The 144,179-nt window shown below is 37.9% G+C and overlaps 6 protein-coding genes and 1 non-coding gene across 15 annotated transcripts; 4 read left to right on the top strand and 3 right to left on the bottom strand.

Moving 5' to 3' along the window:
• Positions 1–6,111: 6,111 nt before the first annotated feature.
• On the bottom strand, positions 6,112–11,743 carry LOC137094373 (chymotrypsin-like protease CTRL-1). The gene is made up of 8 exons (XM_067459993.1): positions 11,554–11,743; positions 10,674–10,694; positions 10,413–10,581; positions 10,037–10,305; positions 8,941–9,086; positions 8,475–8,688; positions 8,280–8,393; positions 6,112–6,521 (listed from the first exon to the last, which is right to left on the bottom strand). Exons 1-8 carry the CDS (start codon positions 11,600–11,602, stop codon positions 6,517–6,519), a joined length of 987 nt encoding a protein of 328 aa, XP_067316094.1. The 5' UTR covers positions 11,603–11,743; the 3' UTR covers positions 6,112–6,516.
• A 5,087-nt stretch (positions 11,744–16,830) lies between these two features.
• Positions 16,831–38,927, bottom strand: LOC137093368 (transmembrane protease serine 9-like). Its single transcript, XM_067458183.1, has 18 exons — positions 38,879–38,927; positions 38,724–38,744; positions 38,466–38,634; positions 38,107–38,369; positions 37,872–38,017; positions 37,375–37,720; positions 37,163–37,273; positions 34,898–35,108; positions 21,856–21,966; positions 21,325–21,710; positions 19,831–19,926; positions 19,067–19,087; positions 18,805–18,973; positions 18,429–18,697; positions 18,188–18,333; positions 17,725–17,938; positions 17,530–17,643; positions 16,831–17,198 (listed from the first exon to the last, which is right to left on the bottom strand). The coding sequence occupies exons 1-18, from the start codon at positions 38,925–38,927 to the stop codon at positions 17,194–17,196; spliced, it is 2,847 nt and encodes a 948-aa protein (XP_067314284.1). The 3' UTR covers positions 16,831–17,193.
• A 3,686-nt stretch (positions 38,928–42,613) lies between these two features.
• LOC137093633 (trypsin-like) lies at positions 42,614–45,199 on the top strand. The gene is made up of 8 exons (XM_067458462.1): positions 42,614–42,662; positions 42,839–42,859; positions 42,938–43,106; positions 43,186–43,454; positions 43,544–43,689; positions 44,227–44,440; positions 44,913–45,020; positions 45,136–45,199. Exons 1-8 carry the CDS (start codon positions 42,614–42,616, stop codon positions 45,141–45,143), a joined length of 984 nt encoding a protein of 327 aa, XP_067314563.1. The 3' UTR covers positions 45,144–45,199.
• Positions 45,200–46,597: 1,398 nt separating this feature from the next.
• eif4bb (eukaryotic translation initiation factor 4Bb) lies at positions 46,598–63,453 on the top strand. Of its 3 annotated transcripts, XM_067459990.1 has the most exons (15): positions 46,598–46,726; positions 48,513–48,653; positions 55,187–55,392; positions 55,503–55,619; positions 55,702–55,756; positions 55,846–55,998; positions 58,111–58,272; positions 58,479–58,616; positions 58,723–58,978; positions 59,202–59,275; positions 60,159–60,402; positions 60,495–60,523; positions 60,610–60,736; positions 62,728–62,800; positions 63,052–63,453. In XM_067459990.1, the coding sequence occupies exons 1-15, from the start codon at positions 46,714–46,716 to the stop codon at positions 63,127–63,129; spliced, it is 1,866 nt and encodes a 621-aa protein (XP_067316091.1). In that variant the 5' UTR covers positions 46,598–46,713; the 3' UTR covers positions 63,130–63,453. The 3 variants fall into 3 exon arrangements, with proteins under 3 accessions (XP_067316091.1, XP_067316092.1, XP_067316093.1); XM_067459991.1 differs by lacking the exon at positions 60,610–60,736 and having other exon boundaries at positions 60,495–60,572; XM_067459992.1 differs by lacking the exons at positions 60,610–60,736; positions 62,728–62,800 and having other exon boundaries at positions 60,495–60,572.
• A 4,104-nt stretch (positions 63,454–67,557) lies between these two features.
• Positions 67,558–95,746, top strand: tns2b (tensin 2b). Of its 7 annotated transcripts, none has more exons than XM_067459983.1 (26): positions 67,558–68,193; positions 73,359–73,464; positions 73,742–73,779; positions 77,676–77,708; positions 79,966–80,000; positions 80,216–80,396; positions 80,482–80,532; positions 80,643–80,765; positions 81,253–81,317; positions 82,253–82,336; positions 82,415–82,527; positions 82,918–82,978; positions 83,418–83,493; positions 84,584–84,713; positions 84,824–84,886; positions 84,975–85,091; positions 86,584–87,885; positions 88,781–88,850; positions 88,953–89,776; positions 90,566–90,790; positions 90,896–90,973; positions 91,057–91,134; positions 92,229–92,397; positions 92,727–92,795; positions 93,085–93,114; positions 94,888–95,746. In XM_067459983.1, the coding sequence occupies exons 1-26, from the start codon at positions 68,080–68,082 to the stop codon at positions 95,030–95,032; spliced, it is 4,380 nt and encodes a 1,459-aa protein (XP_067316084.1). In that variant the 5' UTR covers positions 67,558–68,079; the 3' UTR covers positions 95,033–95,746. The 7 variants fall into 7 exon arrangements, with proteins under 7 accessions (XP_067316084.1, XP_067316083.1, XP_067316085.1 ...); XM_067459982.1 differs by having other exon boundaries at positions 80,213–80,396; XM_067459984.1 differs by lacking the exon at positions 93,085–93,114 and having other exon boundaries at positions 80,213–80,396.
• Positions 95,747–96,561: 815 nt separating this feature from the next.
• On the bottom strand, positions 96,562–96,633 carry trnaq-uug (transfer RNA glutamine (anticodon UUG)). The gene has a single exon. It is a non-coding gene; the product is annotated as a tRNA-Gln (tRNA).
• Positions 96,634–101,945: 5,312 nt separating this feature from the next.
• vdrb (vitamin D receptor b) lies at positions 101,946–132,624 on the top strand. Its single transcript, XM_067459981.1, has 9 exons — positions 101,946–102,680; positions 116,320–116,464; positions 116,620–116,750; positions 118,971–119,155; positions 119,834–119,933; positions 123,037–123,223; positions 127,454–127,605; positions 128,763–128,879; positions 128,987–132,624. Exons 2-9 carry the CDS (start codon positions 116,322–116,324, stop codon positions 129,238–129,240), a joined length of 1,269 nt encoding a protein of 422 aa, XP_067316082.1. The 5' UTR covers positions 101,946–102,680; positions 116,320–116,321; the 3' UTR covers positions 129,241–132,624.
• The last annotated feature ends 11,555 nt before the right edge of the window (positions 132,625–144,179 follow it).

The raw sequence follows: 144,179 nt of genomic DNA, 5'->3' as shown, positions 1-144,179 counted from the left end.
AAGGCAGAACAAAGACACTCATACAGGTTTGGAACAACACGAGGGTAAGTCAGTGATGACAGAATTTTTATTTTTGGGTGAACCTATCCCTTAAGTCCTTAATAACTTGGAATTCACTATGGACTTAAGAAATTGTTTGATGCTGCATTCTATATGCGGTTGGGTTGTGTTTTAAATATTTTAAAACATAATTCATATATCATAGAGTTGTTTGTGGCAGGGTAAATTAAACACAGTGGAACACACTTCAAAATGGCGGCAGGGATTTTCACAAGTGCATGTTTTGCACAAATCCTTCATCTGACCAATTTTTGAAGGCAGCATACATGCAGGCCTATCCTTCACTGCTTGATATCCCACAACCCTGTAGGCTACTTCCATTCAGTGACAGTTGAGCTGGGGGGGGGGGGGGGAGATGGTGTCCTAAAGTTGCGTTTGCTGGTCAGTTTGTGTGTAAATGTTTTTTTTTTAATCAATATTTTCCACTTCTGATGTAATTTCATACCATTGCCAGGGTTCCGCCAGTAGTGGGCACTCGTGCAACATAATCAATGACGCACATCTGTGTGTAGGAGACAGGGAAAAGTTAGTGAGTGAAGGGCATTATACAAACACTGGAATGCAGCACAAGAACTGGACAGGCATCCCTGTTCTTAGAATCTTAATTGGTTCTGCCAAGAGCTTCATTTATAGAACATTTTTAGAGTCCCATTCCATCCCATTATAGCATAATTTTATAGATTTAGTTTTAATTAATTAACTTTAATTAATTTTAATTACATTTTATCAATTAAATCGATTGTAAACATAGTTTATCAGTAGGGGGAAAAATGAAATAAACCAATAAACATGAAAGTACTGTGCAATCATAGACATTTTACCTTATAAAGAACCTTTTTTCAAAATGTGTCAAGAACCCTTCTAAGTACTTCTGTCTAAGTAAATGATTGATGCTCATTAGTCAAAAGTTCTGCTATCTGAAGTGTGTAATTTGTCATATGCACGTAGTTAGTATTCACCTGTGCTCACGGCACTCTTTGTTAGAGAGATTTATTACAGCAAAAGACATTAAAAGACGGACAGTGTTTTGAAGTAATGATTCTGATAAAAGCCATGACATATCATTATACTTAGATTGCTTTATACTACATATGTTCAAGAATTTAGTGACATAGATATAAAGTTAAACTCAAAGATGCCCAGAAGTCATTGTTAGCTACATATAACATATTTTATTTTATTTTATTTATTTTTATATATATGTTTTTTTGCGGGGGGAAAAAGAAGAAACAAAGAACAGACAGGTCACTGTGGTATTATATACAGTTACAGGTATCACACATTTTATGGTGTTCATATTCATTTTACATCAGGGGTTACTCTCCCAAAGGTCGCTGAAAAGAGGAAATAAAAATAAATAACAAACAAATTTCAGTACAATATATCCTCATGTCCAATCCACACTTCTATACATTAACCATTTTGGCTAGTACTTGTAAAATGTATCCATGTTTAATCTTAGAGAGAAGGTCAGTTTTTCTATTATACATATGGCTTACAATCACGATCCACTCTTCTTTAGTTGGTGGATTCTCATGCAACCATTTCTTTTTTTTTTTTACTAGCAACCAATAATACTTTAGGTACTTGAGATCAGTTGCTATGTTTCCTAAATATATAGTACCAAAGCTGTTCTCCATTTCAAATCCCATTATCATTTTATTTCAGTGACTATCTCTAACCAAAAAGACTTAATTGCTGGACAATTCCAAAATATGTGAAAATGATCAGCTATAGAATTGTTACATTGTCTCCAACAGAGTGCAGATTCCAGATTAACATTCTGTAAATATTATCTTTTTGGAGTAATAAAAATCATATAATATTCTTCCATGAGAATTCTCTCCACTGCTGGACGTAATATACAGTGTTTTAGCAAATTTAACCATCATAAAATGATGTTTGCTTTCTTCTCCCATGTATCTTTTATAAATAATGTTGATTGTTTTTTAGAAGATTGTATACTTGAATATATTCTTGATTTCAGTCTCTTGTAAGATCCATTCTTATACGCATCAATACAAACATTGATGAAATGAATTACACATTTTTCATTATTTTTAAATATTTTTATTATAATGGTTCCTAAACTGTAAATATCTGAAGAAATCTTGTCTTTCTAAAACATAGGTGTCAGTAAGATGTTGGAAGCTCTTTAAACCAGTATTAGATGAGACTGTACAATATGATGGAATGCATTCCATTGTTTAAAATCCAACTGTGCAGTTATCTACCCATCATCCATGTTTTGTTTCTCATTTATCTTTACAGGTTTACATTCCTTTACCAAATATTGAGATAAACCAATGTCCAATTGTGCCAATGGCTCAATAGTTCTTGAGATAAACCAATGTCCAATTGTGCCAATAGCTCAATAGGGGTGGCAGTGGCTCAGTGGTTCATGTAGGTTGTCTAAACCGAAAGGTTGGTGGTTTGATCCCCGGTTCCACCTGACCAAGTGTCGAGGTGTCCATGAGCAAGACACCTAACCCCAGCTGCTCCCCATGAGCTGGATTGTGCCTTACATGGCTGACATCGCTGTTAGTGTATGAATGGGTGGATGTGAGGCAAAAATGTAAAGCGCTTTGGATGGCCATAGGGTCTGTTAAAAGCGCTATATAAATGCAGTCCATTTACCATTTACTTAATCTTAGTGGCCTTGTCCCCTATAAGGAGGTGAAATGAATGTCCAGCTGGCTACACTCTAATTCTTTCCATCTTGCATTATACTCATTATTACACCAACAAACTAGACAGTTCATCTGTGGTGCTTTGTAATATTCCTCTAAACAGGGAAGAGACAGTCCTCCTCTTTCCCTTGATAGTTGTAGGGTTTTTAGTCTGACCCTAGGCTTCTGATTTCTCCATATGAATCTAGAAATCATTCGATTCCAGTCATTAAACAGTTTTTTTTTGGCAGTGATTGGAATAGAAATAGTAATCCTGGTAAAACATTAATTCTTATAATTTCAATTTGATTATACAAACCAAGGGCTTAAAGGCATCCATCTGTCCAAATCTACTTTTAGTTATTTTGTTATTGATTCATAATTTACAATATATGTTTTTGTCACATTCTTTGGTATGATAACTCCTAAATATTTAATGTTATTAGTTTTACATTTAAAATTAAATTTATGGTTTTCTATGGCGATTGGCGAATAATTAAAAAGAGAGGGTTTGAGTTTTGTCAAAATTGAACCTGTATCCTGAGTAATAGCCAAACTGTTTAAGATAAGACATAAGTTTAGATAAACTGGATTCTGGGTCGGAGATTTTCATAAGAATATTGTCTGCATATAGACATATTTTGTTTTCATTTCCTTTACATTGGAATCCTGGTATTTCTGCATCTTCTCTATAGCTTGAGCAAGTTGGCTCTATGAATAGTGTGAAAAGCGTGGGACTTGAGAGGCATCCCTGGCAGCATCCCGGTTCCAATGTAATTGAACTAGAAACATTACCATTTATTGTAATCTGAGCCATCGGTAGGTGATATAGTGGTTTAAAGGAGTAATGAAAAGTATTTATAGACACCAGGTCCAGAAAATGAGGCTCTCAAATCAATGACTTATTAGATGGGTGAAATGTGTAGCTCTATGTGTAGCTGCTTCTGTAGCCCAGCCCACCGACTCGTGGAGTTAAACTGATCCTGTCACTGACCAATAAACACGCAGAAGATAGCAAGATAATCGTTTGTAAACAAGACACAGGTTGACAATGGATTTGCAGACATATTGAAATTAAAACACAATGCTGTGCCTTCATATTGTATACGACAGGAATAGTGCAACACACTTATGTGAGTAAAACATGTTTTTTATATGCGATAGTAGCTATTTCATTGTTACAGATCGTGTTGATTATGTGTACGTGACATGACGTGACTAACAGAACATGCCAGCAGGCTGTCACAGGCTGGAGAATTCCTTATTTGTCAGTTCAATTGTGAGATCAGACTCCCAGGGGCTTTGTATTTTCCAGACGGGCTACCAAAACTTAAGCATGTCGGCAGGCTGGAGAATCTTAAATAGTTGAATAACATTGTTTTCTTGATCTTCATTGTGTTTGAAGAGCACGCGTGCACTTTTGTGTGTGTGTTTGTGTGTGTGTGGTTCACGGGTATATAGGCCAAGTAATAAAAAAAATCTATCAATCACGGGTGGATGAGAGAGAAATCATTGTGTTTGTTTTGAGACTAAGCCCCGTCAGAGAATCATTCCAGTTGCACTTTCAAAACAATCCCTCCCTCTTGTGTTAACTGACAGGGGATCTGAAGCTCATTAAATATGCAGATCTTATCCAATCCTAGCTGTGGGCGTTTACTTCCAAGTCTCCAGTGCGGCCCGCCCATCAAAAGCCAGCTTTCAGGAGAGAGCCTCAAAACCAGTGTAGAAAATAGACTATTACTTATTAGTTATAATGTTTTTGAATGTAAAAACCTTGCGAATATCATAAGTTGACCTTAGATAACAGTATTAAAAAAATAAAAATAAAAAACAGTTCATGACACCTTTAAGACATATTATAACCTTTTCATTGAAGCCAAAAGGCATCTAGGCTAATTACCACATTTTTTGTTTTATTTAAAAAATATTGCTTGTCTTACATTATCCTGTGTCAGCCTGGTTTTCACAAATCCTTTTTGTACAGTATCAATCAATTCAGTAATGATATTTTCAAATCTTTTTGCTATATAATCTATATTAAAAATAATCTATATTCAAAACCAAAATTGGTCTGTATGACCTATATTCTGTCTTTTCCAACTTTTGGTATTACTAATATGATAGCTTGTTTCCAGGATATCGGGGCCTGTCCCCTTTAAGAACATGGTTAAAACAAATTAAAAGCACAGGTTTTAATTATTTGTCTTTAAATTTGATATGGCCCCATCAATGTCTGCTTCTTCTTGTGTTACCAGTTTGTTTTGTGTTAATCCAACTGATGCTAGGTCTAGAGATTCCAAAAATGTTTCAATAATAGAAGGACGTGCTAGCCTAGAAATCTAGACGCAGCCAAGCGACAGCAAATCTAATCTGCCCGCGAGTGTCGTCTAGCAGCTCTCAATACACTTCTCAGCTGTAAACGCCAAACTCTGGTCGGGCCAATCACATCGTGTATAGAGTCGGTGGGTGGGGCTTAACATAATGACGGCCGAATTGCGTTTGCGTGCTTCGAGTAAACACAGAAACTAGCGAATGGCAGTCTTTCAAATCAGCTTTGACCACGACTCTGGAAGACTTGGAGTTAAGCTTTTCTCTGAGAAAAGAACAAAGAACGGCACTGAAGTCATTCTTAAAAAGGGAAGATGTGTTCAGAGTTTTGCCGACCGGATACAGCGAATGTTTAATCTATCAACAAGCTCTGCTTCACCTTCGTTTCTCTGGTTGGTTGTAGCGCTATCCTATCGCGTGCAGAGTTTGAAAGACAACCGTTTATCCCGCCCCTCGGATTGAGCCCTTCCAGACCAAACATCTTGATGTGGGTCTGGCTTGTCAGGCTAAGGATCTGCAGCTTCTGGTTGGGAATATTATATTTTATAATAGATTCCAAATTACTTTAATATCTCATCTAGTGTATAGCGCATTGCATTGGTTACTGGATTTTTAATTTTTTGAAAACTGACATTTCGGTTTGCTGTTTACTAGTAAGTGTCCATGCTAAAAAAAAATGTTGCTCTGGGTCCATTCTCATAATAATGACGTTTGATATATTTAAGTATCATTTCTACTTGATTATCAAGTATCTTTTTTATTTGTTGTTTTATTACTTTTATTTCTTCTAAGATTTGAGGGTTATTTAAATCAAAAATGTTTTGTTCTAGTGTTTTTAGTGTGATAAATCCAGTAACTGTTACCTTATGTTTTTCTTTTATTTCTTCTGCCCTGAGGACCACTTTAAAAGCTTTCCTCTTAACACTGCCTTAGCGGCATCCCAAATAACACGTGGTGACATTTCCTCGTTATTGTTAAATTCAATGTATAAACATATTTAACATAACATATTTAACATTTCATACATTTGGGGTCATTTAAAAGACTGTTCAATCTCCAGATGGAGTCTCAAATACACTGCATGATCTGAAACATCTCCAGTTCCTACATCGCGATCTATAATTATATGCCTGTCTGAGTGGAACATGAAAAAATAATCAAGTCAACCCTCGACATATAACATTTTTATATAAGAAATGTGTATATGCTTTTGAAGAAAACAAGAATTGTTGGTTACATGCTACAACTACATAGAGAGAAAAAAGGGGATGGACTCTACTAATGGAGTGAGGTTAGTGTTGTTGTTAAACTTCTTGAAGATGAACAATATAGATTTACACCCCTGAGTGAAGTCATTGCAGCAGATCTTTGACAGACTGTTTTCACTTTGCAATGTTTCCAAAGTAGCACTGAAGTTAAATATCCTGTTTCTGAATAATCCACAGAGTTACGACATACTTCACACTGCAGAGACACAAAAACAAAAGTTAGAGAGAGTTACTTTTGATCATTACTTTTTTGACTTTTTGGCTAAGTGTGTTTAATTCATCAATAAAACATACTTAAAGGGATCCCCTGGTGTTGAGACTTGTATGGCTTAATATAACATAAATGATGTCTCTTACTGAATTATGTAGTAGAAAACCCATGAAAGATCTACGTTATTTAAAAAATCGATTTTATATTTGGACCAAGGGCGGCGCCATTTTGTTTGCGTTCTAAGTTGATGACGTAGATTGGTTGAACTCCTCAATCAGCTAGCGTTACCCGTAGCTATTTTTACCACAACGCAACTCGAAAATTGTTTCAGAGTTAAACAAAACCAATGAATTGCTTTGTAATTGTACTTAAAACACACTCAAACATACATGTGCACACAAACTCACCTACACAAGTCACAAACAGATCGGCGGCCGGGCACACACACCTGACAGACTGCGCTGTCTCAATCGAGATGTTGGGCTGCTCAGTCTCCACGACAGGGGCTGAATCTGAAATCGACCCCATTTGTAGTGTTGTCCGACATCATAGTGGACATGTTCGAGTGCAGTCATTCAGTCTCACGTTGCACCGCAATAACGAGCGTACAGCCGATTTACACACAACAGCTGTCCGACTTCACGCACCCAAACATACATGTGCACACAAACTCTCTCTCTCACACAGACTCACACACACCCCAACAGATCGGCGCGAACACACACACACACACACACACCCCAACAGATCGGCGCGAACACACACACACACACACACATACACGCACTGCGTGCGCGCATACATAACCCTCAATCACTATTCCCTGTGTTGATATCATAGAAAGACTGTTGATATGCAGTAGATTAACTGTAATGCCTAATGTATCCAGCAGAGGGAAATATCTAGGTAGGATGATGGGATAAGTTAACGTGAGGAAGAGAGGCAGGATGTTTTGGTGATGATGCATGGGATTGGTTTGTGCATTAAAGTTTGAGCACAAGCTCAGTGAATTAACCTCAATCTTTAAACTTTCACTTTTGACACAAATAACATTCGCTACTTTTGTTCACTAATACAACTTGAAGGAGTGAATGAAGACGATCGAGTGCGTGAAGTCGGACAGCTGTTGTGTGTAAATTGGCTGTACACTCGTTATTGCGGTGAACGTGAGACTGAATGACTGCACTCGAACATGACCTATGGTGTCGGACAACACTACAAATGGCCGTCCCTTCAAATAATGCCCTATTTCAGGGTATAGGGGTCGATTTCAGATTCAGCCCCTGTCGTGGAGACTGAGCAGCCCAACATCTCGATTGAGACAGCGTCTGTCAGGTGTGTGTGCCCGCCCGCCGATCTGTTTGTGACTTGTGTAGGTGAGTTTGTGTGCACATGTATGTTTGAGTGTGTTTTAAGTACAATTACAAAGCAATTCATAGGTTTTGTTTAACTCTGAAACAATTTTCGAGTTGCGTTGTGGTAAAAAATAGCTACGGGTAACGCCAGCTGATTGAGGAGTTCAACCATTCTACGTCATCAACCTAGAACTCAAACAAAATGGCGCCGCCCTTGGTCCAAATATAAAATCGATTTTTAAAAAAACTTTCATGGGTTTTCTACTACATAATTCAGTAAGAGACATCATTTATGTTATATTAAGCCATACAAGTCTCAACACCAGGGGATCCCTTTAAATCTGTATATCTGCATTATATATGTGACACTGCATTATATATGACTTACTGGCACAGCGCTGTTTGTAATCACTGCAGCATTTTATTATGCAGTTAGTATTGCAGTTGCAGCGATTAAAAATGTTGTACTGCTCATTGCATCTTCCCTTACAGGAGGTTGAGGCTGTGCATAAAAACAAGCATTAATCCAACAGATATGCTTTAAGTGTATATACGTGTGTAGGTGTCTGAGAGAGAGTTTTACTTCGGCTAGCAGAGGAGCATGAGTTTGGGGGGTTGAAGGTGATAAATCCCGGCAGGTTCTGACCGATATTGCTTGTGATCCAAGACTGATATCGAGACACGCGGGTGTACACCCCAGGAGAGTTGGGTCTGGCACAGCCATACCCCCAGCTGGTGATACCAGACAGAACCCACGCTGTACACTGTTGACTCACCATTGGACCGCCAGAATCCCCCTACAGAGAGAGACAAAAAGAAAGACAAAGGAGGGGCCTTTTTATCAGGATGGGACGGTTGAATGCGACAGGAAAATGGCAGTCCGGGTCTGCACTCCAACACGTGTACATTCATGTACATTTACATACTAGAGCTATTCAACATCAAACATTTACACTAAATGAGCAATGTGAATACACAGTACGTTTTGAAATGCATTTCGTTCTACAGTAGCTGTACACACTTAGATTGTAGTAATATTTTTTTTGTACCTGACAGGTGTCTTTCCCTCCCTGTGTTAAACCAGCACAGATCATGTTGTTGGTAAAAGATCCAGAACCCAGTAGAGAACTACATCGAGTATTGTCCACCACTGGAACCATAGTCTCCTGCAGAGTCCCAGGAGCAGGTAGGTTCACTGAACATACACAAATAATTATTAATTAGTACTATTAGAAGTTAAAGGTGCCCTGGAATGAAAAATTGAATTAACCTTGCCATAGTGAAATAATAAGAGTTCAGTACATGGACATCACATATAGTGAGTCTCAAACACCATTGCCTCCTACTTATGTAAATCTCATGCATTAAAAACACCACGGAAAAAGAAGTGATTCTCAACATAACGTGACGCAATCGCTGGGATCATTAATATGTACGCCCCCCAACATTTGCATATGTCCGAACATGTTCATTGTCAAGAACTGCGTAGCCGAATCATCAGGTAAACAAGCGTAAGGCGAGGACAGCGAAAGCGGCAGATCATGGACACAAATGTCAAGTTCCAGGTTGTGCAGGGAGAAGAGATACGAGAGTTTGTTCTTGCGGTTGCCAGATTTCAGTCATTTAAATCCCCCAATCCGAACTTTTCTGTGAAAAGAACATATATACTATCCGGTGTTTTAACTAAACATGTGCAGTCTTGCAACCATATGCACACGAGCTCTCTCGCGCCTGCGGATTATCTGAAAACACTAATAAAAAAGTAGGCTGCATTTTAGCAATCTCCATTTGAGATGTTCTGCTTAGTGTCATTCAGTCGGTCTGTGTTCTGTCAGGACTCACGAGCCGCTTCGCTGAACAACTGAACTTGTGTGAGCTGCTGAAATAAGCCAATCAGAGCAGAGCTCAACATTAATATTCATGACTCTTCCAAATAAGGCAAAAACAGAGCATTACATTCTATAGGGACAATTTATAGGGTTGTAAATGGACCTGTAAAACTGTATCTGGACAATTTTTGCCCTTAAATAAGTCACATACCCTCTATGTAGATATCAGAGAACAATTTAACATATTGTTTCAACTCATTCTAGGGCACCTTTAATGGATATGTGAATTGATGGGTTTGTCTGTATTTTTTTTTACCTCCAGTTCGAATATCTCCCCAGCCTGTGATCCAACTGCTGGTACCGGCACTGAAGACGCTGTTTTGGGCTGCCAGACACACAGGTCTAATGTAGTTATTGAAAGTAACTGTGGAGGACAGACGCAGCAGAGCGATATCATTGTCATGTGTTCTGCTGTTGTAAGAGCTGTGAACGATTTTCGTTCTCACAGTTCTCATGACTTCATTGGCATTGACCCCCTGCTGTGTCCTCCTTCCCAAGTACACACGCAGACTGGATGTGCTGACACTAAATACAGTCAGATAACATGAAAGTGAGAAAAGAACAACACAATATACAGAGTACATTTTATTAATTAAACCAAAAGTTCAAATGTGTGTTTAGGTGAATCATACCTAGGTAAACAGTGAGCTGCCGTCAGCACCCATTCATTGTTTATGAGGGAGCCTCCGCAAAAATGACCTCCATAGGTAGAGCTGTGCAGACTGACCTGCCACGGCCACGACCCAGCGGGCGCATTCACACCACCCACAATACGGGTGTTTAGAGGGGCTTGTCCGCAAACTATGAGAGAGGGAGAAGAATTGTTCACATAAGCATTTCTACAGTTACTATTTGACTTGATGTTGAAGTTGAAGAAAGAGAGGAGCTCTTACCATTCAGCTGAGAAAGTGAACCTGCAAGAGCAGAAATAAAGTACACATTAGAATAATTCATTTTAATGTTTCCCTCAATAATGACCCTGTCAGAGAGCCTTGTTCTGAGGTGGATTTAACTTGAGAGGCTAAACATGAGGAAAACATTCACAAACCAGTTTTATTACAAATAAGCACAGCTGTTTTCCCTAACTATTCAACAAGTGACTTTAAGCCCATATCCTGGAAGTGCATATCATATGCCCATATGGCTCACATGTAGTTTCTGTAAAAGTAACAAAGAAAGAATGAAAAGAAAGTTTCTCAGAATAGAGAGTTGATTTTCTCAAACCTTTTTGCTTTGTAGGCCTTATTACATTTTATTTTAAAAATAACTGTGAACCTGAATGTAGCATACACTATGCGTTTCCCCCACATGAATTTGTCACATGCAGCGTGAGAATGGTGGTTATATGCTAAATCAAATCTGATTTTTAAAAATCTAAAATTTAAAGTTAACAAACATTGGTGGGCATAACCTATATATTTACAAATTTCTGACATGATGCACCTCAACCGTGTCGCAGTGTTTCTGCACAGGCCAACACTCTTCACAGTGTGCTTCACACAAATACAAGAACATACTTTTTTATGATTACACAGCAATCAGTTAAGTCTGATTGATGAACAAAAGGTTCTTAGGAGCCTTTTAATGAAGTGTTTGAAATAACTGGAGATTCATTTACTGAACTGCAAGTTTCATGTTAATGAGTCACTATTTTTATAGCCTTTAGACTGCTGTTTGCTGTGCTCAAAGAAAACAAAGTACATTCACTTTTATCTGTATTATGTCTTTGTTTACAGTTATCCACGCATTAATAGATATTTCATGAGACCTTACCTTTGATGCACATGAGCAGGGTCAAAGTGACACACGTTGATCCCCACATCTTCACACAGTCCCTTTGTTTTTTAGAAGAATGGATGCTTGTGGTATTTTGGTACAAAGTGGCAGTCCCTTTTATATATTTTTGTGGTTCTCAAATTGCTCTCCTTGTCACTCACCCACCTGCCCACTTCTAATGCTCCTCCTCCATTTTTTGTCACCTTGCTTCATTCTTCACATTTTTTTTATAGTCATAAAGTGACAAGAACAAAACCAGTGACATCACTGAGAATTTCAAACTTCCTGCTTGCTTTATTTGTAGTAACATGGGGAAAAAAACATAAAAGCCATTTCAATACCCTTTATTTTCAGACACAGACAATGAAATGTACTTTATGATTACTCATAAAAGACATCCTTGGAATTGGCGAGTCAGTGTTTGTTTAAATTTGGCCTCTGAACTAGTTCAAGGAACTGAAACAAAACTGTAAATTAATGGAATTTTAAAAAGTGAAAATAAAACAAAAAGAAAAGAAATCAAGTTTATTGTTCTTAACAGAAATGCTTATTTCACAAGTTCACACTTACAAATAAGTCAGATAGAATAAATGGTATGCGTATTTTGCGTGCTGTCCGAGGAGAGGGCTCCGAGCTCGGTATTTGGCCCGGACCAAGAGTACTCCCCCCTTATCTCTGGTTAGGAAAGTTAACCAGGTGTGTGTGAGGAAGACGGGGTGGTGGAAGGATGCTGCATAGGTTTTTTTATCTGATCCTCCACTTAAATGCAGATTGTAAGATATGTTGATTACTGACTGCTGGTTGGAATGACATCATGATTGGGTCGATCATTTCAACGTGCATCTCCCGAACTTCATTTTTTAAAGAAACATCAGTTAAAGGGGGGGTGAAACACTCAGTTTCAGTCAGTGTCATGTCAATCTTGAGTACCTATAGAGTAGCATTGCATCCTGCATATCTCCGAAAAGTCTTAATTTTTTTAATAATTATATAAGAAAGATGCGCTGTTCCGAGTCTTTCCGGAAAAAGCCGAGCGGGTGGGGGCGTATCGTGTGAGCGGAGCTAAATAATGACGTGTGCAGCAGCGCGCTGTGTGTTGAGTCGAGTCCGTCATCCCTAACAGCGGGAAAAAAACTTTATTCAAAATAAAAATATGGCTTTTAATCAGATACAGCCATACATCTATGATCCGGAATCAGACCCAGAGGCTGCAGTTGAACAGGAGCAGCAGCAAAAATGACTAGAGCAGGACGTCTCTATGTGGTACAAGTTATACACTAACTATATAATATGCTTAGCGACTTGTGTTATTTACATATTTATACTTGAATTATATCGTCGTATTTTTGTCTTTGAAGGTGTACATGTGGGAAGTGCAGTTGTGCACGTGTGTGTGTGTGTGTGTGTGTGTGTGTTTACGCGTGGTTTGACTGGTTTTGGAGTGTTTACATAGAAAGACACGGAATAGTAGCGCATTTGAATGAAGAAGCGTGCTTATTTAATTCAACATATTTCCCCACTCTTTGTGTATTGTTGTTTGGAGTGCTTTTACAATACACAAACATAAAGTTACACATATAGTGGCCAGCTAAACAAATGTACACGCACTACACATCGCATGCTCCATTGATCAATTAACTATACTTGATGAGCATAGGCAAAAACACAGACATTTGAAGCAGTCTAACTCACCGCCCGCGGTTCTACCGTTGGGACCTTTATCGTTGGGACTGCTCCATCCTTCAGCATTAGGCGATCGGGAAAATCCGGCGTCGAGCTGGGCCTTGTTTATGAAACAGTCGGCACCGAAATGCAGCGAACAGACATAAACATTCGCGCAACTCAGTTGCTGATCCGGAAAAGCAAATTCCATCCACTGTTGCCTTAACGCGGGTTTTTTGGGGAATCTGTGCAGGACTGTCTTGGTCTGGCAACCAAAAACGCACTTTTTTGGTGACATTGTTATGTGCACATCACCTGTCCAGCATCCTACAAGCCAGCGCTTTGATGGGCGTAGCCTGTTACTTTCGCTCTCTCCCTCTCTCTCTCTCACGATCTTCCGGTAGAATTGTCCGTAAGGCCCATACAAGGAAATTCCGCCCCCATTAACGTCAAAGGGGACGCATGATCGCAAAAAACTTGCCGAAACTTATGACTAACCGGAAGTAGTATTTTTGACAAAGAAATACTCCCATCAAACGTCCACCTTAACTTTTGAAACTTTGTCCATGTTTAGTATGGGATTCCATGTCTTTAACAGTGTAAAAAGATCAGTATGCATGAAACAGCATTTCACCCCCCCTTTAAAATTGCACAGTGTGTTTTGGGTTATGTTTCATGCTCTTAGTTTATCATGTTCTCTGTCAGGTTTCCTGGTTGTCATGTGATTCCCATGCCGTCATGTGTTCTTGTGTCATGTTGTCATTGGTTCATTGTTCACAGGTGTCCCTTGTCCAGTCAGTAGTCTCAGTGTATTATTTTACACCCTCATGTTTGCCATGTGTCTTTGTCTGGTTTTGAATGTTTGTAACCCATTGTTTGCTGAGTTTGTTTCTGCTTTAGTCAAGTCTGTTCATGTCATGTTTAGTCAAGCCATGTCTTTTGTTTTATTTATAATTTTGGCATAAAAACTGCACTTGGCTTCTCCAACTCGCCTCCAGAGGACTTTTCGTTACAGTAATATGCAGCGTGGTGTTTTGAAACCTAAGAAAATTGCAGGATAGTGTAGAACCTACCTAGCATACATTTCCGGGCCTCATCTGGGCCAACTATGGTACGTATTGCTCCGTTCTGGCAGTGGCAAAGGTCATTTCTGGCAGCCTACACACACAATGTGTTTTTTTGTGAAATATCAGGACACAAATGTGTATAATGACATTGGTATGACATAGGTATAACAAGGTTAGGGTGAAATATGCTTATCTTATGCTCATAAATCATACAGGATGAGTTTTTTTGAGAAAGTAAAAAAACTGAATGTTTCCTGTGATTGGTAGGTTTAGGGGTAGTGGCAGTGTATGGGGATAGAAAATACGGTTGGTACAGTATAAAAAACATTATGCCATTGGAATGTCTTCACATTTCACAAAAACAAATGTGTGTGTGGGTGTGTTTGTGTGTGACAACTTGTGTGCTACAAACCGGTTTTAGATTGACTTTTGTCTTGTGGTGTGTGTGTGTGGGCCAGACATAGCCTCTGTGCTACAATCCAGTTTTAAAGTGCCTTAGATCATTGTCTACTTATATGTCTGATATTCAGGGGACCTGTTATATAACTCAAACATATGCATGGTTGCAGGTTAAAAATTCTAATTTATTCATTTTGAGTTAACTTAAGTTGCAGACATTCATTTGTTGAGTTCTCTTGACATAATGATGTTGAGTAATTAAAGTTGTATAACTTGTAGTAACTTTTAAATTATCCTGATAACATTGGGAATTGGGCATTGGATTTCCAGTTCCCAGCATGCTTTGCATAGAACTGGATAAGGAGATGTGTTTTTAATGAAGGGAAATACCGGTAATGCTTTAGATTACGGCCCGGAAAGTACTGCATAATTAAAGTGAATTAACAGCATAACTCTCTGTAATTATAGTGTGACAAAGTAAGTACATGGGAACAATATGTAATATTGGGGGAATAAAGGGGTAACTATCAGGAAAATTAACAAATTATTTATACTGTAAGTATTTTTTAATTAAGGGGTAATTATAGTGTAAGAATTTTATCATTAAGGGGAAATTACCCGTGTAGTTACGGGGTAAGTAATGTGCTTGTGAATTGTGAATGTGTTTTTATAGTACTTACCATATAACTACATGAAACAAGAGGGAAACAAGAGCCACTTTAATTTACAGCCCGCACATTCATACTTACCCCGTAACTACACGGATAATTACCCCTTAATTAAAAAAATAGTTACAGTAAAATTACCCCTTAATTAAAAAATACTTATAGTATAATTACCCCTTAATTAAAAAATACTTACAGGATAAATTATTTGTTATTTTTCCTGATAGTACCCCTTTATTCTCCGAATGCTTTAAATTCAATTTAATTATGCAGTACTTTCCAGGCCGTAATCTAAAGCGTTAGTGTTTAATGCTGTTATATTTGATATTTTATATATTTGCTGTTATATTTGAGTTATGTTGAAGTTTTTGTGGTTACCATTGTGCTGTAGCATAAATGAACGTGAACACTACTGTGGCAAGCAGGACGAGGACGAGGCCAAGGGATCGTGAGAATGGGGCAAAGCCTGTGATGAGCGCCAGCTACGCGCCGCACCGGTTTTATGTCTCACGGAGGAGCTTGGATGCATAAAAGGAGCTACTACAACAGTGAAGGATGAGAGAGGACCAGGCCTGGATTTTATGTTATGTTTGGTTTACAATTTATTATGCGCGTGCGCGTCTAGCCCCTCCTGTTCGAGCCAACCGTTCCAGGTGGGACTCGAACCCCGGTCAGCATGTATGATAGTCAGACACTCTAACAAGGGTGCAAGCTCTAGCTCTAGCCAGTCAATAGAGTGTCTCTTGAGGTTAGATGAGTGAGGTTTACTCGCAGCGCAACTACTAGCTGGCCTCTGTTACACTCACCCTCCTAAACCCAACTTCCACCAGGGTCACGGCACCAATGTAACCCCTCCTGTTCGAACCGGCCGCTCCGAGCGGAACTTGAACCCGGGTCAGCCGGCATGAGAGTCGGATGCTCTAACAAGGAGGCTAAAGGCTGCAACCTCTATTGTCAGTCGCTAGAGCGTCTCTTGAGGTCTGAGGAGTGAGGTTTACTTGCACAGCAACTACTAGCTTGCCTTATGCATTTTACTTTAATTTTGTTTTGATTTATTAAAGTCTCTAAATCGTGGGTTCCACCGCCTCCTTCCCATATTAACAATCTCCATTACAACTGCATTGACCCCATAAGCAACAACAGTGTGTAAATGCCAGCGACAAGTACTGTAAGATCTTACTTGTTCATTAAATTTATGATCTAACTAAGTTACATTTAGCATGTGCTATGATGGCTAAGCTGTCCTAGCAGCTCCAAGCTCAGGATTAGACAAAAATGCAGAGTTGGCTAATCCGACCATCCCTGGGATAGGAATCATGTCCACCATTAGTGAAGTGGCGGAGGTATGTTCCTCCCAAACATTGTTAATAAAACTTCATTTAAAGAAATAGTGTTTTGAAGTGTTTAATGATTCTGATAAAAGCCATGATATACCTACACTGCTTAATATAATTCAGTAACATAAATAATTTAAACTCCCACTTATTTATCAGAAATGTATACTGTAATCACAAAGTCATTCATTTTAAAATCAAGGTCATTGCATATAACATTATAACATTTTTAAATAAGAAATGTACATATGCTATATGGAGGGGGAAAAGTGTCTACAAATAATCTGGCTTGTTACATGCTACAACTAGAAAGAGAGAGAATGAAAAATAGACTGGAGTGAGGTAAGTGCTGTTGTTAAACTTGTTGAACATGAACAACATAGATTTACACCCCTGAGTGAAGTCATTGCAGCAGATCTTTGACAGACTGTTTTCACTTTGCAATGTTTCCAAAGTAGCACTGAAGTTAAATATCCTGTTTCTGAATAATCCACGGAGTTACGACATACTTCACACTGCAGAGACACAAAAACAAAAGAGAGAGAGAGTTACTTTTGGAAATGCAAAGTTTGTTTAATTTTCACAAAAGGAACTTTTGATAGGATTTAAATTAATATAATACAAATCAGTAGATATATTGTTCAAAATGAAGACAAAACACAGACTTAGTAACTATAACCTCAAGACCAGTCAATTAAAAGTAATTAAAAAAATAAAAAAAAGCGGGGGAAGTGACTACCATTATTTGTTGCAGATGTTTGATATTTACTTTCTTAGGCAACAACTTTATGTGAATTATGTTTGTGTTTCTTCATGTATGATGGAAATTAATGTGTTTGGACTTACTGGCACAGCGCTGTTTGTAATCACTGCAGCATTTTGTTGTGCAGTTTGTATTGCAGTTGCAGCGATTTGAAATGTTGTACTGCTCATTGCATCTTCCCTTACAGGAGGTTGAGGCTGTGCATAAAAACAAGCATTAATCAAACAGATATGCTTTAAGTGTATAAACGTGTGTAGGTGTCTGAGAGAGAGTTTTACTTCGGCTGGCAGAGGAGCATAAGTTTGGGGGGTTGAAGGTGATAAATCCCGGCAGGTTCTGACCGATATTGCTTGTGATCCAAGACTGATATCGAGACACGCGGGTGTACACCCCAGGAGAGTTGGGATCGGCACAGCCATACCCCCAGCTGGTGATACCAGACAGAACCCACGCTGTACACTGTTGACTCACCATTGGACCGCCAGAATCCCCCTACAGAGAGAGACAAAAAGAAAGACAAAGGAGGGCCTTTTTATCAGGATGGGACGGTTGAATGCGACAGGAAAATGGCAGTCCGGGTCTGCACTCCGACACGTGTACATTATGTACATTTACATACTAGAGCTATTCAATATCAAACATTTACACTAAATGAGCCATGTGAATACACAGTAGGTTTTGAAATGCATTATGTTCTACAGTAGCTGTACACACTTAGATTGTAGTAATATTTTTTTGTACCTGACAGGTGTCTTTCCCTCCCTGTGTTAAACCAGCACAGATCATGTTGTTGGTAAAAGATCCAGAACCCAGTAGAGAACTACATCGAGTATTGTCCATCACTGGAACCATAGTCTCCTGCAGAGTCCCAGGAGCAGGTAGGTTCACTGAACATACACAAATGCACACATAATTATTAATTAGTAATGCTAGAAGTTAATCCATATGTGAATTGATGGATTTGTCTGTATTTTTTTTTAACCTCCAGCTCGAATATCTCCCCAGCCTGTGATCCAACTGCTGGTACCGGCACTGAAGACGCTGTTTTGGGCTGCCAGACACACAGGTCTAATGTAGTTATTGAAAGTAACTGTGGAGGACAGACGCAGCAGAGCGATATCATTGTCATGTGTTCTGCTGTTGTAAGAGCTGTGAACGATTTTCGTTCTCACAGTTCTCATGACTTCATTGGCATTGACCCCCTGCTGTGTCCTCCTTCCCAAGTACACACGCAGAGTGGATGTGCTGACACTAAATACAGTCAGAGAACATGAAAGTGAGAAAAGAACAACACAATATACAGAGTACATTTTATTAATTAAACCAAAAGTTCAAATGTGTGTTTAGGGGAATCTTACCCAGGTAAACAGTGAGCTGCTGTCAGCACCCATTCATTGTTTATTAGGGAGCCTCCGCAAAAATGACCTCCATTGGTAGAGCTGTGCAGACTGACCTGCCACGGCCACGAGCCAGCGGGCGCATTCACACCACCCACAATACGGGTGTTTAGAGGGGCTTGTCCGCAAACTGAGAGAGGTAGAAACATTTTTTCACATATAAGCATTTCTACAGTTACTATTTGACTTGATGTTGAAGTTGAAGAAAGAGAGGAGCTCTTACCATTCAGCTGAGAAAGTGAACCTGCAAGAGCAGAAATAAAGAAATTGATCAAATTCAAAAATGTTTCCCTTAATAATGACTCCTTGCTCTGCAAGGAGATCCTTGCTCTGATAATTGTAGATTTAACGTGTGAGACGCATTTCTGGGCAAACCAGTTTAATAAGCACAACAAGCATCCCTCTATCCCCCAACTTTTCAAGTGACATTAGCCCCATATCCAATGTTGAACATTTATGTGCTTCTTCTGTTCCTGGATTAATAACAGAATATGGCCCAGAAAGAGAATTTAAATGGATTATTTCTCATGATCATTGCAGTACAGAAATCACAAACTTTACTTAGTATCATATAAAAGAATAGTTACTGTGAACCTAGATGCAGATTCTGGGGGTTTTCCCCTTCTCCAGTTTTTCAGTTTTTTTAATATGTCCACTCCAAAAAAAAAAAAAGTTTGTTTGAATTTTTTATTTTTTATTTATGTATTTCCCACATAGGTGCTGCAGTTTTTCTTGCACTGGCATGACAACCGACTGATTACACTGATAAGTCTGATTGATGAACAAATGGTTCTTATGAATTGCCTTTTTTTTATGACACAAGTTTTATGTTAATGAGTAATTATTCTCATAGTCTTTAGTCTGCTCTTATGTGCTGTGTCACAAAGAAAACAAAAGTATATTCTATTTTTTATCTGTATTATGTCTTTGTTATCCCCACATTAATAGATATTTCATACCTTTGACATTTGATATTTCAGACCTTACCTTTGACGCAAATAAGCAGGGTCAAAGTGATACATGTTGATCTCCACATCTTCACACAGCGCCCCCTCTGTTCTTTGGATGGTTGCTTGTAGAAATCTGGTACAAAGTGACTCTAACAGTCCCTTTTATATGGTCGTGCTTCTCAAATTGCCCTATTCATAACTCACTCACCTGCCCACGCTTTCTAACGCTCCTCCTAATTTTTTTGTCATTCTTTTCCATTCAATTCACATTTATTTGTATAGCGCTTTTCACAATACATAGTTTCAAAACAGCTTTATAGAAAATGCATGTGTCTACACATGGGTTTAGGGTTATCGGTATTATTGGTGTATTTAAAGTTCCGGGTCTATTGTAGGTATTAGGTAAACTACACTATATTGCCAAAAGTTATAACAGCTTCAACTCTTCTGGGAGTTGAATGTTTATAACAACTTTTTTTGTGTGTGTTTATGGGAATTTTTGACTATTGTTTGAGAAGCGCATTTGGGATGTCAGGCACTGATGTAGGATGAGAAGGCCTGGCTCGCAGTCTCCGCTCTAATTCATCCCTAAGGTGTTCTATCGGGTTGAGGTCAGGATTCTGTCAAGTTTCTCCACACCAACATCACTCATCCTTACGGAGCTTGCTTTGTGCACTGGTGTACATTCATGTTGGAACAGGAAGGGGCCAACCCCAAACTATTCCCACAAAATTGGGAGTATGAAATTGTCCAAAATGTCTGGTATGCTAAAGCATTAAGAGTTCCTTTCACTGGAACTAAGTGGTCAAGCTAAAACCATGAAAACCAACCCCACACCATGATGCCCCCTCCACCAAACTTTAAACATGGCACAATGTAATCAGGCAAGTACCGTTCTCCTGGAAACCACCAAACCCAGACTCGTCCATCGGATTGCCAGATAAAGAAGTGTTATTCGTCCCTCCAGAGAACACGTCTCCACTGTTCTAGAGTCCAGTGGCGGAGTGCTTTATACCACTGCATCCAACGCTTTGCATTGCACTTGGTGATGTAAGGCTAGAATTCAGCTACTCGGCCAGGGGAACCCATTCTCTGAAGCTCTCTGTGCACTGTAATTGAGCTAATCTGAAGGCCACACAAAGTTTGGAGGTCTGTAGCTATTGACTGCAGAAAGATAGCGACTTCTGCACACTGTGTGCCTCAGCATGCGATGTCCCCGCTCTGTGATTTGACTTTGTCTGTTCCTGTTTCTGAGTTTCTATTGTTCCCAATTGCTTCCACTTTGTTATAATACCACTAACAGTTAATAATAATAGATTTTATTTATAACACTCGTTTCATTTCTGAAGAATCTCAAAGTGCTACAATGGAAAAAGGAAAATAACAAAAATGAATAAAAAGTAAAAAATATAGATTAATAAATACAATCAACACAAAAAAAGCCTTAGTGAACAGAAAAGTCTTCAGTTCAGCTTTAAACTGGTCCAGGCTCTGTACAGTAATCCAGCATGGTGGAGATAAAGGCATGAACAAGTATCTCTGTATCCGGAAGGGTTAGAAGGGGACGGAGTTTGGAGATGTTTCGAAGGTGGTGGAAGGAGGTTTTGCATGTGGTCGTTGAAGGTCAGCTGTGGGTCAAAGCGAACCCCTAGGTTTGTGACTGAGGAGGAGAAAGTGATGACCTGGCCTTCAAAGATGAGCTGGGATAAGGAAGAGGAGTGGATCTGATGAGGGGTGCCAACCAGTAGTTCCTCAGTTTTACTGGAGTTCAGCTGGAGGAAGTTACTTCCCATCCACGCCTTTATCTCTTCAAGACATGTGGTAAGTCGGGGCAGTTTTGATATAAAGTTGCACGTCATCAGCATAACAATGAAAGGATAGTCCATGTCTGCTGATGACAGGACTGAGGGTAAGCATCTAGAGGATCAATAAGATTGGGCCGAGAACTGACCCCTGCGGAACACCACATGTAACAGGGAGCAGCCTGGACTCGAATTCTCCCAATATAACACGCTCAGTCCTGTCAGAAAGGGACTGAAACCACTGCAGTGCTATTCCTGACAGTCCAAATGTATTGTGGAGGCCGTCCAGGAGGATGGTATGGTCCACTGTGTCGAATGCCGCTGTTAGGTCGAGGAGAATGAGCAGTGATGGTGATCCTGAATCAGCTGTCCTAAGAAGGTAATTTGTCACCCTGAGCAGCTTGATTGAAAAATCTCAAATAGGTTGTTGACCGTAGAATAGTGGTGAGAACATTTCATGAATGGACTTCATGGTTGCACAGGTGGCAACCTATCACGGTACTATGTTTGAATTTACTGTGCACCTGCGAGCAACCCATTCTTCACGACACACTCTTTCACTGCTAAAACTAAAGCATCATGTTGGAATTCGCACTGACATTTAAACCCCTCTGTTAGTGTGTCTGTCTCAGCAGTCTAACAGCGCTAATCACTGTCAGAATAATTAGGATTGCCAATCAAATTCAAAGAAGGTGTTCAAAGCAGAACAGAGTGAGTGTTTTCAATGAATTTCTATGAAAGTCAAGCTTCCACAGGCCGTGTGGTCACGAATGAATGACAGTACAGCTGTGAATGAATACAAATGCGGCCAGGAATGAATGCTGTGTGGCCGTCAATGAAAGCTGTGCGGCCGTGCTCATTTTAGTTTAAGTTTAGACTTCTTTTCACTATTCTTAATGAAAAACACAACAAAATGATACAAGCACAAACTCACTTAAATAGGCGCTTTTACATTTCACTTTGAAACCAAATCTCCCACGATCATCTTGTCTGTCAGCTCTTCGCTCTCATGATAAATGAAATCTGACTCTTGCTGCATTTTTGCTGTGATTCTGTTTCAGCTTACGCTGTATTAGTCAGTTTTTAATTGTAGTGTCTGTGCTCTAACTGAACTAAATTATTGTATTACTATAAAAATAGTAATTACAGTGCCACGGAGGGCAAGTGATGTAACCAGTAAAGGCTTGGGAGTGGCCTCGTAGGGCAGCGAAGTAAGTGCATTCTGGGAGCTGTTGTCTTTCATCCACATGAGTCAAAAATACATTTTCTGGCTAGAAGGCACCAACTTCTCAAATAATTTCACATTTCCCAATTTAAATACACATTAATATTTTCAGCAGTGAAATATCCATTTAAAATGTTTCATCATCCTAACAACAGTCTTAAGTAATGGAGTACAGCAGAGCAGCATCAAGAGTATAACAAATTGGGGGTACAATTTGGCCATTTCTAATTATTAGACCAATGTCTACAGTGGTTAGAGCCCTGGGTAGCTAATATCCTTTAATAATTTTAGGCAGATACAATGAGCTCATTGAAGTAGCCTAATTATTATAAATTGTGAACGTTACAATATATAGAACATTTTGCATTAGTGTCTGTTGATCCAGAGTTTCAGTAAGTGTTAAAAAAATATGTAAGAACATACAATAATATGTAATAATAATATCCTTTTAAATAAATATATTTAAATACATTCACTGATTGTTTCTTTTTTTATTAGAATTGGTTATATTTTTATTCATTGTTATGTATTTGCTTTATTTTCCCCCTCATCTCTTTACCTTGTCCTACTACTTTTGTCACATATAGGCTACTGTTTTTTGCCTACTACGGTATAGTAAGGAAGTATGCAATTTCGGGTGCAGTCAGGAAGGAAAACTACATGTTTTCCTAGTGGCCATGACGTCTTAGGTTGAGGGAACGATATCTAGCTTTATCATGGTTATTTTATTTTAAATGAAGGATAACAAAAATGTGTGGAATTGAGAAATTATATCTATTAACATATAATAGGCCACCAATTATATTATAGGTCTATTCAGTGGTGATAATTATTTTTAATTTTTTGACAATATGATGCAGAGATGCCTACATATGAGTTTCTAACAGGCACAATCCAAAATTAAACACGTTTAACATAAGTGTAATGTTCTTAATCAGAAAATGTATGTGTGTGTGTATATATATATATATATATATAGAGAGAGAGAGAGAGAGAGAGAGAGAGAGAGAGAGAGAGAGAGAGAGAGAGAGAGAGAGAGAGAGACAGAGAGAGAGAGAGAGATCTTGGATCTCTCTTGATCAGTCTGGCTCTCAGGTTTCACTCCATTTCTCTTGCCTTTAACATAATTGTGACACAACAGATCTCAAGATCCGGCAAAATAAAGAATACAGAATCCTGAAAGTTGGCCTTAGAATAAGCCTTCTATCATCGAATTGTCTTAAAATGTGCTCATTAATCAGAGATCAAAAGGCTTTAGAGCAGACTGTAGAACCCTAATAAAGCACTTCAAACATAGAATTACTTTGTTGTTTGTGAATCAGATTATCCTTTATTGAAATGCTTTATTCAAGGACACAGGGATGACAAAACAGGATTCCAAGCTTGAGGAATTTGTAGACTATTATGGGGGAAGTGTTTTCTTTTTCTTTTTTGTATTCATGTTGATATATATATTAGAGCTGTTGAGCGATTAACATTTAATTGATTCGAATTAATTACACAATGCAGTGATTAATTAATACAGTTGATTGGATTGAGATCTGGGGAATTTGGAGGCCAAGTCAACACCTCAAAATTCCTGAACCATTTTTGCTTTGTGGCAGGGCGCATTATCCTGCTGAAAGAGGACACAGCCAACAGGGAATACCATTTCCATGAAACGGTGTACATGGTCTGCAACAATGCTTGGGTAGGTGTCATCCACATGAATGGCAGGATCCAAGGTTTTCCTGAAGAACATTGCCGAAAACATTACACTGCCTTTGCCGGCTTGCTTTCTTCCCACAGTGCATCCTGGTGCCATGTTTTCCCCAGGTAAGCTCATCCATGTACCCAGTCATTCATGTGATGTAAAAGAAAATGGGATTAATAAGACCAGGCCACCTTCTTCCATTGCTCCGTGGTCCAGTTCTGATGCTCACGTGCCCAATGTTGGCGATTTCAGCGGTAGACAGGGGTCAGCGGCCATGCAGCCCCATACACAACAAACTGTGATGCTCTGTGTATTCTGGCCATGACCCTGGAGTACTTCCTTGGAGTACTTTTGATAGTCCCCCAGGGTTGTATTTTGGGGCCTATATTGTTCTCCCTTTACATGTTGCACTTGGGGGATATTATAAGAAAATATGGTATTTACTACCACTGTTATGCAGACGATACGCAAATGTATCTGCTGTTGAAATGCCAAGATACTGGCTCTTTAACACGCTTATTGCAATGTTACGTCCCAGTGTGTTTTCTTTAGAAAGACAATGCTTGTGTGCCGTGCCGTGCCCTGCCCTGCCCTGTCTCTCTCTCTCTCTCTCTCTCTCTCTCTCTCTCTCTCTCTCTCTCTCTCTCTCTCTCTCTCTCTCTCTCTCTCTCTCTCTCTCTCTCTCTCTCTCTCTCTCTCTCAGGTTACTTACCACCAGCTTACTCACCCAGCATGCATCAATGAGCTTTGGCCATGACCCTGGAGTACTTCCTTGGAGTACTTTTGATAGACACTGACCACTGCAGACCAGGAACACCCCACAAGAGCTGCAGTTTTGGAGATGCTCTGAGGCAGTCTTCTAGCCATCACAATTTAGCTGTCCAATCACACTGGAGGGGACGAGACAAATACAACGCTTACCAACTGCCACATTCAGCTTGTACAATGTCAAGCACCCTTGAGGGCATTTGGTAGCGCAGCATTTTTTTTCAGGCTTTTAGCTGGCTAAAAATGCTTCCGAAAAACATGGTAGATCAATTACAACAGACTTGGCCATCTGGCCAATCAGAGCAGAGTGACTCGGGGAAAGGAAGGATTTTCGAATGAACAGGAATCATGGAGGGCACCAGATTAATGCTTACCTATTTATTGGGAAAATCTTATTAAAACCAACATTATATGTATTGCCACATGCACTGACAACCATATAAACATGATGCTGTACCCTTTCTGCTGATTCTGTAATTTCGGTCAAATGCAGGCTATTTTTTGCTGTATTTAAAACATACAATTTGCTTCAATTTATGTAAATTATGTAATAATGCATTGATGACAAGACGAGATCTGTTGTGGGAAAAATCTAATAAATCATACACAGCATTAACTGTTAGCTATGTTTAAAGGTTATGGCACACCCATCTTGGGAATTTGGATGTAAAGATGCTGCGTTCCAGGCAGGTTTTTGAGCCAGCAAGTTACAACTTCAAAATGTGACTCACAACTTTGTAGAATTCCAGGCAAAGTCAAGGCAAACTGCCTGAGAGCAAGGAATCGTGAGATGTAAACAAAGCATGGCAGACCTTACGGGGCTTATGCTCATTTAATCATTTCTATCGCCAAAGGTGCTTACTCCTACTCCGCATAAGGCAAGAGAAGCTGTTAAGTTATACATTTTACTTTACGTTATTTGTATATTTGAAAATGGATTTGGTATTAATTTATTCTTGGACTCAGTGGACTGAAAACTAGCTATTGTTTAATTTGCAGGTAAATAACATCAGAGCAATACCTTATTTTAATAAATTATTTGTACTTCCATAAACGCCACATCCGTAGGGGCTGTCAGAATGCGTAACTGGGATTAATTACATCAATCTAGTATGAGTTCACGGGTGGGAAGTCACGGGTTTCACTGGACTTTTACAGGTAGAAGGTTGGAAAAACACAGGTTAAAAACGCAGGTAAAAATCTAAATTGAGCATCATGACACTAAACCACATGAAAAAACATAAAGAATTGAATGCTGAAGTGCCAGTGATACAAATAGGTACTTTTAACACAGAATCCAGTTCAACAAACCAGTTAATCTCATTTTCAAAATGTATTGAATGTTTCTGAATTTATTCTATAGAAAATGTTTTGCCCACCAATTACACTTTATATTCAGAATACTTTAAATTGCTTTGGGTAAAAGTGTTTGCTAAATGTCTGCTTATTTAGTAACAAGAGCAGAGCTTGTCCATATATAAAGAAAAGAGCTGCGTTTCCCAGCGCAACGTAAGCTTAAGTTGATCGTAGAATAATTGCCACCAATGGTCTCCACGATCAATTTACAATGCTTTTGGGAAACGCAGCCCAGGGCGGTATTAGTGACAGTATCTACAAAAAATGACATGACTTTGTGGTATTGTAAAATCTATTACATTAATTCATGTAATTTATACATTGTAAAATCAAGATTAAGTTGGAACTATATATTTTATGTAAAATGTACACAATTTATTAATGTAATAAATTAACTGAGAAGAAAGAGTACATTTTACCATATATTTACAAATAGTATTTAATGTTTTATAGTCACAGCACATTCACCTAAAAATACTAAGTATATTTTAATCTGAAAAGCAAAGTAAATCTGCCCGCCCGTTTTTGTTGTTGCTCAAAAAGATCCCGGTTCAGTGGCAGAGACGGTCGGTTTGGGATGTCGCTTTTACATGGCTGACTTATTCTCGGTAAGTTCTGACTTTTCTATTTTAGATTTGTGATAACGATGTACTTCGTTTTGATGGTTTGATTAATGCATAGACGTTACGGTTTAAAATTGACTAAAAGTGAGTTTTAATCACAATAACGGTAGCTAAAGCTAAAGCATTATCCACTTCTATAAAGTTGAGACTGATGTTAAACTTAGTCAAAGATAGAGGGGATTAAATGTAGTTAGCCACGTTCTTGTAGAAAAAGTCACCCTGTCTGGTTAACTTCAAAATAATTTAATGTTAGCTGGCCGTGATTAAGTGCTAGCTGCCTGTGTGTGTGTCCTCTAGCTAATGTTAGCATTTTTTAAAAGTGTCTAAGTTAGTTGTTTTTATATCCACTGAAAATTTCACAGCAATTATTTTATCAAAGCATAAGTTAGTCTGCACTCTGCACTAAAGAAGGAAAGTTTGGATAGCAGGTGAACTCTGATACCAAATAAGCATTGATGTAAGTTATAACGTTAGCAACAAGTGCATGAATGTCAGCAATTCTATTTTAGTGAGCTAACGACATGAAGGTCCGGTCACCTTTTTAATGAAAATAAAATGTAATGTTATAAATGTAATTCTATTTCTTAAATGGAATTGTGTTCTTTCTTTCTTACAAACTGTATGCAGGAGGACAGTCGCAGTGTTGCCGCTGAGCATATCCTTAAGATGGTCGTCCATGGAGCTGATTGAGAGGATCCAGTCGATGAATGAGCATTAAGGAAAAGTGACCATTCTGTTTCAGCTGGACTATGCATGTGCTCGTCATTAAAGGGTTAAGTTAGTTCAGTTCAGTCAAAAATGAAATGTCTGTCATTAACTCCTCTCCCTAATGTCGCTCCACACCCGTAAGACCTCCGTTCATCTTCACACACAGTTTAAGATATTTTATATTTAGTCTGAGAGCGTATGCAAGTGTATGCACACTATACTGTCCATGTCCAGAAAGGGAATAAAAACATCATCAAAGTATTCCATATGAGACATAAGTGGGTTAATTAGAGTCTCTTGAAGCATCCAAAATACATTTGGGTCCAAAAACAAACAAAAACTACGACTTTATTCAGCATTGGCTTTTGTTATTTTTGGACTCAAATGTGATACATTTCATATTTGGCTGAACTAACCCTTTAATGTTAGTTATGCCACTGTTGGCTGCTGATGTTTAGTTGAACCATACATGGTTAATTCTACAGTTATTGTAAATTATAATGAATGTACCTTAACTACTTAATCAGTTGATGTGAACATTACTGATTTAATGGTTAATTGTAAATTTTGACATAATAAACTGTTCAACTTTATTGTATTTGTGTGATTTGTGATAAATGTATTTGATGCAGAGAAAATTATTACATTTATTTGGTTTAAAATAGCAACATTTACATAATAATAGTGAGTAATATAAATTAATTCAACTAAGTAATTCAAAATGTCAAATGGACAAACATTATAAAATCTACTTAATTACTTCATAAGAGTAAATAATACAGATTTATAAAATTTTCACAATAGTTATGCTCCTTTTAAAATTAAATTTACTTGATTACTTTTAATAAATACAACATGCTAAGTTAAATATAATTAAGTAACATTTACTAAATGTCTTTGCAAATGTTACATTTATAGTTAAGTACATTTTACTTGATATTGGCAAGTAAGTTGTACTTGATATCACAGCAGTAAATTTTACTTAGAAAAACTGAGTGCAAATTGTTACAAAGATTTTATCAAGTAAATCTCACAAGTTGTTTTTATCAGTGTATTCAGTAATTTTATATGTCCTTAAATAAGCCATGCTACTTTTGAGATGACACATGTTGGAAGCACTTATAATGACAGGTTAATTGTTAAGGAATTTCAAAATCGCAAGTCATCATGAGATAAAAACAGCTGAAACCAGTATTGCAGGAACTACAGTAGAATAGACTGTACAAGGATGTAGAGTTAAACCTAATAAGACAGTACAAACATATTTAGACTGTGCTTATGAAACATCACATTATGTAACTATGTACCAGGTAAATATGCATAGTGTTAGAGATTTGTTGAGTGATGTTTGTCTGTATGTGTTTTGGCATATGTTCAGTTGGGTTCGAAATTAGACAGACGAATGATGACAGATGAATACCACTGATCATTCTCCAAGCCGGAAACTTCATGAGAAAAGCTTTTAAATGGCGCTGACTAAAAAAAGATTAGGCCTACACCATTTAAGCCCTTTTCAAAGTAAAATGTACTGAGATATGCAGTTAATTACACCCGATCTCAGATCCGCATTTGACACAGTAGACCATAAAATCTTAATCGTGCGCCTAGAGCAATGTGTAGGGATTAAGGATACTGCACTGAGTTGGTTTAGCTCCTACCTGTCTGAGAGAACATTCTCAGTCTGCCTTGGAGAATTTGTCTCCTCAACAGCTTCTTTGTCCTGTGGGGTCCCCCAGGGTTGTATTTTGGGGCCTATATTGTTCTCCCTTTACATGTTGCACTTGGGGGATATTATAATGAAATATGGTATTAACTACCACTGTTATGCAAAGATATGCAAATGTATCTGCTGTTGAAATGCCAAGATACTGGCTCTTTAACACACTTATTGCAATGTTATGTCCCAGTGTGTTTTCTTTAGAAAGACAATGCTTGTGTGCCGTGCCCTGTCCTGTTCTCCCCTCTCTCTCTCTCTCTCTCTCTCTCTCTCTCTCTCTCTCTCTCTCTCTCTCTCTCTCTCTCTCTCTCTCTCTCTCTCTCTCTCTCTCTCTCTCAGGTTAATTACCATCCGCTGCAACTCGTTGTGAGCATGCCTAAGACTGAGCAGAGGGTATATACTGTAAGGATCATTCAGAACATGCAATGGAGAGGAACACTTCTCCCCAGTCTCAGACTACAAACAAACTTTCTGTATGTGTAGCAGAGATCAAGTGTTTATCTTTGAGTTAGAAGTGTAACCTATACTTGATAACTGTGTCTAGTTTGTCATCTATAGTGTGTGAAGAGGTATCATTCTAGATGACTTTTTGGGTAACTATATTGTCACTTTTTGTCACCTCTAGAAATTAATTTGTTGCGGTTACTTGAGAAAAGTAGGGAGAGAGTGCCTTTTTATTTTGTGTAATATTTTTCTCCTGTTTTTTTTTTTTTTGTTAGAGAGGAAGCTCAAGGAAGTTTATGTTGTTGTATGTCACGTTTTTAAGCTTTTGGTTATATGTAGAAAATAAATACAATAATTTTTACTTAAAGTGGTGTTTTTGTTTTCACTCTGAGACTGAGGTTGAAGTGTGTTCTCCACGTTTCTCTTGTTTATTTACATGTCTACATTAATTTCCAGGGAATATCTTTGATTTTCACGTGTTATCTTCCCTCCTGGCCCCTAGACTCGGAGGGGAACGTAACCGCAATGTTTGAAGGAAATTAAGGAATGGGTTAGGCTAGGCATCAATGACATTACATTTCCTTAGCCTTAATGATCAAAAAACTGAAGTTATGCTGTTTACGTGAGGAGGTACACATGGGTCGTTAGATTTGGACCTTGGTGAACTGAGTTAAACCCCATGTAAAAATTTAGGGGTTATTATGGCCAGTGATTTTAAACTGGACAAACAGGTTAACTCAGTAGTTAAATCTCTCTCCAGACTGCAGATGGTCCAAAACGAGGCAGCACGTTTGTTATCAGGTACACAAAGCGGGATCATATTTCCACTATTCTTGCATCTCTTTATTGGTTACCAGTCCAATTCAGAATTAAGATTTTGATGTTTGTTTTTAAACCCCTTCATGGTTTAGCACCTTAATATCTTTCTGACCTGATTAAGCCCTATACTCTGCAAAGGGCTTCAAGGTCCGCTGACCATTTGCTCCTAGTTGCTCCACGGGCAATGTTGAAGAGGAGGGAGGACCGAGCCTTGCGGTGGTGGCCCCAAAGCTCTGAAATAGTTTGCCTCTTTATATTAGGCAGGCTCTTACACTTGCTGTTTTAAAAATCTAGTTTAAAAATGTATTTTTATAGTTTGCCTTCTGACACTATAAATACTGCTCTCTTATTGTTTACTTCTGTTTTGGCTCTTTTCCCTTATTATTCATTGTTTTGTTTTCTTGGTGTTTAGTCTATATGCGTGTAGCACTTTGATAAGCACCAGTTGTTTTTAAAAAGTGCTATATAAATTTTGATTTGATGGAGGTTAAAGAAAACACAGAGTATAAAAAGAGCACTTTAGGATTTAATGATTGGATTATGTTCACCTGTAGAAATAAATGTTATCACCTTATGTTGCGTAACCAACATATACTGGCAGTGAGTCAATAGTGTCTCTTCTAATGAATGTAAGAATAGCAGAATCGTTTATCTACAGAGATATTTTGGTTGCTACTTCCTTATAGACCATGAACTCATCCTGAAACTTAACATGAAAAGAACTTCCCCTTTGAAGTCAGTCATTCACTTTTTGTTCTAAACTGTATTGAAATGTAACTATTGTTGTGGAAAAAGCCTATAGTGATGGCAAGTCATCCTTTGTGTCAAGCCAATGGCTCGCTGGTGAGATGTTACGCATGAATTGTAGTTGTGATTTATCATCCTGTTATCCAGTAACATTTTGGCTTCATCATTTTTTTTGGGGGGGGGAAAGGGTACATGGTTTTCATGTTTTTGGCATTCTACCATAGTGACATGTTTAATTATTAATTGTAAAGCTCAGGGAATCAAATTATAATATTTATATGTAGATTATCGTTGGCTGTGAAGGTTCCCATTCTGTTAAGGACATATGCATTTCACAAAATGTTAATATTGTAAATGTTAAACAATAATGAACTTTTCTTGTATATGTACCTTATGCCATCATAGTATTTTCCTTTTCTTGAAACAATTACAAAATGAATATGATGTCTTGAATATGAAAATGAATAAATATAATGTCTTGATTATTAAGAACAGGTACTTTTTGAACCCATTTCTGTCAACAGGACGGTAAACAATACAAACATTTTGTTAGTATGCAAAACATTTAATGTTGTTGTCTTGAGGGTGGATTGGATCATAGGGTGGAACACCATAACAGGTTCTGTGGATGAGTTTTCCGTCATTGTTCTGCATGGTTTGGAACTGCTACCATAAATTATAGGTTATAGCATTTGCAAATACACCAAATACAATGTAGCTAAGTTAGCCATAGCTCTTTGAGTGATCAACATTTGGCTAGCTAACCTTCTAAATATAAACAGAACTTTTATAACTATGTCAGATATGTTCTTTAAATGTTTTAACCGGACAACAGCCTAACACATTCATTGTGTGTACAGTTGAATTCCAGCAAGAAAAATAAATGCAATTTCCTAAAATTGCTTTCAATGGAAATGTTCTTTGTTGAAAGTCGAGAAAGTAGCCTACATAGCCTAGGCCTACCCGCATGGAAGATGAGTTAAGGGACCGGTATATTAATAATAAATAAATAAATAAATACATAGTTTCACATTATATATATTTAGGGCTGTAGAATTTAGTAGGGACGTACGTGTCCCTCCCTCCCTTCCATAAAAAAGGATGGATGGTGCGTCCGTCTTCACTCTCTTCCGTTGACGTGTGAAGCCACCAGCTGTTCAAATATGGCGCTGACATCATCTGCGCAGTAGCAACTTGGAGCCCTAATCTGCATTAGTAAGTGCGAGGTGAAGCTGCGATATCGAGGTCCCGTCCACTGTTACTTCTGATGTGATTCATATGCTGTAGTTAGACTACAACAACTAAAACAATAGTGGAACATCAAAGTTTGACATCTTATGTTAAAGTGTAATATATTCTCCCTTTAAATATTTTGATCAGATCAAGAATTTATGCAATTATATTACTATATTTATATTTGAAAGAACTAAAAGAGTTTCATGTCTATCTTTGTTCAACTGGTAGAGATTGAAAGTAGGCTAATTGGTATTAATAAGGTTTTAGTAAGAGAATGATTGGTAAGTAGGCTATAATTACACTGTTGAAGATGTAATTATTATCTAGTAATTAATTAAATAATAGGCTAGGCCTACTTTAAAAAAAATAGGCAAGTCTACTTTTAAAATATGAAAGTATAACCGCCAATAGGTTATCAACTGAGTGAGTTGAATTCAACCAATTCGTTCAAAGTGATAATTTATGAATGACTGTATTTATGGATAGCTGAAATATATAATTTACTCAAATGTGTTGATTATTTAAGGAATAATAAGCAGTGGTTGTGCTGTTTGTTCTGTTTTCTTTGATAGAGCACAAACATAATGTGTCTATGAAAGTTCCTCAGCAGCATAAGTTATTATTTTTTTCTGTTATCACAGTGGATATGTTAGGGAAGACTGCACTTTTAAAATAGATTATAATCATCACAATACATGATAATCATCACAAATGCATGTAGCGTGCTCCATTTCTATGACAGTCGATGCTCTGGTCGTCAGCAGCCGCTTGTACCACCTGCTGGTGAGGTCGACTAACAGAAGATGGAAATTATGCTATTATTATTTTTTTTCAGGTAGTGCAATTCAACAAGATTGTTGTTTCAAAAACAGTTGCAATTATTTTACTTCCGTAAATTTTGTACAGGGTTCCCACACTTCTTAAAACCTAGGCTACTTGAAAGTCTTTGAATTTCATACACGTGGATTCAAGGATTGGTAACTTGAAAACAAACATAGGTCATTGTCATTGACCATTCACGTTTTTTCAGACCAAAAAATGGTCTGTTTGGGGAGGAAGCAGGAAAACCCTGAAATTTACAGAGCTTACCTTACACAAGCGCCATCTAATCTTAACATATTTTAATGCCTACAGTTAACTTGTCCATATCTTTTTATTTAACCCTTTAACTCTCACCCCTAGAAGGAGCCAATGAAAAAAATATTTTTCTTTAAATTCTTATTATTGAACATATGGACCTCAGGTGTTTTTTTTGTAAATAAAAAAAAAAAAATGTTTTAACTATAAGATTTTAAACTCTACCGTACGGTTGAGATGTCAGTTTGTGGTAAAAAAATTTTTAAATTAACAGTAGATTATGTTTATATATATATATATATATATATATATATATATATATATATATATATATATATATATAACAACCAATCAAGCATAAAATTATGACCACCTTCCTATATTGGGTTGGTCCCCATTTAGCTGTCAAAACAGCCCTGACCCGTCGAGCCACGAACTCCACTAGACCACACAAGGTGTGCTGTGGAATCTGGTACCAAGATTTTAGCAGCAGATCATTTAAGTCCTGTAAGATTTATTGTACTATATATACACCGATTAGGCATAACATTATGACCACCTTCCTATATTATGTTTGTCCCCATTTTGCTGGCAAAACAGCCCTGACCTCTCAAGCCATGGACTCCATAGGCCCCTGAAGGTATGCTGTGGTATCTGGCACCAAGATATTAGCAGCAGATCCTAAAGTCCTTTAAGTTGCACTGTTGCGTCTCTATGGATCAGACTTGTTTGTTCAGCACATCCCACAGATGCTCGATTGGATTGAGATTTGGGGAATTTGAAGGCCAAGTCAATGCCTCAAACTCGTGCTCCTCAAACCATTCCTGAAGCATTTGTGCTTTGTTCCAGGAGCATTATCCTGCTGAAAGAGCCACAGCCATCAGAATACCGTTTCCATGAAAGGCTGAACATGGTCTCAGCAATGCTTCGGTAGGTGGTGCGTGTCAAAGTAACATCCACATGGATGGAGGACCCAAGGTTTCCCAGCAGAACATTGCCCAAAGCATCACACTGCCTCCGGTGGCTTGCCTTCTTCCCATAGTGCATCCTGGTGCCATGTGTTCCCCAGGTAAGCGATGCACACGCACCGGGCCATCTACCTGATGTAAAAGAACATGTGAATCCTCAGACTAGGCCACCTTCTTCCATTGCTCCGTTGTCCAGTTCTGATGCTCACGTGCCACTGTTGAAGCTTTCAACGGGGTCAGCATGGGCACCCTGACTGGTCAGCAGCTATGACGCCCCATACACAACAAACTGAGATGCACTGTATATTCTGAAACCTTTCTATCAGAACCAGCATTAACGTCTTGAGCAATTTGAGCTCCAGTAGCTTGTCTGTTTGATCAGACCACACGTGCCAGCCTTTGTTCCCCACGTGCATCAATGAGCCTTGGCCCTGTCTTGTACTTTTTTAGTACTTTTAGTACTTTTTATAGACACTGACCACTGCCAGTGGTATTGGGGGAACACCCCACAATAGCTGTAGGTTTGGAGATACTCTGACCCAGTCCTCTAGCCAACACAACTTTGCCCTTGTCAAACTCGCTCAAATCCTTGCTCGCTACATATGCCCATTTTTCCTGCTTCTAATACATCAACTTTGAGGACAAAATGTTCACTTGCTGCCTAATATATCCTACCCACAAATAAGTGCCGTGATGAAGAGATAATCAGTGTTATTCATTTCACCTGTTTGTGTGAGTAATATTATTATTGTATAGTATTTTATTTTATTTTTTTACTATGTCGGCTTGATAAAAACAATAAAATATCCCAATGGACATCCTCATAATCCACTCTCAGAAGGCCCTATTGTCACACTTGAGTCTGTCCTACTATCTGGCTATTTTATTTGGAAAAATCATACAATATCATCACCGTATTTTGATGTTTTAATTAAGTAATGATTCATAAAAAAGAAAACTAAAACCAGTGAAATAAATGTTAAAAGCATGAATAAGAGAGCTCCCTCTCTTGTAGCTACACTCTACCAGCCTCTTTCCTCATTGAAATGTAAAAAGTCACATGACATGCCCCTAAAATGTCATTTTAGTTGTCAGTGTATGCTTGAGCATTTATGCAGTAAAGATAGATGCGGGTACAGTAGGTCTTTGATATTTCTGTTCAGATTGGCAGTAAAACACCCAACTTTATTGTATTTATTGTGCTCGATTTAAAGTAAATGTGTTTTAAAAAGTCCTTGAATCTGGTGTTCATAATAAAGGGGGAACCCCTTTGTACTTAAAACTAATATTATAAATCGGTGTTGCATCCAGAAATTCGTTGTACAACATTGCTGTTCATGTTGAATTTATTTATAATTTTACAAAATGATAGCTACTGCAGTAGATAATTTTTTATAAAAATGGTTTTTTTTGGGGGGGGGGGGGGGGGGTGGTATAAGAAGTCGCTGTTTTCTTAGAAATAAAGCTTTACAAAAGTTAATGTAAAATGACATCTATAGCCTACTCATTAATGGTTTGAACATTAATGGTCAGTGTTTCCTCATAGCAGTCCATCAACATCTAAAACAGTCTCCATTGCCTAAAAGTTATTTTCTCTTTTCAGTAGTAGCATATCGCCCCCTGTTGGTGTAATTCATTACAGCAAAACACTTTACAAGCCATGTGATGCAAAGTATTTCTTTTATTTCATTCAATACAGATACTGATTACATATATAGCCAAATTATATTATCACTTAATGCAGATAGATTTATAATTAAAAAAAAATCATAATATTTTGTATGCTTTGTATATTACATGAATCAGAAATTAAGTTTTATGACATTTGTTTTAAAATAAATCTTAAGTCTGAATAGAAAAAAGATTTTAAATTTAGAATGTATGAAGAAACTGATATATAAACTATATATATATATATATATATATAGAGAGAGAGAGAGAGAGAGAGAGAGAGAGAGAGAGAGAGAGAGAGAGAGAGAGAGAGAGAGAGAGAGAGACGTTGTGCCATGTAGCAGCTTGTGCCAACCAAGAGTTACCACTAGTGATCCCCTGCAGAGACACAAAAACATACAGGGATTGTTTGATATTGCTGGAGTAACTTACTGGTTGAGTGATGTGAATTTTATTTCAGAACTATAAGCACCCTTAACAGTTGCATGTGTATTTGTTTGTGTATATGGACTTACTGCATCGCTTTTCATAATCCCTGCAGCAGTTTATGCGGCAGTGACGATTGCAGTTGCAACGGTTGCGGATGTCAAATCTCTCACCACATCTCTTTCGACAAGACACCGAGGCTACACCAAAAAGAGATTTAAACAAGCATTAGAAATGAGTGTTAAGAAGGCATAAATGTGTACAGGATTGTAGAGTGTGTGTATATGATAGAGAGATTTACTCTGATTGGGTGGAGGTCTTAAGATAGTAGTTGTTGTTGCTGAAGTAGTAGAAGTCTGTGAGGTAGTACGAGTAGATGTAGTAGAACCGGTTAAGGGGGTAGAAGTAGGAGATGTAGTAGAAGCAGGTAAAGTCGTAGAAACAGGTTGGCAAGTGCTTGTAGGGTTGAAGACGACGAATCCTGGGAGATTCTGGACAATAGTGGTGGTGATCCAACTCTGATACTGTGAAACACGCGTGTAAACACCAGGAGAGTTGGGATCGGCACAGCCATAACCCCAGCTGGTGATACCGGACTGAACCCACACCGAACATTGCTTGCTCACCATTGGACCGCCAGAGTCCCCCTAAGACAGAGACATTTAGCTATGGGACTGGCCTGTACATACTGTATATAACATTTAAAAATGAAGGATAGATGGACATTTTGTGTGTCAAGATTAAAAAAATGTGCACAATTTTGATGTGCACACTTAATAATCGTATTGGCTCTTGTACCTGACAGGTGTCTTTCCCTCCCTGTGTTAAACCAGCACAGATCATGTTGTTGGTAACAGATCCAGAACCCAGTAGAGTATTACATTGAGTATTGTCCACCACTGGAACCATAGTCTCCTGCAGAGTCCCAGGAGCAGGTAGGCTCACTGAACATACACAAACATATGTAATTATTAATTCGCGGTGTCAGAAGTAAATGCCATATGTGAATTGATGAGTTTGTATGTGTTTGTACCTCCAGATTGAACATCTCCCCAGCCTGTGATCCAACTGCTGGTGCCAGAAGGGAAGCTGCTGTTCAGTGCTGCCAGACACACGGGTCTAATATAGTCATTAAAGGTAACTGCGGAGGACAGACGCAGCAGAGCGATGTCATTGTCGCTGGTTTGACTGTCGTAGGAGGGGTGAACGATGATCGTGACAACATTTCTACTAATTTCATAGGTATTGACTCCCTGCTGTGTCCTCTTTCCCAAGTACACAACCAGGTTAGATGTACTGACACTGAAAACAGGTGAAAATGATGAATCAATAGTGTGAAAACAATCTATCAGCTTGTTTGGAAGAATAATTGTGTATTGATGGGAATCTTACCTAGGTAAACAGTGAGCTGCCGTCAGCACCCATTCATTGTTTATGAGGGAGCCTCCGCAAAAATGACCTCCATTGGTAGAGCTGTGCAGACTGACCTGCCACGGCCACGAGCCATCAAAGGCATTCACACCACCCACAATACGGGTGTTTAGAGGGGCTTGTCCGCAAACTGAGAAGAAGAGAGATTCTTCACATGGGTATTTCTGTGGTATTTGACTATATCTAATATAACATTTGAGGAATGAGACAAGCTCTTACCATTCAGCTGAGAAAGAGAACCTGTTGTGGAAGAAGTCATACACATTAGAGAGAGAAACATTTTTAACTTTAGCTGCAAGACAAGAAAGAAAACCATTGCAAAAACATTTAATGCTGGTAAAGTTTCTACCTTAAACATTAAGTGTAATTCTTACCTTGAACAGATAAGAGCAGGGCTAAACTGACACACGTTAACCTCCACATCTTCACAAACCGTCTCTTCTCCTGCAGAATGGATGGTGAAGGTGGATTTGTTTCTCTTTGCCTCTCACAAGCCTTTTTATATTCACTTATTTAGTCTCTACTCGTCACTCGTCTATAATCACTTTAAAGTCACAGTAATCCATTTTTATTCATATTTTCTGCTCCTCGCCCTGTTTTTACAATGCAGACCTGTTAAACATGCATTATAGAACTAAACACTAAACATCTTGAATTTACTTAACATCTTAAAACATAAATACATTTTATTTCAGAGATTAAGAGTTTTGTTAAAGGGATGGTTCACCCAAAAATTGGGTGCACCCTCATGTTGTTCCAAACCTGTATGAGTTTCTTTGTTCTGCTGAACACAAAAGAATATATTTTGAAGAATGTTTGTAACAAAGCAGAGAAAACCACCATTGACTACAATAGTATTTTTCCCCTACTATGGTAGCCAATGGTTGCTCTATCTGCATTCTTCCAAATCTTCTTTTGTGTTCAGCAGAACAAATAAACTCATACAGGTTTGGAACAACTTGAGGGTGAGTAAATGATGACAGAATTTTCATTTTTGGGTGAACTATCCCTTTAATCTCTTTCTTATTTGGGCAGAGTATTCATGTTATATAATAATTTATTGTTGTTTAATTCAACTGAGAATAATTAGTCAGTCTAATACAGTATATTATGCAGACAATTTTATTTATATATAATATATATATATATATATATATATATATATATATATATATATATATATATATATATATATATATATATATATATAATTCATTAGTGCTATCAAACGATTATAAAAAAACGAATTAATAACACAATTTTCTGTAATAATTGTAATTAATCACACCTAACATTCAAATTTTAATATATTTTAATATTGTAATAATTTCACATTTAATATCCAAATCAATGAAACGACAAAGACTGTAGCCTATATTTTAGATATTTGTATAATGGCATCTTTTTATGAAAGAAGAAGACTTTCCAATACCAATACTGCTATAATGATGTCTCTATGAAACTTTTTTTTCTTTCATTTTAGTCATTAATTATAGCCATTCAGCATTACAGTATAATTGAAAGCTATACATTTTAACATTTGTTAGTTTAAAAAATATATATCAACATTTAATTTAAGTGAGCTTCAAAAACAATCTTCACATAAGCCCATTATAATAAATGTCACATTTACCTGTGGCCTTTGATATATTAGGGCTCAATTTTTTCCATTGGCACCGGTTTATTTTAAAAAAAGTAAGAAAGCGAAATGCAAATAAAATTATTGTTTTAGTTGTTTTTGACCCATGTAACCTTGTAAACCGTATAACAGTTAGGATAGATACAGAAATTGAATAAAGTTATCAAACAATTGACAGTCTTTACTAGCCTAGAAATCTAGACGCACCCTAGCGGCAGCAAATTTAATTTGCCCGCAAGTGTCGTCTAGGAACTCTCAATACCCCTCTGAGCTGTATTCCTCACAATCTGGACGGCCCAATCACATCGTGTATATAGTCGGCGGGCGGGGGCCATAATGACGACGGCCGAGTTGCGTTTGTGTGCTTCTAGTAAAGAAACTGGCGAACGGCGGCGGTCTTTCGAATCAGCTTTGACCGCGATCCTGGAAGACTTGGAGTTAAGCTTTTCTCTGAGAAAAGAACAAAGAACGGCGCTGAAGTCATTCTTAAAAAGGGAAGATGTGTTCGGAGTTTAGCCGACCGGATATGGCGAATGTTTAATCTATCAGCGAGCTCTGTTTCACCTTCGTTGCTCTGGTTGGTGTAGCGCTATCCTATCACGTGCAGAGGGAGTTTGAAATACAACCGTTTATCCCGCCCCTCGGATTGAGCCCTGTCAATGGTGAGTTTCCAGACCAAACATCTTGATGTGGGTCTGGCTTGTCAGGCTAAGGATCTGCTGCTTCTGGTCGGGAATATTATAGATTCCAAATTACTTTAATATCTCATCTAGTGTATAGCGCATTGCATTGGTTACTGGATTTTTAATTTTTTGAAAACTGACATTTCGGTTTGCTGTTTACTAGTAAGTCTTTACTGCATGAATTATAAATGAAAAATAGATTAATCCTTAATAAAGCTACAAAAGTTATTTAGTCAAGAGCAGTGAGTGATTTTCTCTTTTTCTTTTGTTCTTTGATAATCCTTAATGACAGACAGCAGCAGGTTTATTCTGCTGTCACTTTAAGACCTGCGGCACATGACACGGATCTGACATGCATCCCATTTTCTCACAACTCTTCATTTAGGACTTCATTTAATTCATTTTTAGACTGCACTTGCGAGGATACTCGACAAAATGGGCATTTTGGCATAATTTGGTGTGTTTTTGTCCATTCAAGCGCTGTCTGAAGCGGTTTTTTTTCTGAAGTGTTTGTGTGTGTGTGTGTGTGTGTCTGTGTATCGTCTGTCTGGCACAGACGAGAACAGATTGTTGTATTAAGTCATTCTTTTTGTTTGTTTTTTGTACACAAAACGTATTTGAAGAGAACAAGCTTTATGTCACTTCATAAAATTAAGGTTGAACCACTGGAGTCGCATGGACTGTTTTAACAATGTCTTTGAATATTTTTTTCACATGTTATTTCTGTGATTCTGCATGAAGATGAAACTTTTTTAAATGAATTACTCAAAATGCTAAAGTGCTAGGTGCAGAACTCACTGAGTCACCTGCCCTCTGATACACTTTTACAATGACGTGCCCCATGCTGTTTTTTAGCTCCTAATGGGTGTCTTAGACAAATACTGTAATTTTTGTATTTGTGCGTTTCACCAACACCTTTTTTTTTCATCTGTCAGAAATCCAGATAAACTGGGCCTACTTTAATTGATGTGTGAGGAATGTCTTCTCTAAATAATTGACTCATATAAATGATTCTTTTTTTCATTCTTTTTTGTTTTGTTTTTATTATTTGACAAGGAATCTAACAGCGTATGTAAATGTATATTTTGGATAATTGTATTATAAAGAACATTACATAAAATCAATGAAAGAGAAACTAAATGGGCTAGTTGAGCACTTACTTTAAAAACCATGCATGGGAATTTTTATGTAGTTTCTATTTATTATTTTTGTAGATCTGAGGCTTGTTGTGATTTTTACATTATGATGTGTAACAAAGCATGGCTAAATATCTTTTTTTTAATAACTGATTTATAGAGTAAATGACAGAAGTGTCTTTTGTGTAGATTGATATTTTACTTTAAATATTTAAAATAATAAGTTAAAAAATATATTTATATATAATATTTTTTTTATATGCAGTGAATGGTGAAATATACAGAATGGTGACTGAGATCCATTGTTGAAAGTCAAGCAGGTTTGGGGGGAAATGAGGATGAGCAAATTTAATTTTTGGTGAACTATCCTTTTAAGATTTAGCATTATCACCTTGCTCGATTTAGATAGGCTGCATTTAAGAATTTAGTTTATGTGAATTTAGTTTTAGAATACAAGTTTAACAGGTCTGCATTGTAAAAACAGGGCGAGGAGCAGAATATAAAAAAAATGGATTACTGTGACTTTAGAGTGATTATAGACGAGTGACGAGTAGAGACTAAATAAGTGAATATAAAAAGGCTTGTGAAAGGCAAAGAGAAACAAATCCACCTTCACCATCCATTCTGCAGGAGAAGAGACGGTTTGTGAAGATGTGGAGGTTAACGTCTGTCGGTTTAGCCCTGCTCTTATCAGTTCAAGGTAAGACTTACACTTAATGTTTAAGGTAGAAACTTTATTAACACTATACTTTCTGCCTTTTTTTCTGTTTCTTGTGAGATCATTTGATTCAGTTAATTTAGTTGGAGGATGTCACATGCAGCTGGATGTCTATAAAATTATACCTTAGTGTGTGCTACTATCTCTTTCCACCGCAGGTTCACTTTCTCAGCTGAATGGTAAGAGCTTGTCTCATTCTTTAGATGCTCATATGAAACACAGAAATGTGCAGGTGAACAATCTGTTTTTTCTCTCAGTTTGCGGACAAGCCCCTCTAAACACCCGTATTGTGGGTGGTGTGGATGCCCCTGATGGCTCGTGGCCGTGGCAGGTCAGTCTGCACAGCTCTACCTATGGAGGTCATTTTTGCGGAGGCTCCCTCATAAACAATGAATGGGTGCTGACGGCAGCTCACTGTTTACCTAGGTAAGATTCACCCATTTGCTCTTATTTTAATTGTAAGACAGTACGTTTTTTTCTCATTGTATTCTCTGACTGTTTTCAGTGTCAATACAACCAGCCTGCTTGTGTACTTAGGAAGAAGGATACAGCAGGGAGTCAATGCTAATGAAATTAGTAGAAACGTTGTCAAGATCATCGTTCACCCCTCCTACGACAGCAACACACATGACAATGACATTGCTCTTCTGCGTCTGTCCTCCGCAGTTACCTTTAATGACTATATTAGACCCGTGTGTCTGGCAGCACTGAACAGCAGCTTCCCTTCTGGCACCAGCAGTTGGATCACAGGCTGGGGAGATGTTCAATCTGGAGGTACAAACACATACAAACTCATCAATTCACATATGGCATTTACTTCTAGCACCGCAAATTAATAATTACATATGTTTGTGTATGTTCAGTGAGCCTACCTGCTCCTGGGACTCTGCAGGAGACTATGGTTCCAGTGGTGGACAATACTCAGTGTAATACTCTACTGGGTTCTGGATCTGTTACCAACAACATGATCTGTGCTGGTTTAACACAGGGAGGGAAAGACACCTGTCAGGTACAAGAGCCAATACGATTATTAAGTGTTGCACATCAAAATTGTGCACTTTTTTTTTTATCTTGACACACAAAATGTCCATCTATCCATCTTATATACAGTATGTACACTGTAAAAAATTATTTAGGAAAAAAGTTACCTGGTTGCCTTAAAATTTTGAGTTCATTGAAATTAAAATTTTGAGTTAATACAATGAACATTTTTTGAGATTCGACAACCTTTATTAAAATGTTATTAAAAGATGTTGTAAGCATATTGTGGAATTGTGTGTGTTTTATTTCCGATGACGCAGTGAAACACGCCAAAGAGTACTATTTTCATGATTTATCCATTTTTTATGTGGTTCAGATACAATAATATTTTGAGTTTCTATTTATTAAACAAATTTCCTTCATTGTATCAACTCAAATTTCTAATTTCAATAAACTCAAAATTTTAAGGCAACCAGGTTACTTACTTTTTTAAGTTAAACCAACAAAAAACAACCAAATTTTTTTACAGTGTGGCTCGTCCCATAGCCAAATGTCTCTGTCTTAGGGGGACTCTGGCGGTCCAATGGTGAGCAAGCAATGTTCGGTGTGGGTTCAGTCCGGTATCACCAGCTGGGGTTATGGCTGTGCCGATCCCAACTCTCCTGGTGTTTACACGCGTGTTTCACAGTATCAGAGTTGGATCACCACCACTATTGTCCAGAATCTCCCAGGATTCGTCGTCTTCAACCCTACAAGCACTTGCCAACCTGTTTCTACAACCTTACCTGCTTCTACTACCTCACAGATTTCTGCTTCAACTACTGCTCTACCACACAATCATTGTAACTCTTTCACACACACCTATACAAGAGATCACTATATCTATATTTAATACCTTTAAAAGGGTCATGACATGGATTTATTAATATGTTACTTACAGTTCACTTATAACCTTAATAAATGGTTTTGCAAAAAAAAAACAAAAAAAAAAACATATGCACAAAACAATAATTTTCAACTGTCAGTAAACAGCCCGTTATGATTTGCTAACCTCATTGCATAGGAAACAGTATCAATGCCCATTCGCTATTGCACGTGTGTGTTTTGAAAACATTAACCATATAAAAGCATCATACATCCTTTTAAAACATACATACATCATACACCTGCACTATATATATATACAGTATATATGGCATGGCCCTTTTAACACTACTCTGCATAACGCTTGTTCTCTTCATTTTGGTGTAGCTTCAAACTCTTGTCAAGGGAGATGTGGTGAGAGATTTGACATCCGTAACCGCTGCCACTGCAATCATCACTGTATAAACTGCTGCTGGGATTATAGAAGGCGATGCAGTAAGTCCAAATACACAGACATATACATAAACAATAGTATAGTTCTGGAACACAATTCAAACATGATTCAAATTCTTAAAAGTCTTCAGTTCTGTTTGTTTTTGCCTCTCTGCAGGGAATTAGTGGATATCCCTTGGTTGGCACAATCTTCTAAACAACTCACCTGCACTATATATTTCATGCATCAAATAAATAATGTTCAAAATTTATTATTTTAAACCTGAACAGAATAAATCAGTGTGTGTGTGTGTCTGGGTGTCATTTTCTAACCTGGTAGGGACTTCAACCTGAATGCACACAGACTCATGGATGTAAATGTAAATATACAGACAGTTTTGTGTGATGAGCAGGTTTAGGAACAGGATTAGTTTAAGGGGATATAATATACAGTTTGTACAATATAAAAAACCCGAACCATTCATGTCTATGGAGAGTTCCCACAAAGACAGTGAACTGTGTGTGTGTGTGTGTGTGTGTGTGTGTGTGTGTGTGTGTGTGTGTGTGTGTGTGTGTGTGTGTGTGTGTGTGTGTGTGTGTGTGTGTCAAAAACATACATACAAGCATTCATTTTATGGTAAATGCAAAGCATACAAATTTATATTATATAATTGGATTATATAATGTCATAACTTCATATTATAATTTGAGTTTGCTTGTAATCTGCATTATATAAATGACTAAATAAATACTTTGTATCGTTTGGCTTTTCTAATGACTTTTGCGGTTATAAATCTGGAGGTGAATGAAAGGTGTTTGTATTGTCTTGGCACATACTTGTGTATCGACAGGACAAAGTTTTACAGTAAAGTGATAAAATCATTGCTCAATAATCATCTAAAAAGGTGATATTATATATATATATATATATATATATATATTATCAGACTGTTATTTTATATTTCCATGAACTTTGTCGAGAGTTGCAGTGCCATCTGAGTGCACATTGAGTTTCCACACAGAGAAATACCCATATTTTCTCACCACAAATGCTGAGGATCATCCAGGCCTCTCAAAGATGAATCCCACTGTAAAAAACATTGAAATGGGTCTGGGGTAACGTTAGAGATGCAGCAACATATAATTTTCCTCTAGCTCTAACAGCAGAGCACTGACCTAGCAATGCCAAAGTCATGGGTTTGAGTCTGATGGAATGCATGAATGGTATACATTCAATGTAAATGTAAATTTAGTTGCTTTGGATAAAAGCATCCGTCAAAATGCATAAATGTAGAACTGTTTTCTAGTTGCAATTTTAGGAGAGCCAACAAAGGCCTACAATACAAGTCCAGAAAACAGCACGGAACATCAGTGTGTAAATGGCATACATACCTTTCTCTTATATATTTACAGAACATGCATAAACCTTGTAAAATATTTTGTTAGTAATAAATAAATAAATAAATAAATAAATTATATATATATATATATATATATATATATATATATATATATATATATATATATATATATATATATATATATATGCCATTTTATATATCTAAGATTTCTGTTTTCCAGTTTAATTATGGTGTCCAGATATGATTATTAGCAGCTTTCACATCCTCACAAAGTGCGACCTCTATTCTAAAGCATGTTCTCGTGTGGTTGAGTGAGGGTGTGATGCCTTGCCTGCCCCCTGTGACAAATCCCTGACGCCTTCATCCGGGACTCTTCCACCAGAACACTCTCCAACATGGCGGCGTCAGGTAAGAAAAATGCGCACTCGTGCTCTGCCTACATTTGTAGGCTTCTTTGCTAAACAGCTCCAAACAAGTTTTTATAATATACCTGGATTCACACGTAATGATTAAGGCATTCACTCTGTCCGTTTTTCAAACACGGATCTGCTAAATCTACTGGTAAAATGCATTGAAAACATGGATTAGTTGTATTGGGGAAGCCGTATGCTCAGATGAATTAGCCAGTGTGCTAGCGGCCAAATCTTGCACGTCGTCTGTTTCGTTGTCGTCCGGAGTTTTAGGACGGGACAAGATTGCGCGAACGGATGTTCGGGTAATTTAATGTATGTGGTAGTTTATAACGTTAGTGCGCGGAAAGTTTAAATATTATCGTAAATGACAGTGCATAAAGTTCTGGATGGTGCTAATAACCCGTGCTTGGTGCACATGCGCAGTGCGTTCCAGAGGAGGGACCGGAGCGTTCACCACGTGCACAGCGCCGTGGACGGACGCTCTCCGCTCGTTTTAGAGAACCGATTGTAGTGGTGTGAGTCGGGAGACTTTTATCTCACTGATTCGTTTTGTGTGTTTACAATTCATTTAGTGCAGTTACATTGTTATTCTTGTAGATGGCGAGTTTCTTATTTCTGTTGAGTCATTGAATCATTCACCAGTTCATTCTATTAGTTAAAATAATCGAGGAACTCAAGAGCAAAAACACCTGTCAAGAGTTTATCTAAGCCATATTAAACTGTTCAAGCATACGAAAATAATACCTAAGTAAGTTACCTAAACATGCGTGGAATGTGAATTTTTCACAAAGTATGATTATTTGAATGCTTTTCTAAATGTTATACAACCAGGGCAGTACAGTAGGTATTCTGCACAGCTTCTATATTCTTGAATTATAAGAAACTTTGTTAATGTCATCCCTGAATGATATTTCAAATCAGTAGTAGCATCTGACACCAGTGGTATCATAAATTGTGCTTCTATGTTTTTCTGGCTTATCCAGTTACGCATTGACTTTATAGATAAATAAACAGATAATGCTTTTGTGAACAAGATCATTGGCTCTTTGAACTGTAATGCAGGACTAAAGCTAACACATTGCATGTTAGACATATCCATTTATTTTTATGATTGAATGAGCCATCTCCTCCCCTTACAAAAGCCATAGTGAGTGAGGCTCATTGAGTGTCTTATTTCACCTTTTCAGTGCCACGTTTCGTGTCAACATGTCTTTTGCACAAGTGTGATATTGCTCAACTTTTAATGAGTGGTGTGACGCCTATTAGCTCCTGGTTTGTTTATGCTATTTAATGAAGGGTGTTCAGATGTTGTAAATGTTGTACATCTACAAGTGTACTCACATTTCAGTTTTAAGGCAAGAAGATACTAGTGAGAATTTTTTTTTTTTTTTTTTTGCATAATCATATTTTCTGTTATCTCTGTCACCATGTGGCCAAGCCATGGTGAGAACTTAAATATTTTTCTTACTCTGAATGTTAAACTTGAAATATAAATTCGGCCTAATTTCTAAATGCATTTTTATTGATCTATTGTGAACAACATATCCATGAATGTTTAATTTTTTTGACCACCTCTGGTGATATTTAGTCCACTTAGTGCTGCCCCTTTCTTTCAATCGACCTCAAGCTTTCATTCAGATCGGCTTCCATCAAATCAGCAACCATTGAATAGAACCAATTCCCTGCCTTAACACCCCCCCCCCCCCCCCCCCCCCCACATTATCAAATAATGAAATGGCTCAGTTTTGGCATTCTCATAGCATCTATTATTCTTTCTTTAGCTAAGAAGAATAAGAAGAAGGGGAAGACCCTGACCCTGACTGATTTCCTTGCAAATGATAGCAGTGGCAGTGCACCCCCCAGTTACCCCAGCGCGAAGACCACCAGCTGGGCAGATGAAACTGATGACTTGGATGGAGATGGTGAGTAAATCCTGGAATGGGCTACATTACTTTTAAAATTCAGAGCAGACTCATTTTTGGGAGATCCATGACAAATGAAAACAATAGGTCTGAAGTTGGCTGAAAATATCAAACATCAAAAGGTGTGCTGTGCTTGTTTGTAGGGCTACACAATTTGACCAAAAATCAGGACTTACCCCATCTGAAGGTCTAAAAAAATAGCATTAAAATCCACATTGTGTATTGTAAATAATATAATGATATATACTTAAATAATTGTTTAGTAAAAACAATTATTTAATGAGTCCCTCTGTTGCTCCAGTAGTGAGTATTATCAGGCTATAGCTCAGTGTCTGCAAACATACACGCACTCTTTCTCTCTCTCACGCGCGCCCTCTCTCTCCCTCTGGTTGTTTTGGTTGAAAGGAATGGCTACTGTTCTCTGCTTTTCAACAAATCATTTGCACGTATATTTTTTTGTATCTGAAGCTATAGCAGCAACATTGAATAAGTGATTATCAAATTAACTGACTCGTAGAGTCTGCAATACCTCACAAATTCCAAAGTGTCTGAATTAGCACAGTGTATGCCTGCCTTTACAAGTACAATTTTGGCTGTATTATTTGTCCCCTTTAATTGTCCTTTTTTGTTTATTGTTCCCTTTAAAGGGTCATGAAACCTCAAAACACTTTTTTTGAGATGTTAACAGATATGTATAGGCTTAACATCATTGAAAACACTAAGGGTACTCATTAATGGTATTCATATGTGAAAATAGTTATTTTTGCATTTTTCAGAGCGATTTCTGTCTTCCGGTTTGAAAAGCTTAGTCAGAGCAACGTCACAAATGCTGACGTCAGCGTGTGCTTTTCGGCCCAAGTATGGGCTGCTGGGGACATGCTGACATCGACCGCTCTGAGCGATTCTCGATATACATTCATGACATAAAGCTCCTTCAGTCCAATCACTGCACTGTATTATGCATACAAGATAATGTAGTTAATATGCATGAGACAGTCACTTCTGTCAGGCTCGTCTTCCATCATTATTGTAGAGACATGGGGGGGGGTTGGAAGCAGCGTGCGGTAAAGTCAAGGAGGAAAGCTAGGCGTCGTGCTGATACGAAGTAACGTAAGGGCGCCAAGCAAGTTGTAAGCGGGTGCAGTCTGTGGAAGCCTTTGCTACAAAGGCTCGGTAAAGTAAAATTAACTTGAGGAATCGCACGCCGAACCTGCAAGCGTTGACTATCTAATTTATGTCAGGAGTGCAAAATAACCAATCTGTAGGCTAATGAACAATATTTTTGATCAAATATCAAAAAGAATCAAAAGCCACGTCCTCTCCGTTTTATTTGTGGTCACAGACATGCACTAAACCGCATGTGTTTGGGCTCTTAGTGCTGCATATTTGGACAAATATAGATTTAGCTGCCGAGTGACACCACGGATCGTCACGGCAACCCAGCGTGCGTTGCTCTGTGCTTCAAATGTGCGGTCGAGACTATGAAACCTCAAACCCCTTCGCTTTACCCCGATCTAGAATTACACATCTGTCGCATCGCATGTTCGTGGGTGGTTCACGTTCTCTTATCACGTCGGCGCGTTGTTCATCTTGCCAAACAGCGTGCAGATTTGGACAAATATAGTTTTATCACGTTTGCAAAATATTTTGTCATGCAGAATAACATTTATTTTCATTTCTCACTGAATTATACTGGTTTGAAGAGCTGAATGATTTGCGATCTCTGCTGCAAGCCACTCATAGCTCTCTCATTCGCTGTACTCATCCCTCATTCAATCTCACTGTGGTAAACAATGCCAACGTGAACCAAGAACATGTCTCAGAACCGCTGTAACTGCTGCTGTTGGTATCGCTAATCTTAATGCACCTAATGACACTCCCCTATTTATGCAAACATTCCCTCTTTCCACACAATACCATCCTACCTTTTCACAGTTGACCACTCCCCTTTTAAGAAGCCTTTTCAAATCGAAGGTGTGAAAAAACACTGCTGCAGCAGGGGGGTTTCATGACCCTTTAACTGTTAGATGAAATTTACACCCATTTTTGAAATTTCATTTGACGCTGACTCAATTTTTTTAGTACTATCAGGGCATGGTGCCAATGGCACATACTGTGTTTTATAACAATATGCCAATGTGTTCGTAAAACAGCATTTTATGACTATTCAAAATTGCAGACTTTAAGTAGGGTATCATTTAACTCGGCATGTGCTGAATCTAAAGTGTTTCAGTTCACTGTTCAGTAGTTATAAGCAAAATGTCCATATCTCCGGACCTCATGGTGGCACTGTGCATGTACTCTCAGGTCATGGTTGTCATAACACACACACACACATAGGGATGGGTACCGAAAACCGGTATTAAACGGGCCCCGGGGGTGAATTTTGAAAGACCGTTGTATCGATAAGCTCGGACGTTATCGGTTCTTCTGTCGGTACTTTTGAAAATACGAGAAAGAGAGAGACCACGAGCAAAACGACAGAGGACAGAACTGAACATTCAAACATAGCCTGGTTACACTTTAGATCTGTGATAGTCTGATTTTATTTTAGATTTTGGCTTCCAAAGATTAAAATAATATTTATGTCTAGCGCAACTTATGTAGGCTAATTCCCTTTGCAGCAGTAGCCTACGCTGTCATTTCTCCATAAAACTCAAACGCAATGACAGAATCAGCACGATCAGAGATTGTTGTAAAATACAGTCTAGCTACTGTTGGTAAATTGTGGGATGCGTTTTAATAATAAAAAGAACGATTAAGCACAAAAATGTGCGCAAGAGGATGTTCCCAAGTCGGCGCGCGCGCTCCGAAACAGCCCGCAATGAGACGAGCAAATTACACTTTCGGTTTCACACTCGCGTCTAAACGATCAAATGTACACAAACATCTATGTCAAAATCCCGGCTTGGAGAGTCTCTTAAATACAACAGTTAAACAGTTTTAGTTTGTGTCTAAAATGGACGTAGTTATTTTGGATAAAGTCAGGAGAAAGTGTAGTGTATCTGCCTATTATCAGTCGCCTATAGAGCTGCACATCTGTCTTAAAGAGGCAGTGGTGTTAATAAACATGCTGATGAATTACTACGAATTAAACAACCAAATGCAAAGAGAAAATCACTCACAGCTCTTGAATTAATAACTTCAGCTTTATTACGCATTATTTTGGCTATTTATGATAAACTATGCAGTGTTATTTTACTAGAATTCTTCCTGAAATTAAAGCACTGTATAGGCCTATATAATGTGTATTTTTGTTAATTGTGTTTGTGTGTGTGTGTGTGTGTGTGTGTGTGTGTGTGTGTGTGTGTGTGTGTGTGTGTGTGTATGTATATATATATATAAAATCTCAAAAAGTACCGATAAGAATACCGTTAAAGTACCGGACCGATAAGCAGTATCGGTAAGAGTAGTAATACCGTTAAAATCTTAACGATACCCATCCCTACACACACATGAAGCTGTGTCTGAAATCGCCTTCTATACCCTTAAATAGGGCACTATTTGAGGAGCCAGTCATTTATAGTGGTGTACGAAACCATAGTGGACAATATTGAGTGCACTCATTCAATCCCAAAATGCACCACAGTAACGAGTGTACAACTGGGCTGCGTTCAGCCCAGACAAAACATTTTTTTTAAATGGAAATGGTGCTGCTTTGAACATCCTGTTCTGATGACGCAGGAGTTGTAATTATTGCAGCGGAGAAGGCCATTCTTAGTGTTCCTTTTAAATAATTTTTAGAGCCTGATGAAATTGATATGTGTTTTTTATACTGCAAAATATGCTCGACGCATTCTCTGCCCTTGCCGTCCAGAATAAGAGAACATCCCCATCCCATTTGATATTTCCAGTTCTTATTTTTTTAATACCTTGTTTTCTTTCTCATTTTTATGTAATGGACTTAATTACCATTATGAAATTTGGTCTATCAATCAACTTCCTTTGCAATTAGGGGTGACCTCGAATAGTCGAAGATTCGATGCATCGATATGCGGAGCCTGATTCGACCACCGATCTCACGGTCGAATCTTCGCGGGTGTTACGAAACGAGGATCATACCATTTTGGCAATATGGGGGTGCTCAATATTTTAAAGACGTGTCGCGGCGCTGAGCATCGGTGTGCGACCCCTTTAAGGGCGCTGAGCTTCGCACCGCGCCTTTAAAATTAGAACACGTTCAGTGAGTGTACACACACTGGCGGCAGCATTCAGCGCCTGTCCGCGGCCACACAGGAAGTTGTTTAAAATCCTGCCGCACCACTGAGCGCTTTCGTGCAGCTCATCTGTTATTCAATTCAAAATTGAGCTCGCGCATATATAATGTGCGCGTCGGGTGGCGGTGTGAGATCCTGAGGCGCGGGGCTGGGCTTCGCGTCCTTCACGATTCGGCTTCAGAACGTGCACGTAAACGCTTGTCCTCTCTAGGCAGGTATTTTTTTAGGTTTATTTATCAAAATGTTCTTTTATATATTTGTGTGATGTTCTGTATTTCGATCACGGCTTTAACATGTTATTAGAAAACGGTTTATTAATGTTTACCCACCACATTAACTTTTAGGCTATTTAAACCTAAATAAGAAAGCCATTGTCAGTTTGTCTGTCAGTTAGCAGGCAGTTTTGTCGCTTTATTAAAAGTTGTTGCTGTGTGCAGTGTGTAAAGGAAAATAAAAATAGTTTTACCCTTCTGCTGACAGTGTCGTGCCCCTCCCAACCCATTCACACACACAGATGATTCGACTATCAGTCGACCATAGAGAGATTCGACAATTCTGATTCGATTGTCTAAATCCTTAGTCGAGGACAGCCCTATTTGCAATGAAGCTAAAAATCTAAACTACATCATGTTATGCTATAATTTTACTATAAAACTCATATCTAAACAGTCACGTCTTCTAATATCTTCAGTTGCTGCGTACTGAGCTGCAGCTGACACATGTAAACAACTTGGACCCATTTCAAATAATTATTAAACAGCAAGTAAAAATTGTGCAAACGCATTGCGCATACCTTCTGGCATACTCTCTGTTTGAATTCATTCACTTTTTCAAGTGGAGTAATGTAGGGAATAGTCAATAGGGGGCAATTTTAAACACTGCACAAGGTTGGTCTCAATTATTAATAATAATAATAATTACATAGTGCTTTTCTGGGTACTCAAATCGCTTTACATATAGAAGAGGAGAATCTCCTCAGCCACCACCAACGTGCAGCATTCACCCGGATGGTGCGACGGTAGCCATATTGCGCCAGAACACCCACTAAAACAAGCTGAATGGTGATGAAATCAATCAATGGGTGTTTCTCAATATCCCTTGTTTCCTCGCTCCTCTGTCCTCCATCCTATTACCCGGAAACTGACCACGCTCAGCCGTCATTTAGGACAGGACTATTCAAATCTTACCCTGGAGGGCCAATGCTCTGCAGAGTTTAGCTCCAACTCTGATCAAAAACACCCACCTGTGATTTTCTAATGATCCTGAAGACATTGATTAGCATGTTCAGGTGTTTCATTAGGGTTGGAGCTAAACTCTGCAGCGCATTGGCCCTCCAGGGCAAGATTCGATCATCTCAAGTCTTTAATTTCCCCACGAGGGTCGAGGACTGACGAGGCTTCCTGAGGAGTCATGAGCGAGAATACACAGGTATATCCTTTGCAGGAGTGTTTTATCGACTAAGCGTGATGCACGTATACATTCTCCTCCCCTTCACATCTTACCACTGTTGTTGTTATTATTGTTTATATCTACAAGATGCAAATGTTAAATTACAACTGTACTAGGACAATTAAAACAGACCCCGGGTGAGCACCCCCCTGCAGGCCTCACTAACAACTCTTCCAGCAGCAACCTAGTTTTCCCAGGAAGTCTCCCATCCAGGTACTGACCAGGCTCGAGCCTGCTTGGCTTTAGTGGAAAACCAGTCTTGGGCTACTAAATATACCCTAAAGCATTGCAGAGATATTCATCAATGCGTTCGTTTTGGCGTGATCTTTGTTTACTTGTTGTTCGAGAGAATATTTGTCAGTATGGTCTGAAGATAATATGGTTCAATTTAAGTGAAAATCGGAGCAACGGCCTAGGATGAGTTAACAAAAATAGGTTTTTCAAAAAATTTCCATGAGAAATGATGTAGCCTTTGCGATTTGGTAAGTGGACTAAGCCATATGCTGGTTTCGTTTCTTTTCGTTTTATCTTAGTCTGAGGCAAAAAAAAATGGAGTTTGTGCACATCACTTTCTATGCAATCTTCTGTTAAAATGTCAACTCTGACTGACCAAAATCTGCAGTTTAGCAACTGTTTTCAACTCCAGCTGTAAATCTGTGTAAAAGATCTAGGCCAAAGTCATGTAGTGTATTTCAGCCTTAAGACGACCAAATGCTAGGGATGGTAAGACATTATGCTTCACTGTGTATGTGCTATTTTGCAAGATCGATGCCAAACACAGGTGTAAATTGGATTTTGGATTGCATTTTGGAATCTAGTCAATTAAAATATTCTATGGTAATCAAGTCCCATTCTCCTTCTCATTAGTCTCAACTTCCTGGCATACTGCTGAGGATACATATCGAGCTCCTCCCATTGATCGCTCCATCCTGCCTACCGCACCTCGCGCAGCACGGGAGCCAAACGTTGACCGCTCTCGGCTGCCACGCGGCCCGCCCTACACGGCCTTCCTTGGTAACCTTCCCTATGACGTCAGTGAGGAATCCATCAAAGACTTCTTCAGGGGACTTGCGGTCAGTGGGAACATGCATGTTTAAAAATGGGATGCCTAAATAATACTTATAATGTCTTAGCTGCTTGTGTGCTGGTTGCGTATAACTGTATCTTATGTGTATATTATCAGATCAGTGCAGTGCGTTTGCCACGGGAGCCCAATAACCCAGAAAGGCTTAAAGGGTTTGGTTATGCTGAATTTGATGATGTTGACTCAATTTTGCGTGCTCTCAGTCTAAATGAGGAGGTAGGTCATCAATAAAATACTGACTTCAGTGCATTGCTGTTTTTTTTCTATTTTGAATTAATGTTGCATTAAATTTTTGTAGAATCTTGGGAACAGACGGATTCGAGTGGATATCGCAGATCAGTCCAATGACAAAGGTGAACTGATGATATACAGACTCCTTCACGTTGTTTTTGCCTCTGTGAAAGTTTTTCCTGATTTAAATTTAACATCATATTGCCTCCAGAGAGGGATGGTGGATCAATGTCAGGGCGAGACCGTGATCGAGATCGTGGTCGTATGATGGATGGTGGCCCTGATAAGACGGATTCTGATTGGAGGGCACGGCCGACTGCGGAGCAAGATGATGGACCACGCAGAGATGAAGGATTTGGAGACCGTAAGTTAAACAGATGCAAACTGTACATAGGTCTTATATTCTGGTATGTCTACAATCAACAGAATTTTTATTATTTATAACATTGAAAAGTAAAGCTGCACAATTACTCAAAATAAAATGCTTTCGGATGTATATATTATCAAATCGCAAATCTTTAAAGGGTTAGTTCACCCAAAAAGAAAAATTCTCTCAATAATTTCTTACACAAATGACGGTCAACACCTGTAAAGGGGGTCGCACACCGGACGCAGAGCTCGGCGGCGCTCGACGGCGCGCCACGTCTTTAAAATTCGAACACATTGTTTTCAATGAGTGTACGCACACCGGTGGCGGCATTCGGCGCCTGTCCGCGGCGACTCAGGAAGTTGTTCTAAATCCTGCCGCGCCACAGAGCGCCATTTCAAGGCTTTATATTAAAAGTATATTATCGTTAAGGTATACTGATTTCAACCTTTGCTACAAGACACATTTGTTTTACATTCTGAGTTCAACAGCTTGAATAAAGTCTAAACATATTTTGGGGAAATGTATAATAAACGTAGCCTTTTAAAATGTGCACGTCCGGTGTGCGATACCTGAGACGCTGCGTGGCGCGCCGCCGAGCTCCGCGTCCGGTGTGCGACCCCCTTGAGACTTCTGTTCATCTTCGGAACACAAATGGAGATATTTTTGTTGAAATCCGATGGCTCAGAAAGGCCTTCATTCACACCAATATCATTTCCTCTGTCAAGACCATAAAAGGCACTAAAGACGTCGATACAAACCCCATCTCACTACAGCGGCTCTACAATAATTTTATGAAGCGACGAGAATAGTTTTTGTTGCCAAAAAAACTAAATTAAATAAATAAAAAAAATCATTTTGGGGTGAACTAACCCTTTAAGTATACTCCAATTTGTAAACTTGTATGCAAATACATTTAGTTTAGCGGCTACGGCTTGTGATGAACATAAAATGCTGCGTTCTACGCAAAGCAGTAGAACAATATGTAATGTGTATGTAATGATTAAATTAATTTGTTGTCAACAAGCATGAAGCTTTAAAGTCCTTTGAAAATGTTTGGCTTTTAGTATGAATATGGTAGGCTAATGTTATCTATAAGCTAGTGTGCTCCAAAACTGGCAATATTCGCATTTAGAATATGTAAGCATACAAAACCTACTCTCCAGCTACCATGAATATGGATCAGCTTCTCGTCAGATTTTCTGTCCAATCAAATGCTCTGTAGAATCTAAAGCGTCCCACCCCTTACAATATAAATAGATGCTGAAGCTGTGGCTGAATTTGGTCACTTGTTCACACCATAGACTGTAAAAAAATATGAATGTAGCGTCCGTGACGTCACCCATAGGATTCTGATAAGCTGCTCTGAAGCTTAAAGTAGAGACGAGCTGGCCATTGTCATCTTGCTAGCGAGTAAACAAATGAGTTATAAAAAAAAGTTCACCTCCCTCACAGTTGTCATGAAGGGCAAAATTAGCCGCATAGACCAAAACCACAAGTTGTACCAGGCTGTAAACAGGTTTTTTTTCTGCTGTAAAGTTGGGAATTCTAATATGGAGCTTAATGAGATTCTGACCCTAGTGGCCAGTTGATGAATTGCAGTTTACATTACTTCCGTATTGGCTTTAAGGTAGCTCGCGGGAGGTTGCCTGCTCCGGTCCAGATAGCACAGAGCGGATCTTGTGCGCAAGCCAGCACAGACCACAAAACACTTTGGACCTATTTGAATTCTGCACAGGATGATATATTTTAAAGTAATATGAATGCGATTAGGAGGACTAAGTTAGAGATTAGCTGGAAACTATGGCTTTACCGACCTCAATGCCTCTGGCTGAGCTTTGATATAAACTAAAGCATTATATTGGCTATTTTTTAAAAAGGGGCGGGGCTGTTCAATATGTCTTGCCCTGTCTTCCTCCTTCAGTGGAAATTACGTCAACACATTGAATAATACTGTGCATTTCAAGGCACTTCAGTGGGCCTTTAAGGGCTCCGTGTGGTTTTCCTTGAAAAAAGCTTGTTTATTCAAGGTTAAATATATCTCAATTTAAATCTGGTTTGACTGTTAACATACTATTTTGTGTAATGCCTTGTGGTTTCTTCTTGCAGGGTCACGTGATCGCTTTGAGTCGGACCGATTCAGAGATGCTCCAAGGCGCGATGACCGCTTTGACAGCGGTCGAGATCGCTTCAGTGGTAGAGATCGCTTTGATGATCGAGATCGCAGAGATCGCTACGATGACCGAGGTAGCAGAGACTACGATCGTGGAGGTTGGTGGAGATTCGTTCAGTGGCGTTTCTTATATGATAATCAGAAACGGTAGTAAAAGTTATTAAAGGGATAGTTAATCCAAAAATGAAAGTTGTTATAATTTGCTTAGATATCCATTTTAATTTCTATGCATTACTGAATGTTTGGTGTGTCTTTTATTTCATTTTGCTTTGCAAGTAATGATATGGTCATATGGTTGTCTTAGGTTATGACTCGCGTGGTGGAGGACGGCGAGGATTCGGTGGTGGCTTTAGTAGAGACTTTGGTGACCGCCGAGATGGAGATCGCTATGGAGATCGAGAAGAGCGCGTAGATAAGAGGGATGAAGGACGAGAAGAAAGGGGTACATAAGACCATGCTATTGGAGAAATTGCATATGTCAGCTTTAAAGATAAAAATGTCAGAAATGATGTCTCCCTATTCTAAATGTATGAGATTTTCCATTCCAGGTGCTCTACAGAGACCCAAGTTAAACTTGAAGCCACGGAGCATCCCAAAAGAGGAGGAAAAGAGTGGAAGCTTGTCCCCCCAGAGCAACACGACGAATTCCAGCAGGACTTCCTCTATATTTGGGGCAGCCAAACCTGTGGACACGGCCGCCAAGGAGAGAGAGGTGGAGGAGAGGTTGAAGAAAGAACAAGATCGACTCCAGAAACAGCTGGAAGAGGACAAGAACAGGGCCCCAGATAGACGACCACGAGACCGGTGAGAAAGGGGGAAATAGATGGGTTGATGCGAAACTTGGTGGTTCACCAGCAAACCACACTCGTGTCTACTTGGAAAGGTGGTAAGTGGTGTGAAATCTTGAAGGTGTGATATGAAATACAGCTCAGGGAACATCTGGAGTTTCTGGAAAAAGTAACATTTAAATAGTGATGAAAGAGTAATTAGAGAATTGTAGAAGTTGAATTTGTCTTTTTTTCTTCAGAGATCCGAGTTGGAGAAGTGAAGAGCCGTTTAAAGAGCGGCAACGCACAGGAAGCGAATCCTCACAACCTAAAGGTAATAGATTTTTGTTTTAAACAGAGACCTTATCAAGGAATGGAGATTAGGGATGCACTATTATAATTCTGATGAATGCCCTTATATTATAGCTGATAACTTACCCTGTTTATAACTGGTATTTAAAAACTTTTGTAGTCATTAAAAAAAAATAGCCCATCCCTCTATGAAGCCCATCCCTCCGAAAAACACAATGGAAAATTCAAAAAAATAGATTGATTAGATGGCCAAATGAAGCTACCTGAAGTGTACATGGGAAGTAGACTCGCTCCCTCTGTCAAAATCGAGGGAGCAAGGGTCTATCCATATAAACTTCCCTTGTCCACTTCATGAAGTGGAATGCACTTCAAAATGACGGTGGGGATTCCCATGATGGGAAGTGCTAGGGAAGTTTGCAAGTGCGTGTCTAATAGTGGAGTGGAACGCAGCATAGCAAGGGTTTATGATGTCACCAACCCAGGAAGAAGCTCTTTGTAGTCCAAACTGGCCGTTTTTGTAGGCAATAAACTGCCATAACTTTAAAAGACAATATCTCAGTTTGCGTTGAACTTTCAGCACTGTAACTTTGCTGATACTGTTTTTGCTCAATCAGCAACATTACACACTAACTAAAGTTAGAAAAAGTGAAATTGCATGCAACCACCCCCTTTAAAATTGCTAAAAACTAATGCTGGAATAAATACAAATTACAGCTAATAGAAATATATATAAAACATTAACAAAAAAGACAAAAGCACATAAAACATAAATAAAAGCTAAATCAAAATATTAATAAATGCTATAAAAAATACTAAAATAACACTGGTTTAAAGATGCCAATAATGACATCAAACAAAATTCAGCAGTTGTTATACAAATATATTTCTGTATCTATTATGTGCAGGATCTAGATGTCAAGATGGTGAACATTCAGAGAATGAAGTCTTCAGTGGCCAGGAGGATGAGCCGATCTCTCCTGCAAGTCCATCACCCTCTTCCAATCAAGGAGGGCTCCCACTGAAAGTAATGCCAGCTCCTCCCCCTAAAGAAAACGCGTGGGCCAAACGCAGCACTGGGGGAGGCGCTAATGAGAAGGAAGGACCACCCTCAGCTGCCCCCAGCAACAAAAGTGCTCCCAAACCCAACAGGTGTGATTTCTCTCTCAAGTTATGCAAATATAAAAGCATAAAATGATGAGGCAAAGGTAACAGCCTTGTGCTTTTTGTCATTGTTTCTCTAGGTCAGCAGAGGAGACCGTATTGGGCAAGGGTAAAAGTCTCCACAATAACACTTCACCAGAGTGGCAAGAACCTTTGGAGTGAGTTTTCTGACTTGTATGTTGTTCTGTTTGCTAGATGAAAACCGGGTTGATGGCATTCGAAGGGATAAGGTTATGCCTCAGGGAAGAGGAGGTGGAGTTGGGAGAGGAGGAGGGGGGCGGGGACGAGGGGTTGAACCTGCACGGAGAGAACCCACAGACAGGTGAGGCAGTCTTCACTAATGTGAATTCACATGACTGCAGAGTAGGGCTGTGCGATTCATCGAAATTGAGTTTCGATTTTGGCCTTTCCAGCGGTGCGCTTTTGTTGTTTAGTTATTTAAAAGCACGAGAGGGAACTCGCCCTGTTTCTAAGGTGGCTTTCTGTGTGCACACTCGAAGACGGAACATTAACAAGCAAGTGAGCTCTCAGTTTCTGGGTGCACACCCTAAACTTGTCAGATACACCCAAAGTAGTCAAAATAACGGGCTTGGCTAGTATTCGAATTTTCAATTCCCAACCCTAGTCTTTTTTTGTAATGTTGATAGTGAGTTGGAACTGCTAAGCTAAAAAGCACTATAAAAGTAGTACAATTTCTGCATCATATTACAAAAGAGACCGTAAGAAAAGAAGCTGGAACGACGGGCATAATCAATGATGACAACCACCCAAATGTGTTGCATTTTATGTTTATCACAAGCCGTAGCCGCTAAACTAAATCATACTCTGCCTCTATTCTGCCATTAGTTAATGTAAATACATAGTGATGTGTTCAAAGTATAATATGATATCAGAATATTGTTCTCGTCCCATATTTTATAGTTTCCAAAAATATAGACCAAAGGGTTAAAGGAGCGATGACATTTTTATTTGGGTATATTGTTTTCATAAAATGCTCAAAAATGTAGATTAAGAGGTTAAAAAGAATAGTTAACCCAATTTATACCCCACATTTTTTCCCGTCACATCATTTACTCAGCCTTATGTTGCTCCAGAATCATTAGCTAATCTTTGAAACACAAATTTATTTATATATATATATATATATATATATATATATATATATATATATATATAATATAAATAATATGAATATAAGAGGATTCTTTCAATCACTTTGGAAGTCCAGGACAGGTAACCAAAACTTAGAAGATCCAAAAAGGTCATAAACACGTTGTAAAACAAATCTATATGAATTGAGCAGTTCAATTTAAAGCTTGTGAAAAAAGCGTTAAAAGCTTTTAAAAGCTTTTGCTGTAAAAACACATTGCATAATTAAAAACAGTCCATGTAGTAATAAGATGTTAACTCAGATGTGGTTTAACTGCTTTAATTATATAATAGCTTTAAGTGCAGTGCTGGTACACTGTAAAAAATTATTTAGAAAAAAAGTTACCTGGTTGCCTTAATTTTGAGTTCATTGAAATTAAAAATTTGAGTTAATACAATGAACATTTTTTGAGATTCGACAGCCTTTATTAAAATATTATTAAAAGATTTTGTAAGCATATTGGGTAATAATGTGTGTGTTATTTCTGATGACGCAGTAAAACATGCCTAATTGTGCTATTTTCATGATTTATCACATTTTTTATGTGGTTCAGATACAAAAATATTTTGAGTTTCTATTTATTAAACTAATTTCCTTCATTGTATCAACTCAAATTTTTAATTTCAATGAACTCAAAATTTTAAGGCAACCAGGTTACTTACTTTTTTAAGTTAAACCAACAAAAACCACCACAATTTTTTTACAGTGTAGGTTAATTAAAAAATGTATTTGGTTACTGATTACAAATTACATGACAAAAATTGTTAATATGAATATAAGAGGATTCTTTCAATCACTTTGGAAGTCCAGGACAGGTAACCAAAACTTAGAAGATCCAAAAAGGTCATAAACACGTTGTAAAACAAATCTATATGAATTGAGCAGTTCAATTTAAAGCTTGTGAAGAGATATGATCCCATTTTATAATTGAACAGATTTCATTTGGGCTTTCTGTTAGGATTAATCATGACTTTTGAAATATGCCCCCCCATTTTTTCGGAACTCGTCAGCCCCAGTCCTTATCCTCTATCATTGTATGGAAAAGAGCAGGTCAGTCCTTTTTGTTACATGAAGCAAAAAACGGATTTGTAACAATATGAGGATGACTAAATTTTAGCTTTTGAGAGGACTATTCTTCAAGTCTTTCATGTTTTAATTGACAGGAAGGAGGTCAGGCGGGACAAAGATCCCAGAATAGCCTCAGAACCAAAGAAATATGAAGAGAGCGCTCCTCCAGTGAGTACCTCACCTGGTCCTGACCTCTCAGAGTTTTTTTTTTTTTTCTTGAAGCATCTTCAATGTAGGCTACATTGCAAGAACCGTTAGACCCCAAAGTTGATTGATTGTAGAAACTACAAATCAGTGGTGGTGTTCAGCCCATTGCTGTGTGGAACTTGGGGAATAACTTATAGAGACAAATACTGGATCATTAATATCTTCATGCCACTCTAGCGTTGAGCTCATAACATTTCTTTTTGTCCCTTTAGCAATTCAGCTCAGTGAGTAAGTATGCTGCCCTACTAATGGATGGAGAACAGGGAGAAGATGAAGGTGGAGAGGAATAAACAATTCGGAAGGATCAACTAACTGCAGAACAGAAGAAAAGAGCAACTGAATGATCAAATGAGGGGTTAAATTAGAATTCCCTCATGATGGAGCTGTGTGGCTTAAGGGAATGATGGTTCAGGTACCCACAATGCTGTTCTGTGTCACGTTTATGGAAATGTATACAAGTATTCCCAAAACTGGTCCATTTTAATTAAAAATAAAATAAAATAAAACAAATCAGTGCAGTAAGTAGACAAATGCATTCATGTAGACATTTAAAAATCATTGTTAACCTGAAAGTCATTGTTATAAATAAAAAAAAAGTATGTGAGATACTGTAACTTGCCTCTGAATTCCTTCTTTGATTAAATTCAGTCAGCATTTGCAATAGGATGCATAATTTACCATAGATTTTAAATGTTCACTCAATGCTATGCATTTTGTTGTAATGCCATAAACCATGGTGTATTTTAATTTTTTTGTTGAAAAGGGTTTATATATCTAATTTTCGATTGAAGAGTTCATGGTTAGCATAGACAGCAGAAACACCCTCAGAACTAAGGCGTAGGCAGCAGGATGGCCTTTCCACTTAAATCCTCTTAATGCCTCGGAGTGAATCTCAAGGTTTCTGCTATCTTTTGTTCATCTCAAACCTGCATAACATATTATTTTCTCAAAAGGCAAGGTTAGTCAAAGTCCACTCAAACCAATGTAATGCTCCAACACTGAGGCTGTGCAGATCCTCCCAGTCTCTTGGTGATTGAGTATTGAAATAAGCTGTCCAAAACACTTAATGCTTTTCCTTCATGAGGAATATATTATTATTTGAATTATGGTAAAGTCTGACTGCATGAAGATCCACTGTTGGCACTGCAGTGGTGGCGTCTGTGCCACAAGAAAAATAGTTTGGTTACAGTTTACTGCCATTTAATCTAAGCTTTGACAAATTTTGAGCCATGTGTGTTTCTCAAGGTGTCTTTCCCATTTCTGCTTTATTGGAAGGGTTTTATGGCCCTTTCTAGGGTGGGATCTTTTTGTTTTCCCAGTTGCCCTTACTGAACCTCTCCTGCCAATAACCTGGGCTGTTCCAGCTGACATAGTCTGACATTTTCATAATATCCTTCATACTCAGATGGACTCTGTTGAATTGTGTCCACACATGGAAATAGCTCAACTGTCTGGTCCTGTTATACATTGAATTTGATGATTGTGATGTTTTTGTCATCCTGATGGCATTTATAAACAAGCCATGGTTCTTGTGGTCTGCTATTTGTTTCTTTTGGAGCTAAACAAAAATGCTTGCCTTCAAGCTAGTTTTTTTTTAATGAACTTTCATTTACCATTTGCTATGGAAGCTTGTTTCTGCCACAGAGTTAAAAACAAATGGGCACACAAATGGTTACTAATAAGGTTGTATTAGTTGACACAAACTAACCATCCTCTGTTCAGCATTAGTTAATGTTAATAAAAATCCAGCTGTTCGAGGTCTGTTCATGTTAGTTCACAGTGCATTAACTAATGTTAACAAGATTTTAATAATGCATTAGTAAATGTTGAAATTAACAACAACAAAGATAAAAAAAATGCTTTATAAGTGAAGTTCATCATTAGTTCGTTAACTAATGGACCTTACTGTTAAGTGTTGCCAAACTTTTTTGCATAGTTATTGCAACTTTTTTCCCTCAGAATTCGGACAATTTTTCTCAGAATTGTGTGATAGTTGCAATTGCGAGTCAGTCAAAATTGAGTTTCTCGCAATTATGACCATCACACTATTCTTAATTATATCACGCAATTCTTACTTTATAACTTGCATTTCTGGCTTTAGAACTCACAATTGTGCATATGTATCTAAAAAGAAAAAGAAAAATGTCAGCATTGCCAGATAAAAAGTCGCAATTATCTTTTAAAAGGTTTTATGTTATGGAAAGCTTCAGTTTCCGTTACATTTATGCAAATCAGAGAGATTGACAAATCAGATAAATTGATTCCCGATTATAAGATAACTGTATTTGCATTCCAACCATATACCTTCTGTGTCATTAACACTAGTTGTAATGTTTACTTCCCTTTTTATAGAGCTTTTCCTGTTTATCGCTCATCAGCGGGATAAAAGTGTTCTGAAAGTGATTCCAACATTATTTAAAAAAAAAAAAACCATAATAACACTTACTGTTTCAGAGCCCACGTGGACGTGTGATAACGCTTAAACTTGGGTATCAAAATTACTCACAAACTTCCCAGTGGTAAATACGACTTGAGAGGGTGTTCATGTCCAACTTTTTAAATATTATACGCCATTTAAAAAAGTGACAATTGCACTTATTGTTTTTCAGTAGATTTTACAATTAGTTTTTTTTTTTTTTTTTTTTTTTTTGTGGAATCTACCTGAATAAATTAAGTAGAATGTCCTAAATTTAGTCTATAGCACATAATGAATTGAATATTATTAGTGGAAGGTGCATTTTTAAAGTCATTTAAAATAAAACTAGATTTGTTTAAAACTAGTTTAAATAAACTATATTTAAAATATAAATTAGAGTATGGAAATGACCTGTTTATGAACAGACTGTTGTTAGCCCAGCAAAAGTAGAAACAAACGTGTTACTATAACTGGACTTGCATTAGCAAAATCACGCTCATTGAACAAAGCAACATGGTTTATTATATAAGAGCATGCAGTTATTCACATCACAACATAACCATAAGCTCTACTCTTCTGCACAATGGTAACGGTCAAAACTTCAACATAACAGAAATTCTTTCAAATGTCAATCATAACTGAACATTAAATATTAACAGATGTTGTTGTTGGTGGTGAAATGTTCTCAATATTTTCTATACAACACTGACCTACAATTTTAATTTTAAGAAAATATACACACTACTTTTAATTATCACCTTCATTTTTGTGTGTGAAAATTACAAGAACCATCATTCATTTTTTTACAGTGTTGGATTCACGATAACTCCGATAGCATGTGAAGGCAGCATGAGAGTCTCAATTGGAAAACTGGTGTAAGGGGAAAAGAAGTGCCAAGGTATCCTGTGTGAGACTGCAATCCTGTGTGTTTTCAGCCTTTAGTGACAGGTGCGCTTTGTGTGTTTAGTGTGGGTTTTCTGCTGTGTCAGGTGCATGAATGCGTGTTGTTTCTGTTGTCTAACAGTTGGTGCTAACTGGTGGTCTCTGGACACAGAACCCACATGAACAACCTTTAAAAGTAACCAAATAACATTTATCTATTGGTGTTCCACAAATACGTTTTTGGTAATGGGTCAAATTAAGTATTCAATCTAGATTTATTTGTTCACTTGAATATTATTTTGCTATAAAAACACATTGCATAATTAAAAACAGTCCATGTAGTAATAAGATGTTAACTCAGATGTGGTGTAACTGCTTTAATTATATAATAGCTTTAAGTGCAGTGCTGGAAGGTTAATTAAAAAATGTAGTTGGTTACTGATTACAAATTACATGACAAAAATTGTTACGTAATCCCATTAGTTTATACATTTAGGGTAATATAATCAGACAGCTTTTTGATTACTTTTAAATTACTTTCGACCCAACTCATTTATCACATTGAACTGGATATGTTATACCATATAAAAATACAGAGAAGCTAAATAGATTCCCTGCTTGATCAATAACAGTGCATTTTTCCCAAATAGGTTCAAGAAGGAACTGGAGGGTGTTTGTAAGTTTAATGAAAAGATAATTCATTAAACCATACAAAAAAAAAAAAAAAATGTGTTTAAAAGAAGAAGCAAAGAAAAGAAAAGAAGCATCAAAAAAAAAAAAGTAACTATAGTCTGATTATGAGTGAGGTCTAATTATAAGTATTTATACTTTTTTGAAATCTGATTACGTAATCCAGATTCCATGTTTTCATGACTTTCTATCACTGTATATGGTAATTATACAATAACCAGATCCGTTTTATTTTACACAATTAATTTAAATGCAGTACCTCACTGTAGGACACTCATTAGCCATAATTACAAAAGAAATACTATGAACAAAAATGGTTAATGCAAATTAAATGAATTGTAGTTTTTGACACAAACTATAGATATTTTGAGCAATGCAGAAGTAGCGTCTATATTTCTGATTCGTAAGATGCCAAATCTGTCATGTAACCTTTATTAACTTTATTAATTGCAAATAATAACCCAAAAATAAAATGTTGATTATTCCACTCAAAGATGTTTTGTTCCACAAAACTTTTATTTTTTTCACAGTCTTGCAACTTCTACTGTCAACTCCGCTTTTCCTCATTTATTTGGAGCTACAACTCACCCTGCTAAAAAAATAAAATAAATGAATGGAATTTTATTCATGGAACAGTTTTGCGGTTTCATGTGCTCCACAGTAACTTATTCAGCATTACACCCACACATGCAGATGTGAGGCGAGTGCTGCTAGGATGGAGCGGATGTGAAGGAACAAGAACAGATGCTTTGTTGTCTCATTCTGCCAATGAAAGATAGAGATGAGGAGGAACAGAAGACTGAGCTAATGCTTCTCTCAGTGAGCAGACTTGGAGACTGGGTGGTGGAGAGATGTTGGAATACAAGCCTTAGGGGGGTGTGTATGTGTGTGTGTGATGGCTCCCAGTGGGTGAGCAGAGCTCAAGTGCCAGAGAAGAGGAAGGGTCTGACGTAAGCCTGCCAAAAACAGCTGCGATAGAGAAGAAGGAGGGCGTTACATAGTGTGCATGTGAGAGGGGCAAGAGACAGTCAGAGGGAGGACACCCTGAGAGACACTTAGAGGGAGACATTGGAAGTGAGAGAGAATGTGTGGAAAAGATGGTGTGAGAGATACGATTCGGCGTTGGAACTGGATGCTAAGACATTGAGAAACAAGGAGCAACCTGGACTGAAGACTAGGGAAAACAAGGGCTAAGAAAGTGTCAGAGTAGAAGGAAAGAATATCTAAGGAGGAATAAAGCAAGGAAAGTAGAATGGGTTGTGTCTTCAGCAAGCAGCGGTGGGCTAAACAGAGGGATTCCCAGCCCTCGGACCCCCCGAAAACACGAGACCTCACAGAGGATGCAGAGATTCTCAGCTTAACAGAGGTATGTATGTGTGTGTGAATGAGTGTGTGTAAGCATGTGGTCATATATAGGTAAGATGATCTCCAATGACACCAGTGGATATCCCTCAATGCTTATGTTTTATGTCTTCTGTTAATCATTCCATATTTGTAATCTTTAGATTGCAGGTCTATGGAGAACAAATGTAACTATAACTAATGATTTATTTAGTTAATGTACTCTATAAAAATTATAATCACAACACTTCAAGTTATCATAGTAACACTTCACAATGAGGTTCAGTTCATTAAAGTTAGTTCATACATTTGACAAACATAGTTAACAAACATTTCTTTAAATAAAATGAAAAAATACAGCATTTATTAATCTAGTTTAATGTTAATATACTGTTAAATAATTCATGCTCATTCATGACACACAAATATTATTTTATACAGTTTAAATGTAGAAATTAGGATTAATCTAGATAATAATAAATAATGTTAAAGTACTGTTTGTAGCCCAAAACTAATTGGCATTTATTATTATTATTATTATTATTATTATTATTATTAATCCCAAACTAAAATGCATGTTTGAGCTGTTTTAACTGAAAGCAACTTGTACTGACTTATCTTAAATTGTTAGTTCCATTTTTTTTCATCTCAATATGCAAATCAGTAATGTTTTTTCTAAGGCCCATTCATAAAAAGTTACTTAAATGCCTTAATTGAATTAAGACCTAATCCTGGCTTAATCTAGACTAGGCTTAATCTAAACCCTGCCTGTGAAACCAGGCCATTGTAGTTTTATATTATTCATTATATTATATGTTTTAGCATATTTATATTGGCTCTAGTTTTAGTTATGTAGTTATATTAACTGTTATTATAAAGTTTTTATATATATATATATATATATATATATATATATATATATATATATATATATATATATATATATATATATATATATATATATATATATATATATATATATATATATTTATCTTGGGGTTCCCGAATTGGTTGACATTCCGTATGTTATTTTTTCCCCAACAAGATTTCAGGTCAAAGTTTATATTTTAAGTGCTGTTAGCAGTCACTTATTTAAAGTGGTTTTGTTAAGAATATTTAGACTCGTGTCACTGATAATAATGCAGCTTAATGTACATGAAAGTGAAAGTTTTTTTGTAAGGATGAATTTTAGCTAAAGGGATTTTTCTGCCAATGGACATTTATGCTTGCTCACAATCACACTTCCATGTCCGTCAGTAGGCGACAGGTTGACTCTTTGGGGTCAGACAGCTTTAGTATGTTATGTGCCCTTGCAAAACTAAGCTATAGGGTGGAAAATTAACCCCCTTAGAGATTGAAATGCATGTAAATAGAATAAGGGAATATTTCCACTTCACAATTCGCTGTGAGCAGTGACACACACTTGCATGTCATATGTGTGCACGTGCAGTGCTGTTGACAAAAAAAAGGAAATATTCCATAACCACTGACAAATACCGGTAGGCAGATTATCATACCCATGCAAGCACAATCACAGGCATTTCCAAAGGATCCTGTTGTCAGAAAGACTGTTTAAAAATAGACGGTGGAATTCTGGGACGGTGGAAGCATACCTCGCCTTCCCACCTGCTCCCGTCTACTCCTGCCCGGAATGTGAGTGTATATGTGTTGCAGTGAGTGTAAGAGAATTCCTATTAGCAGGGCCAAAACTCTATTTCAGAATGTCAGCAGCAACAGTAGCAGAGTGGGGGAAATAAATGTGTCTCTAGTTGTGTAATATAACCTGTACATTTAACTTTAGGCGAATCCTAGTAACCAAGACAGTGTGAGTCCATTCCGCTCTCTCTTCAAAAAAGTGAAGGCAATGGTATGAGGAAAAAGCTGTGCTGTTGGATATGTGGAGGGAAATGCTTTATCCATGACCCAAACTTTGGCTGCAGAGAGCAAGAGAGAAGGGTGGAGAGCTGAAAAAGTGTTTGTTAAGAACCTTGTTTAAAAAGAAAAGAATTTTTTTTCCCTCATATCTGTTATACATTTGAATGTCACAGACTCGCAGTATGTAAACAACCTCTGTAAAGGAAACTTTTGCATTCGTTTATAAGTGAACTGATGTACGAGTGCTTTTTAAAACATTCTCTGTAATTGTAGATTACTTAACATATTTCCTTTTGAATATTTAGGTTGATCGATTAGGTGTTATACAACCCACGTGCATGACGCACTTCTATGGGAGGCCGTTTCAGCATAAAAACGTTCCAGCGTTACTCGTCGTAATTATATTTTTACTAGTAACAATTCAATTAAAGAGCTCTATAATTCAATTTTCACTAGTAACAATTACAATTACAGAGCTATATAATTGTATTATTACTAGTAACAATTATGATTATAGAGCTCTCTAATTCAATTGTTACTAGTAACAATTATGATTGTAGAGCTCTCTAATTGTATTATTACTAGTAACAATTCCAATTAGAGAGCTCTACAATTCATTTATTACTAGTCATATGTCTCCATTGACTTCCATTCATTTTTAATTATAGAGCTCTGTAATTCAATTGTTACTAGTAACAATTGGGATTATAGAGCTCTCTAATTGAATTGTTACTAGTAACAATTGCAATTGTAGAGCTCTCTAATTGAATTGTTACTAGTAACAATTACAATTATAGAGCTCTGTAATTCAATTGTTACTAGTAACAATTACGATTAGAGAGCTCTCTAATTGTATTATTACTAGTAACAATTCAATTAGAGAGCTCTGTAATTCAATTATAGAGCTCTGCAATTACACATATCCTTAATGTGCATTTTTACTAGTAATAAATCATTTGAAGAGCTCTGTAATTCAATTGTTACTAGTAACAATTACGATTAGAGAGCTCTCTAATTGTATTATTACTAGTAACAATTCAATTAGAGAGCTCTGTAATTCAATTATAGAGCTCTGCAATTACACATATCCTTAATGTGCATTTTTACTAGTAATAAATCATTTGAAGAGCTCTGTAATTCAATTGTTACTAGTACCAATTCAATTGTAGAGCTCTCTAATCGTAATTGTTACTAGTAACAATTGAATTACAGAGCTCTATAATCCCAATTGTTACTAGTAACAATTCAATTAGAGAGCTCTATAATCCCAATTATTACTAGTAACAATTGAATTACAGAGCTCTATAAATAAAAATGAATGGAAGTCAATGGAGACATATGACTAGTAATAAATGAATTGTAGAGCTCTCTAATTGGAATTGTTACTAGTAATAATACAATTAGAGAGCTCTACAATCATAATTGTTACTAGTAACAATTGAATTAGAGAGCTCTATAATCATAATTGTTACTAGTAATAATACAATTATAGAGCTCTGTAATTGTAATTGTTACTAGTGAAAATTGAATTATAGAGCTCTTTAATTGAATTGTTACTAGTAAAAATATAATTACGACGAGTAACGCTGGAACGTTTTTATGCTGAAACGGCCTCCCATACACTTCCCAATAGTATGGCTATTGTTTACTTCCCATTTACAGTCTGTAGGTGGCAGCATTGTCAAGCGGATAAACCTAACAATGTTTTACGTGACAATGAAGGCCTAGGCTACACTATCTTTCAAAGTTTGGGGTCAGTAAGATTAAAAGATATTCATATTTTTATTTAAGCATTAAATTGATCGAGTATGACTGTCAAAAGTAATTGTATTGTTACAAAAAATAAATATATTTTAATTAAATGCTATTCTGTTGAACTTTCTATTCATCAAAGAATCCTAAAACTTTATCATGGTTACCACGAAAAAAATATTAAGCAGCACAACTATAAGAAATGTTTCTTGAGCACTAAATCAACATTATTTCTGAAGGCTCATGTGACACTGAAGACTGGAGTGAGTAATGATGCTCAAAAATCAGCTTTGCTGAAGTACACTTTTAAAAGTATTAAAATTGAAAAGTTATTTTACAGAATATAATATTGAAATAATATTTTACTACATTTTATCAAATGTATACAGCTTTGGTGCTCATAAGATACTGCAAACATTTCAATAGTGTTATAAAATAAAATAAAATATGTCTTTAAAATCATTACCAGTGTTGGGGAAAGATGCTTTTAAAAAGTAATTTATTACAATATTGCATTACACCCTTTAAACAATAACTAATTGCGTTACTTAATTACTTTTTATGGAAAGTATTGTTACAATATTTTTGCATTACGTTTTATCACCTGGGCTTTTCTTATTTGTTGTTTTTTAATAAAAACAAGCAAAAAAATAATTATATCTTTGGCAAACATAAAGTCCCTTTCTTCACACCAAAAGTGAAATGAATAAGCCTCGGGCTTTTACAGTAGAGGGATTGCATTTCACTGTTTTTATTAATTTTCTGTAATACTGAATCAGGATTTGTTTTTGTTTTTTGTTTGTTTTTTGCAAGTGAGATGATTAAATGCTTACATTTAGTCTAAAACCACAATATCATGCTTACACACAAGGCCTCTGCACTACTCATGATTTCTCTCAACATAGGGACATTAGAGCTGTCAGTCAATAAAAGGAAAAACAAAGTTACTTGCGTTACTTTTTTGAAAAATTAACTCAGATATTTTGTTGTAAATTTAAAATGTGGTACTAGTTAATTGTAAAAAGTAATCTGATTTATTACCTCATGTTACTTGTAATGCATTACCTCAAGCACTGATAATTACTACCATTTCATAAACAAAATATTATGATTGCTATGAACAGAGTTAAAGGCTTTTCCCTATAGAATGCATAATATTTTGTTTATAAAATATTGGTAATATGTGGATGTCTTTTGTTGAGTTAAAAGAGTTTTGTCATTCAATGATTGTCAAATCATCAAACTGTTATATGCAATATCTGTTCAGTGCATCAAAAACAGTTCTATCATCGCAGTACTCTTCCCCAATACAAACATAGCCTGCATTTCATTCATCACCTCCAGTGTATGAGTGATTGATTAAGGCTCTTCTTATAATCACGACTGGGGGCGTGTGGACATGTGTGCTCAGTGCTCTTTAATATCATGTTTGTGGTTGGCAGATGTGTTAGGGTTTGTTTCTTGCACAATGTAGGCCTACATAGATCCTATAATATACATTTGTGAAAATTGTTCTGCTACTGTATAATTTTGAGGTCTTTGTGTGTGTGCTTACCTGCGTAGCTGGGGAAAATGGGTTCACACTCCTTTAAAGAGAGGAACTTCAAGAAGAAACACCACTGTGGTGTTTGCAGACAAACCCTCGACAGCCATGGCATGTACTGCAGAGGTGAAACACACATTTGCTTTTTATCATTACCTTACAATTACTTCTGTTGTTTTTAAACTGTGCTAATGTTAGTTAAGTAACCTCTAACTCTGGTACTTAACTTTTTTAAATATCTTTTTACTATGTTAAGCCATTTACTCATCATCATTGGTTGCTCTAGTCTATGTGTATGTAATTTCAGGTTGGGGGATATTTGGTCCCCACAGGCAAAACCTGTCACACATACATATAATGTACATCAATATTTATCAATGTAATCCACATTTTCTCCTTGCAGAGTGTAAAACTGCAGTGCATAAGAAATGTGAGGAAAAGGTATGTTTCTTTCTCTCGCAGATGAAATGCTATTTGCTTATAATGTGAATTACAACGAATATGGCTAAACTGGGATATGCACTGGATTTGGCTACAAGCAATACAGAAATGTGGCAGAAAAGTAGATCCGCTTATTGTCAATGACTGTCAGTGTGTGTACTTGTAGCATCAAATGTTCATCTATGATATTAGTGGCTTTTGGTCTTGTGATGTGTCACTCACAAATATAGTACAAATAGGTCTAAATCAGATGAGTTATGAACTCATGTTATCTTTGGTATTAATAGAAATTGCAATCAGTCACCGGATGCCATCAGTGTATCACACGGATATGCGTATCCACACGCTACACACCACAGCTGTTCCTCTCGTTCTCTCGTTCTCTTTCTTATTATTTCTCCTGCAATCTGGTGTCCATCGAACCTAAATAAATTAAGGCAATAGTTTCCATGGCTTATATTTTGAGTTTACTCTTGTTTTAAGTAAATGCCTTGCCTGAACTTAAAAATGTCAAGTTTCAAATCAATGCAATGATAATTATTCATACCCCAATTCATGCTGGAAAAAAGAGGATTGGAATACAATACTTTTATGATACTGGTAACACTTTACAATAGTAACAACCAATGAAAATTACTTCTTACCCATGTATAAATAATAGTCGTGTTAATTTTGACATTATTTAGGCCCACTGATACATTATTAAAAATCAAATTTTGTCTCAGTTAGTATTATTTAATGGACCAAAACGGACATTAACTACATAAGTTGCGAAGCAGACCTCCGGTGTGCATTATTTTCTAATAATTCAATGGACCGGAGTCAATTATTCTGCTTATACTGTGGTTGTCACACCTCAAGGCATTGCCCAGATGTTGTATTTCAAGACTAGTCAGAATTTTGTCCTTAAAGGTCACCTATTATGCAAAATTCACTTTTATAAGGTGTTGGAACATAACTGTGTGTTGGCAGTGTATACACAACCTCCCTATAATGGTAAAAATCCACCCACTCCTTTTTTTAATCCCCATAAATCATAAGCAGTGTCTCAAAACAAGCTGTTTGCAGGTTCTGGGGAATGTGATGTCACATTTCACAGGCCCCGCCCACGAGTGTTGATGAACACTGCTGTATTAGCATAGACCCCACCCTCAGAGAGCTGTACAGATACGGCCATGTTTATCTCCTCGCCAGAACATTTAACGGCAGCATTCAAGTAAGAAATGTGTTCTTAATAAAGTTACTGAAGTTATTCAGTCAAGAGCAGTTTTTGACATAACCTTGCGAGCATTTGGTTGTTTGATTGTTTAATCGCAATAACACATGAAGGAGAACTAGTCTAGTTTAATAGCACTCAAGGATGCACCGACATCCAGTTCTCTGTGCACATGCATCAGGTGTGTGTGCTCAAGTTGAGAGTGCTTTAAAACGCATACATATGGTAATATTTAATAATGATGAAGAACTGCAATGTCACATGAGTCTTTGCCATAGAGATAATCATCAAAACAAACAGATATATTGCCTCACTTTTCAAGTGGTTTATTAAATTATCTGTTATGTATTTTGATTTGAAACTTCACAGGCACACTCTGGGGACAACTGAGACTTATATTACAGCTTGTAAAATTGGGCATAATAAGTGCCCTTTAAAATGCTCTTGTGTCTAGGACCAGAGAGAGAGAGAGAGAGGTCTGTAAATTACCTGAGTCATCTCTCAACTGTATTTGGCAGCAGCATCTCTACTTATAGCAAAACAACTGTAAGTTTATCAGCTTCAAGAACAGCACTGTTGCTACCTCACTAGTGAGAAATGTCATGTAGCTTTTATGTAATTAAACTATTTTACTGATAAAATCGTCAGAGCAGCTCTGTGTCAGTGTGTTTGAGTGGAAAAGAGAGTGTGAGAGAGGATATTTGCTTTCCATACATTATAAAACATAATTTTGTGGCAAAACCATATAGTTTGTCATTTTTATCCTATTGTTTACTGTTTTTATTTTCTTGGTCAGTGTCATGGGTTTTGCTGTTGTAAGCTGTAAGGACCTTTGAAATAACATCTCCGTAGTATAACAAATATGAATAAATATTATAACAAATGTATTGCTTAGGTGATGCATTATATCAATGCATTAATTCATGGGACCTTATTAAGTTTTAACGGTTCAATTAATGCAGGGATCATTAGCTAACAGTGAAAAACTACAATAATCAAGTAAATCTTTTGAACATTTTAAAGCATCGTTTACTCAATCATAGAAAACTTTACAGTGCATGCCTTCTAGAGAGAGAGAGAGAGAGAGAGAGAGAGAGTTGGGTGGGAACGAGAGTGAGAAGATCAGATAGAGAGAGAGAGGGGAGAGGAGAGCACTCGTGTGTGTGTGTGCTAGAAACTCTAGAAAACTGGACTCATCTGAGAAAGGTACAGACACTTTCACTTTTTAATCGAAGGGATTTAATATTGCTTTTTGCAAGAGTTGAGTATGCTTTTAGTGTACTTTTCATTTTGGATTCTTTTTTTATTTATTTTTTTAGCAAAAATAAATACTGTGGAAAATACAGAATCACCATTTGATGAAAGTGGAGACAAGAGTGTAAGACACACTGACACGAGAGACACAATCAGATGGTTATTAAGGATTATAGATGAACATGTATCTTTGTTTGTTTCGTGATTGAGATTGTGTGAGTGTGTGATTGTGTCTGTGTCTAGCAATTAGTTGCTACCTGCAAAAACACAGGATGTAGTTAATGAACCCCTATGTGTGCCCCTATCCCACATAAAGGATTTGTTTGGTCTGCACTGTAATATTTTACCATTACACTCTTAAAAACAAATGTTCTTTATTAGCATTGATGGTTCCACAAAGAACCTTTAACATCTACAGAGCCTTTCCATTGCTTGAAAAAGGTTATTTTTCTTCACACTAAGAAACAAATGGTTATTTTAAGAACTGTTCTTTAGAACTAGGTTTTTTGGGGAACCAAAAATATGGCATTGATGTGAAAACTCTCTTTTTGGAATCCTTATTTTTAAAAGTAGCAACATGTTAGTTTCAACATGTTAATTGTCATGCAGGGCAATACAAAGTCAAACTATAGAGCTCAAATAATTAATAAAATGACTTTTCTTCAGTGTTAGGCAGCAATGCAGCAATTCGTGACTTACATGGTGGAAAAAAATACTCCTAGAAAAAGACTTATGATTAGGAGGAGGCACAGGCCAGCTGATCATCTGAAATAGAGTAGTGGAAATAGTTCACAAAGCCAGCAGGCATTTCATCCGTCCTGGATGGAGAGATCAGCTGCTTTTGTTTCTCTTTATATACATGTCTCCACCCTCTGTCCACATCAGCCTCCTTATCTGTCAGTCTAACAGAATATCCCACATCACACTTTCACCTTCCAATATCCAGAATGGTGGTCAAGTAAGGGTTTCAGTGACAGATTCTCAAACTTTTACTTTTGATTATGGTTACATCCTTGGACGTTCACTTCATTGCATATACTAACAAAAACATATTAAAGTAAAGTCATGCAAAGTCATGTGTTAGTGTCTATAAGTTAAAATGTTTATGTCTAACTAATTACTGGAAAGGAAACAGAGTAAACTTGTACAAATATGTGCGCGCATACACTCACACACGGTGTTAAACAGTACCAGATGTCCCCTGGTGTGATAGTAACCTAATGAGGACAGAGAGGATGTCTTTAAATGGAGAGTCACTCAGAGGCCCCAAAGTATGTTAGAAGTGTATGTGTATGTTTAAAAGACTGGTAAGTGTCTCTGTAATGGTCTCTGGTGTCTAAACCCTCCATATCATGTGTCAAGGATGTTTTATTCTGTGTATCTGGTTTCCATAATACACACCTTTCTCTGTCTCTATTTCTTTCAGGTCACTGTCCCCTGTGAAGTTATCTCAGATCCAGTGAGTATTGCTAATTTATAGATATTTACTTCCATAATATCTTATGACTAAGGATGAAATGATTACAAACAAAATCTCACCTAGACGAGTCAGTGCACTGTAAAAATCAGAATTTGAAGATAAAACTTGAAGCAACCAGCTTCAGGACTTTTTTTGCTTAACTTATGGGAAGTTTTAATACAATTTTTATGTAATGTCAACTTTGTATACATTCAGAAGTTTAATCAACCTTTAAAATAGAGTTTGTCTGGAAAATGGAAGTTGTTTATCTTATGTTTGGTTGGAGTTAAAGTCCTATGTTTGGGGTCTCAAAGACGCCAGCTATAAACTGTTAGGGTTATAGTGTATTATGGCCAGTAGTGAAAAATGAAGACCAAGAGTCAGGAGTGCATTAATTAAAGACATTTTTTTTACTGAAGAATAGTTTACAGTTACAGCGCCAGAAGTCAGCTTCAAGTCTCACAAGGAGTTTGTAGGCCATGCTCCCTCTCTACCTGTCTCGTCGTACCGTACATACAAGGCAACAGTTATACTGTTTTCAAGGTCTATCCACGTCATTACTGCAAGGTGGATGATTCTGATTGGCTCAGAGAAAATGAACAGTCTTGGCAAATTTCCACACATTGTCAGTTAATCATATGCACATGTCCATAATATGTTGAAGCTTTCACTCTGGAATTAGGCCTGTAGTGACCTTCCAGGTCTGGAGCAGGCGCCAACTTGCCCAAAACAACAAGTCCACACATCTCTTAGGATATCAATTGTACACTGATCTGTAACACAGAATATTGCCCACATAAACAAATACGCAGTTTCTCCAAGGTTGGAGCTGATTAAGCTCCAGTTCTGACTAGATTGTTCCTCAAAACATAATGATAACGTGCTTGCTCTCAGTGAGAGTACAGGCAAAATTCATTTTGACTCTTTTGCGTTTCAGTAAAAGGAAATATAAAATGAATCAAATATAATAAATTAAATGAAAGACTAATCCATATTTCATTTCTGGAAGCCGGACTAAGTGAGCAAATGCTGTTTCTGCACTCCTGGCATGTTAGGGGTGTGTGATGATACCTCCAAAATCCAAACACATGACAGCTTGTTGCTATCAAGTGTTTAGCGGCACATTACACATCTCTAGGCCAGACCCTCAGTCACTCCTCAGAGACCAAATACACACTTTAGAAAACAAGAAACAATCAGTGGTTCTCTTAAGCAAAATCTTAAGAGGAAATAATAATTAAAAATCATCATCATAATAAAGGAAGATAAATATTAAGGCTTTGATTATTGATTTAATTTGGATGTATACAGTATATTGAAGCTGTAGTACAGTTCAGGATCCAACCTTTCAAAAACATGAATAAATGCAATGCATTTTCACATGATTTTCTTATTTATTATACACACTGTAGTCCACTCATACTATGATTTATGTTCTTGTATTTTCTATAGTGAGTTTTTGCTGGGGTTGAATAGACCCCAGGCAGAAAATATGCAATTATATTGTGTAATATAGTGAAAAATACATGCCTGGTTTACAATACAACAGGGGTTAAAGCTTCAATAATTTAAAATAAAGTTTTTGTTATATTAGAGGTACACTGTAAAAAATATATTTAAAAAAATAAGTTACCTGGTTGCCTTACATTTTTGAGTTAATGCAATGACCATTTTTGAGGATCGACAACCTTTATTCAAATATTATTTAAAGATTTTGTAAGTATATTGGGTAAGTGTGTGTGTTTTATTTGTAAAGATGTAGTGCAACATTCAAAATTGTGCTATTTTCATGATTTATCACATTTTTTAATGTGGGTCAGATACAATAACATTTTGAGTTTTATGAAACCATTTTACATTATATCAACTAAATAGTTTAATTTCAATAAACTTTTAAGGCAACCAGGTTACTTACTTTTTTAAGTTAAACCAACAATATTTTTTACAGTGTAATGAAAACAATCTTGAAAGTCATAGACAGGTCTTAGATTAAGCCAGGATTAGGCCTTAGTTCAATTAGGTCATTTAAGTAGCTTTTACTAGTGTGAATCTTATGACAAAAAAGGCACTGATATATTTTAAGATTGCATGTTGCTTTTATTTCAAACAGTTCAAACATGAATTTTCTTTCTTTAGGCTTAAACCTGGTCTGTTCTGTGAAACCAGGTGTAAGTGTGTTTGATGAACTGCAATTTAAAAGCAATGTCTGTACCATGTCTGCCTGCCTTTTACTCATATTAACTCTGACCTCTCCTAGCCTCCATTTCAAAACCAGTTGAACATCCCTCACAGGTAAGAGCAAATTTTATAAAGCTAACTCTGAATGACAGTAAAAAGAGCAACATTGGAATGAATGAGAGGAATAGTTTAATCTGTCATCACTTACTGACCTTATGACATGTGGGTGATGAAACATGCAAATTTCTTACTGTCAGGCGTACCGTTCCTTTAAGTTTGCGTGTGTTTGTTTACGAGTGTATCTTTTTTGTGTGTGTCTTTCGCAGTAGAGACGGCATGGAGAGTGTTATGGAGAAGTTGATGGGCAGTAATTATGATTTCGATCTGACCTACATCACAGAGCGTATCATTTCTGTCCTCTACCTGTCTGACCTGGAAGAACAGCATTACAGTGCTAACCTTAAGGAAGTGGCGGCCATGTTGAAATCTAAACATCAAGACAAGTTCTTGGTCAGTTGTATTGCTGTCTAAAATCACTGTTGAGTTTTAATTCCATATGAATTAGCACTCTTATGTCTCTTTTACTACTTCTCAGCTTATAAATCTGTCAGAGAAACGCAATGACATCTGCAGGCTAAATCCAAAGGTATTTATGGTATCCCAAGGTAAACCACATTTAAAAGTCACTATAGCTTGCTTGTTTTGATGTATGGCTCTGTTTCTGTATTTTTGGGATGACCCCTTCCCCTTCCTCAGGTTGAGGAGTTTGGGTGGCCTGATCTGCATGCCCCACCTCTCGATAAAATATGCGCTGTGTGCAAGACCATGGAGAACTGGCTTAACTCTGACCCCCAAAACGTGGTTGTACTTCACTGCAAGGTTGAGATCAGAAGTTATTTAATATTTAATATAAGAGCTAAAAGTGTCTAAATGTCATCACAGTCTTATTAAAAGAATAGATCATCAGATTCTGTCATCACTTACTTACTCCAAAGTCTTCCTAATGGAAAAGTTTAGACTAATGTACTCTCTTTTCCATACATTTGCAATAAATTTGGGCTGAAGTGACAGAAAACTACTATAAAAGTACCATAAAGTAGTCCGTACAACTGTTGGGATAATTCCTAACACAGGATAATTCCTAAGATAATCTTTCCCTCTTGTGGGGTAATAAACGTTCAGAGTCAGCGAGTTGAACTTAATAACCGGATAAGTCTGATCCCACATAAATACTTGAATAAATGATGACAGAATTTAAATGTTATCAAATATTCATGTCAAAGAAATCATAACCCCAAATTATTATTAGTTGTTGTATATATTTTTTCTTCTCTGTCTGTCTTCCTTTCTCTCTACCTGTTACTAGGGAAACAAAGGAAAAACAGGGGTGATTGTGGCAGCTTACATGCACTATAGCAAAATATCAGCTGGGTACTTACACACACACACACGCACGCACGCACGCACGCACGCACGCACACACGCACGCACACACACACACACGTTGCTTACGTTGGTATAGTTGGTTTACGGAGACGTTCCATAGGTCTTATAGTTTTTATTAAATTTGTAAAAACTCTTAATTTCTTATACCCCTAAACCTACATATCACACAAACATTCTGCATTTTTTATGTTTATTTTGTATGTTTGTTTTACGTTCTGAATTAGTAGGGCATTGGCATGTCCTCCTAATGTAGGGTGTGTGGCCTGAAACCTGAATAAGATATAAGGTCTTTGCGTCCTCATAATGTGGGTCAAACCAGTGCGCGCACACATACACTCACAAACAAACATGTTTTGTTTCCATGTTTTATGGGGACTCCATTTCTTTATTTTTACTATCCAAAATGTACATTCTATCCCCCTAAACACAAACCTCACACAAAAAAACTTTAAATTTTCATTAAAACATTTAGTATGAATTATAAGCTATTTTCCTAATTGGGTTTAAAAGAATGTCTGGTATTAATGTCTTTTTGGAGACATGATATTTTTACTTGTATTCAGCAGACTCAATAAATTGATAAAAAGTGAATGTAAATACATATGATGTTTTATAAGATTGGTATTTCAAACAAATGTGGTTATTTTAAGCTTTGCCATCACAGAAACATATTACATTTTTAAATATATTAAACAGAAAACTGTTATTTAAAATTGTAATTCTGTTTCACAGCAATAATATTTTTACTGTATTTTTGATCAAATAAATGCAGCCTTGGTGAGCATAAGAAACTTCTTTCGAAAACATTTTAAAAATCAAATCAAAAACAATATCTTATTCTGTGCCTTTTGCAAGCATTTTATTTTATTTCATAATTGGTATTCAAATGACTTGATTCTATATTGACACTATGTGTGCAGGGCAGATCAAGCTCTCTCGACAGTTTCCATGAGGAAATTTTGCGAGGATAAAATCTCTTCCTCTTTCCAGCCATCTCAGAACAGGTATGACCAATGATTATTTCTGTTTGTTCCGGAATAACTTGTTCTAGTTTGGTCATGGTGTTCTCTCTATCATTGCAGGTATATTTATTATTTTGCCGGTCTTCTCTCAGGTGCAATAAAGATGAACAGCTCACCACTGTTCCTGCATCAGATTCATATTCCAACTTTGCATAACTACCAGTCTGGAGGAGGTACACACCACGCCTGTTCAATCAAACCCAATTTTCTATTGTCTGTACTGAGATTGGGGAGGGGAAAACTAAGAAATTCTTTCAAAAATGAAAGCATACTTTACCCACGCTCATGTCATTCCAAACCTGAACAAAATTAAGATATTTTGAAGAATGTTTCAAATGATTGTGCCTATGCAGTGAATGTTATTGGGGTCCAAAACAGCATTGGTCCCCACTGACTTATATTATATAAAAAAATAAAAACACAGACACCTTTTTCAAAATATTTTCTTGTATATTCTACATAAGAAAGCAAGTCATACAGGATTGGAATGACATTAGAGTGAGTAAAAGACCACAACATGTAGCATCATTGTATTTCTTCATATTTTCCATTGCATTTTGAAGGTTACTCTCCCTTTCTGAAGATCTATCAGTCATTGCAGCTGGTCTATTCTTCAGGCAAATAGTAAGTGGGTCTATTTTACCAGTCTCATTAAGTTTGACATGTTTTTCAGAGCTGTAGCATGGTGGTCACTGCGGTCTGATATACTGACCTGTGGCACAATACCCTTCAAAAAATAACCATTTTAATAATCACCATCCTGCTGGTTTTATCTGCTCTAAGCTGGTCTTAGCCGTTTTAAGTTGATCTTTGATCTCACTCTGGCCAAACTGATGTTGCTGGTCTCTCATTCGTGCCAAGCTGGTATTATGCTGGTCAACACGCTGTTCTTCCAGCTGAAAAGAGCCCAAAACCATTCTAAAACCACCCCAAAAGACCCGCCTCATAGTGTGTCCAAATCCCATTTCCCCTCTCTTCTTCTCATGCCATGTCCTCTCTTGACTGACTTATGAAAACAAATCAGATATCATACTTTGCTGACTTCTTGTTGCTTGTGTTACAGTGATATTCAGAGTCCTAACAGTAAGATGCTGTGTGTGAATATTAAACCAGCTCTACTGCTCAAGGGAGACATTCTGGTGAGGACACTCAAACATTTCACATGAATACATGCTTGTTATATTAGATGCTCCTAAAACCTGCTCACTAGCCATTGCATTGAAGGAAGAACATTTTTTAAATTACATATTTAAAAACAGCGTCCCATTATTAAATGAAAACTAGGGTTAGAATTGATCAAGCTTCAAACGCTAGGTGTTAAACTTCAGTTGTCCTAATGTCATTACTTACCAGCAAGACTTTTGCATCTTTGAAACACTAAAATCTTTTTGATGAAATGTGAGAGCCCCAATTGACAGCTACGCAACTGCCACTTTCAAGCCCCAGAAAGGTAGTAAAGGCATTATAAAAGTAATTTATGTGACTACAGTGTTTTAACCTCAATTTTATGAAGTGACGCAAGTGCTTTGTTTGTGCAAAAAAAAAAAAAACATAATTTACAACAGACATTACTGATTTAAATTTTTGGGCGAACTAACCCTTTAAAGGGACAGTTCACCCATAAATGTTATTTCTGTGATAATTTACTTGCCCTCGTGTAATTTCAAACCAATAAGACTTTTAAGATAATTTTAATGAAACCTGAGCGGTTCCTGTCTCTCCATGGAAAGTCCAGCTAACCAAAACATAGAAAATTCAAAAAGGTCATAAAGGAGTTGGGAAAAAAAAAATCCATATAAATTTAATGGATTAATAGTTTTGTGAAGAGATATGATCACTTTATATGATGAACAGATTTAATTTAGGCTCAGGTTTCATGAAAATATCTAAATTTGTGTTTCGAAGATGAACGTTCTTATTGAGGAGTTCTTATTGATTGAAAAGACATGAGGGTGAGTTAATTGAATTTTTCATTTTTGGGTGAATTATCCCTTTTAAAGATGAAAAAAAGATGAAAACCCATCTGGATAACAATCATACACTTCGTGGACCATTAACCACCAAGCAACCAATCAGAACACCCTTTCATCCGCATAGCAACACTTTTATAACCAATCAGAACACCTTAACCACGTAGCAACACCCTGGCAACAAAGCGTTAAACAGTTTTGTGCAGAAAAGCAACACATTTCCTTTAGTAACAATGTTCTTTTTCCTGTCTTTCTTTAGGTGAAGTGTTATCACCATATCTCAGATGTGTGTAAGAGAGAATGTGTGTTTAGAGTCCAGTTTCACACCTGTAGTGTTCATGGATCTCGGCTTGCTTTTGGCAAAGGGGAACTTGACCATGCTTGCACAGGTAAATACTGCCACTGTTTGTTTAACCGCCCACTTCAGTGCCTCAGCTGCTCAAAAGCAGATAAATAACATGTTTTCTGTTTTATTATTCTGATTTGTGTTTCCTTGTAGATGATCGTTTCCCTGCAGACACCACAGTGGAGTTGCTGTTTTCTTCTGGCCAGCAAAGGAGAGGTACACATCTATCAACTGAACTCTTCCACCATTCCTCCATGTATTAGTTCTGTCATGATGCTGTATATGTGTGTTTGTGTGTTTTCAGGTGGAGAGGTGCAGGGAAATGTGCCAGGAGTATCTGTGGATTATGGCACCACCGATCCTGTTGTGCGCTGGGACTCGTATGAGAACTTTAATCTTCACCATGAGGATAGTGTTGAGGGTATGTGCACCCACTCAGTCTAGCAAAAAAACTGTAGCTTGCCAAGCTACTTAGAATTTAAAAGTACTTAAACTACAATCGTTTTAAAACGCTTAACTTTTGCTACGGTTCCGTGTGCCTTCTATACTACTCCATATTGTTTAACCCTGAAAACAGACTTTTGGAAGCGCTGCAGACTCCATGGTTGCGTTTCAGTGTAGAAGGATCAAAACGGAGACTTTTGAAAACGAAGTCGTGGCTGCCCTCATACGCTCCCTGATTGGGTCTTCTGGATCATTGCCTATCCTTGCCTATTAGTCAAGCACCTATCATATTACTGTTACTCTACTGGAAGATGACAGTTACAGACCAGCCTCGACGACTGTGTAAACAACAACGTGCAGACGGAACTGCAAGCTTCGTTTACTTTTTTGTCCTTTTTAGCAGCCATTGTGCAGTTAAACTCTGCATTTTATAATACTGCAGCTGCCTACATACACAAGTGGAAAGCTATTAACAGTCGGCATGCCTGTGCATGAATGGTCATGCGATGTGTTTTCTTTGGTCGTGTAGGATGCAGATCTTTTCTGAAATGCAGTGGAAATGCTAGTATGGACGAGGATAGTTTTTATTTTAGAATGCTGTGTTAAAATAAAACACACAAACAAAAATATCAAAGAGGATTAAAATAATCAATTAAAGGTCCACTATGTAGTAGTTTTGCAGTAAAATATCCAAAAACCACCAGGCCAGTGTTATTTTGTATCCCTTGTATCCCTATTTTGTATCCCTCATTACAATATCCCAAATGTTTCCAACTATTTGTAAATTGTGAGAAAGTTGCAATTTTAACCAAGGAGCCGCAACATCTAAGGGAGTCGCCTGTCAATTGCGTCATATCTGCGTTACCCTCGGTTTTGTTTGGCAGAAGCGCTTTACTCTCAAGTGTCACAGCAGCTGCTGAGCGAACGCACAGAGTAACGTCATAACTTAATTTTAAACACACTTAAATGTATCTGATATGATAAACAGAGCATCGTTACCTCATACTCATGAGCCGACGACTGTGTCCTGTCATAATAAAAGTCCCGTTGCTCGCGAGGCGTGTGTTTGCGTAACAATCACTCCAGCAGCCTTGCTCAGCTCCCTCATCACTCAGTCCTGCTCTACTTCATACTACTATCAACGTTAATAACCGCATCCATGAACATGATTTCTGCCCGAGTCCTATTTCTTTTCCACCGGCTGTGAGGTGAAACCCACATGTCCTAAGATTCCCTCAAACGCGGCGTCATCAAACTATGCCTTTGTTTTGAATAGGTGCCATCTAGCAGACGGAAAAGTTACATAGTGTAGCTTTATTTTTTTAATCACAATAAGAGAATCGTTTTCATGAGGGGTTTCCAACTGGTAGAAATCACTTTCTGGTACAAAAAGACATTTTTGATATACTCCAAATTCATGTGACTGTAAATAATATGGTTTTGTCTATGTATTTTCCTGTGATCTGTAGATATCAGTCACACACGTGGGCCTTTGGACGGTAGTCTGTATGCTCAAGTCAAGAAGCGCCGAGGACAAGAATCCAGTCCCAGCGGATGCCCGACCTCCATGAAAACCTCCACACACTTACCCAGTCATTCCTCCCCAGTTACTCCTCCCATTCATCTCTCCATCCAGCCTCTCTCACTCAGCAAAGATGCAAGTCGCTCATCTGCACCGCCCGAATCGCTCTCCCCACTTCCAAGAGAAAAAAGAGAGAAGGACGAAGACAGGGAAACACACAGAGAAACCGCAATTCTTGACGATGGCGACTGCTCTCCCCTGAGACCAGATCGGCCCGTTCAGTCTTGTTATGGTCGTCCATATTCCCACACTCACTCATTCTGTGGCCCAGACCTGACCAGCCCGAATGCACTTACACAAACGCTCCACCCTAAACACCACACACTTCCCTGCAGTCGCACCAATCCACTGCCAGTCCGAGACCTGTGTGTATCTCAGCCGGATCTTTTATGGGAGAGAGGGCACTGTCTGCACCATCCCTGCCCTGAAACCATCAGACACCTGTACTCATTTCCTCCTCAAGAAGCCCACCCTCATTCGCCACTTTCCCACTCGCAGTCCTCCCATTCCCACTCACTTCCTCCACAGGCACGTGCATTCTTCACTGGGGAGGCTTGTCCTCTGTTCCATTACTCCGCCGTCCCTCAGGGCCAGGCCCACATCCCTCCTTCTCTGTCCCCTAATCAGTCACAGCTCTCCAGTCCGTACAGAGAGTTGCGTTACAGCACAACACCTCCAACATCATGCACCTGCAGGGATTGTTCTCGCTTACGAGAGGACGTGGCCCTCCACTCTTTACGTGGAAGAGAATTAGAGGCCCTACCTTGGTCTAGACAGGCAGAGTTTGGGATTAGGACAGATGTGCCTATGCACTGGAGGGATGGAAGGGTGGAGTCTCGTTGGGAGGGAGTTCAAGAGGCCGAATACTGGAGGCGAAAAATAGCGATGTCACCAATAACATTATCATATGCACATTGCCGCGCTATCCCAAAACAAGATCAAGCGGTATATTTAACAGACGCCCAAACCGAACATATTACCCCACTCAGTCCATATCCCAGCCCTCAAAGCAGTGGCTACCACAGTCCGCATCCACCGTGTCCCTGCTCTCCACAAACTCTGAGAGAGAGTCCTGGTTACGCCTCCATCAGTCATTCCCCAAACTCTTCCCCCATTGCTGTCACGCCATCTCCAAAACGAGCCAATCACAACAGTGCCTCAGCTGAAGAGAGTCAGCATGGCCTTAATGGTAATCACATTGGCACAGTTTGTAGTCATTAAATTATGCCAAAATATCCTGAGTTCCTAAAAAAATAAATTCAATTTTTGTATTATTATTAATTATAATTATTATAATGCAAATGAGGTGTCAGACTGTACACTACCGTTCAAAGGTTTGGGGTCATTAAGAGTTATTTCAAGAAATTCATCAAGGACGCATTAAATTAAACAAAAGTGTCAGTAAATACATTTATAATGTTTAGGATTTATATTTCAAATAAACGCTGTTCTTTTGAATGTTCTTTTCAACATAACTTCCTCAAAAAAGACTTTCTACAAAAATATTAAGCAGAACTGTTTTCAACATTGATAGTAATAAGAAATGTTTTTTGAGCGAATCAGCATATTAGAATGATTTCTAAAGGACCATGAGACTGAAGACCAGGAGTCATTTCTACAAAAAAAAAAAATCAGATTGCTATCACATTAAAATAGAAAAGTTATTTTTTAAAATTGCAATAATATTTCAAAATATCAGTTTTTGTGTTATGATTTTTTTTTTTTTTTTATAAATGAATGCAGCCATGGTCAGCATACCTTTTCCAAAACCAAACTTTTGAATGGTAGTGTATATTTTTAAAGGGATAGTTCAACAACAACAAAATTACTCTCAAGTCATCCAAACTAGTATTTTTTTTTAACCAGATATTTTGTACAATGGACACAGTGTTCTTTTCTAAACATCAAATTTGTTGGTGGTTGATACTGTCTGGCTCTGAACATAAAAGTGACAGTAAAAATTCCATATGAAAGTGACATAAAAGTTGCATAGTAAAAACATTTTCATTTTATGTGTGAACTTTCCCTTTAACTTTCTTTTAATTTCTAAACTTTTGTAATTTTCTTTCTATGTTGTTTTGTAGATAGGAGCATTAAGATCTTAGCTGCTGATAAAAGTCACATTGAGGCCTTTTCTCATCCTACTCTCGACAGGTAATTATGTTTCTTCATGTACATTAATCTCATGTCAACCATGTTTATTTTGATTTAATATAGGCCTACTATCAACCTAAATCTATCTGTGTGTTCTAACAGTGGACCATTGGAGGCAAGAGAACCAATAAAAAGCAAAACCCAAGAGGATGAAACTTTTGCTGGGTCTCTGATCACAGTTGTCTCCACTGTCAGTGGAGCAGAGGAAACGACAAAGAAAACGCAGATGATAAATTCTACATCTAACACTGCTGTCATAAGTAACCTATCATTATCCAAGGGTATGGAGTCAGTCCAGGTACAAACGCACAACCCCAGACCTCTCAGCAGTGTCCCAGAATCAGTGCAGGATAAATGGGAGCACCCCGGATCATGCTACACCTCAACTTCAAACTCAACAAGTCCTCAGCCATCAGAGAGAAATTCCACTTCTGAATTTCCTTCATTTAACATAAATGCTGAAAGGCAAAGCCTGACAACCTTGTCTGACTGCAATGAGGGAAGCAGCAACAGTGACCTGACAACATCGTCGACTGACCCCGATGGCTACGTCACACCCTCATTCCCTATAGCGTCACACTGCTACCCTCTTCTGACAGTGCCTCATGTACCATATACAGGCTACACTGCAATTACCATCCCAGCCTCCTTACCCCAACCTCCTCTTCCTGAAAAACAACGTTCACCTCCCTTTCAGAACACGTCTAATAGTACTGCCACTTCCTCAGTAAAATCAACAAAACCTTCTATATTATCTGCCCAGTTCCATGTGTCCTTCTCCTCCACCACCAGTGAATTGCCTTCCACATCTAGTTGCAAAGTAACCCCCTCTAGTGGTGTGGAGGATCTAGAGAACCGCCTCAGCTCCAAGTTTGTTCAAGACAGCTCCAAATACTGGTACAAACCTGGCATCTCCAGAGACCAGGGTGAGAACATCTGACATTTAATGGTGCTTGCGTCAATATTATGTATATTATGTTATGTACAATATTATTCTCTGGCAGTCGAACATATGCCATTGCTAGCCCTATGTGCTACAGTATATTAATAGGGATGTGCAATATATGGGTACCATTCGAAATTTCTTCGATTTTTCAGTATTGGATGATATTAGATATTTAATGGCAAATGCTCATTTCTCGTTTTTACATTTAGGTTACCTTGCCGGTATCTAATGCTCACCTAAATTTTTTGTTTAAAAAAAACGAAAAATCTAGCAACACTGTTTAATGTCAAGTCACTTTTATTTGAATGTGCTTTTTACAATACACATTAATTCAAAGCAGCTTTACAAAAATCGTGATGTCTTAATATCTTCATGCTGGATTTAGCAGATTAGGGCTGAGTGATGGTATAGTTTTTTCATTTTGCAATAAGATTAATAATCCAGCAGTTGAGATTTGCTATTTATAGTATATATCTCTACATTTTTTTAAGTGTTTAGACAAAATGGAATAATCATTAAACTAATGAGATTTGTCTTGTGGATGAATCCCACCATTGTGACCGTTCCCTTACACTGAAGAAACTAGATACTACCAAGGAACACCCTAGCAACTGCATATTTGTGTGTGCAAATAAAATGTAGGAATCAAAACATTTAAAAATGTTGTTTTATTAAATGATCATTCTTTAGGAGCCGATGTACTGTATATTACAGAAATATTGCTGTGACTCTATTAACAGAAGTACAAAATATCTCTTTCCCCATGTAGCTATTGCAGTATTAAAAGATAAGGAGCCTGGCTGCTTTCTCATTAGGGATAGTAATTCATTTCAAGGCGCATATGGATTGGCCCTCAAAGTCACCACACCTCCAGCCCACGCTAGTAACCATGGTGAGACGGGCAGCCCACAGGAGCAGCTAGTTAGGCACTTTCTGATTGAGAGCGGTGCTAAAGGTGTGAAGATCAAAGGCTGTCAAAATGAAACGTATTTCGGTGAGACAAAGAAGATCATGCCTGGTTTATGGAAGTTTTTCTAATATGTGTTGAAAACAGCGACCCCTATTGATTTTGTGTCGATTCTTCTGTCTTTCCTCCTAGGCTCCCTATCTGCTTTGGTGTATCAGCACTCCATTACTCCTGTATCTCTTCCGTGTGTACTACGAATCCCAGATAGAGGTCATGCAAACATGTAAACCTTTGGAAATTGATTTTATTTGTATTTTTAGTGGGTGTATAATAACTGTCTGATTGTGTTTCAGATCTTGTTGGTGAATTGCAGGAGTTGCACAGTGGAACAAATACCAGCACAGCTGCAGACCTATTAAAACAGGGGGCAGGTGAGTTACATTTTTTATTAGACTTTTTGTGCGTGTGTGGATGGTGGGGTGGTGGTGGTGGGGGGGGGGGGGTGGCTGTATATAAAAGTTGTTTTTGAAAGTTTCTTATGTTCGCCAAGGTTTTATTTATTTGATCAGAAATACAGTAAAAACATAATATGAAATGCAGTTTTTAAAATAACAGTTTGTCACATGACATTTTAAAAATCATTCTAATATGCTATCATGGTGCTCAAGATACTGATGTATAATGTGTATAATAAAGGGCTGCCAATCGATTAAAATATTTAATCCCGATTAATCACATATTGGCATGAGTGAACCCGCGATTAATCGCAATTTAATCAAACATTTTTATCAGTTCTAAATGTACTTTAAATTATGTTTTTAATACTCTAATCAACATGGGTATGGACAAATATGCATGCTTTATGCAAATGTATGTTTATTATTAGTGAAACCATATTCAGAGCATGAAGACTAAACATGTATCATATAGTATGTATAAATGTGCTATACAAATAAACTTGCCTTGCCTAATTGAAAATAAAAATATGCAACAAATGAATACAAAGCTCTGTCATGAAACACTAGATTGTAGAGGCTAATAGGTCCTTAACTCAATCTGTTAGCAATCACATCATTCTCTTTAGGGCACAGCTGATTGGTTACTGCTGTATCAGTAGCCAATGAGCTCGCTGCACAACCTTCAAATATTTGGTCAGCATTTGCTGTAGCAGTTGTAGTGCGCTTTCAGACACCCTTCACCTTCCCCAGCTTCACCTGTATAGATCTGCTACGGGTAATTCATGTATGCAAATTTGTACAGCAGCATGTCTCACTTGCTTATAGCAGAATGTCATGTATGTATTGGCAGTAGCAAATCCTGTACTTGCTCTACAGCAGCAGCGATAATCAACAGCAGCAGCAACAACATATCAACATTGTCATGTCCATTACCATGCCAAACACTCAGAGAGTATGGCAGAAATGTCCCTTTTCTCCCTCTAATATTCTCTCTCTCTCTCTCTCTCTCTCTCTCTCTCTCTCTCTCTCTCTCTCTCTCTCTCTCTCTCTCTCTCTCTCATTGTCAGCATGTAATGTTCTCTACCTAAATTCAGTGGAAACGGAATCTTTGACCGGCCCGCAAGCCGTCTCCAAGGCAACCAAGTGCACTTTGACCCAGGAGCCTCGTCCTTCACCAACAGTCGTCCACTTCAAAGTGTCCACACAGGGCATCACCCTCACTGATAATCAGCGCAGGTACAAACACACATGTTGAATAACACAAATGTTTTGCTTCGCCAAACAAAACAATTTACATTGCATCGTGGCTTTATTAATAACACCCCCCAAGCATATTTTTAGCACAATCCTTCAAATATGAGATTAAAGTTACTTATTTTAGACAGTCAAATAAACTACAGGCCTTTATGGCTCATTTCCAAAACATTAATCAGAGACACTGAAAAGTAAAAACAGTCTTCATAGTCATATTCTGTCCAAAAATGACACATGGCACAGATAAGCATCTAATCCATATCCTCGTTCATTCTTTGTCTCTTTCTCTCCCTCTCTCTTTATTCATATAGACTCTTTTTTAGGCGGCACTACCCGATTCATAGTGTGACTTTCAGCAGTGTGGATCCGCTGGATCAAAGGTAAAATTCGAGATGAAATCATTAGAAAAATACAGCTTTAATCTACAACATAGATTACAGCTTCGTTCATACAATCTGCCAATGGCCAAGCCAACATGTATCGCTTTGAACGTAGTCTAGTGAACATGTCTAGAGCAGAGGGTTTGCCTCATGCTCATTTAAGGCTATCAATGTGCCATTATTTAGTTGCACAAGGGCTCTCCTGCCCTCTTTTATGCATCTCTCTTACTTGCTCTGCTTGTACATGTTGCTTAGCCTCTGTGTGTGTGTTTGTGTGTGTGCGCACCAGGTGGATTGCTGCTGATAACACTTCCTGCAAGTAAGTGCTTCTACTTATACACTCCTATATTCTCTTTCGGCGTAGTATTTCTTATGTTTACTGGAAGTTTATTTCCAAATATGTTAATTTAGGAGTGAGACAACCTGTTTTTATGCCACTTAGAATAAGCAAGTGCTTCTTTTGTGCTTTTTCGGATATAACCTTTCATGTAGTGTGTTATATAGCCTAGATGTTTCGATCTGCAAAGTTTCAAAGATCAAAGTGCACAACAAATTTGAGTTATTTCATCGACTAAAAGAAAGAACTAATTCTGAACAGTATTAAACGAGTCACACTCCCCGCATGTACCTACTTATGGTTTGTAACAAATTTGCATAATGCCCGCCTAAGGTTTTCACTGACTGCCAATAAACAAGCTATATATTATACACTGTATATATATATATATAGCTAAAATTCAGATTAGTTAGTTCTGACATGCTGTAAGAGGGAGACCAATCACAACAGACTGGGCCATCTGACCAATCAGAGCAGGGAAAGTAGGGATTTAGAAAGACTGAAGACCCTATTTGAACAATCTGAGCACATGGTCTAAAGCACATGGCGCAGGTGCACTAAAGATTTGTCCGAATATACTTTAGCTAGTTTAACCATTGAAAAAATGGCCCGCGTTCAACTGTCCAAAAGAGTTGTACTTATAGGCTTTTAAAGGGTTAGTTCACCCAAAAATGAATTTTTTTTCAATAATTACTTACCCTATTGTCGTTCGACACCCGTTAGACCTCCGTTCATCTTCAGAACACAAATTAAGATATTTTTGTTGAAATCTGATTGCTCAGAAAGGCCTTCATTAACACCAATGTCATTTCCTCTCTCAAGACCCATAAAAGACACTAAAGACTTCGTTACAAAGTCCATCTCACTACAGTGGCTCTACAATGATTCTATGAAGTGACGAGAATAGTTTTTGTGCGCAAAAAACCCTTTTATGGGTCTTGAGAGAGGAAATGACATTGGTGTGAATGAAGGCCTTTCTGAGCGATCGGATTTCAACAAAAATATCTTCATTTGTGTTCCGTAGATGAACAGAGTTCTTACGGGTGTCGAACGACATAAGGGTAAGTAATTAATGACAGAATTTTAATTTTTGGGTGAACTAACCCTTTGATGAGTCATAGGTGTGTTTGGGCGTAATGTGCAATAAACCAATCAGAGTCTCATCTCCCATTCCCTGCGCTTGCACCATGGCAGATTCGCTATTTACATGGTGGAATTTGCAAGCGGATAGACCGAACCCTTCTCCAGAGAGGAATCCTTTTATTTTTAATATTTGCCATGTTTGTGTGTTGTTGCGTGTCCCTGTGTGTGTAATAAGCTGAGTGTGAGCGCGCTATGCACCTGCCTATAGGAGCACATTACTAACGCACTATTTAAATAACACAAAAAACACTGTTGGTCAATGGCAAAGTCGTTTTCAGTAGCCTTAAAATAGCAATGCGTAAACAATGCACTTGAGCTTACCTCATTTTCAGACCAGATGGGTGTGAGAGCATTTGCATATTATATAGCGTAGTGCTGGATGTGAAAATTATAATTGTGTTTGGCTGAAACTAGCAAAAAACACCTGGTGTATGATAGGGCCCTGAATCCTTGATTGAACCGTTTCAGACACTGTGAGAAAAGAGGCGACCCTGCAATGTATATTATGAGTTTTTTTTACCTTTGATGCATGTAAACCTATTGTAAAGACCTCTAAAAACAAAATTAGGAACCTTTAAAATGGCAAATGTCTGATACATGCTTGTTTTCTAGGATGTTTGGATTTGTTGCACGACGCAGTGGTGGTTTGGGAAACGTGTGTCACCTGTTTGCTGAGCTCGACCCAGAGCAACCAGCCACAGCCATTGTGAACTTCATCAATAAAGTCATGCTGGGACCTCAACAGCTGCGAAAATGAACAGTATAGAGAGATGGAGAAAAACTAAAATGGAGAGAACAGGAAAAGAGGGTAGTGCAGTGGATATATAAGTCAGTGTTACATTTATGCACAGAATCAGGAGTTTTTGTCATTAGGATACCAAACAAACTTTCATGACAACTCAGAAGCTTCCACTTTTTCTGTCACGTTCACATTTAGTATGTATCAGTGCGCTGAGGTCAGGTTAAAATTGAGTGTTTTATGAAGTGATTTTAAATTATATGCCTTTTATGAAATGAAAATAAATTATATGAGAAAAACAACAAAATGGACATTTTCCTGGTAAAGTATATCTAATGGATAAATAAATGACAGAGAAAGTTTCTAAACTCTCAAACCTATTTTGGGTTGAGTAAATGGGCCTTTTTAATCCTACCACTCAGGATGCCAAAGTGTATGACTGTGTTCTGTTTTTATTTTCACTGATTTTAATTTGACGTCCTTGTGTGTTTATGGTTTCAGTTAAATGGTCAGAATGTTTTGGTTGTTGTTTTCAGTTAAATGGTCAGAATGTTTTGGTTGTTGTTTTCAGTTAAATGGTCAGAATGTTTGGTTGTTGTTTTCAGTTAAATGGTCAGAATGTTTTGGTTGTTGGTTTCTATTCGAAACACAAGACAATCATATTTTTTAGCAATGATGCAGTTTTAAATTCATACTTTTTGGTATTTAAATAAAATATTTTTAAAAAAGGAATATGCCTAGACTCTCCTTTTTTATATAAAGTATCTGATTTTCAGTTCTTTAAAAAAGGTTGGTAGTCATGTGTTTTTTTCTGTTCTTCTAAGTTTGATAATCATGTTGTTGTGCTTCACTTTCTTATGTTCAGCACTGACAAGCACTGCTAGTCTTTGCTTGTTGTTGGTTAAGCATAGTTTGCTTAGGTGTGGCATACAATCCTAAACGTGATCTTATGGATAAAGCCATTTAATTAGCCTTAATGCAATTTATTTCCCAGTAACCAGCAGACTGTAATCCAAATAGGAATTGTGTGCTCTGCAAAGTGTAAATTAACAATATATTAATATTAAGTTTGGACATTTGCGACATGTTTTTTCATCCTCATTCTGGTAATAGAGCTAAAAAAAAAAAAAAACTAGCTTTTTTTTATTATCAGAGACTGAAAGAGATAACTTGCAACAGAAATTATTTCATATTTAAACATTTTCTTACTGTAACGTCTTTACAAGAATCGCCATCGCAATAATGCATCAGCTGAGGCTGTTTACATTGTGCTCATGTGAATGTATTTTACTTTTACAGTTTCTGATCAAATATCAAAGCTCTCAAATATCAAAACCAGCCCATCCTCGTCGATATATGAAATATGAGCGTACTCTCGAGTCACTTCTTGAAGACAATGTCAGTGCTTGTTTTGTAAACATGCACACGTTGAATTATCATTCCATGGAGACACGTCGCTGATGCTTTGGGTTTTCTAATTCAACACGACATCGCATTTGTTTTCAGTCTTCGACTACTGGATGTTTTTGTGCATTTTCAAAAGGACGAGGTCCCACCGAGATTTGAACTCGGATCGCTGGATTCAAAGTCCAGAGTGCTAACCATTACACCATGGGACCGCACTGCCGCGAGGAGCGACTTGTAGATGTTTATGTGTCGATATGAGTGAATGTTATTAACAATAATATTGTATTAAATTGTGCTCATGTATGTGTGTTTATTGTGAATTTCCTTTCGGAGATAATGATGCTTGGCTATCTTATTTCGCTACGACCCCAATGCTGCAGGCTCACGCAAAACAACAGTATTTTTAGCTTGTTAAATCGTTGTATAACTGTGTTGACTGTATAAGTTACAACCATAACAAATTTCATATTTTATTTATCAGCTTATTTTTTGCTTTCTTTTATTTATAGTATTGATAATATGTCTTCTTATGTCGAATTGTGTTGTGCTTAAGCGCAGGCACTTAACGTTGATTGTTGAGTCATCTGGGGCGAACTGAAGGCAAGTCTCTCACACACAAGTCCCCCATAGAAAAGCGTTTTAGTTATACTTATACCATGCACATCAAAACAAAACAAGAAATGACTGTCGTACACGAACAGTTCATGGTGTTTACTTATAATGTAATTGTGACAATATCCAGCAGGCTTTTAAAGCTTTAGCATGAGTCATATTTGAGGCTGAAAACAGTATTTCTCAACTTATCTTCAGGAAATCAAATTATTTATTTCGCTCGTTCCACCATTTATGATAACAATGTAGCAATAAAGATGAGTGTTTTTTCTTTCCGTTTCCCTTGTTGGCTAACATTCATTAGGCTACTAAGGTTCAAATAACATTTAGTAGGCTATGCCACAATCACAGTACACAAATAACTAACCATGTTATTCATTAAAATTACTTATTTGTGTAATTACACAGTAACAAGGAATATAGGTTACACTTTATTTTTTACTTTATTTATTCATAATTTACTGTTATTACTATAGTAAGTACATGTAATATATTAAAACAAGGACACTAAAATAAAGTGTTACCTAAATGCTAGCTGTGAATCCGACAAACAACTCTTTTGCAGAACAATAGAGCATATAAAAGGCATACTGTATTAATACTATTACTGTTTACAAAGTGTATTGCTGATATTCTTTTATTGTTTAGCTTAAAAATATTTTAAGGTATGTTATTATTTGATTTCCATGCAGAATCCCGATAGGCTGGCTGTCCTTGACATTTGGCCTAAAATTAAGTAACGTTATGTTCCTCACAAATTCCAGTGTAATCGTTGTAGTCTCAGGTTATGACCTGTTACATGACTGTAACCGTCAGAACATTTTGTGCATTAGAAATGCGAGTCGCTCAGAATCCTTTGTGTTCAGCAGTAAATGCCAACAAAGAAGCTTTAAGGACCCCCTGCAGTTTTCTGACAAAATAAGAGCTTGATGGTTTAATGGTTAAAAACGGAGAAATTCAGCTTTTAATGTTATCTAGAATTATTAATTCTTTCCAAGTAGAGTTATTCAATTATTCTGGAAATTCCTGTATCCGCATCCAAGCTTAAGCTTTTTTAAGGAATTGATGATGAGAGGAGAAAGAAATTGTTTGTGGGATTCATGTAGGCATCTTAACTGTGAGTGAGGACACCAGAGACGATAGTACATTTACATTTAATCATTTAGCAGACGCTTTTATCCAAAGCGACTTACAAAAAAGGGGAGAGTAATAGAAGCAACGAAACAGACAAGGCCAACAACCTGTAAGAGCTGTAAGAAATCTCAATTAGCACAGTACACAATTTTTTTTTTTTTTTTAAGACATCTACAACAAAAACTCACATACGCAAAATGCCGAACATTGGATTTTGATAGCTATGATAACTAGTAACTTGTTAAGTCCCATGGACGTATTGTTTTTTTGTTGTGCATTATGTTTTGGGATGTGATAAAGGTTATTGCTATGTGTATTGCTGTTTCTCCTTTTCCCACTTATTCCTCCATGGCTGCAAGCCGACATCACCCCCCTAAACACTATTCCCTAGTCCACTAATACAGTTCACTTGAAGGAGGGAATGAAAAGAGTGAGTGAATTGTGTGTACATCAGTACACTTGTTATTGCGGTGCAACGTGAGATTGAATGAGTGCACTCAATAACGTCCACTATGGTTTAGGACACCACTACAAGTGGTTGTCCCTTCAAATAATGTCCTGTTTGAGGTTACAGGGGGCAATTTCAGATTCAGCACATGTTTTCAGCTAACAGGTATTAACAACAGCCACCTGATCCCAATTACCTTGTTGGTTTCCCTACTGCTTGTGATTGGCAGATGACTGAAAGAAAGTGGTCATCCCAATTCAGAGGCTGCATTCTTTGAAGGGTGCATTTGAAGGCCGACTGTGTGACGAAGACTTAATTCGGAAGCTCCTTTTTTAATTCTTTATTATACATTTAAACTTTTTAAATGATTTACAACAAAGCCTTATCTGCCCATTATTATAAGATATAGAGATATGACTTAATAAAAATAATATAGATCAATAAATTTGACACAAAAAAACAATATAAGGTTACTAAGTACATTTCTAAGGCTCTTTCAAATGCTGCCTCTAAATGCCTTATTCGTTTCCCGTGAAATTAAGGATGGATCCTTCACAGCCTAGCCTACCGCAGAATTCATCGCTCAAAGAAATTGCCAAATTACACTTTTAAACAGAAGTAGTTTCAACTTACTCAAATATCTAATGATACAAATGTAAAAAAAAAAAAAAAAAAAAAAGTAAAAATGAATTAAAGAGTTATGGAGATCTGGTGGAAATAGTATTTAAAATGCATGTTTCAAAAGTTGACATATACTAATATGCAATTATATATAGTTTATACTCATTTTATACATATGTTGCCCATGGTGAACATATTTAGACAGTTTGTAAACCTCTTTTGTTTTCAGACCGTTTAATATAAAAATTCTAGTACAAACATGACCGTCACTTATCAACGGCAGCTTGCAAGGCGACAAGAACAGTCCTCCGTAGGCTACACTGTCCTCCGAAGTCCAAGGCCTTCGAAGGATGCAGCCTTTGAATTGGGACAGAGCCATTGAAAAGAGGGAGTGTGGAGAGGGTTCATTTCTCCTGCCCTAGTGGTTGTGGTTAATGATGACTTTGAATAATGAATTTGTTGTCTACTATAAGATCGGCGAGCTGTGTGCCACTCAAAATTAATTTGTAAGAAACATAATCTATTGTACCAAATTACTTCTCTTTAAGAACTTCTCTTTGCCAACTTTTATTTAATAGTTTTCAACTGGTTTCGGTTAAGTTAGGAAGATAAGAAAGGGACCTATATTTATTATTTTTTTCTTTGTTGAGCAGGTAAGTTTTTCTTTAACCACAGAAAGAACCAGATTTGTTGGTTTGCCTTTATGATTCTATATGACTATTTCTGTTTGTTCTTTATTTCTTACTAAAATAAAAGACATCTTTTTATTTTTCATTTTATACTTATGTCTTGGTTTTAGTGCTGGGCTTGGAGACTTTACAATTTGTGGCCCTGGGCCACAAAACCAGTCATAAGGGTCATTTTTAAATACGCTTTTCCATTTAGAAAATTTACAACATATAAAAAAAATAGAAAAATTTATAATTTTGACCCATACAATGTATTGTTGGCTATTGCCACAAATATACCTGTGCTTTTGTCAGATACACTTTTCCAAATAAATAATTAAAACTCAAAAAAGCCTATGCAAAAAAGACACTAAAAATAATTTAATAACTTATTTGTGTAATTACACAGTAACAAGGATAGCTTAAAATAAAGTTTTACGGCAGTTTTATCAAATCTTACACAACTCTTAACTGGATTTACGCATTAATCTATGAATATGACTAACAGCTCATATTGCACAACAGTAAAGCATATAAAAAGTATTAATAATATTGCTGTTTACAAAGTGTATTGCTGATAATCTTTTGTCTATAGATTTAAAAGTAAAAGTATTTTAAGGCATATTTTCATATGATTCCCGATTGGCTGGCTGCCTCTGACCTTTGACCTAAAACGAAGCAACATTCTATGGTCCTGGCACATTCCAACGTGATCTTTGAGAGTGTTTCTGAGAGGTTATGACCTGTTACATGACTGTAACCGTCAGAACATTTTGTGCATTCGAAATCGAGAGAGGAGAACAAAGGTTTTGGAAACAAGAGAGTATGATCTTAGTCTTCGGCAAATGCAGGAGACTATCATGAAAGGGATCTTTTATATGTGAACACCATGACAGAGTCATCTGAAGGTCACAAGACCATTGAAGCACACGGATTCACATATTATGTTGTTAATAGTGTGATGAGATGTTACCCGTTTCATAAGCTTCTGAATCTTTTATTTGTCTTTGCATTTCTGTTTTAAGTGAATGTACAGAGAATGCTCAGTACCCTAAACGTGCCCCTCTATATTTCCAGACAATAGCCCATATGTTCCCGTGAGAGGACAACGGAAACAGCTAGTGAATAACCACAAGAGCCCGCCTCGCTGTAGCAATATTTCACTTCCGTTCATGTCTCTACGATCTTTCTTTCGCTACGTCACTCCATCACATTCTCTCCCTTTATCTCAACATTCATCAGCTATCATACTTCTCAGATATAATAAAAACACAAATGCTTGCACACAGACATGACATAGATTCATTCTTCTCTCACTGGGTTCCACAGGGATGCATTTCCCCATGTGATCAGGCGAACATAATCAAACTTGTATGTTATTTTTTTCATATAGCCTACATACACAGGCGCGCACACAACATGTGCTCTGCGTCCAAGGCCTAAAACAGAAGCCTCTGCTATACTACTCAGACAGACACACCCAAAAAAACATTAACTCATCTCCCTACAAACCAAAATATTATATTTAAAAAGACTGGCCGTCATAGATGGCTGAACATTTCCATGAATTACTGCGGTTACTGTAGTGACTGGAAATCGCATACTGCTATTAGGTTAAGTAGGTTATTGGCTCGGCCATAAATTGTTTCGTGTTGTATTTATGTTTTTTCTTAAAGGAACAGTAAAATCCAATAATAATAATAATTCCTCTCATCATTTACTCACCCTATGACCACAAAAATAGAGAATACGGCAGAATGTTATGGAATGACAGCCTTTTTATTTACATACAATGAAAGTGAATAGTACTGACCGAGCCTGCCATTCTCCATAATATCTTTTGTGTTCCAAAGAAGAAAGTCGTGTTTGCCACAACATGATGCGTAAATGTTTTGTAATTAATTTACTAATGCCGAATTAAGTGCCTGCCACACATTTCTCATTTATACACGAACATAATGCTCGACCTCATGCGGACAAACTGTTTACCTCGTTGATGCCTCTGACGTCACGACACACCCCTAGCGCGCGCGCGTGTGAGTGTGTTGTGTGTGTGTGTGTGTGAGTGTGTATGTGCGCGCGCAGTCGCTGCCCGTGAATGCAGTGGGGTTCGTGCGTGCGTGTGAGTGAGTGTGTTTTGCTTGTGGAATGTGGGAGTTGTCCCCACGCGCATTACGAACAACCGACCTGTCCAAACAGTGCGCGCGTGGCAGAGGATGTCACACCAACCAAAACAGCGGACGAACGCTCACAGCACAGTCTTTGGAGGAAAATCCGCCGTACAGGGTAGAGTCGGGGCGGGGCGTAATTACACGGAGTCCCATCTATTTAGGGTCAAGTACAACATTTTTACAGTCCTAACCAGCGTGGGTTCAAAGTTTGTTTTGTGCCCGGAAACTGCGAATAACCCACAGGACGCGGAGCGAGTGCTTTCAGACTCGACCGATGTTTTTGTATTATTTGCCTTTAGTTAATCCACAGACTCGCGAGATGGAATGGATCGCAAAGCTGCAATAGCCAGCGTAATTCGTTAGCATCTCATCGACTAGCTCCTCAGAGGCTCGATCGCGAATACGGGGCTGCGGTGCGGCTGAACGCGGAGAGAGGCGACCCTCTGCGGGCTGCGCTGCCGAGGCGGTGGGCGTGTTTTCTCGGCGTGCTAGCATGTGAGCTGGCGCCAAGTTCTCGGCGTGAAAAAAAACCAAGATTTACAAGTTACGGGCTAGAGTGAAGCAGCAAAAGTCGCACCACGCTTGATCGGAAAAGTTGCACGCAGGTACGAAGCGAGCTGTTTACTCTAACACACACTATTATCAAAGTGAACCTTGTGCTCACACTAATGCAATTCAAAACAAAAGCTGCTAGTCTGCTAATGTTAGGTAACCTACTCAAGTGACTGATTTTTTTAACATGCCACATGAGACCCAGTTAAAGTGTGAGTTAATGTGGGTAGTTCATGTGCGAAAACATGTTTGTCTCTATAATGCCTGTTTGTTTCTTTATTCGTTGTGTATTTGATTCATCTCTCGTTGCACTGATTGAATGCAATTTTAACGCCGATCTTGGCAAGTTATACAACGTGGAAAACTTTGCACATGCCTCCAAGTACAGATAGTTCTGAATAATGACTCAAAGCAGAATATTCGTTCTAATGGTAAATAATCATATTCAAAACAATAAAAAAGCGTGTTATGAGTTTGATTGTATAGCTGCGTATCGTCTCATATGTTGCAGTAATTTGTAACTGCGACATCATGCAACCACGGCGACAATATCGCTTCTATAGCTTTACCAGCACTTTTAAAGTGACTGCTTTGCAGATTTAGCTCACATATCTAACCAAATACTGTAGTCTCAGTGGCAGTGAACTACGAATTCATTACAAAAAATGTAGGTTTTAGTGTACCGATTCACATCAGATACATGTTTTTTTGATACCCGTGTTTGCGGTATCATATTATAATAGCTTTCTTTGATAATAGTACCAAACATTAATGCATTTTGTAATGCTTAATATAGCATTAGTTCATATGCATTAGAATAGTTACAATGTAATTAAACTTTCATTCATATGCTTTCACATACGTGTTTGTTTGTTTAAATGTACATTATGCACTTGCCTATTTGTCTATAATGTTTAATTTAAGTGAAAATAATTATTCCAATTTGTTTTAATTGCTGTCATAATAATATACATTATTATTGTCCTTTTTCACAATGTAATTAGGAAAAAAGTGCATGTTAATTTCCTGATGGATGTCTATATGGTTTTTAAAACCGTATGATGAAAGTGAAACCTAACAATGGTAATAAGTAACCCTGCTATAAATCATATTAACCTCAGCAGTATTGTTAAACATAATGCCCTTGTGGAGAGAGCGTGTGACTCACATGAAAGCACATTGTGCTGTTGGTATGTTGAGAATCTGTTGTAGTCCGCAGAGTTTGTTTAACATGTCTGTTCAACTAGGCTAGGACTTTTTCAGCGTTCACTGTAAAAAATAAAAAACAGAAAATGTACTGGTCATTTTCTGCCAGGACATTATGCAGTAATTTTACTGATATTTAATTCAATATCAATATCATAATTCAATATGCAAGCAAAACAAATGGAAAAAAACAATACGGGGGGGGAAAATAATTTTTTTTTACACAGTGTAATGGACAACTAGTTGGGGCATGTCAGACAAGCATGGTCAAAAGATACCTGGCCATGTTTTTTTTCTGGTTTTATCCCAGCTACTAGACCTTCAAAATCAATTTGCTTACCAGTGTTTGATTGGCTAATAGATTGCTATGCCTTGGACTAGTTGTATAAAATAATGTGTTTGTGAATTGTGTGTGGCTGTAATGCATTTCTTAAAAGTGGTTGTTTTGTGAATGATGTTTCATTGTGTAAATTCATGGTTGCTGATTTCTAATTTGAGTGGAAATAGTATGAGATATCCAACCATGTAACAAGATTAGATGTGATACCCTGGAAAGATTTCAAAACCATCTTTCCCTTTTATTCAGTACCACTGTCTTTTGTATTTTTTTAAACTACCATTTAAAAGTATCTTCCCCCCCAAACTTTTATTCAGCAAGGATGCATTAAACTGATCAAAAAGACTGTAAAGTTGATGGTGTTCTGTTATGAATAAATGCTTTTGAACTGTCTACTCATCAAAGATTCCTGAAAAAAAATCTCACCGTTCCACAAAATATTAAACATTTATGATAAAAACAAATGTTCCTTCAGCACCAAATGCTGTTATAATGATTTCTGAAGGATCATGTGACACTGAAGACTGGAGTTATGATGCTGAAAATTCAGCTTTGCCATCACATGAATAAATTACATTTTTAAAATAGAAAACATATTTTGAATTGTAATAATATTTCACATAACTACTGTTTTTCCTGCATTTTTTATTTTAAAAAAACTGCAGCTTTGTTGAACATTTATTCTTTCTTGGTGAGAGACTTTTTTCCAAAATGTTAAAATGTTTGCTCAGTAATGTACACACACACACACACACACACACACACACACACACACACTATATATGCATACATATAATTTTTTTTCCTCTTTTAATTTTTTTAGTAGTATTTATTTATAAGTGCAGGAAAAGTTACTAAAAATAGATGGATTTGTTTTGTGTTGAGCTCCAGAATGTACCACAGTAGGAAAAATCTAAATGACTCCGCACGGGACGTTCACATGTTCCGTATGTTCCAGAATTCCCATGCACCTGTATATTACATTCACGATCATGAAACAACACGTTTCTGAGCTTGTGCCGTACTGGACTTCCTTTGTACACGTCTTGCTGAGTGTAGGTTGATCTGATGATATGTTTCTTTTGTTTAAAGGAACTGGATTGTGATGTTTAGGTTGTTATTGTGGCGGTGCTCATTTCAGAGGCTGGAATGTGTGGGCCTGTGTGTAGTTTCTGTAACTCTAGGCAGAAGCTGTGAGGCCTTGACTGTAGCCCTGTAGAGAGGCCCATTGAAGGGGAAGTTGGCTCTGTATGTGTGTGTATGCGTGTGTGTGCATGCAGACCACTGGGATTGGACACAGGGTAGAAAGACCCCCTGTACGGAAGGAGGGAAAAGGGAGGAAAGAGGAAGGAGGAGTCAGTTACACTTTTCTGGTCATGTGTGTGTTCCTGCCCCGTGTTGTGCATGAGCAGAGTGAGTGGTCGCGTTACGGCAAGGGTAACCAAAGACGAATACGTAAAGAGACTATTCACAGCTGAGAAAGATTTCTCATTAGTAAACAGCCTAATTTTGACTTCAGGCCATTTTGTAATGTAACTTGAACATTGTTGGCCTGATGCTTGTTTATTTACTGCGGCCAATGTTTTACAGTGCCATCTTTGTCTTTGCATCTTTTTATAAATAATATTTGTTTGCTTATGGTGAATTTAACAGTTCAGAAATAATTGATGTTCAGTGTGTTGAGGTTTTTCAGCATGATGGAATGATAAATGATTAATGTATGTCTTTGTGCAGCATATCTCCAGCTACTGTGGATTGGTACTATTTGCTCAGATGCTTGACATTGCTATATATGGCTTCACTAAACCTACATGGGCTGAGAATCAAATAGACTGAAATAACACAGCAAATGTATGATCTTTTTTCAAATTTATTTACCTTGCATTGTTTTTTTTTTTGAGTATTCTATAGTTTTATTTTGCATAGTCTCTCTAGCAGTATCCAAGGCATAAAATACAGTCAGTCATTTTCATGAAGCAAAGGGCTATGTACATATGTACTAAACAAATACATCAATTATATTGATAACGTTTAGTGGTCAATACACAAAAATAACGCTGCAATTGGCCAATCGGAGGTAGATGTTGCTGAGTGCGATTGAGGTTCTTAACAATGTCTTATGTTGTTTTCACATGTGGTTCTAACGCCGGTATGTCTACGTCATCAACAAGACGCACAGTTGTCCCTTATTTGACATGTTTTCTTAGATATAAGTAATGCTAACAATAACCATAAAAAAGGAATCTTGAGGTTAATTGAAGGATGAAATTAGAATTCCAGCATTCTCCAATGTATTAAAGAGATTGTTAACCCCAAAAAATGTAAATTCTATCATCATTTACTCACCCTTGTGTCATTTCAAACCTGTGTTACTTTCTGTTCTTCAGTGGAACATAAAAGAAGACATTTTGAAGAAGAAAACAGATAGTTTGTGTTACCTTTTTGAGTGAACTATCCCTTTAAGTTGTGTTTATGCAAAGATTTTTGTCCTTTGAGGATGTGATGTTGGCCTACATGGATTGAATTTGTGTTTCTCAAGTTTACCACATTTCACATTGAGGTTAAATCTAAACCAGCTTGATTTCTAGGACTATATCGACTGTTCCGGCTCCTCAGTGGTATGTTAATGTTAATGCTGTGGTTAAGCATCTACTGTAAACAATTACTTATATTTACATAATGTGTAGGATTTTAGCCTATGCAAATGGAAATTTCCTGAAGGAATCTGACAGAAAAATTACTTTACCATGTCCTCATAGAGTGTTGCTTGGCATGAGTCTAAGTTTGTATTTGTGTGGTGTACTTTTGGAATTTTGTGTGTTGTGTATGTGAGAGAAAGACTTTGTGTGTGACAGTGTTATAATCTGGCAGTGTGTTTCCAGTCAGGTTCGTTTGAGGACAACAGCAGTTTTGTGTGTTCTGGACCCAAACTGACCCAACTGGCTCTGCGCATTACACATACGCACACATTTCCTTGGCGTGTGTGTGCATGTGTGTGGAGGAAATGTGTAGGACAGTTTGTCTTAAAGTCTGTCTGTTTTTATGAGTCTGCTGATCTTCCTTGCATTGTTGCCGTCTACGGCAGTTTGCCGGGTTGCTCCAAGTGCGAGAACATTTCTACGGAGCTTTAGTATGTGCTGTTGCATGTGTTCCTGTGTTTTCCACATGGTCTCCATGCCAGGCCTGGCATTCCTGTCGTGTGAGTCTGTCTCTGTCTGTTGTCATAGCCCAGTGAAGGTTTATGAAACCCTGACAGCATCTCTGTCCTGTCCTGCATACAGACGCCCCTCCACCTCTGCTGTGAGGGCTGGGGCGATTTTTCTCTGTTTACTTAAATTTATGACCTAACTATGCCTAAATGTTGCACTAGTTACAAAGTCGAACCACATTATGCAGTTACTAGAAGCATTTATTGCGAAGGAACCATAGCTACGTATGACAATTGAGGTATCACCATAGCTACGTGTTATAGAGTTACTATAGCATGAACATTCTATGTTACACAATAACCACTGGCAATATGTTATGGAATATGCTAATCATGGTTATCCGCAGTGACTTTGCTCTTTGCTTTTTTTGTTTTGTTTTTAAAGTGGGAGGTCAAAGTCAAATCTTAGTCAATCCTTGTTTTCAATTTTGATTAAAAGATAATGTTCATGAATATTATTTCGCTACCGATCTTAGGTTTAATCATGGTGCACAGTGCACATAATGTTCTTTTTAAATGATAAACAGGCCATTGCACTCACAACCAGGTCATCCTTCTGAAGAGGGACAGTCTTTCTCGTACACCTTGGCCTACATACTTGTTAGTGCTATGTGATGCTTCAGTCAGTTCAATCATTAACTCTGCACTACCTTAAAGGGCATCACGGTCAAGCATATAGTGAGGCCACAGTCAAAGTGTCAGTCATGCCGTCTTCACATGTCCAGACCTAAAATATCCCAAGTGTTCTCAGATTTCCTAAGATGCTATGTGGCATAAATGTGGAACATTAACCGGACCGCCCAATTAAGGCACATTTAACATTTTTTGAAAGTCTCTTATCTCCTTCATGTTATGTGTGCATTGATAACGAGGGCCATATACTGAAGTGCGAATAGCGGAGATGTGGCATGTGCATTGTGCACAGTCCAGAATCTCAACCAAACACAGTGTACACACGCAGTTAATGATTTTGGAGACTTGTGAAAGCAAGGACAATCTTGCGATTGTGTGTTTAGCATCCTTTTTAGAAGGAAAGAGAATTCTGCAAGACTGTCAGCATCAAAATCAAAAGTGTACCAACATTTCAGTTAAAGCTACACTGTGTGATATTTTCCCCCATCTAGCGGTGAAAAGGTATATGACAATCCAGTAAATAATAGTTTCCGTTCCTCTCAATTCCGATTTCGTTTTAACTCCTACGGTGGCCTATTTAGTCCAAGATTAACATGGCTTCCAGTTCGACCTCGTTCATGACTGCCATCGAGTGTTAAAACGTGAAAAGCGAAGCTTGAATTTACGGGTATGTCCCTCTTTGGCTAATGTACTTTCAAGATGGAGGGGCAACATGGCGACCGGCATTCGAACCCCTCACCCGTATGTATTTTCAGTGGCATATTATAAACTTACGAAAATACTTTATTACTTGAAAGAAGTAAATATACATTAATGAGCACATATATTTTTGAAAGAACTAAGTGTTTTTAGCTAAGAATAAACTAAAAAAGTTACACAGTGTAGCTTTAATAATTTGATACAATGCACTTATTGTGTACATACATGTTTTTACAATGTGTGGCGGTTTCACTTTATTTTGAGATGTATTTTTTACACTGTTATACATTTAAATACTGAGTAATATTAACAAACTATTTGTACTTATAGGTTTAGGATTAGGGTTTGGTTTAGCGTTAGTTACATGTAATTAAGCATCATTTACTGTAATAACTATAGTAACATGTAACCGTAACATACAGTGTAAAATAATGTGTAACCCATTGTGCTTTCTTATATATAAAAAATACCAGCATGTAATTACAGCTGTAATTAGTTTATGTAATAACATCTATAATTACATTGTTGACTCTTCCCTTACACCTTAAACATAACCATGCCAACAAACCTGTTCATAATCTTTCCCGTGTCCCACCTCAATAGCAGGAAGTAAACATTGTTCCTAATAAGAACATTTGTACCTAACAATTATGACGTTAGTACATGGTGAGCCAAGTTTCCACCCAAATTACCTGGAACAATTTGTCCCAGGAACTTTTTTTTCTTCTTCAGATCTGCTGCTGTCTACAATTCCATCGCGGTCTAAAGTACTGTGAAGATTAGTCCAGTGATGTAGGACTAGACGCTACATTTCGTCCTCCACAAATAAACATAATAAAGCCCAAACCTCGAAGTGTATTTTTTAAACTCTTTGTTGCTTCGAATAGCAAACAATTCTTACTACACGCGCTGGAACAGACTTTTAGGTTGAAATAAAATGTTGCATCAACTCAACCAAGCAGCATGTTCAGCTCCTAAGTCCCACCCCTGAAAGTTCTTGAGCTTTGAAAAAGTACTACCTCGCAAGCAGGGTCGTTTTGAGGGGGAATTGTTTTACCTGGAACTTTATTTAGACCATTGTGTTTCTACCTGGTTCCTGCGGTCGAAACACACAGAGTATCACCCCAAAGTCCCTAGTTCCTGGGGAAAGTTCCCACAGTGGAAACACGGCTGTAGTTAAAGGCATCTAATCTGAAGTGTGACTTGGGCTGCACAATTATTGTTTTAGCACTGATATTGCGGTGACGCATTGCTGTTACAATCTATGCCTGTCCTGGACTCCATTTCCAATAATCCTCCCTGTCTTACACCTGAACTCACTCCATCGTTATCTCCCCCACTCTCCCTGGATTCTCTGCACCTGGCCTTCATAGTTTGTACTCCATTTATTTTGGACTCACTTCCCTTTCCTCCTTGTTCCTGTCTGATTCCTTCATTTAATAAAACCATCTATTGTTTGGAAGTCTGATTCCGTTTCATCCCTGCTGCAACGCACCAAACCCGTAACAGAAGAACGGACCGAAACTACGAAGGACTTTTCTATACAGAATGGGTTTCTTCCTGATCCCGATTTCTCTCATGTCCCCTCTGGAAGAAACTTCACTGGAGGTTTGTCTATGAGGGCTTCGGCAGGTCGGTCGCCTACTGGAGAGGTACGTGGAGAAATTCACTGAGCTGTCTTGTTTGGTGAATTGGCCAGATGCTTCTTTAAATGCCTGTTTTTTTAATCGGCCTCGATGAGGACACCATTCGTTACATTGAACCTGCCTGTTCCATTTCCCTAGTCAAGTCGATGAATCTGATTCTGCTTTTAAATTGTTCTGATTTCGAAGAGGTTCATGCAGTGGCGAGGCCAGACATTTTTAACTGAGTGGACCTTGGTGGAATAGGGTGGACCTCAATGACTACTCTCAAATTACACAAATTTAACAATATGGGACAAAATCACTTGACAGTAAATATAAGCTATATATGATTTATTTTTTGCCAACAAATTCATATAATTCATATATACAAAATTTATTTATAACAAGCAGCTACAAAGCCTATTGCAAGGAAGACAAATATAGATATTGTGCTGCTATATGACCACTGTAACAAGACATCAGTGTTCAGTAATTGGGTTCATTTTAAAATGGAATAACCAGTTCTTGTCACTAATGCAACTCAGTATAACTGTTATCAAACATGTATTTGCAGCTTAACCTGTGAGAATTTCGTCTTGTGTTATGCATCGTGGCCCGTGTTAAAAGTTTATTTCACTAGCAGATGTAAACTCATCTTCCCATCCCCTCAACAATACGCGATTGGCTAAACATTACTACTAAGCTTATTGATTGGCTGTTGCAATAAGGCAGTTATATGAAAATGTTTTCGCTCTACCGTAATTATTTTTTTAAAAGGGCTGTCAATCGATTAAAATATTTAATCGCTATTAATTGCATGATTGTCATGAGCGAACTTGCGATTAATCCTAATTTAATCGCACATTTTTAGCAAATGTAAATCTAAAATTAAGTTTTTAATACTCTAATCAACATGAGTATGGACAAATATGCATGCTTTATGCAAATGTACATTTATTATTAGTGAAACCATACTTATTCAATAATAATCAATACAGCATGAAGATTAGACGTATCAAAGGTCATAGATGTTTATCTAAGAAATTATTCATGTCTCTTAAGCCTAAACTTTAAAATTAAGTGTCATTAGTGATTTCTCTCATTTTAAGAATATAAAGGGAGTTTTTACATTGGAAGTTTAATTCAGAGCAGGGCACAGTTCCTATGAAAAATTGGTAATGTGTACCAGTGAGCGCACCAGAACCACACCACACCCGGAGGAGGTCCATACTCCACGAGTAGGAATATAGTGCGGCCCCTTTAAGAGACGCGCGCTCCCCATTGAACTGCCGGTATTTTGCGTGTGCGCACCGAACTGGGCTGCGATTTACGTGGACAGTGTGAAGAACACGGACTCGGGAGCGCGCTTGTTCAGGAAAGTAACCTGTGCATTCGTTTTAGCCGATTGTAATGTATTTAGTTCAATAAAACAGGTGTACTGTAAGCGGTGATGGTGTTAATGATTTACCTCAGACATGAGCTGTGAAAAAAACGCACTTTTCTTTCTGAAGTCTAGTAAAAGTTAAACAAAAAATGTGGTAGCTTACGTGGTAGTTTATGTAGGCAATAACTGCACTTTTGGTTTAGAATATTAATGTCAACCCTTTTCTTTCCCTATTAATGTTTGCTGCTGCATCCTTTGCGTCTGACTGCTCTCACTTTTTCCAACTACGGGCTATGCCACGGATCAAACAGAAAATGCGCGCTGCGTTAATAAATTTAGTGCTGTTAAAATGAATTTGCGTTAACGCGTTATTAACATATTTGACAGCCCTATTTTTTAATGAAACTTTTTGTACGTGTTTAAGTGATTTGTGTTGTCACATAGGCATATTCTTTCTGCTATCCCAATTTTTTTTTTTTTTTTTTGTCTGTTCTGATTGGGTGGGCCAGCCGTCAATCTGAGTGGGCCAGTGCCACCCTGGCCCTTATGTAGCCTCGCCCCTGGGTTCATGAGACTGTGTGTCTTCCTCATTCGGTCCCCTCAGAAAAACACCCGGACTGGTCAGTTCACCAACAGCCAGTTTTTTCCCCGTATTCCCCCAGTGGGTTTACCATATTGTCCTGCCTGTCCCCAAGCTCAAACCGCCGAGAATGAGGGCCGCCACAAAGTCTAAATCCCCAAGAAGAATGGCCACCTTGAAGCTCTCATCTCCGGCCTAGATGGCCAACCGCCATTCCGGAGTCCTCGCTTAAGGAGGAGCGGTGGCTGATTGACTTTTGGAGCAAGCCCGCTACAGCCTTTCAAGAGCCCGCTCCAAGTCTCCTAGAATCCGCTCCAAGCCTCCACAAGCCTGCTCCAGCCTTCCAAGGGCCCGCTCCAACTCTCCTAGACTCCTCTCCATGTCTCCATGAGGCCGCTCCAGCCTTCCAAGAGCCCGCTCCAACTCTCCTAGACTCCTCTCCAAATCTCCATGAGGCCGCTCCAGCCTTCCAAGAGCCTGCTCCAAGTCTCCTAGAATCCAATCCAAGTCTCCATGAGGCCGCTCCAGCCTTCCAAGAGCCCCCTCCAAGTCTCCTAGAATCCAATCCAAGTCTACACGAGCCCGCTCCAAGTCTCCTAGAATCTGCTCCAAGTCTCCACAAGCCTGCTCCAGTCTTCCAAGGGCCCGCTCCAACTCTCCTAGAATCCAATCCAAGTTTCCACGAGCCCGCTCCAGCCTTCCAAGGGCCCGCTCCAAGTCTCCTAGAATCCAATCCAAGTCTCCATGAGGCCGCTCCAGCCTTCCAAGAGCCCGCTCCAAGTCTCCTAGAATCCAATCCAAGTCTCCATGAGGCCGCTCCAGCCTTCCAAGAGCCCCCTCCAAGTCTCCTAGAATCCAATCCAAGTCTCCACGAGCCCGCTCCAAGTCTCCTAGAATCTGCTCCAAGTCTCCACAAGCCTGCTCCAGTCTTCCAAGGGCCCGCTCCAACTCTCCTAGACTCCTCTCCAAGTTTCCATGAGGCCGCTCCATCCTTCCAAGAGCCCGCTCCAAGTCTCCTAGAATCCAATCCAAGTCTCCACGAGCCCGCTCCAGCCTTCCAAGGGCCCGCTCCAAGTCTCCTAGACTCCTCCAAGTCTCCATGAGGCCACTCCAGCCTTTCAAGAGCCCGCTCCAAGTCTCCACAAGCCCGCTCCAGGTCTCCATGGGCCCGCTCCATGTCCCCCCCGTGCCCGGCGACATGCCCACTCCAGCGCACGAGGCATCCCTTGGATCCTGATCCACCACAGCTGCCCAAGACTCCTTAATAGCCACGGCCGCCCGAGACTCCTATCTGACATGGCTTCCCGAGGTTCCTGATCCGCTATGGCATCCCACAGCTCCTAAACCTGCCATGATTCCTGACCCACCATGTCCGACCGAGACTCTGGATCCACCATGGCTGCCCAATGTCCTAGATACGTTTAGACTTGTTCATTGTTATGAATTCTTTCCAAATAGAGCTATTCAAGTCATTTGATGAATTAATCTTTTTATATCGCAAGATATATCGCAGGAAAACAATTTCGTAATGCCAGTATAATTAAATGGATTTCCCCAGAGTTGCCGAACATGGTCCTAACCAAATGTTAAGCACTTTTTAGTTTATTTTGTGTGATGTGGATCATTTCTCATAATATTAGCTGGTGAGGACTTTGTGTTTAGCAAGGCTAATCAGTCATACTGCTCACTTCACTAAGTCTACTATATTATTTAAAAGATATTTTTTTCCACAGGCTGTTGAGAAATTAGGCTCAATCCAGAATAAAAAACGCAATGACTCTTTTCCTGCACTTGACTGCACCGATTTTAGATGGATATATTTTTCATTACTTTCTTTGAAATAAATAACACATTGTTTTATGTTGTCTTATATAATGACAGATACATTTAAACAGTTATTTGGGACCACTGTAGTTTATTAAGCAGGTTTTTTTTTTAATGATTTAATTTGTTAATTGTTTGTTTATTAATTTTTATGTAATTGATTTATCGTGATATGATTTACTTCCATATACCTTTTTAAAGACGTCTGATATTGACAACCAAAACAGTCGTCCAAAATAACAACGTCCATCTGCAGGTTATCTTCAAAAATATGCACATAAGTAGTGCCATGTTTATGGCTGACTGCCAACTAAATCTTCACAAACGGAGATTGCAAATGTTTCACACATTTTGAATAGATGAATAAATGAACAGCCCAATTTAGATAAATGCATCATTATGTGCTGAAGTGTTTTGAAATGTTTTATTAGTGTGAGTTTTCTGTGTGCATTAGAATCATTTGAGAACTTGCTCTTGAAGAGGTCACGTCTTGTGTGTGCGTGTATATTTGCCCTGAACTGGTATTTTTGCTGTGGAACTTGCACTAGACCTATATGAAGGATATATTTTCTAGTCGAAAGATTTTGCATTTACACAGAAGAGCTGACGAAAAGAAGTCAAAACAGGAAAAGTGTGACATCACTCTCTATGCCGAGTTGTGTTTATTTGGTTTGAGCTGTTCCTGTTTGTACACACAGAATAGTGATGTCCCTGCGACCTTTCACATAGATCTCCACTTCATTGCTGGTCACATGTCTACGACAGTGAAAGGGTTAACCGCGGGCTGTTATCTTATGCACGTTTATTGTGACAATATTCTTATCACCTGATGCTTTTTAGCTGTTTGAGTTGGCGTGTCACTGTGACCTCTGACTCATTTCAGCACGGCGGCTGCTCCTCATGGGTTGTTCTATCGAGCTATAATGATTTTATGTTTATGTGTTAGCTGACCTTGTTCTTTTTTATTTTTTTGAAAAAAGCTTCCGATGGAGATATCGAAGCTGACATCTGTTTATTTTCATTTGTACGGTCTCCTACAACCACTCCAGTCCTCCGAGCGGTCCAGCCCTTCCTCAGTAGCACTGATAGCTAATTAATATTCCCCTCTATCTCGTACGCTCTTTATCAATGCGCATACATTAGCGATGCTTATATAAAGAAGTCTGTTTTTCCCCCATTCGGTTTGTTATACGGGTCTCTTGGCTTTAATCAGAATGATATATTGTTCTATTAAAGGATTGTTAATTATTCAACACTAGCTAAAGTATGTCAGTTATGATTTGTGGTTTTGTTATGTCACAGTGCTGAAGAAATAGGGAAGTTCCTTTTTTGTTTAGTTTTTTTCTGCCTCAAATACACTACCGGTCAAAAGTTTGGAATCACTAAGACTTTTAAATCTCTTCTGCCCACCAAGGCTATGTTAATTTGATCAAAAATACAGTAAAAAAAAACAACATTCATTGTGAAATCTTATTACAATTTGAATTTTTTATTTGAATTTTAATATATTTTGAAATGTAATTTATTCTTGTGATGACTAAGCTGAATTTTCAGCACCATTACTCTAGTCTTTAGTGTCACATGATCCTTCATGCTGATGTGGTGCTCAGGTTTTATTAATTATTATTATTGGTGCTCAATTATTAATAATAAGATAACTTTTCCTATTTTTAATGTCACTTAGTATTTTTTTGGACAGAAGAATAGGAAGCTCAAAAGAATCGCATTTATTTCATTTAGAAATATTTTGTAACATTATAAATGTCTTTTGATCATTTTTAAATTCTTGATAAATAAAACTATAAATGTACTTTTTTTTTTAAGTCTTACTTAAACCAAACTTTTAAATATTAGTGTATCAAGGTTTCCACAAAAATACTAAGCGGCAAAAACATTTTTGAAACATTTTCAACATTGAATCATATTAGAATGATTTCTGAAGGATCATGCAACATAAAATATATTCAAATAGTTATTTTAATTTGGAATAAACTTTCACAATATAACTGTTTTTACTTATTACTTGGTGTGCAGAACAGACTTCTTTCAAGAACTGCAAAAACCTAAATTACTCCAGACGTTTAACCTGTAGTGTACATTACACAGAGTCACTGTTCTTCTTCCCGTCATCTTCATAAATGCATATCTCCATATGTACAACTCTAAATGTCTCTCCTCCTCCTTCGTCTCCTACAGTGATGGAGTCTGCCGTTAGTACATCCACTCAAGTGGCAGATGAGTTTGACCGTAACGTTCCACGGATCTGTGGCGTGTGTGGAGACAAAGCCACTGGCTTTCATTTTAATGCGATGACCTGCGAGGGATGCAAAGGCTTCTTCAGGTACATGCGCACTCATTTTCTCATCCAATTTGGTATTCGCACATTTACACCGATGTTCATTAAGAAACACGTTAACACGTATTATCTGTAACGAATGCGTTACTGCTAGACTATTTATAGTTTATGTGTGTGCGTTCTGCATGTGCGTTTATTAGGCGCAGTATGAAGCGGAAAGCCAGTTTTACCTGTCCTTTTAATGGAAGCTGCACCATCACTAAAGATAACCGTCGCCACTGCCAGGCCTGCAGACTCAAGCGTTGCCTGGATATTGGCATGATGAAAGAGTGTGAGTTACTAGCCAACATGACACATCTTGGAACACTGATCACGGGGAGCCAAGTCACTTTGTTATATCATGTTTTAATTATAGTTTTGATTTTATTTAAACTGGGTAAGAGTCTCAACGTGCCCTGACTGTCATTTTTGCAGGAAGGTAAAGTTGTTTATAAGTTGTTTATGATGGAAGCTCCCTTACACAAGGATGTTAGCAATGTGATACTTGGGATAAGGAAGTAGTTTTGCCATTTGTGAGGACACGTTCCTGAGTGGCAGTACTTCATTTTAAAAGTGAAAGGTACTTCAGGGTTTTTCAAATGGCTCAATTGCTCTTGTGTTTTGAAGAATAATCAGTGAAAAGTGTAGCGTGTATGTTGTCACGTTTTGTACTGTTTATTTAAAACGAACACCACACACAGAAAGATAAGAAAATTTGAACTAAACAAGTCATAAAGTGGCAATATTTGATGGAAGTGTTTATTGACCTCAATAATCATAATAGCTATAAACCTGAATGTTGCTCATAGTTTGACTTGGTAAACCCAGCCTGATCTGCCGGCTATTTGATTTAGTCCTGCAACTCAGTCTGGAAACCTGTACATTTATTTCTACTGCTTCTGTTACACTTTTGTAGGAACCAATCGCAGACTGGCTTATCTACCTGGCGTGCTATTGATGGGTTTAACATGATATGTTAAAGAAGATAGTTGAGAAGAATTGGGCTTACATAGCCTACCCCTCCCATTCAGCATGAATCCATGTTTCCATGGCTGCGAAGTAACATTTAATTGTTAACCTAGCATTTATTTTGTAAACAAAACTGTGTGCTTCACTCCTGTGGTAATATTCACATAAAACAACATTTGCAGTGTTTTGGTGGACCACCGCCGGGGCTACTCAATGCGGTCGCACTGCCCTAGTAATAAGTAAGGGATAATGTACACCCAGCCGGTTGTTATCGCAGAATAAACCCCGACAGAGTGATCAGGGGTCTTGCATCACTCTGAAGGGGTTTATTCTGCGATAAAAACCGGCTGGGTGTACATTATCCCGCTTATTACACGGCTACTAGTCTCAAATAAATAATTATTAGACACAAAATATTGTCTCGAGATTAAATATTTTATTAGCTCTTACACAAAGCTTCCGCGAAGGAAAACAGTTCCAACCTGCTTTAAGCCTTTATATTGCTGAAGATTTGCCATATGCCCTTGCTAAATGTTGAAAATGAATGCTGAAAGGGTTAGTTCACCCAAAAATGAAACCAAGCCTATGATTTACTCACCCTCAAGTTATCGTAGGTGTATATGACATTCTTCTTTCAGACAAATACAATCGGAGTTATATTTAAAAAGTCCAGGCTAACGTTAATCCCAGCAGTTGTTGTAGTTGTGTTTGAAGTCCATAAAAAATCCAGCTGTCCGTCAAATAACGTGCTCCACACGACTCCGATGGGTTAACAGAGCCTTCTGATTCGAATCGATGCGTTTGTGTAAGAAAAAGATCTATATTAAAAACGTTATAAAGGAAACCTGCCTTGATGTCTTCCATTGAAACCCACGACTGTTTAAGCCACAAGATGGCGCCAGCGTTAAGCATAGAAGTAGTATCGGTCAAGTAAGTCGTAGTACCCGTATGAGCGGGTGTTATCTGGAAATAACGTACCGCTGGAATGCGCGATTGACCAATCAGAATCAAGTATTTCACAGAGCCGTGTAATAATGCACCATTTCATATAAGACATTACTCCATGTTTTCAAATTCTGTGCTTTTCCAGAGTATATCAGGGAAGACATAAAGAATGATGTTAAATTCAGTTAAACTTAAAAATAAATAATACAATTTTTATTCAGAGAGATAAAAATATTAATAATAATAATGACAATAATAATTATTCACAGCTTGGTGTGCAAAATGAAGAGACATCCTGTAGATTTAGCTTGTTTTAGAAAGGGTGGAAAGTTTTTTTTCTTTCTCAAATATTTCTACCAATATTAATAAGTAATAGTGGTCTGATGGAATTGTTTAGTGTGTGAGACTGAATTTAAAGCTATTGATTATCATCAGCAAGCAACTAAATTATGAAGAATTATGGTCATAACAACACTGGAGAAAAACATACAATATGCGATTTTAGATGTTTATTTATTTTAAACATGTTTAGATATGTTTCACCTGTAATAAAACTATATTACATGGGTATAGTGATGACACTCATCTTTGCCTTCAGTTATACTGACGGATGAAGAGGTTCAGAGGAAAAAGGATCTGATCCAGAGGAGAAAGGATGAGGAGGCACAGAAGGAGGCACAGAAGCCCCGGCTCTCAGATGAGCAGCGCACTGTCATTGACACGCTGGTGGATGCGCATCACAAAACCTACGACGATTCCTACTCTGACTTCTCACGTTTCAGAGTAAATACTCTTATAATCAAACATTTATGTTCTTTACCTCTTCTGCTCTTTCTCTTGTTTTCAACCAAACCAGTTTCAATATCTTCTTTTGCATTGGCCCCAATGTGTGTTTGTACACTTGAGTGACCAGAAACCCCCCAATAATAATAATAATAATAAATATCAAGCCAAGTGCCTTTTGCATTTCAGAACAAACTTTTCTCCACCAACTCTTGATAAAGGGACTTTAAGTCAAATGTTAGGATTGCATTACATTATCTTTCAGAAATAATTCTGTGTTCATTTGCTCCTCAATAAATATCTCTTATTATTGTAAATGTTGAGAACAGTTTGGATACATAATATTTTTTTCTTTTGATGAATAGAATGTTCCAAAGAACAGCATTAAAATATAGATTGAAAGTCTTTACTGTCACTTTTGATCGGTTTAATGTATGAATAAAAGTTTTTTTGTTTTGTTTTAAACCTTATTAAAAGTTAAGTATTAAGCCTTTTTTTCTTGACCAAATGTTTTATATATGTCAAATATATCTCATAGTGTTTATTTTATATTTTGTTTTATAATGCAGAGACATTCATACTTAGTTTTCAAATACTTTTATGTTTTTTGTTTATTAGGCATCCATTCGTTGCTAATTTGTTCAGTGTGTTCATGTTTATGTGTGTTCTGTGTTGCAGCCTCCAGTTAGAGAAGGTCCAGTTACACGTAGTGCCAGCCGAGCTGCGTCTCTTCATTCACTTTCAGACGCCTCCTCAGACTCCTTCAGCCACTCTCCAGGTGACACACACACACACACACACACACACACACACACACACACACACACACACAAACAAACACAAATGGATATACATGCTAAACAAATGCACATACACAGTTGTTTGTGCGTAAATCACCTGTAAAGTTAATTCTGAGAAATGTTTTTCAGCCCAGTGTGAGGCGCAGGCAGGCATGAGTGTTCGTGTGTTAGAGGTGTGTGTGTCTTATATGCACAGCAGGCTCCGTCCATCTCACCATGCCTGACGTCACAGGAGAGCCACTCTAATGACAAACAGACTATTCACATGGACACACACACACACACACATGTTGGGTTACCATGCTTTATGGGGACTTTCCATAGACATAATTCTAAAATGTATACTGTACAAACTGTATATTCTATCCCCTAACCCTTAATCTACCATAAGGAAACAGTCTGCATTTTTAATAAACATAATTTAATATTATTTATAAGCTGATTTCCTTATAAGGACCAGAAAATGTCCCCACAAGGTCAAAAATGACTGGTACTACTATGTATGGGGGTACATTTGGTCCCCATGGACACCCACACACACACAGATATATGGCTCATCTTGATGTTTTTGTAACATTAAATATGACATTTGTTGTAAATTCTCTACTAGGTATAAATGGTATGACCATAGTTTTACATCTCAAAATGACTACTTTTTTCAATGACTATCTTGATATATATATACATACATACATACACACACACACACACACACACACACACACACACACACACCTAAAGGATTATTAGGAACACCATACTAATACTGTGTTACCCTTTCACCTTCAGAACTGCCTTAATTCTACGTGGCATTGATTAAACAAGGTGCTGAAAGCATTCTTTAGAAATGTTGGCCCATATTGATAGGATAGCATCTTGCAGTTGGTGGAGATTTGTCGGACGCACATCCAGGGCACGAAGCTCCACCACAACTGTTCCACCACATCCCAAAGATGCTCTATTGGGTTGAGATCTGGTGACTGTGGGGCCATTTTAGTACAGTGAACTCATTGTCATGTTCAAGAAACCAATTTAAAATGATCGAGCTTTGTGACATGGTGCATTATCCTGCTGGAAGTAGCCTTCAGAGGATGGGTACATGGTGGTCATAAAGGGATGGACATGGTCATAAACAATGCTCAGGTAGGCCGTGGCATTTAAACAATGCCCAATTGACACTAAGGGGCCTAAAGTGTGCCAAGAAAACATCCCCCACACCATTACACCACCACCACCAGCCTGCACAGTGGTAACAAGGCATGATGGATCCATGTTCTCATTCTGTTTATGCCAAATTCTGACTCTACTATCTGAATGTCTCAACAGAAATCGAGACTGATCAGACCAGACAACATTTTTCCAGTCTTCAACTGTCTAATTTTGGTGAGCTTGTGCAAATTGTAGCCTCTTTTTCCTATTTGTAGTGGAGATGAGTGGTACACGGTGGGGTCTTCTGCTGTTGTAGCCCAGCCGCCTCAAGGTTGTGCGTGTTGTGGCTTCACAAATGTTTTGCAGCAAACCTTGGTTGTAAAGAGTGTTTTTTTCAGTCAAAGTTGCTCTTCCATCTGCTTGAATCAGTTGGCATATTATCCTCTGACCTCTAGCATCAACAACGCATTTTCGCCCACAGGGCTGCCGCATACTGGATGTTGTTCCCTTTTCACACCATTCTTTGTAAATCCTAGAAGTGGTTGTGCGTGAAAATCCCAGTAACTGAGCAGATTGTGAAATACTCAGACCGGCCCGTCTGGCACCAACAACCATGACGTGCTCAAAATTGCTTAAATCACCTTTCTTTCCCATTCTGACATTCAGTTTGGAGTTCAGGAGATTGTCTTGACCAGGACCACACCTCTAAATGCATTGAAGCAACTGCCATGTGATTGGTTGATTAGATAATTGCATTAATGAGAAATTGAGCAGGTGTTCCTAATAATCCTTTAGGTGTGTGTGTGTATATATATATATATATATATATATATATATATGTATGTATGTATGTATTTATGTATATATGTATGTATATATTTATATATATATATATATATATACATACATACATACACACACACACACACACACACACACACACACACACACACACATAAAAAATCTGTTTTTGATAATAATTTACATAACTTATTAAAGGCTGCTGATTTAATTGTGAAAAGTGTCGATGACGACATTACATTTGTCCATTCGTGTTGTATCAAACACTGTTTTTCAGATATGTTTATATTGTTTGCTCTATAGGGAAAATGTAAGTAAGAGAATTATTTGGCTGTGTTGACTGTTGACAGCTTTGTTTACTGTCATGAAGGCGTTTGGAAGAGTTCGGAACACAGTACGTTGACAGTCAGTGAGCTTGTGCTGAGCTGCAGGCTCAACCAGTCACGTGTACCTGTGGAAACATGTAGAAGAGACGTCTTCACTAACTTTATTACAAGCTGAGCTTAATTTATTACAAATCTGAATTTAAAAAAAATCAAAATAAACCTTTATAATATCAAGGGTAAAAAGATGCACAGTTATGATTTTTCCCACAATCATGCAGTCATAATACATAATGAAATTTAATAACAGCAAATGAAATGTACACAAAATTGCTGAATTGTAAAATTAAAATACAATTCACTAAAGATTAACAACAGAAGATGTTTGTTATCCGTCTGTATTATATAAGGCTGATGGCAGATTTTGGAACAGACACAAGGGGGAGATAACACTTCTGTTATTCAGCTAAGTGGACAGTTATCTGCCAGTGTATTAAAATATTGTGCCTGTCTATTTCTTTGTGCCTGTCTATTTATTTCCTTGTCTTATTTCTTTGCCTATTGAGTCCTATTTTTACTTACCCTACCAACTTTTTCTCCACAAAAATAAAAAAATATATAACTTAGTAACTTCAATACAGTCAAAGAATGATCCAATTTCCTTTAATTTGTTGGCATCTGTTCAGAGTGCAAATCCCTTCAGAACCATCAGAAAATGCTGGAAGGCGGTTATGAAGTGTTAAAGGTTGCTGAGATTAATTCTTTTTTCTTCTTTCTCCACCCCCTCCCCCCCTCTCCACATATGTAGAATCGGGAGATCGTAAGATGAATCTGAGTAATCTGTTGATGATGTATCAGGAGCAGGGTTTGAGCTCCAGTCCAGACTCAAAGGAGGATGAGGGCTCTGGTCTTTCCATGCTTCCTCACCTGGCTGACCTGGTTTCTTACAGCATCCAAAAAGTCATCGGCTTTGCTAAGATGATTCCTGGATTCAGGTAGAGTTCATTTATGGATTCATTTGAATTGAAATGAAGGAGAAATGACTGAATTGCAATTTAAAGAAATCATCTAAAGAAATGTATTAAATTATATATACTGTATACATACATACACACTGGCCACTTTTTTAAGGTACACCTCTTCAATTGCTTGTTTCAAAAATCTCATTAAACCAGTCTGACCATTCTCTTCTGATCTCTGGCATCAACAAGGGATTTTCACTCATAGAACTGCTACTCAAGTGCTATTTTCACCAGTTTTTTTTTCACCATCCTGGTCTGGGCACAAACAACCATGCCATGTTCCTTTAGTCACTTAAATCACATTCCTCACCCATTCTGATGCCTAATTTGAACTTCCGTCTTGAACATATCTACACCCTTAAATTAGGGGTGTAACGGTTCACAAAATTCACGGTTCGGTTCGATACGATACACTGGTGTCACGGTTCGGTTCGGTACGGTTCGGTATGTTTTAGATACAGCAAAAAGAAAAAAATGGCAGATAAATTAACCTTTTTTATTATTTTTTTATTAAAACTAACAAAGTATGATTTTTTTTTTTTTTTTTTTACATTGAACAATTATGGAGCTATACTTTACCCATCTTCTGTGTAGTTACAGGAACAAGACATTAGCGTGCGGTGCATGTTGCGTGTGCGGTGTGCGTTGCAGGAGCCCCACACCCTATAGTGCTTCCACATATGCTGCGTTTGCAGTCCGCAACTGATCCGCTGTTACATACCACAAACACAGCATTTATTCATTATTTTTTATTTAAAATCCAAAGGTTTTTACTGAACATGCCTCGTCAGAATTCCAATTATCGTTGTTTACTCTTTAATAGAAGTCAGGTTACGTAGCCTACTACATTTAAACAACAGTTTATTAAATTCATTTATTCATATTTATATACTTTAGATTTAGCTCACACAAGTGGCAAAACATTTAAACATAGTTTATAGCCTTAAATCACAAACATTTTAAATTAGAAACTTACAATAGTCTATACAAAAATAGCCGACTGTCGTCTTATCTTTCGTTTTTACACCCTTTTAAAAGAAATCCTGCAGGTCATAAAGAACTTTGCTTTTCACCTCCAAGAAAGTACGAGTGCTATCCATTATGGCACTTTTTTTTTAACCTAAATGCCAGGTAAAGTGTGGTTTTGTTGCTTTACTTGAGAAAGCCATGTGTTGACTTTGAAACAAGAGTATATTTTACATGATATGCATCTGTGGTGAAATTACTAGATTTTCGCGTCAGTACATGTTTATTTTAATGCGAACAATGTTCTATCACTTTAATGCAGCAACGCAGCGCAGCAAAAAATAGACTCGGTACGAAAACGATCCGTGCACTGCTGCAGACGCACCGCTCCTGGAACAGACTGACGGACCGCATCCGCGTGCAGTGTGAAAACTGTAATCCGTTAACATGGGTACGGGAAAAAACGCAACGCACACGCACTGCAGACGGAGTGTGTGTGAAACGGGCGTTAGGTCTCATATCCGCGGCTATAAATGGACCACTCGCCGCGGTGATGTCTTTTGCCATTTGAATAAGTTGGAAATGTCTGTCTAAATGTTGCGGGGATAGTTGTTGTGGGATAGTTTGTGGCTGTTTCTCCTTTTTATCGTCTTGTTGTCGGCGTAAATGAGTTGATTGACATGACATGAATTATTCCCGCTGCTGTACCATCAGCAAATGCGACATACCGTTGTTTTTGAATCCATCACTCTTGCCAACACCATCATAGCTTACAAAGAATCCAAAGTTCACCCAAACACCAGACCTGTTGGTTATTGGAGGATCTTCTATTTCTGGTTTGTTAAACGCAATAGCCATTTTGCCACGAGCATTCAGCGCGTAGCGAGCACCTGACTGAGCAGCCTAAAACATATTTGGTGGTTTTTTTTTTTCACTTCGGCGGTGTCAGGGGCATTGGCTGTTATGTCGTTTTGGTTATTGGGCTACCTTGTTGAACGCATATTATTATATTTCACACACTTTTTTTATTTTCCAAATCTAATTAATTAGTCCAAGAACCGTTCGGTACATGATGCGTACCGCGTACCGAACCGAAAGCCTCGTACCGAACGGTTCAATACGAATACGCGTATCGTTACACCCCTACCTTAAATGTATTATGTTGCTGCCATGTCATTGGCTGGTTGATAGAAAGGCAATAGTAACTCAAATAACCACTTGTTACTACCGAAGTCTGCAGAAGAGCATCTCTGAATGCACAACACATTAAAGCTCGAAGCAGATGGACTACAGCAGCACAAGACACACTGGTGCTGCTCACCAAAATTCAACAAAAGAAGATTAGAAAAACATTGCTGGTCTGATGAGTCTTCTGCTGGGATATTCAGATGGTAACAACATAAATCCATGGATCCATCCTGCCTCCTATCAGCAGTTCAGGTTGCCGGTGGTGGTAATGTGATGGTTGCATGCCAAGAACATATCCCTAATATGTTCTCGGCATGCTTTGGGCCCCTTAGCACCAATTGAGCATCACTCAAACACCACAGCATACCTTAAGTATTTTCGCTGACCATGTCATGCTATGCTATGTCACAAAGCTCAAATCATCTCAAACTGGTTTCTTGAGCATGACAGTGAGTTCACATTACTCACATGGCTTCCACAGTCACCAGATCTCAATCCAAAAGAGCACCTTTGGGATGCGTTGGAAGGGGAGATTCGCATCATGGACGTGAAGCCGACAAATCTGCAACAACTGCGGGATGCTATCATGCCAATATGGATTAAATTCTCTGAGAAATGTTTCCAGCACCTTGTTGAATCAATGGCATGAAGAATTAAGGTAGTTCTGAAGGCGAAAGGGGGTCCAACGGTGTACCTAATACACTGGCCAGTGAGTGTGTATGTATGTGTATATATCTGAGCGAGTGTGTTCTGTACATTAAAGGGTTACTTCAGCGATTAGCATATGGCTTTGTATCAGTAGAAACCCTGGAGTATATTCGAATGATTGTGCCCCCTCATATCCTCCTGTGACAAGAGATTTATGCATTTTATTTCTGGAAAAATTCCTCCCATGACGCAAATATCGACAATTTGCGCTATCGGGGGAATTGTTGGCCAGAGGGTAAAGACTACAGCCAGCAGAGGGAGCCATTTCCGTATGTTTTCAACTCGCGCGTGGGGGATGGGAGATTACACTCACCGCTCAACGCTCTACGCGCCGCTCTACGCTCAACGCGCAGCTGCAACCTCAGGCATTCATGTTTAAACGGTGCGGTCTGCAGAGCAAAGTAAGTCTTTCAATTTCTCAAACTAATTCCTATGAAAGTTAAGCTTTCAAAGGCATGAACTGAAAACGCGCCAGACTGAACATGCGCTGTAAATCTATGCCGTGGAAGCATTTACCTCAGCTCTCATCACGAGCTCATCCATGATTGTCAATATATCTGACTCCTGCAGCGTTTTAGGCTGTGAGACTCCCTCAGCGGCTAAATCACATATTGAACACACACATTCAGTTTTTAATTGCAGTGTCTGTTCTCTAACTGAACTGATTTTTGTCTGTTCTCTAACTGAACTGATTTTTGTCTGTTCTCTAACTGAACTGATTTTATGAAAATGAACACGGTCGCGGTGGGAAAGTGATCAGTGATTCAGTAATCTAGTAGCGGTGGCTTTGGGAATGGCCTCGTAGGGCAGCGAAGCATTCTGGGAATTGTTGTCTTTCATCCCCATGAGACAAAAATACGTTTTCTGTCTTTTCTCAGTCTAGAAAGCACTAAATTAAAAAATAATTTCACATTTCGACTACATTAATGACCCAGTTTAAATACAGTTTCATCTTCCCAGCGCTGAAGTACTCCTTTAATTACATCCATTTAGTGGATCTCATTTGTGGAAAGTTTCACCATTTTCCCAACCGGTTATTGTTGACATGACTGTCATATATTTGATTTCCTCAGGAACATAAAAATAGGTCTGACCTTATAAAGTGTCACTCTCAGTACATGTTTCTTGCCTGCTTCTGTGCACTTCCATGTATTTCCCAGCTTCCTCAGAATATGCGTTAATGCATATGCATTACGGACCTCAGGTTGCTGTGGTAACCATAGGAGTGTCATGTTATCTGAACTGAATTCACCCACTCCTTCTTACATCTGCCATTCACAGAATCCAGCATGAGCCAATATTTGATATGTATGTGTTTGTGTCTGTTCTTGTGTGTCTCAGAGAGCTGACAGCTGAAGATCAGATTGCTTTGCTGAAGTCCAGTGCTATAGAAGTCATTATGCTACGGTCCAACCAGTCGTTTAGTCTAGAGGACATGAGTTGGAGCTGTGGAGGACCGGACTTTAAATACTGTGTCAACGATGTGACAAAAGGTACACATAAACTCAAGCTCACATTGAGTTTTAGTTAAATGAAAGAAATTAGAAATGTTGCCTTGGCAACTAACTAAATTAAAATACATTTAAGTGGTACTAAAATTACTGAAATAAAAATAAGTTGAAGAAAAACAACATAAAATTACTAAAATTAAAACTGAAAATATATATTTTTAAAAGCTATTTCAAAACATGAATAAATATTACAATAGTATGTAATCATGCTAAAATAACACTGAACAGTTGCATGTTATGCCAACAGTTTCCTTGATTTTGAAGAGGATGTTTTACTGCATTTTATTTCTGATTAGTATTTAATCTTATGATTTATGATAGTTCATTGCAGGTTGAAATGTTAAAGTAATTGTTTTAAATATTTTTTTATTCCATTTTTTTGTTACAGTGACACCACACTTGAAAATTTATGGAAATCTTTGTATCGATGATTAATACCAAAATAAGTAAAATATATATATATTAAAACATAGTAAAAATGATATTCAAAGTATATATACTTATTAAAAAAAATAATATTACATGTATTTTTATATAGTTTCACAAATGTTTGGTTAACAGTTTATTTAGTTTACAATTTATTATAGTTAGGTATCATGAACTAACACTTAAAAAAATTAAATCTAGGTTTGTTAATTTATAAAGATACTATTGTGCATAAATTAATATTAATTCATATTGTACAATTTAACATTCAAATTTAGCAGTTACAAATGCTAATGTAATGTTAAAGACATTTTGACAATAATAAAATAACAATTATAATTTGACAATAGTAAAATTACATTTTTAGTTTTCAAATTGTTTATAATAAATGTATAATAATAATTGTTATTATTAATTAAAATAATGATTCAATTAGAAATCCTAAATGCAGATCAATACATGCTATGGAAGTATTGTTTATTGTATTTTTGTTACAAATTTATAATTGTTATAATAATAATAATTAGTATTACATAATAATAATTAAATGTTAATTATAAAACAATAGCTATATTATTAGAAATTGAGATTATTTTTGGTAACTTTCAGGTTATCAAAAATAATAATAAAAAACGTTCATAGTTTGTGATGAACAGCATCTTTGGTTAAGCTTTATGACCTCATCTTGTTTTTGTGTATGTTCGGGGGTGCAGCTGGACATACTGTAGAGCTGTTGGAGCCTCTGGTGAAGTTTCAGGTGGGCTTGAAAAAGCTTAACCTACATGAGGAAGAACATGTGCTGCTAATGGCCATTTGTCTGCTGTCTCCAGGTCCGTGTGTATCCCAAATAAACTAAACGTTAGACAGACTGAGACTTTAAAAACATGACCATGCTTGCAAGCAAGAATCTCATTTGTCTGTGTTTGTGTGCTCGTAGACCGGCCCGGGGTGCAGGACCACGTGCGAGTGGAAGCGTTGCAGGACAGGTTATCTGAGATTCTGCAGGCGTACATCCGTGCGCATCACCCAGGGGGCCGACTCCTCTACGCTAAGATGATCCAGAAGCTGGCGGACCTCCGTAGCCTGAACGAAGAGCACTCCAAGCAGTACCGCTCCCTTTCTTTCCAGCCCGAACACAGCATGCAGCTGACCCCTTTGGTGCTGGAAGTGTTCGGCGGGCAGGTGACCTAGTAACTTCACCCGAGTCGGATCAAGACGCGTGGGTTAAATGGTGTGACTCAGAGGGGTGTGGAGTGAATGTACGGACAATCACCTTAAAATGCATACAGAGTTTCCAGGACGAAGTTTGTGAGTGGTGTGTGTGTTTGTGTGTGTGTGTGTGTGTATCCCTCATCATTTTCAGATCGGCTAAGGAGTGCCATAGATGTTTCCTTTTGTTTGTTGTAAGGAGGACATTCTTAAAAGAATGTAAAATGGTCATGGTGTTTTTCACTGTGGCAACTCAATACAGTAATGTTTTACTGTAATTTCAATAGCCAACATTATTACACTGCATGTGTAGGATGAGTGTGTAAGTGTGCAGTCCTGTTCTAAACCTCTGCATGGTCCCCAAAGCGCTGTCCACTACTGCTGATGTCCTGTCTCTTCACCTCCTGCCTTTAAATGCACAGGGTTAAAAGTACTAATGCAAGCACACAGCTCTAACTCACCCCTCGCCTAGCCACTTAACCGATTAAACGGCAGCTCCGCCCCCTTCCTTTGCCACCAGAGCTCTGATAGGTTGCTGAACAATGGCTGTCTTCTCTAATGTTTGCCTCTGCTGTGACTGGCCAATTATCTGACGCCTCTGCAACGTGGTTAGTGCGGCATTAGCGCTTGCCATACAGCTAATCTGTAAATAAGACTCAGTATCTATATTCGTACCTATTTCGATTAGTGTAGAGTTTAATATAAGCGCTTCTCGTGGCTTATGGTAGAATCTAGCGAAGGGAGACCCTGCAGCCCTGGCTGGCTATAAGCTATAATCAATATGTAAAGACTACAATCTCACCGTGCGTTATGCAAACACACAGGAATTGGAAACACGAGTTAAGGTTTTTTTTTTTTTTTTTTAATGAGAGCTTTACCTCTTTTCTTTACATCGTTTTGAAGTAACATCTGTAAATCCTGTGTAACATTTTTCTCAACTCTTGCATTCCAATCTTTTTTTTTTTTGTGGACACTTAATTTTTGATTTTTTTTTTAATCCAGATTAATTCATCAAATTATGTTTTTTCTCCAACTAAATTTTACCTTTCTTTAGTAATCACATTTGTTTTTTATAATGATTTTTAACTTCTTGATTTATAGAATTTTTTTACTAAAGCAGGAGTTAGAAAGCTATAATACAAAAAAAAAACAATGTTTAGGTCATATTTCAACCCAAAATATATATATTTTTCCACATTATGGTAATGAAAATGTTCTTAATAAATATAATTACTTGGAAAAAGTATTGAAAATAATCTAACATCTCAAAAACGGGTTTTAGGAGATTCAACATATTTGTTGTTGTTGTGGTTTTGTGCATCACATGCTAGTAAGAAGGACTTTACTGAGAAATTAGACTGTTCGGTTCTCACTTTTTTAGGATAACTTTAATAGCAGCATGCTATTTGCCATCTGTGACTACGGTTTTACATGATACCTGGGTGTTTTTGATATTTGTTTGCTCAGGCAGGTTCTTTAAAGCATTATCTAATTACAGCTTAACACAACTTGGCGCATTCTTTTCTTATGCTAGTTTGTTATAGTCTAAACAGTAATTACAGACACCTAATACCACGTCGGCCGTGGTGTATCACTCTAGCCACTGCCTGCATTGTGTCCTCTAAACCAAACACAGCTGCCTTAGCTTGGCCTCAGCCATTCACAGTTATTCATTTGAATTGATCTTTTTATGCTTTTTAAGCATGTCCTTTTCTCCACTGTGTATTATAGCTGTGTGTGATTATTTGCGAGACTGTCGACTCCCTGAGTCGCATTCGAGGGCTGATACTTACAGAGCACCGTCTCTGTTGCTTTATATATCTTGTGCTCTCGGCGTTCTCCACAATATCTTTTTTAATCACGTCTGATTTATATGAATCCTCTACTTCTCGGTCAGGGCTCAGGGTCATTAGAAAAAACTTTTCTGTGGTATGAGAGTTAATCATAGTTAATGAAGATTGTCTGTAGGTGTGAGTTTGGTGTCGGAACTGGGTTGACGATTTAATGATCATGTTAAGCTGAATTTAACTACCTGGAAACTGCGGCTCCTCGGCGAGCGCAGTGCGCGTGTGTCTGTGGAAGCATGTGTTTATGAAGCGAGGGCGATGTATAGCATTTACCTATACACCAAGTATATTCATATTTGATTGGGTGTCATATTTGACCCAGCATAGATGGGTAATTTGTGTGTGAGGGAAAAGGTCATCGTTTCCTCAGTACATTACTAATAAATAACTTAGTCATGGCACTTACGATTTAATGATATGGAAGGTTTGCTTTATATATATATATATATATATCTATGAGTATTACTTTGCAAATGTAAAAGATTAAAATATTTTCTTGTAGACTAGTTTTGATATTCTGGTATCTGTACAGGTGGAGGCAGAGGGCAAATGGTTGTGTGTATGTGTGGGTAGGTATGCAAATATAGGAAAGTACGATTGAATGCTAACCTCCTGCCCAGTGCTTCACTCTCTTTCGACTGTCTATTTTATCGTCTTCATGCCTTCTCTCTATACTAAGCTGCTCTTTACTTTGTGGGATGAGGGTGTACACTCAATTTGAAACTGGAAAACAATGAAATCTTCCAGTTTTGAGCATTTTTGTAATCATTCACTTATTTGTTTTGTTCTGATTTCATGACGAACGAGTGAGAATATCCCTGCAGCACTTACCATAAATTTGTATCAGACAAACCAGGACAACGTCATGTTTAAACCGTTGCAAGATATACATTAAGCATGATGATGATGATGGCGATGCATGAGAAAGACAGAGATGAAATTGATGTTGGTCTCTTTTCCGAGTGCAAAATGTAACCATAACAAACTACCTCTCTGGGGAACAGACACATTTGATTTGTATTTTTTTATGATTCATTTGTATTTATTGCTGTGCAGTGGCTCACATGGACAACCCAGTACCTCATGTATGAATATCACTTAACAACAAAGACGCCTTAACAGCTGTTTTATCAGATTTTTTTAAACTATTATTATCTGCGTGTACAGTATTTGTATCCTTAGCTTTCTCCAACACGTTCAAACATTCACATACATGGACTGACAGAAAACAAAACTTACATGTTCACAAGAAAGCTGGGAGCTGTTAAGGCGTGGTCACTTCCATGATTGACAGTGTTCAGTTGCTGCTGGGATTGGTTGGCCATCCTCAGGCCCCTCCCCCTCTTTATTCTGACTGCTCAGTTGGATTTTGCTGCTCCACAAAATAATTACACAAAACATGACAGAGCATGGCCTTCTCTCTTTTTCTCTTTTTAAACGGTGATCTGTCAAGTGGACATCATCTACCCTGCAAATCTCACATGCTCAAACGTTACCTCGTACAAAAACACATACATACGCTCTCTGGTCAATACCTCATGCCAGGTCAATCCTAAAATGGAGTAGAAGATGGATTCGAATTGATGGCAGAGTCATCTGTGACAAAGAGTTGATGAAGAGAGACATGCTCTTTACCTCTCCTCTTCTGTCTGGGCACCATAGGACAGGAGATCAATAGAAAGTTTTTGGCACTAAATGGCTCATAAGTGCTGAAGCAGTTCTGTCTCTGAGTGAATGGGTACCATAAAGAAAACTTTAATGCAAATGCTAGCTGTTTACAGGCTAACAGTAGTATGCCTGCTCACCAGGACAAAACCAGTTGAATATGACCATTCATGAAACATTTAGTTTTTCTTTTTCATCATAAAGTATTGTAAATTCATGTTCCTGATTTCATGTAATATTGGTCAAATGTTTTACAAATCAATAAAAAAATATAATAATAAACACTGGTTACTTGTTTGATTTTTTTTTTTTTTGTCATAGGGGAGAGTGGGTAGGCTGTGTCGGCCTGTTGTTTCAATGGGAAGGGCACATCAGATGTTCTTTATTTTATGGGTTCACTTGTTTATTTGCCTGTATTCTCAAACCTAATTTTACCCATGTAAATAATACATATTATAAAATAATGTTTTCCAGGTATAGGCCCTATTATATAAAGCTCACTTGCATTTTATTTTATATGGTCACTAGATGGAGCCTGTGCACACGTGCACTCACTGAGGCAAACTGTGGAACAGATTGTGCTGATGTTAGGCTGTGTGCTAACTTAACTTTTACTTTTCAAAGTTTCACAACATAATTAAAAAGATAAAAATCGCCAATGCTATCAGCTATGGCCCTGGTCACCAACGTGAACAGCGCTGCCATCCAGGAATCGTCGACCAGGAGTGAATCCACAGAGGAGGCCTCAGTTTGCCATTAATAAATAAGTCAAAATAATCGTTTGAATGGCAGTGTGATAGTATTCAAAATATTTGTCGTGGCATATTACATTTTTGGAGAACTTTATTTGAAGTTTGCTACAGGATAAGAAAGAGAAAGAAAGAAGAAGTCGACATTTTCGGACAATCGGATATGCTGCATTCTTGTGCTCTCGGAATTATCGTAAATGGTTTCCTAGGTAAAAAAAACTGCACATGACGCCCTTCCAATTAACAATTTGAATGGGATGAGCTCGTAAGCACGACTTCAGAAGTGGGAATTATCAAATTTCTGATAGCACGCGAAGGCGGCATTTACTGAACAACGGTGTCACCACACGAAGGTTCTTAAACGAAAGTGAGCAACTTCATCCCTTCACAAAGTCATATTATACTTTAAAGGTGGCCTATCTCACTTAATAGTAACAGTTACACGATTATGGGGTTGAATATTGAACAATGATGTACGATGGTTGGTTCTAATTTGCAACTTCATCCCTTCACAAAGTCAGATTATACTTTAAAGGTGGCCTATCTCACTTAATAGTAACAGTTACACGATTATGGGTTTGAATATTGAATAATGATGTACGATGGTTGGTTCTAATTTAAAAGCAAGTTATTTTAATATATTTTGTGTTAACTTTCTCTAGTCCGTTGCTTTTATAAAAATGTTTTTATTATTTAGTCATTGCATGTAACATCGTTTTGAAGAGCCCAAGTTGTCATTCAATTTACTTCTCTGTGTTTAGGTGGCTCGTGACCTTTGGAAGCCAATGGCACGTCACTATGCATTGGCACATCCGGTTTTCATTGGCATGATGTACCAGTGGATAGTGGCATGTGTCACTGATATTCGAGAGGAATAATAATCGAGAAGACTCCGGTGTAATTGTGAACTGTGTTTCTTCTGGCTGCGCATCTTTTAATGTCTTTGGTATCTGCTACTGCAATACATTTCTCCCTGAGACCAGAGTTTGGCGCTATACCTACCCGTCTTATTGGCAAAGTTCTGGTGAGATCACTGCAGGTTAGGGATTGTTGGTTTTTCCTGCATAAAGAATTACGAGACGGACGCCTCCGTCTGTTGACAAAACTCAGACATTCAGATAATTGCTCTGATTCGGCCTATCATGATAATTAAATCATCAGAAATATATATCGTCAAATGATCCTGCAGCAATCACTCTTATATCATGATTTGCTGGTGAAAAGTCATCTAAAGCCATTCCATAGCTGAATGCAGGACAAGGATATTATATTAATATTATTTCCATCTTTAAATTAAAGTTGACGGAAACCCGTCTTCCCTCCGCTGCAGAGTCTGTCAATCATCATCTCCGTTCAGCATTCAAACTGCGCGCCGCGTTCGGTTATGACAGTCAGCAAGTAAAACACTCCAATTTGAGTTTGAGTTCATAGCCGTTTCTGAACGATGTTGTACTTGCTATCGGGTGACAACACAAGGACTCATTAGCATTACACACACAATAACTGGAATTTAAAACTGTGAAGAAACAACTGATCAGTAAACTGTTGGACAGATATACATTATAGACTAGGATTTGAGTTTCCTCTCTCTTTTTTACCATACATGTGTTTGCATCCCTGATCTTGCCTTGTTACCACTCTGCAGGCTGCTGGTGGTGGTGTAATGGTGTGGGGGATGTTTTCTTGGCACACTTTAGGCCCCTTAGTGTCAATTGGGCATTGTTTAAATGTCACGGCCAACTTGAGCATTGTTTCTGACCATGTCCATCCCTTTATGACCACCATGTACCAATCCTTTGATGGCTACTTTCAGCAGGATAATGCACCATGTCACAAAGCTTGAATCATTTCAAATTGGTTTTTTTGAACATGACAATGAGTTCACTGTACTAAAATGGCCCACACAGTCACCAGATCTCAACCCAATTGAGCATCTTTGGGATCTGGTGGAACAGGAGCTTCATGCACTGAATGTGCGTCCCACAAATCTCCACCAACTGCAAGATGCTATCCTATCAATATGGGCCAACATTTCTAAAGAATGCTTTCAGCACCTTGTTGAATCAATGCCATGTAGAATTAAAGCAACTCTGAAGGTGAAAGGGTAACAGTATTAGTATGGTGTTCCTAATAATCCTTTAGGTGTGTGTATATTGGGGATTGCCGCACTGAATACTGGTGAATATGTTATTGACCGCATTAACAATATGAGCATCAATGCACATCAATCTGCTTGTTAAACAGGATACATTTACACATTTAGAAAGATCGCTAAACATCAACAACAACATCAATCTACAGTGTAACAATCAGGGTTAACAATATACACATAAAGGTAAAACTTACTTAATCACAAACTTTCTCATGCACAGAAAAGCTGCAGAAGGGTGCAAGCAAGTGATATGATCCCTTGAAGTAACATAGTGAATAGCTCGGCTGAAGTAACAGTGAGTTTGTAGGTGCTTGAACCATGCACCATGTTACTTAAGTAAGTTCAGATGCAGTGCATGTCTTCAAATTGCTTTAATTTTGAGGAATTACAATCTATGAGAGCAGCTACTCAACCAATATTGGCTGGATGGTTCTGGGATTGCTGGGATTGAAATTTGAGTGTTTGTTTATCGCTGTTTGTTGTGAGTGGTGGATCTCATCTTTTGATCGACCTCAAATGTCTAATACAAAGCAGGCAGGTTTTTTTCCCAGCTGCCTGAGTACCTTCATCTCATTGTGGTGAGTGTGGGTGTGAGAGAGAGTAAGGAGAGAATTGAGTTTATCAGGACGCACAGTCACAAGACGATCGTTAGCAGAGCGTAGGTTGATTTTCGTTGCCATGCAGGGAATAGGAGATAAGAGCTGCCTTGTGCCACAGAGTAGATGGTCGGTCGTTACCCCAAACCCAGGAGGAGAAGGGAGGGGAGACTTAACCGAAGTCAGTGAAGCTATGTGATGAGTGGTGGATTTCAAACAGTCTTAGAAATCAAAGACAGGCCTTTTCTATACCTCTCCAGGCCTTTCTTGAGTCTTCACACAGGAGGCCTTGAATCATCATCTGTTACATTGTCTGACAAAGCTGCTCCACCACAAAGTAAACCTCAACCCACAGACTAGACTAGATCTCCCACTCTAAAACTTGACTGTACAAGAAAGTCCTCAGGTCAGGGGATACAATTAAAGGAACATAAAAGTACTAGGAGACCAACAAAAAGCTTTGGGAGTGGGAAAGCCAAAACTACAAAGAAAAGTTTTAACCTCAACTAGTTTAACCTCTTTTTTTGCAGAATTGAAAAGAAACAGGACAAAATAAGAAACTTAATCGTATCTCCCTGACTAGCCACAAAACAGGAGAAGAATGGGGGAAAAATAAACATGCACCCTCCTCGCTACATGGGTCTCCGTACAGTAAGCAGGAAGATTTCCTGCCTTGTACACAAAACAACATAGTAAATGTTTACTTGAAACAGACAAGCTGAGCATGAGTTGGTAACACTAAGGCTACGTTCAGACTGTCAATCCAAATCCGATTTTTGTGCAAATCTAACTGAAATTCGATAAGATTTAGCAAGTTGTAATGGCCAAAAATCACATTAATTTTAATAGTTTCGAGCTACATTGATATGTGGTTTGAAATCCTATTCCGCTGGAGCACACCACCACTCTCCCTCTAATGACAGTAACTCGCTGCACCTGTGCACTATTAGAAGACAAGGAAAACAAAACAAAAACACATGCACATCACAGCACTAAGCAACATCACATAAATAAATGAAAAAATAATTCACTTAACATTAGGCTGGGGTGATAGGTTAAAGTTTGAGGCCCCTTTCATGTCCTTTAAAATACTTTTTTCCGACTGCAAATATCATAGTTTGTTGACACAGTAACTCATAGCGCTTTCATAAACCCTATTTATGGCTTGAATGACCTTTGTATTTGACATTTTAAGTCACTTCAGATCCTTTACACATAAACAGTTGGGGAAAAAAGTATTTAGTCAGCCACCAATTGTGCAAGTTCTCCCACTTAAAAATATGAGAGGCCTGTAATTTTCATCATTGGTACACTTCAATTGTGAGAGACAGAATGAGGAAAAAAATCTATTTTTTTTATTATAAAATCTTAATAATAATAAAAATGTATTTGCAAATTATGGTGGAAAATAAGTATTTGGTCAATAACAAAAGTTACTCTCTATACTTTGTTATATACCCTTTATTGGCAATGACAGAGGTCATACGTTTTCTGTAAGTCGCCACAAGGTTTATAAACAACTGTTGCTGGTAGTTTAGCCCATTCGTCCATGCAGATCTTCTCTAGAGCAGTAATGTTTTGGGGCTGTCACTAAGCAACACGGATTTTCAATTCCCTCCAAAGATTTTCTATGGAATTGAGATCTAAAGACCCCAGGACCTTGAAATGCTTCTTATGAAGCCACTCCTTTGTTGCCCAGGCAATGTGTTTGGGACCACTGTCATGCTGAAAGACCCAGCCATGTTTAATCTTTAATGCCCTTGCAGATGGAAGGAAGTTTTTACTCAAAATCTCACAATACATGGCCCCATTCATTCTTTCCTATACATGGATCAGTCGTCCTGGCCCCTTTGCAGAAAAACAGCCCCAAAGCATGATGTTTCCACCCCCATGCTTCACAGTAGGTATGGTGCAACTCAGCATTCTTTCTCCTCCAAACACGACAAGTTGAGTTTTTAACAAAAAGTTCTATTTTGGTTTCATCTGACCAAATTAAATTCTCCCAATCCTCTTCTGGATCATTCAAATGCTATCTAGCAAACTTCAGATGGGCCCGGACATGTAATGGCTTAAGCAGGGGGACACGTCTGGCACTGCAGGATTTGAGTCCCTGGTGGCGTATAGTGCTGAGGACCGAAAAGTGACGTGGGGCTGCCCTCAACCACCTGCAGGAGGGGCCGGTCATAGTGGATCGGGCGACAGTCGAAGGTGAGGCCTCCGACGACCTGATCTCTGGACACGGAAACTGGCTTTAGCTACTTCAGCATGCACTGGGACGGTTTGCAGCCGAGTGTGAAGCAGCTGGGATGAGAATCAGCACCTCCAAGTCCGAGGCCATGGTTCTCAGTCGGAAAAGGGTGGCTTGCTCACTTCAGGTTGGTGGAGAGTTCTTGACTCAAGTGGAGGAGTTTAAGTATCTTGGGGTCTTGTTCACATTTATTTGCCTGTTACGTGTTTTATATTGTTGAGAGTGGGTAACACAAAAAACGGATGAAAAATAAACGTAAAGGCCCGCTGAAGTGCTTTGAAACGCTCCGCATTATTCAATGCATTGACATGATTTGCCCTGAAACGGATCCAGCTTTTAGCAGCTCCTCCCCTTTTTTGAAACAGCCAATAGCGTTTCGTTAATAATATCACAGTTTGACTTGAGCCTTTCTGTTTGGTAAAGCCAGTTTCCTCTAACCGTTTATCATTATAATCTCCTCCATATCGCTTTGAAATACAGCATTCTGTGCAAAATTCAAATGGGTCCGATATGTTTGTTGTCTGCGCCGACTCGCGCACATGATCCGCGCTGCGCTCTCGTGTCTGTAGTCTAAATTTAGACCAGAGCCGTTGGTGTGTGTGTGTGTGTGTGTGTGTGCTGATGCGGTGTGTGAAACTAATGTGAAACCAGACTTCATTCGCCTCAACTGAAAGGAAAGCATATTTACACTGAATTGTTTCCAATCACATACAGTCTTGTTCAAAATAATAGCAGTACAATGTGACTAACCAGAATAATCAAGGTTTTTACTATATTTTTTATTGCTACGTGGTTAAAAAGTTAACAGTAGGTTCAGTAGATTCTCAGAAAACAAATGAGACCCAGCATTCATGATATGCACGCTCTTAAGGCTGTGCAATTGGGCAATTAGTTGAATTAGTTGAAAGGGGTGTGTTCAAAAAAATAGCAGTGTGGCATTCAATCACTGAGGTCATCAATTTTGTGAAGAAACAGGTGTGAATCAGGTGGCCCCTATTTAACACTTGTTGAACATGCATTTGAAAGCTGAGGAAAATGGGTCGTTCAAGACATTGTTCAGAAGAACAGCGTACTTTGATTAAAAAGTTGATTAGAGAGGGGAAAACCTATAAAGAGGTGCAAAAAATGATAGGCTGTTCAGCTAAAATGATCTCCAATGCCTTAAAATGGAGAGCAAAACCAGAGAGATGTGGAAGAAAACGGAAGACAACCATCAAAATGGATAGAAGAATAACCAGAATGGCAAAGGCTCAGCCAATGATCACCTCCAGGATGATCAAAGACAGTCTGGAGTTACCTGTAAGTACTGTGACAGTTAGAAGACGTCTGTGTGAAGCTAATCTATTTTCATGAATCCCCCGCAAAGTCCCTCTGTTAAAAAAAAAGGCATGTGCAGAAGAGGTTACAATTTGCCAAAGAACACATCAACTGGCCTAAAGAGAAATGGAGGAACATTTTGTGGACTGATGAGAGTAAAATTGTTCTTTTTGGGTCCAAGGGCCACAGGCAGTTTGTGAGACGACCCCCAAACTCTGAATTCAAGCCACAGTACACAGTGAAGACAGTGAAGCATGGAGGTGCAAGCATCATGATATGGGCATGTTTCTCCTACTATGGTGTTGGGCCTATTTATCGCATACCAGGGATCATGGATCAGTTTGCGTATGTTAAAATACTTGAAGAGGTCATGTTGCCCTATGCTGAAGAGGACATGCCCTTGAAATGGTTGTTTCAACAAGACAATGACCCAAAACACACTAGTAAACGGGCAAAGTCTTGGTTCCAAACCAACAAAATTAATGTTATGGAGTGGCCAGCCCAATCTCCAGACCTTAATCCAATTGAGAACTTGTGGGGTGATATCAAAAATGCTGTTTCTGAAGCAAAACCAAGAAATGTGAATGAATTGTGGAATGTTGTTAAAGAATCATGGAGTGGAATAACAGCTGAGAGGTGCCACAAGTTGGTTGACTCCATGCCACACAGATGTCAAGCAGTTTTAAAAAACTGTGGTCATACAACTAAATATTAGTTTGGTGATTCACAGGATTGCTAAATCCCAGAAAATATTTTTTTGTACAAAATAGTTTTGAGTTTGTACAGTCAAAGGTAGACACTGCTATTTTTTTTGAACACACCCCTTTCAACTAATTGCCCAATTGCACAGCCTTAAGAGCATGCATATCATGAATGCTGGGTCTTGTTTGTTTTCTGACAATCTACTGAACCTACTGGTAACTTGTTTGCCACGTAGCAATAAAAACTATACTAAAAACCTTGATTATTCTGGTTAGTCACATTGTACTGCTATTATTTTGAACAAGACTGTATATAGTGTGCTATGTGCTGTTCACCATGTAGAAATTAGTAAATGTGTTAAAAACTGACCGATTTCAGCCACAACGTCTTCAGCAGCGTAGGGGGCTGGCTTTAGATTCTAAAGAGCATTTGATTGGACAGAAGATTTGAGAGAAGGTGAAGTTTGTGATGATGTCATCAAAATCTGTAATTTGTTTTAATCAAGGGGGTAATCTAGCACTCGGAAAGCGTTCCACCCATAGGGGCTGCCATTGCTAACCAAGCCATCACCTGCTGTTAGCATCCCATTGACTCCCATTCATTTTTGAGTCACTTTGACAGTGAATAACTTTACATCTGAGGCGTTTAAAAATGCAATTTGTCCATTTTTTATTTCTAAAGAAACACGACAATGCATAAAAGGCTCCGTTACCTTGTATCTTACACTATCGCCCCGTAGAAGCTGTTTTTGTAAAAATAGGCTAACGATTGCGTCATAACCAATGCGACTCTGTCGCACAGTTGAGAAATTACAGTATAGACAGGAGGAGACGCTCGCAGGCAATCTTTTACTGTCTATGAGACAGTCGGGGGGACGTGGAGACATAAAGTCTGATAAAGTCAAGGGAGAAGAATGGGGAGAAGCCCATAGTGAGCCAAAAGCAACGGGAGAAAATATTAAAACAACGTGATTCAGATTTCACTTTCCACAACTACTAGAACACCTACAACTGTCAGACAGGTTGCTTACGTCAGATCTAAATGGTAAATGGATTGCATTTATATAGCGCTTTCAACAGACCCTATGGCCATCCAAAGCGCTTTACATGTTGCCTCACATTCACCCATCCATACACCGACGGCGGTGTCTGCATTGCAAGGCGCCATCCAGCTCGTCTTGCTGTTTGGTGTCTTGCTCATGGACACCTCGACACTTGGTCAGGTGGAACCGGGGATCGAACCACCAACCTTCCGGTTTGTAGACAACCTACATGAACCACTGAACCACTGCCGCCCCACGATCTATGCCGTCAAGCTCAGTCTGAGCCTGTGCAGTTCGCTCAGCCATCAGGAAGTGAGTGCTCCTTTACTGACATCACTTTCCGCCGTTGAAGTCAATGGGATAGCTCTGTCCATTTCTTTTACTGTCTATGGTTTTAATGGAAGTGAGAGACTGTAAGTTTTGAATGTTTAAAATCTCCTAAATGCGAATTTTGTCAATGTTTTGGAACACACCAGCTTATTCATAACTTTAAGGCTGACATTGTCATACAAAAAAAAAAAAAAAATTCAATGTTGATTTCAGCAGGCCTTTAAGAAATGTAAATACATGTTCAGTGATATCTTCCAATTATTTTTTTTAATTTCGCAATTTTTTTCTCTAAATAATGTTGATATGGCAACTAGTAAGTTTAGTCATGCTTAGGCCTGTCGCAATAATCAATAAATCAAATAATCGGAGGATAAAAAAATTTGAATGCTTGTTTGTTATCCATGTCTCTCTCGCTGACGGAGCGCACGCCTCGTCCGTTTGGGAAAGTGTTTAAACTCGACACGCAGACTGAGGCGTGATGAGACGTCATGCTCAGCCAGATTCGTCTGGAACTCGTGCTTCTTCGGTTGCCGCCAAGCAAAACGGGGTCTTGCGCACTCCGCGTTGACATTACTTTTGCCGATCGCACTCGTGCGGACATGTCGAGTATAAACAAGGTTTAAACCTACACTGAAGTTGGCAGTTTGATAAATGCAAGTTAATTCTTCAGTTTAATCTTTGTGTGCTAAAAAGGCACATAAGTTCCTGTAGAGATAGCAATACACTTTCTCCTTTTTTTCAAATAAATGAAAAGCATGTCATCAACGTCTTCTCTCTTGTTGTATCAAAATCTCACCTATAGCTTTCCTCAGAGATGGTCAAGTTCAGTTTGTGCATGATTAGGCTACATGATATAATTATTATTTTTTCTGTTTCCTAAATTGTGGATAATTATATCATATTCTTAAATACATTTCTGGAGTGTTAACGATTAAAAGAAAAAATTACGATAACAACCGTACAGAACCAAAAACCGTGACCCTAAAACCATGATACGAACCGAACCTTGGGTTTTGTAAACCATGCCACTGCTAATATGCACCTAAAACACAATTATCCGTTGCAGTTTTCATCCATTTTATTGTTTTTGGTACTTATTCAAGTGCATTTTTTGTTAACAGACTGAAAGTCCATTGCTTTTATTATTTTTTTTGGTTGTTTTGTTCATTTATTGTGGATATTTAAAATGTTTCCGTTTTCAGTGTTAAATAGTGTGTATTGATCTTTAAATAGGTGTACCTGCATTATTATGCCATTATCATTATTTTAGATGAAAATGGTCTCAGAATGTCAATTTTATAGTTTTTTGCTATAATGCCTTGGCCAATTAGCCTGACAAGCCAGACCCACATCAAGATGTTTGGTCTGGAAACTCACCATTGACAGGGCTCAATCCGAGGGGCGGGATAAACGGTTGTCTTTCAAACTCCCTCTGCACGCGATAGGATAGCGCTACACCAACCGGAGCAACGACGGTGAAGGGGAGCTCGCTGACTGATTAAACATTCGCCGTATCCGGTCGGCTAAACTCCGAACACATCTTACCTTTTTAAGAATGACTTCAGTGCTGCTCTTTGTTCTTTTCTCAGAGGAAAGCTATACTCCAAGTCTTCCGGAGGCGCGGGCAAAGCTGATTCGAAAGACCGCTGCCGTTCGCCAGTTTCTGTGTTACTAGAAGCACGCAAACGCAACTCGGCCGTCGTCATTATGGCCCCACCCGCCGACTCTATACACGATGTGATTGGGCCGTCCAGATTCTGAGGAACACAGCTCAGATAGGAATTTAGAGTTGCTAGACGACACTTGCGGGCAAATTAAATTTGCTGCCGCGAGGGTGCGTCTAGATTTCTAGGCTATTGGCCAATTTCTTGTCCAGCAAAATTTGTTATTGCCTAGTCATGCTATGCGTGAAAAGTTTTAAACACTGTGCTTCCCTATTGCATTCATTATTTCTTATTACATTACATTAAACACGTACATTTTAACATTAGACAAATTTTTGATGTTAAATCTACACTGTAAAAAAATTGTGTTGGTTTTTGTTGGTTTAACTTTAAAAAAAAAGTAAGTAACCTGGTCACCTTAAAATTTTGAGTTTATTGAAATTAAAAATTTGAGTTGATACAATGAAGGAAATTTGTTTAATAAATAGAAACTCTAAATATTATTGTATCTGAACCACATAAAAAATTGATAAATCATGAAAATAGCACTATCTGGCATGTTTCACTGTCATCAGAAATAAAACACACACAATTACCCAATATGCTTAC

Source organism: Pseudorasbora parva, chromosome 12 (assembly GCF_024679245.1).
Source record: "Pseudorasbora parva isolate DD20220531a chromosome 12, ASM2467924v1, whole genome shotgun sequence".
Classification (NCBI taxonomy): Eukaryota; Metazoa; Chordata; class Actinopteri; order Cypriniformes; family Gobionidae; genus Pseudorasbora; species Pseudorasbora parva.
Note: the sequence above shows the minus strand (reverse complement) of the source record. Positions and strands in the feature narration are given on the sequence as shown.

What these genes read in the sequence shown, in the direction of transcription:
- LOC137094373 (XM_067459993.1), bottom strand. Translation starts at nt 11,602, where the DNA reads ATGTGGGGATCAACGTGTGTCACTTTGACCCTGCTCATGTGCATCAAA. An exon ending in CCTGCTCATGTGCATCAAAG is followed by an intron (nt 10,695 to 11,553) that starts GTAAGGTCTCAT and finishes CTGCTCTTGCAG; the next exon opens with GTTCACTTTCTCAGCTGAAT. An exon ending in ATGCTCCTCTGCTAGCCGAA is followed by an intron (nt 8,394 to 8,474) that starts GTAAAACTCTCT and finishes TTTTATGCACAG; the next exon opens with CCTCAACCTCCTGTAAGGGA.
- LOC137093368 (XM_067458183.1), bottom strand. Translation starts at nt 38,927, where the DNA reads ATGTGGAGGTTAACGTGTGTCAGTTTAGCCCTGCTCTTATCTGTTCAA. An exon ending in TTCTCTTTCTCAGCTGAATG is followed by an intron (nt 38,635 to 38,723) that starts GTAAGAGCTTGT and finishes TCTTCTTCTCAG; the next exon opens with TTTGCGGACAAGCCCCTCTA. An exon ending in ATGCTCCTCTGCCAGCCGAA is followed by an intron (nt 17,644 to 17,724) that starts GTAAAACTCTCT and finishes TTTTATGCACAG; the next exon opens with CCTCAACCTCCTGTAAGGGA.
- LOC137093633 (XM_067458462.1), top strand. Translation starts at nt 42,614, where the DNA reads ATGTGGAGGTTAACGTCTGTCGGTTTAGCCCTGCTCTTATCAGTTCAA. An exon ending in GAGGGAAAGACACCTGTCAG is followed by an intron (nt 43,690 to 44,226) that starts GTACAAGAGCCA and finishes TCTCTGTCTTAG; the next exon opens with GGGGACTCTGGCGGTCCAAT. An exon ending in TTGCCAACCTGTTTCTACAA is followed by an intron (nt 44,441 to 44,912) that starts CCTTACCTGCTT and finishes ATTTTGGTGTAG; the next exon opens with CTTCAAACTCTTGTCAAGGG.
- eif4bb (XM_067459990.1), top strand. An exon ending in AGATGAAGGATTTGGAGACC is followed by an intron (nt 55,999 to 58,110) that starts GTAAGTTAAACA and finishes TTCTTCTTGCAG; the next exon opens with GGTCACGTGATCGCTTTGAG. An exon ending in CAGAGACTACGATCGTGGAG is followed by an intron (nt 58,273 to 58,478) that starts GTTGGTGGAGAT and finishes TGGTTGTCTTAG; the next exon opens with GTTATGACTCGCGTGGTGGA.
- tns2b (XM_067459982.1), top strand. Translation starts at nt 68,080, where the DNA reads ATGGGTTGTGTCTTCAGCAAGCAGCGGTGGGCTAAACAGAGGGATTCC. An exon ending in GTGAAGTTATCTCAGATCCA is followed by an intron (nt 77,709 to 79,965) that starts GTGAGTATTGCT and finishes GACCTCTCCTAG; the next exon opens with CCTCCATTTCAAAACCAGTT. An exon ending in GTGGATCCGCTGGATCAAAG is followed by an intron (nt 92,796 to 93,084) that starts GTAAAATTCGAG and finishes TGTGCGCACCAG; the next exon opens with GTGGATTGCTGCTGATAACA.
- vdrb (XM_067459981.1), top strand. Translation starts at nt 116,322, where the DNA reads ATGGAGTCTGCCGTTAGTACATCCACTCAAGTGGCAGATGAGTTTGAC. An exon ending in AAGATGATTCCTGGATTCAG is followed by an intron (nt 123,224 to 127,453) that starts GTAGAGTTCATT and finishes TGTGTGTCTCAG; the next exon opens with AGAGCTGACAGCTGAAGATC. An exon ending in TGTCAACGATGTGACAAAAG is followed by an intron (nt 127,606 to 128,762) that starts GTACACATAAAC and finishes TCGGGGGTGCAG; the next exon opens with CTGGACATACTGTAGAGCTG.